This window comes from Phalacrocorax aristotelis, chromosome 3, assembly GCF_949628215.1.
Source record: "Phalacrocorax aristotelis chromosome 3, bGulAri2.1, whole genome shotgun sequence".
In the NCBI taxonomy this organism is placed as follows: Eukaryota; Metazoa; Chordata; class Aves; order Suliformes; family Phalacrocoracidae; genus Phalacrocorax; species Phalacrocorax aristotelis.
The window spans coordinates 75,178,278-75,283,765 of record NC_134278.1 but is presented as its reverse complement, the minus strand read 5'-3'; the positions used below and the strand labels follow the sequence as shown (position 1 = coordinate 75,283,765).

Sequence of the window (105,488 nt, the reverse complement as noted above, 5' to 3'; positions counted from 1 at the left end):
CAGTATGTGCAGGTCATACAGACTAAAATGAATATCAGTCTCTTGTTTAGCAAGATCATTTACATCAAGGTGTTTTTCTGAAACATTTTATTATCTGATAATTCATTATCTGGCTATTCCAAGAAAAGAGCTTTCAGTGGTGGTGGGAGCATGCTGGTGATGCCCGTGGTGCTGACGCTGAGAGAGGCTGGCTGGAAGAGAGCCGCTGGGTAGGAGCCAGAGCCCCAGTTTGGTGGGTGCCAGGAGGACACAACCTCTCTCTCACCAACTGCAGGAGAACTGGCAAAGGCCAGGAGATCAGGCCTAAACAAGTCTGACTTGCATGTATTTCTCATCATAGCTGGGAGGCACTCCAGCTAAAAACAACTGAACTGTCAAGGTGAGGCAACTCCAGTTGCAGTTATGTTGTGAAAAGCAGGGGTAAACCGACTGTGCTCAGTGTGCCCCTGGGGCAGGAGGAGCTGTCACCTGAATGAAATTATGTTGCTTGTAGGCTCATACTGGAGACTTTTTGAGAAAGGAGATTTCTGGGTGTTCCCAGGGTTGTTTGGAGAAGATATATTTCTTCTTTCTCTGAAGAGTTATTCTGCTCAATCAGTCTTCCTGGGGCAAAGATTCAGTGTGCTGTACTCTTCCCAAAGGAAATCAGAATGCTCTAATAGATGACCTACAGCACTGAACCGCTGCCTGCCAACTGTGCAGAGCAGGTAGATTTGAGGAATTGTTTAGGTGTCACAAATCTAATTTACAAAAGGACAACAAAAAGGATTATCTAGTTCAACCATCATGGTGTAGGAACACATACAGACCCAACATATCTGTCAGATATTTATCAAGCTTGTTCCTGAAACTTCCAGTCATGAAGATCCCACAACCTACCCAGGGAAAATTCCAGTGCTTCACTCTCCTTCGTGTGAAAGAGATATTTTTTTTTCTAATCTTTATTTTAAATCTCTTTTGTATATTTAGATCCACGCTGCTTGCCTTATCATCCACATTTATGGTGAATAGGCTATCTACTCTTCTTTGCAGCATTCATTATATATATATGCACAAACATACATACATACATATGTTACAATAAACATATATTTATATATCTATATTTGAAAATCCTTCTTGTGTATTCCTCTAGTAATATAATCCCTAGCCAAAACAACCCACTCTTTCTCATTCTGTCTTTCCTCTGACCCACCCCACACAGCTTCCCAGTTCTGTCTGACTTGTAGTTCTTAAACCTTACTCCTCGTAAGGTTTTTCTCTGTCAGACAGCCTCATTGGATCTTTCAGGTGTATGGATAAGGCCTCAAGTCAGTATTATTTATAAGATTTCAATACTTACCTATAGATTTTGAACCATACCTGCCTCACAGCCTGGGAAAAGGATTATGCTTAGGCACTTACACCGTCTTTTCCTCTCAACTCCAAAATAAGCCTGAATTCACTAACCTCGCAGCAGACAGACAGTGGAGTATTTGCTGCCCCTGGTTTATAAATAGCAGACCCATTGCTGCAGATGGGGAAGGCACTAGCTTCTTGCCTTTTTCTCATCTCCTTTCTCACAGACACTCCCTCTGCTAATTAGAAATACAATCAATCAATAGGCTGTTGCGTGTGAATCCAAGTGCTCATGTGCACCAATTTCTGAAGTGGACAGGGCCAACGTGGATTTCTGGCCATGCCACTGCCTTGGCCATCCACTGCCTTGGCCATGCCATTTTATCTCTTCACACCTTGCCTGCCACCAGAGTAATCTCTTCAGGGTTGAGAAAGTCTAATATCTATCTCAAGCACCTAGTGCTTGGGCTCTGATTTTAGGTGGAAGCTCTGATGTTAATAGTAATCAGCACCATCAGTGGCATCCTCTGGAAAAAAAAAAAGTAAGCATCCATGATAACACGCAAATGATCAGTAAAAGAGACCCCCAAAAATGAAGTACCGAAATTTATAAAAATAACTTTCACATGTTGTTGATGAATGGAGCTAGGTCCTGCTCTGTGCTCAGTGTATCTAAACCGTGCCCAAATAGTCTACCTGATTCAGGTTTGTGTCAGTGGGCAAAATCTACCATGAAGCAGGAAACCATTAGAGAGGACACTGTGCTCATTCCCCTTGGAAACCAGCTTGGAGCTGGGAATTCTGTGACTAAACATGGAGAAATATGAAACTGAAAAATAAACCAATTAGCCAAGCAATACAGAAGATGTGCCCACCACTCACTATCCACTCTATTACTTCTGGTGGCTGATCTCTTACTTGCTACTCCTATCAATGTGTCTTTACCAGGAAAAGAAAGTTAGGGATTAGAGAAAGTATAAAGTACTTTAAAAACTGGTTCTTCAGAACATACTTGTACCTGATGAGGAAACAATAACTAACTTATATTTCATGGAGCTTGTGACTCACATTATTCTGTTCGGGAAAGTATAGAGAGATGGGTTTCAGAGGAATTTTTCTGTTATTATTTACTCACAGAGGAACTGTCCTTGATGAGGGGTATTTGATTTCTCACTCATTTATTTGGAGATGCATTCATTTTCTTTTCTATTCCTAGATTTGTTTTCCTTGCAAGAGTCTTTAACTGAATCTGAAGAATTAAAATTATGCAATGCCTGTCTAAAAGACCTCTGAAGTCAGCAGAAATATATATATTCCATGGACAGAATTTACTGAATCAGGGGCTGGAATTGTCTTCTTGATTAACTGACAAGTCTCATGTTCATCACTTAGAGTACACACTCCAAGCAAGTGCAGCAGAGCTGCATGATGTTCCTTAGCGAAGGTATAGAAGGAGCAAAGATGTACAAATCTGTCTTTCTCCCAACTAAAAGCGTAATGTATTTTCATTTTGACACTTGATATTTAAATTCTTTTGTTTTCATTACTGTGCAGCTCTATATCTATGTTTTTCCAAATGAATTTAAGAACACTAGTTTGAGCTCACAACTCATTTATTCATTTTATCCATATTTATTTTCCTTTTCAAGGGAGTTGTTTCTTCTCCTTCTCATTTTTCTAATTTAGATGAAATCTGCGATATGCTCTCACAAAATTTGGGGGTGTTTTTTTTTGTTCCAAATAGGTGCCTCTATTTTAAAATGCATCATAACCTTTATTATGCTTTTCAGTATCTTACAGTAACAATGTTACACTTGGCTTTTCCCCTCATTCATTCTCATTCTATTTTATTCTGTATTTCACACTGACATGCTGTCTTTCCTACATGGAATATCACTTTGAGAAAATAAAGCTTTTGAACCTGTTACTATTACATAGGTTCAAACCAATCAACTTCAAGTCTCTTGTATTGTGGTGGGAAGGAAAAGAGGGAACTGAGAGCAAAAAGAAAAGCATATTTGCATATTTCCTTATAAGCAAGTGATGTGAAATGAGCAAAAAAGAATAATAAAACCCTCGGGATTTTTTCAACCTTATGGACAAACGTCTTCTGCCAAATATCATGAGTGCTTACTGACATATTCGCTTACACTGGTGGTTTAATGTCACCTCCTTTGTCAAAAAAGTATCATCTGCTGCACTCTTCTGGACATTACCAGGACTGCACATTCTCCAAATAATCCCAGACAAAGTCAGGTAGGATTACAGCATAGTTTTCATGAACAAAGATGTGGCTTCCATTGTTTCTAATAGAAAGTGGGTGTTAAAACTTCTCTGCTTTTGATTCATTAAAAATTTAAACGAGATGCAAGAGAAAAGTCTTTTCCATGCTATTTACTAGCAGACCTAGAGCGGCTTCAGATTTCTGCATCTATAGTCTCTGGCATTTGCTATCTGAAGGCAGAACAAGTAATGCTGCCAGTGGCAGAACAAAAGTGGCTTGGCTCTGCGTAGTTCATACCCCTGCTCATCATGTCCTCCTGCATCTTGTGGTGACCCCACCTCTCCCCTATATCAGACTGGGAAATCTTCAGGTCCTCCATGCCCTCCTCACTCCCAAATGGTCCCCTAATCCTGCTTCTTCCCATTCATGTCCCCATAATCTCTCTGTGGGATACTCCTGGCTTCCATTAGGACAGCCTGTCTCTTCCACATCCATGTGTACAAGGTGGATGTTGCCAGAGGTTGGACTCTTCTCCCTAGTAACAAGCGATAGGATGAGAGGAAACGGCCTCAAGCTGCGCCAGGGGAAGTTTAGTTTGGATATTAGGAAAAACTTCTTCACTGAAAGGGTTGTCAGGCATTGGAACAGGCTGCCCAGGGAGGTGGTGGAGTCTCCATCCCTGAAGGTATTTAAAAGAAGGGTAGATGTGCTGCTTGAGGATATGGTTTAGTGGTGGGCTTGGCGGTGATAGGTTAGCGGGTGGACTTGATGATCTTAAGGGTCTTTTCCAACCTTAACAATTCTATGGTTCTATGTGCTGACATGCCAGTTGGAGGGTACAGACCTGCTGACTAGCCAAGCAGAAATTAATGGTGTTTGCTTCCACCACAAGCATCCTTATGGAAAACAAATTTTGATTTCTTTTCTCTGTCCAACCACTGATTTTCTGAAGCCTTTCTGAAGCCTCTGATGGAGGACCATCAGCATTCCATCCCTCTGCCAGGTGTGTTCGGGGTTGAATGATATGCTTAAAAAGTGACTGTGGAAGTAGGGATGTGGAGGAGCTGTGGATGTGATGATACATGGACACAACTGATGCCAAAAAAGTTACCAAGACCAACCAGCTGTTTTCCTCCTGGCATCACTTCTTCTGCCCATCCTGACTGTGGGCTACACACTGGCTCCCTGCTGAGAACCCTCTGCAGTGCCGCTGAGCTGAGGCAGAAAGGCCACTTCCCCACTGCCTCCCCACCAGTCCATGGTGCATTTCTCACCTGTGCCCTAGAGGCATGCACCTTTTGAGCACTGCTTTTACCCCAGGTGACTCATCTAGTCACCAGTGCTCACAGGATGTGGCTGCTGCACGTGGCCTTTCCAGAATCATCATTCCCCCAACACAGAGGGGAATATGTGGGATTCCCACCTTGCTCCTAACTGTTCTTCTCGGCCCCACCAACCCCAGCTGAAGGCTATGCCAACTTGCCAGGAAAACCAGTTGAGACTCCTGAGTGCACTCAGGCTGGGAATGCCTAGCTAGTCTTAGCTGAGCTCCATGGGTTTGATGGAGGTGAAGCTGCTGAAATGCACGGGGCACCCTATGTGCACCCTGAGGTCTGGGCAGACCTAAGATATCAGGAGCTTTGCCTGGAGGGCAAAGACACATTATACAGTGAACCAAAGTGAACACTGCCCCCCAAGTCATGAAGAACAAAAAACAACTGTGAAATGGGGAACAGTAGTGGAAGTAAGCTTCTTTTCCCCAGGAAGGATACTGGCAATCGTTGAAAGAAATTCTGATACGGAGTTAGCAATATCAGGGTCTGGGTTTGGGGACTAGCATACAGAAAAACATAAATCAGAAGTTCCAACCTAAGCGGTGCAAGTCTGTGACTGAAAAAATCATTGGGACCTAACTATACAGGACCGTGTAGAATTACATTGTGATTGGGTTCCCATACTTTCCACCACCATGATCCCCATCTTTACCTTAGCAAAGTGAGGCCAAGCAATCTGAGAACAAAAACATGCCCCACAAAACAAGAGAGTGCCTTTGCATTCCCTAGCACCCAGTACAAACAATTCAGCCTGATTTGGTAATCCATCCAATTCAAGGTTGTTTGAATGGACACACCGTGGCAAAGGGGGGCACAGCATGGGAGAATGATTAACTTAACCCACCTGCCTTGTTTGTTTGATGCCGCCTCACTCCCGTGCGAGTCAATAAAACTTTGTGCACCAACACACACAGCTTCCAGCACCTGCCAGCTGGGCCAAAATGGGGATTAGCAAAGCCGCAGCTGCCTTTCTCTTTCTTTTCTTGCTCAGTTCAGGTAAGAGTCCTTTGCCTTCTGCTTGCCTAGGTGAGACGGGGGCCAAACGCTTGCAGGCTCCATTTGGTGAAGGTAGGTCTGTGTTGCCATTTACCTGGACGATGATGGACTTGGGGCTCGTTGGCCCGCGAGAGTTGCTCTTGAGCAAAGCGAGAGCTGTGGTTGCTCCAGTGTCGCGTTCGTTAGAGACACCAGAAGAGCAACAGCCTTGGTGTCTGCCTGGGGAGCAAGTGGCTCCCTGCAAACATGCCCCATGGCCAGAAATGGGGGCACCCTTGGAAAGCAGCCCCAAAGCCTGCTACAAAACCCGTAGCAGTCGGTGAGATGGCTATCTCTGGATTTAGCAGGCTTTGGATGAAATGCCAAAGCTCTTTTTATTGCCAAGCGTTGCTAAGCACGGTGATCCTGATTTTCATGTATGGTAGGAGTTTAGAAGTTTTTAAATGAAATATTTAAAACAAAATTAAAAATGAAAACGCTCCTTTATATTCCAGCAATTTCACATTTTCTGTTGTCAAGCAATTACAAGAAAATGTTCTCTCTTGTTTTCTTGGGGGCAGTAGGTAGAAAATTAGTCTTCAGTAACTCAGATCAACTTTTCCAGGAATATGTCTGGAATTTTTTTTTACAACTCCAAAAGAAGATAGGTGTTCCACTAAAGGTATATATGAATTTCAAGCTCATCTATGAATTCTAGAAATAAATATTCCACCTGTAGTATACATTTCAATCGGAATTCAACCAGATATCATATTCTCTAGTACTTTAACATTGCATATCATTGTATGGCCCTTAAATTACTTTTTAAAAATACTGCTATAAACATATCAGTACAGTTTGTAGGATTTTCTAATAGCTTAGACATTTAATATGACAGAATAACAGGGATGTATCATCGTTCTGGCTCATAAAAGACAAATGATAAAGTTATTTTTATTTGCTTATTGTTATCAACTCTAACTCACTTTCTCCAGAGTGATGGTTCACAAAACTGCCTTAAAAATATTTTTCATGTCTTCTGGATTAGTACTGCTCAAGTCTAGAAAGTTACATATGTAAAAGAAGAAATTGGTTTACTCACATGTATTTGAGCATGTGTCATGTCTGAGTTTGTAAAGACTTGTGCTTTAGCCAGAATAATACATTCCCTGCTGCATTTTTGAATATATTGTATTCTTTTTTAAGTTTACACTTTGCAGTGTTTTTCAGGCAACTAACATCACATTTTCTTTTCTGTTATCTAAGCTTCTGCCAATCTGTGCTGCCTTTTCACTTATGCATGCCACCCAAAATCTTGTGTGTTCGCTCTTATACCAACTGAAATAAATCCTTTTTATGGTCACTGAAAAGGAATGGTGTCCAAAGTAGAGCTCTTTGGACAAACATATAGTTTTAAGATGAGACAGTAAAGTTTGGAAAGTAATATTTTCCTATTCTGATCCCCTGCAATTCTGGAAAAGTGGCCTCAGTTATCTTAGGAAAAAGGTCAGGAAACGAAACACCTTTTTTGCTTAGTCCATCAGGAGACATTGGTAGGGTGTTGGTGCTCCAGATAGTCCTACCGTAGCAGTAAGATTAGATATGGGTGGCCTCAGTGTAAGGGATTTCTTAAGATGTGGATTTTATAGCATTGAGCCAACTCTGCAGTGAGTCACAGAAGATTGCCCTCAGGCAATTAATCATCTTACTTCCATTAGTGGCACAAATACCTTTTATTTTATATGAATATATGTCATGCAGAGGTAGGTGATGCATGACCTACATCATGGGAGTAATTACACTGGAGTGATTGCAGTGAATTGAGCCTAACATGGGTTTTTGCATAATTCACATTACCTGTGAGAATGCTGTACAAGATTATGAATTTCCTGTGTCTGTCAATAATAATCTAGCTTGAAAAGTGAAGTAATTAGACCATATAACTTCTGTAACATTGTAACCTGATGCTAGATACTGAAATAAACTTTTGTAGAAATTAGGAACAGAAACATAGAATCTTTATAGAGATTAAAGGAAAACATCAGTTAGGTGGCAAACTCCATTGTGAGCAACATATTGGAACTAACTGTTAAATGTATTAGTGGGTACATCATATACATCTTATGCACATGCAGCTTTCAGATATAACAATATTAACTGATCTACTGATTTTAAATCTTGGGTTAATTTGTTGCAACAGAGATGCAGCCTGACATACTCATTAGTAAATCCGCTCAACCCATTACATCAAAAGTAATGGTGGCCAGTGTAAGAGACTATATAGTCATCTTATGATTGAGGTTTCTTGCTCCAGGGCAAGATATCTGAGGACAAACAACTATTTAGTGACCAGTAAAATGCAGTGATTGTACCATCCACATGGGAGGTCATGATCTCACATCCCCCCAATTCATACTTCTCCAAAACTTTAATATTGATATCACTTCCCTTCATCTTTCTCTGACTGATGTTTTTTTGACACCATTTAGTCCCTCTCTCCAGCCACTCTCACTCATTTCACGTTTCTTGGGCTCTGCTCAAACCCACACATAACTCTCTTCAGAACTGCTTCTCTACATCTGAGAGAGATGTTTTTTCCTATGACATGTTCCAGTCATACAGCTGTAATTGTGTCAGGAGACAGAAATTTCCTCAGAGTTTAAAATGTTTTACCCAGAATTACACAAAATAAAGGGTGCCTTCACCTGTCAATGCTACATGAAAAATGGGACTCAAAGTCACAGATCTTCTTAACTGCAGCATTCTCATTTTTAATGTCTAATTCCTCTCCTTCCCTTGTAGTGAAAGGAGATATACTGGATGACTATTTAAGAACAGATGGTGTTTGGCTACTTAGTCGAAATAAACAGTTTTACAAGACAAATAATGAAAAAGAATGTGCAGAGAAATGTGAAGCAGAAAGAAATTTTATTTGCAGGTAATTTTCTGTTGAACCTCATAACTGTCATTGTGGGTATCTGCATATCAGTGATATTTTCCAACTGTTGCTCAGAACCAATATTGCCGTGCTGCTGCAGCTTTGCCTACAGCAGTGGTGCACATGCTTGTGCCCTTAGCTTGTGGTTTACCTCCACCCGTAAATTACCACAAGGTCAAGTAAAGGGTGGATTTACAATGTGTTGCTCATTCTATAGTAAATGCTCAAGTTCCTGCTCCTATCAAATGTTACATGGAGAGCTGCTTACATCTGTTTAGCTGGATGCTGCCTGGTTTCACAAAAGAAGGGTGAGGTGTTTCTAATTCATTGTAGGGAAAGGACCTAACCTGAGCAGCCAGGATGCTGTTGATAATGTTTTGCAATGCAGTAACTAGATTCCCACACAGTATCTTATTCATGTAGTCATGTATCCTGAAAAAGTCAGCCACTTCAGGCAGAAGAAAGTGTCAGTGTTTCAAATACTGAGTGCAGTATCTGAAAGATATAAATGGATACAAGACAGCGCTAGTAAATTAATAATTTATAGACAAATAACTACGAGTTGAATAATTTGAATTGAATTAAAAATATTGCTTCCTATGTCAATATTTCTTCCTTCTCAATTTCAACAGGGCCTTCCTATTCACCAGGAAAAAACTAGAGTGTTTAACGCTGGCTGAAAATGCCAAAATGACAGTGACGTTCAGTGGCACGGATGCAGTTCTTTATGAGAAGAAAAGTACGTATACAGTAAGATGGTACACATTTACGTGTTAAGCCTATTTTAACTGCATCTTTGCATTCTCTGCTGCAGTGATGGAGCACACCATTGCAGGTGGTGACAGTTTCAGTGAGGTGGGCCTGCACCCATCATGAACTGTAGCACCAAAAGCCCTTATATTTCAACTTACATGTCACACCTTTAGTCATATATTATTAGGACAAGGCAGAATAAACATACTCCAAAGCAAAAATCATGTACTTCTCTGCCCTTTAAGTATCTGCAGTCCTCTGCTTCATGGAACCAGTAGAGTCCTTGGTCATACCAATTTTCAAGGCTACAGGATTATCTACTTCTGTGTACCCACTACTCTAATTTTCTGTGTAATAATTCAGCCAAGAATTTCTTGACTGAAATATTATATTGACTTATAATTGTTTGCTGTTGTTGTTTTAATTACAATCAAATGTTCACGTTTTGTAAGCTGTTTTGTTTATGCTTAATTCTTGTTGTGTGCCAGGCTCAGGTAAGTGGGTTGGTTTTAGGATTATTTTTGGAATGAATGAATTAATTACTTTCTATATTTGGAATAGATGCTATGTAGCTGGAAAAATAAATATTTTTTGACTAGGCTATCTTCATAAGTTTTGTGGGAACATAGATAATGCAGTCACAAACTTAACTTCAATGAGTCTTCTAGAAAAATAAAAGCTCCTATTACTAACTGATATGTAAGATGAATTGTGAGCATTTCTTGTAAGAACATTTCAGTTTGTTTGAAAAGACAATTATTTTCAGTGTCTTTACAATTCTGAAGCATTTGAAAGATATACAGAAAATGGAAACTGCATGAATAATAATGGCACAGGTTCCCTTTGTCATATCAAAGTTTTAAAGAGAAAACAGTTCATGGCCAAATTCCCAGCTATGAACTGATACAATTCTGACTAATTCATTAACTTCTGCTGATGTTCTGGCCCAAACATGACAAAAAGCTAGAAAGTTAATATTTAAACAGCTGTATGCTAACTCTTCTGCTACTGGACTGGATAATGGGTTGCCAGGTTCACAGCACCAGGTACAATTCGGTTCGTAACAGCTATCTTCAGTAAGTACTGGCTTAACCTCTAGCGGATTAACAGCCAGTGACATTTTGTTCTTATGGTGCAATATGTGGTCCTTGGTGTCTTCTGGTATGCTAATAACTGCATTTTCTCACCAGTTTTCCTGAACTTGCAGTTTATGTTTAACTTGGACAGATTACTAAAGCCTTAAAAGTCAGAATTTGAAGTGGACTGCTTGATTCTTGAGTGTTATTATGGTCATATTCCTTCCTGTTTTAAAAGGTAAAACCACTGTTACAGTTGTTTTGATCAAAAGACTTTAGCTCTACGGTCATATCCTCCCCTGCCCCAGTAACAGACCTCACAAAAATAAAGCCTATGGAAAGCTCTTCTCTACTTTCATTTTTCACATATTCTTCATAGACCGCTGATGTGTGAGTCACCAGTAGAGAAGAATATTGGTGCAGGTTCAGCCAAATAATTTCTGGCACACGTGAAATATCTTTAGAAATAATGGGTGCAGCCAATTCCTCAACATTTTAAATGTGATTTTTTTTCTACTGAATTCAGAACTGATTGGAGTTTTCCTTTGATGTAAGAACAGGATAAAGGAGTATGCGCTCTATAAATTCCTCTGCATATGTTGAAAGCAAATTGACACATGCACTAGGCATTAATTATTAAATTGAAATTAGCCCTTCTAAGTGAATAAATATTTCTCATTGTCCCTAATTATATGCTGTCACAGAGGGCCAGACAATAACTCGGGCTTAAATTGGTTCAAATCAAGACAATATCCCTGACTTCATCAGGGCCCCTTTATATTGCTTGTCATTGTCCAAGTTCTTCCAAACTTCTGAAACACCTGAATAGACACATCTGATCCTCATTTCAGCAGCAAAAGTCTCAATTTTATACCGAGGAGCCTTGGCCTCTCAGGAAAAGGAGAGAGCACTGCTTGGCTTCTCTTCTTTCTTGTCCACCTCCTCCACAGCTATTCCCTGGAAGACAGACCTGGTGCCTCCAGCCTCAATGTTCATCCCAGTGACCTTCCTGAACACATGTAATCTAGAAATTTAGTCAGAGCTTTTAGCTCTGCTGCTTATACCCCTATCGGAGCCACCTTTTCCTGCAGAAAAAAAAAACACCTAGCTTGGCACCCTCTCATGCTTCAGAACGGATTTGTCTTGTTTACTTTTTACCCTTAACTGAAACTGTAGGGTTAGGTATGGGTCTGATCCCCTGTCTCTTCATCCTCTTGGAAGCAGAGCTTTTCGTTCCTGGCCATGACCAGGACTGAATGAAGTGTCACCACATGAGTCCACTATAGGAGGAGACACTGAGTCTGGTTCCTCACACAGAGGAACCAGCTCATCAGCCTGTAGGTGCCTGACATAGCAGGGGGTCCCTCATCCCTCATGAAGGGAGGCACTTGTCCAGGTGTCAGGTGCAGGACAGAGACATGGTTACCTGCTGCCCTTCCACAGGGTGAAACTAAGTGTCCCACCTAGAGGTGGGCAGCCACCTCTCTTGCCTTCACTGCCATCACTGTGTGGGCTGTCAGAGCAGATGCATTCGTCTGCAGCCCTTCTGCAGAGTTACCAGTCCTTTTGACATGACTGGGAGACCTTTTCTGATCATTTTAAAGTAGAAGCTGGCTTTTCCCAGCTCCTACTGCAGACTGAGCAGAAGTCAAGCCTCTTTCATATTTAGCATCTATCAATGTCACTGAAAGCTGCAATCAGGCACTTCCACAGCTTGGACAGCAGGTCATCGATACCAAATCCCTTCATGTGGAATTTATTTTCTCTTTGCCTATTTCGTCCTTGTGCTAATGGTGGTCATTCTTTGAAATGACCCAACCCATAATCCTAAGCTTAAAGCAACTAGATGCAGGAAAAAAGGCATCTGCATTACAGACTCTTCATTTTCATCTAATGAGTTATCAGGCATCATTTGTTCATCATCCAGCATCCTTATGATGGACAGCAATTTGGGGACTGCCTGTCGTGGTTTTATCTCCTGCCACCTCTGCACTCTGGGGGACCCACCATTGATATCTGGGACACATGCTGCCTCCCTTGGCTGTACCATCAGCCCCTATGCTGCCACTATGGAACACACTACCTTCTTAGGGTTACCTCTTTATGAGAGTCTGCTTCAGCAGGAATTGCTTTTAGCTCTAGCAGCCAGACAACTGGTTCCTTTGTTTTTTTCAGGGGACACTTTTACAGTGCCTGTAAAGTACATTTCAGAGAATGTAGAGTCATCTTCCTTGTCTTTTTTACTAGCAGGAATACAAGACTCTCTCATTCCTTCTGAAATTCACAGCTACCACTGCCAACATCTTTGTGAAGTCTCTGAATAATCTAAATGGCAGCATTTGGTATCTGTAATAGTCCCAATCCACCTCAAACCAGAGATATTTCTCATAAGGCTGTTAAAGTGCATTGTAACAGTGAGACTCACCTTCCTAGAAGCAACATTATTATCACAGCCAGCATCACCCAACCTGGACTTGAATTTGCAGATAAAGACATTTAGTGACCTTAAGCCTCAGAAAGGTTTTCTGTCCCCACCATGACTTCTCAGCACCAGGAAATAGCTGCTGTAAAACTTTTCTGCTGAGGTATGATGGAATCTGTTCTGCTTGGAGGAAGCAATCTCCAGGACATTTTGTGACTGTCACTCCCTTAGGAGTCAAACCTTAATTTTGTCTTAACATATAGCTTGGCTCTTGATCCCATCACTCTTTGGAGGAACACAGACTTTCAGGGGTTATAAGCCAGCACAGCAAAGTCCGGTACCGGACAGAAAAGTAAGAGAGACTTTGCGGGTCAAGTGGTAAGGAGCCATGTTACTAAAATTTCTGTTTGAGAGGGAGCAAATACCGAGGTTTAAATCCATGGTGGTCTCCATGTGCCATTTGAATGGGAAATTTACTTACTTGTCTTCATTCCTGACCTGACCCAGCTACACAGAGCCTCCACCGCCTCTCCCTAGGTGTCAGATGAGTCTGGCTTAGCATTTAGACGTGCTAAAATCATCTAGGAGGTACCTGGCAACATCAGAAAGTCCATGGGCAAGGCTATTGAACAGAGATGGTCATGCTGGGACCTGCTACTGGTTTATCGGTGTTGAAGCAGCAGTGACAAGACTTTTGGGCACTCCAGGAGTACCCTGACAACCAGGCAGCACCTCCAAGAGCCCCCGTTCATAAGACACACAACACAGACATTTGTAGTCCCAACCACACACTGTGATGACAGTAACTATTGCAAGACGCCCAAACAAGGCTCAGCTTTTCCTATCAGATAGGTCTCCTGTTCTTGCTCTACCATCTCCATTTTATATTTGAGGGCTCAAGGGGATTCTTCTTGTGCAAAGAAATTTCTGGAAGGGGAAGTGAGGATCACTCCCCCTAGTAACTGGAGATTTTTCAGTGTCTGTTGCAATAAAAGCATCATCAACACGCTTTGCATTCTCTCTACCTTGGAATCCCAATAGAAAATACCTGGGAGTACCTGGCTAAGAGGAATAAAAGGTGTGGGGGCCACTTATGTGACAAACGTATTCTGATAACTAAAATTTCTCTGCTTTGAAGGGATAGTTGCATGATACCCATGCTGCGAATGTGCTTATGAACAATAAATTTCAAAGAATCTCCAGCTGTTGGTGAAAGGCCTTCCTTTTTGGTCCCAGTAGTATAGCAATATAAGCATGCACTTTATACACGTCAAAAATAATTGTAACTTGCTATATCTGTTTTCTTAACTTGATTTTATTAGCTTTATGAAAATGCTTCAGGAATTTTCCCCTGTAGTTGCCTAGTAGTTGCTAACTGATTTGTTTTAAAATACCTTATGGAATCACATCTCTCTGCAGGCACAACATGTTCAAAACATGGGTAAAGCATGGTTCATCATAAACTGATGAACTTCAGAGTTATATCTCAGTTTCAAAGATGCAGTGTTGTAATACCATTGAATTAACAAAGCCAATTCTATTTCAGTTTACCTTCTACAATGTAAAAGAGGGATTGGGAAGGACTACAGAGGAATGGAAGCCAAAACTCGGAGGGGTATTCCATGCCAGAAGTGGGCAGAAAAAACTCCTCACCACCCAAAGTACAGCCTTATTTATGTTTGTCTTCATGTTGTTCTGAATCTTTTCCAAGCTTCCCCAACTTCATGTGTATAAATTACTTTATAGTGCATGTTACTAAAGCCAGTTGTCCGGTGACTTTTAAAGACAACTTTATCTTCGTTGGTCTTGTTACTTTTTACTGGCAGAGAACTGCAATGGTCTAAGTAAGGAAAGGGTGCACTGTCAGCCAGAGAAGTTGTGTCTAAATGCTGGGCCTCTTAAGAAGATTAAATTCTCCCTCTATCAACCCATGATGAAAATTTTGCTCTAAGTGACAGTGAGTCCGTAATTTGTCTCTTCTGTATGATGTGTGAAATAAAAAGTGGCATCTGTCCAGCTCTAAGACTTCCTGCCTGCCGTGCAGAGAGAGTCAAGAAGAAACATTCAGCAAAGCATCCAAGTGCCCAAGGGACCTGCCCAGGCAGAGTTTTCTCAGAATTGGCTGCCTCTGGGCTCACTGAAGCAAGTGTGGAAGCAGAGGGCCTATTTTCTCTGATCTATGTTGGAGTTTCATCTGTTTAAAAAGTTACTTTTTATTGTTATTCTAATGAAATTTGGATGTGCTTATTTCAATTTTTTTGTTTAAAAGCCATTTAGTCTTCTCTAGGACAATTGCTATAGGAAGAAACCCAGGATCACTTGCTTCAAAATCTCTGCAAATTAGGATCCAGTTGTGAGTAGTCTCTAGAAATAGTCGACTTTTAAAGTAGCTGCATTAAGAAAAATACATGACAGAGCCACAGGCCATAGTGAACCGACTAGATTAGCTGGATGCAAGTATTAAAGTCAATAATTGTCCTTTGAGACTGTCATAGTCCTTACAGGCTGTAATCTCACTCATCATTGGCAAATGGGACCTAGGGAGAAGCTACTAGTAATGACAGTTAAGGGATGTTTTTCAGACTTTTTATGGGTTACAATGGGGAACCTGTTTGTCTCATTTTTACTGTGAATGAATAGAGCCCACAGCTATCTGAGCAAATTGGACATCTCCCTTCTGCTCCACTAAACTGCTAGAATTAAAATGGAATTTTAATACTATTACAGTTTTACACCTGAAAAACACCCCAATGCAGGGTTGGATGAAAACTACTGCAGAAATCCTGATGGGGATGAAAGTGGACCCTGGTGTTACACAACAGATCCTGCTACAAGATTTGATTACTGTAACATCCCAGACTGTGAGGACCAGGTTACACACACTGCAGAAGGTATATTTATTTTCCACAGAAGGAGTGTTTGAGCAGGTAATATTATTCCTGCTATTTGTTCTTACTTTACTATTGCAGATTGGTTCCAAATGTGAATTTAGATCAAGCTGGAACTTAAGAAGTTCTCAGCATGAAGGTTGTTTTCCTAATTGCCTCCAATTACCAAAGTAATTTTGTAAATATGGAGGAACTGAAATTTTGTAAATCATTTGCTGATATTGTCCTGCTCTTACCCCTAGCAATTTATTTAATTTTAACAAGAGTAAAGATTGACTCAAGTGCTGTTACATACAGAACTCCTATTGCTATCAGTACATAGAGGTATGTGGTAAAGTCCCTCCCTCCAAAAGACATGTATCCCTAAAGCTGTATTCACTCAGCTGGGCTGTAACGCGTGGTCTTCTGGATTCCTTTCATCATTAGCTGGAGCAAAATCCTCTTTTCCTTTCAGTGTAGTCTTCCATGAATAGATCAGGATCAGAATTCATGGGCTGGTGCAAACTTTGCTTTGTTTTCATCCTGCCTAGTCCCTACAGGGGACTGCATGCAGTGTAATGGTGAAGACTACCATGGAGAAGTTTCCAGAACAGAGTCTGGGCACGAGTGCCAGCGCTGGGATGCCCAAGAGCCTCATATGCATGGATTTACCCTGAAACAGTGAGTCACTCTCAGTGCTGAATTCATTCCCATAGTGACTGGGAGACCTTACCTGCAGACAGCCTAATTGCCTCAGTTGCCCATAGCTGACTCACAAGCTCCTTCTTCATTTTCAATGTGCAGCTTTCCAAAGAAGGATCTGAAGATGAATTATTGCCGTAATCCTGATGGCGAACTTCGGCCCTGGTGTTTCACTACCAGCCCTGCTAAACGCTGGGAATATTGCAACATTCCTCGTTGCAGTGAGTCTGATTTCCTGAGATCTCTCCATAGGGTAGCTTTTATCTTCAAAACGATGCAAGAAGGGGAAAGACGAGAAGTGACAGTTCTGAGTAACATGAAGAAATCTTTGTGAACCAGGGAAGGTGCACATTAATAAGCACAATCACTCACTAAATTTCTGTAACATAAAATCATGTAAGGTCAGTGAGGATGCAGGTGTCACAAAGTGCAATAATATCAGAGAAGCTGCAGAAACCATAATGTTTTTTTTAACCACCTTACTTTTCAATTTACCTGAGAGGCATGGTATTCAGGTTAAATCAGGTGGTAGTTCTCAGCTGACCTGCTAACTCACAGAAAACACCTAAACCACCGTGTGGCCATAGAGTGACATTTTACCTGGGTCTCACCAGTACAGCCAGCACTGCCTTTTTCTTAACAAGGGATGAATCCTGAGTAACAAGTTCAGGCCTCGGGAGAAAAACTTGACTTACCAGTGAGATAGTTTAACCCATTAAGCTGAACACACTAAATCTGGACGTTTCCAAAGCACTGAATATTGAGATTAGCATTGCTGTTTGTAGAACTGGATTGCACTTTGAGAAAAAAAAATTGTGTTTTTATCTCTAGAGCTTGCTTTCTTATGCATCTGTGCTTGCCAGTGCTCTAAGCAGCAGCATGTGTTTGCTAGGTGTAGTTCACCCGAGCATGCTCAATTGCAGGTTAAGAATGACTATTTATAGACTTCTGCATGATAAAGTAAATTGTGAAAGTTTCCATAGGATCTCCATTTTGTGCTTAAAACTTAAAGAAAGTTTAAGGAACAGGCCAACCTTTTAGAGTCATACTTGTCTCCTTGGGAAATTCCATATAAAAAGTATATATAATAGGTATGCACTGTAGATCATTTTCCCTCTGCCTTCTGCAGGTTCTGTGCCTGTGATCATTACTCTTACTTTCTTTGCTCTTCCCCACATGCCAGATCAATTCACTTTCTTTCACCCCTCCTTCTGCCCCACTTTCCCAGTTCACTGATTCCAGAGGCTCTGCTCTGGAATCAGTTTTGCTTTCTCACAATTTCTTCTTGGCCCTTATCCTTACCCTTTCTGCCCTTCCACTCTACTTGTGTGTATTATATTAATGTGCTCCCTTCATCCTGCTTGTTTTTACCAGACTGTACAGGACTACTTACTGCCTTTCCAGCTCTGCTGTCAAGGGTCTGGAGGCACAAAGTCTGGCTCAGCCCAGCAAAGTTATTTACTGACTGCTGTAAAAGGGCAGACATGGGACATTTGTCTGGCAGCCTGACTACCTGTGAAAATGTATACTTTGGTTTTGCCATGGCTTTCAACCAATGTGACCTCTGCTGAAAGAAAAAAAATGCATGCTTGACATTACAGATAACAGAGAGCTTTAAATTGATTTGAAAGCACTACCTAGCTGTGTTTTTTCCTTTATTGTCTTTTCCTTTTTTGTTTTTAAATCCTGTTACAGCTACACACCCACCAGTCTCTGGCTTGGGCTCCCAGTGTCTTTCAGGGAAAGGAGAAGGCTATCGAGGCAGGATAGCCATCACCGAATCGGGAAATGCCTGCCAACACTGGAACACACAGTTTCCTCACAAACATGGCTGGATTCCTGACAGATATCCCTGCAAGTATGTTGAATCTCCCCATTTTAACAAACATGAAGGAACAGAGTTATTCCTTACAGATCCGGAGGCAGACGCAAGAGTAGCACAGGTTTTCTGCAGCTATGTTGATAAGCTGTTTTATCACCTTTTATGAGCTGTCATTACTTCAGCATTTCTTTTTTTACCAGCTGCCTTCTCTCACCTGTCTGCTCTACATCTACCCCAGAATTATACCTATTTACTAGTTTTATGTTAAAAATCCCCTGGCTGTGTTTTGGCACACTTTCAGTATGTTACTCTTCTGAAGAGTGATGTTCCAAGGTCCAAAATGCTCCAATACATCCTCATGCTCCAAGGTCAGAGGAGCAGGGTTTGCAGGGCATTATCAATGGGCAAGGGTAGCAGGGCCTGATCAGGCTTTTAGCTCTGTATTTTGATTACATGGGTTGTGAAATGGATCCTGCAAGTTTTTATGGGCATGTGAAACCCTGTCCATTATCACAGGGCAGAAAGTAGCATGCACTGGTGCTTGTACTTGCATTCTTCCAGCATCAGTCTGTGACATCCAGCCTCACCTGGTTCTTACTGTAATGGTCAGGTACTCCCATGGCTCATGTTTTTAAATCAGCTTTTACTGCCATATCATGGCCTCAAAAACAAGAGCAGAAAGTGTAAGCACTGGAAAAATTCTTCATATATCATCAGCATTTAAACTACATATGAAGGCTTGTTGATTAGTCCCAAAATAGTGGTGCATGAGGTAATCTCCAAAAAGAATAAATATAACACTAGATGATCCCTGAGGTCCCTTCCAACCTGTGATTCTGTGATAACTACTGAGTTGAGCTCTGCATTCAGTAGTTGATAGTAATCTTGCACACGACTCTTCCTGATTTCTCTGAGTAGTTTAAAGCCGGTGTTTCTTTTTCAGGGGCTTAGAGGAAAACTACTGTAGAAACCCTGATGGAGAGAAGAGGCCTTGGTGCTACACCATCAACAGCAGGGTTCGGTGGGAATATTGTGCAATTCCCCACTGTGATGGGACAGAACAAGGGATTGCTGGTATGAGTAGTGGAGTACTTGAAAGAAGGACTTTAAAGCAGTGAAAAACTTACTGTTTCTCACTGTAAATGTGTCAGGTTTTTTTTAGTCACTTTGTCACTGTTGTTAATGGAGTTTTTCTGCTTGACATGTTATAAAACCTGCCAAATATTGGACTTTCAATGGTAAAGGAAGTACAGTGAAGGATGTAAATCACTAGCTGATGCAAACAAAGAATTGCAGGATGAAACAAGTTTATTTCTTAATATTCCTCTTTTTTCCTAAATGTAGGGATTTTTTAGCAAGTTAACTGAAAAATGAAAAATAAGTTTAAAGGGTTAAAAAACTGCTAAATAGAAGGAAGTCCCATTTTTTGAAAGTAACCATGAAAGAAAGGACAGAATCTTCCACGTCATGAAAATCTAATCTGAAACATCCATTCATTTAAGCATAAAAACCTCCAAGAAAGTCTTAGTGCAATCAAAAGGATAATAGAGAGATTAGATTTTAACATAACATCCATTTTAGAAATATATCAGGGCAAAATGACTAGCATCTAATCCTTGAGGATTTTTCATGGGAACTTCCCAATCTTTAATTCAAACATGTTCACATGTACCAAAATGGAACTGAGGGATGAACCTTCCACTGAACGGCATCTGACATATGAGGGTAACCTGTGAAAGTTTTCTAAATATCTTTGGAAATGCCCTTCTGCTTTTCATGCTGGCCATGATGCTCTCACTGGATGCTGTCTGTATAAAAGAATAGTTTGGTTTTGTCATCCTGTGTGTCAGACGCTTTCTTGTGCCTACTATTTTAAAAACATAAAATATTGACGCAAAAGACCAGTTTCTGTTCACTGCAGATGCGCCTGTGCAGGTTCCCCCGTCAGAGGAATGTTACCGAGGCAAAGGCCAGAGTTATCGTGGCACAACTTCCATCACTGCATCAGGAAAGATATGCCAGGCCTGGAACTCCATGTTCCCACACAGGCATGAAAAAACCCCAGACAGATTCCCAAACGCGTATGTTTTATCTCAACTTCTCTTGCTTTAACTGACAATGACCATTGCTGCATGTATTATCTTCATACAATCATACTTTAAAATGCTGCTGGGGAATGTATTTATAAGAAAATAATTTTTCCAAGATGCAGAAACATTTTCTGTTAGTCTCATTTTTAAAAACTGTATTTTCTTGTTATTTAAATTGTGAGTAAAATACAGCTGTGTCCTATTACTCTTAAATCTGAGCTTCTGTAACCAACTCCAGGAGACTTGTATCCAGAGCCGGGCATCTGCTGAAATATGCATTTTATTTATGAATTTGAGACCTTTGTGGCGGCCTTTCTACTTATTTCACCTGGGGACAACACAGCATTTATGCTGCAAAACACACAGTCAGATATATTATGATAAGAACTACCATTTAAATGGTCTATGTAGTTGGAACAGAGCACCCAGAATTACATACACTGGATTTTCCCCTTTATTTCTCTTCTTCAGGCTAACAAAACTGGACCAGTGATGACTTAGAGAGCTATTCATGATTAGTAACGTGCCAGTTGTTAATAAGGGTAGGAAAGCAATGAGATGACAATTCCTAGGAAATCCGTTGTTGCTTGGTAGATTACAAGTAAAAGCAGGAAGGTCGATAGTTTTCTAATTTTTTGCGTTTTTTATGATGACACCCTAAATAATATTCTTTTAAACTTTTCAGTCATACTTTGGCATCAAAAATACTGACATATTGAAACTGGAACAGCCTCAGAACGAGTGCTGTTTTTCACAAACATTTAAAAAATTGAAATCAAGCTGTGAAAATGTAGAATTAATGTGTTCTAGCATATCTGAAAAGAGCTCTTCAAGTGTTTTTGTTCTGTGACTGTGCTGTGATTCAGGATGGGGAAATACTGCAACTCCGCAAATTATTGAAGAGAGGAATTCTACTTCCCCCTTCCCCGGCAATCACAGGCATGGGAGTACTCCCACTAAATTCAGTAGAAGTGCTTTTTTGGGGAATGGAAGGGATCATTTCAATAAGTATTTATTTGCCATTCTTCTGAATAAGAGGAAAGACCCTTTGACATTTAAAAATAAAAATTTTGGTAAAGCACAACTGCAATTGCCTACCAACAGTATGGATCTTTCTGCATATTTATTACTAATTCAGACATTCACACAATTTTGTATGCTTTTACATATGTTGTTAGAAATTAAATTATAGGCATATCGGGCATTTATTTAGCACATTGACATATTACATCCAGAATTTAAGCCAGTAGTTGAATTATGTTTCCTTATGCATACATATATTTATGACTCTGATGTACATGTGTAATATAACTCTCCACTCGTATCAGAGCCATAAATGTGTTTGCTGACAATAGGATAACTGGCAAGAAGTAAAAAATTAATAAATGCTTTTATCTCTACATAGGACAGATTGAACATCTTTTTGGCAGGATATTCCTATGTTTACTTTCAGTCTTATGCAGTGTCACTCTTGTACTATTTTTTGCAGGGATTTGAGACACAACTATTGTAGAAACCCGGATGGTGATAACAGCCCATGGTGTTTCACCACTGACCCCAACATGACATGGGAGTACTGCAGTCTCAAGAAGTGTGATGATCCCACACAAGAGCCTCCACCAAATGACCCCCCTGCAACGACAGCACAAAGCATTGGCCTGACCACACGCACCACATCTGGTAACAGCTGGCTATAAGTGTCACCTCCTGTAGAGTCTGTGGCAAAAGGAAATATCAATCTATCAAAATTATTCTTGAGTAGTGCTACAGCATAACAGTCACATCCCTCCTCCAGCTTTCAGTTCTGTACTGTTGAATTTTGCTGTAAGTATGCTTTAGTCAGTTCACATCCTGTGGCCCATATCATTTTACAGTGCATTCTGTAGGATATCGTCTTCATTTAGTGGAACAAGAGGAAAATAGACAAAATCTCTAGTGTTTGTATAGCTGTGTGCTGTTGAAATAGGATCATAATGAATATTATAGGAATTTTGCTGGTACTGTGCCTTATGTTTTCAGGAGGCTGACCTTAGCTTGTTGTGTTGCCTGTTGTTCATAGGCAACCATGTTTTGCAAAATGTACGCGCCAAGAGAAATAGGGTTTTGCTCTATCCTGCTTCATTGCTGTCTTAATTAATACTCCATGTTGGTCAAAGTGGTGTGACTTTTCTGAATGTATAGTAGAGCATTCCACAGATTATTGACTTTGCAAAGGAAGGTGGCAGGGTTGGATAAAAGCTACATTCCTAAATGGAGCTGTGTCCTCTTACTTGCGGGCAGCAGAAGAAAGTACCTGAAGCAATGTCCTCAGAAGCAACAACTGTTCTCTCAGCATAATGGGCTGCTGACTCTGAAATATGCTTCTCTCGTGGAAGGTGCTTACCGATACCAACTTGGCAAAAATCTTGAAGCATTTTCAGATATTTGAAATACCTTACAGAAAATGTTTAGCCTGAAGGTCCTTGAAATTTTTTTCCAATTTGTATATCAATTCATACAATACATCCAGGAAGATATCCATCTTGACAAACTGAGAGATCACTTCACAGGGTGCTTTTTTTTGTCTTTTTTCTGCTATAGACACTAGAGAGTGTGCAAGTCCTAAAGGTCCTTAATCTTCCTTCTTTCTGCTTACCACCACCACCACATAAGATTCAGCAACTAACAATAATTTCCTTGTCCTCTTTTTTTCACAGACTGCGTTAATGGTAATGGTAAAGACTATCGTGGCACAGTAGCAAAAACTGGAAGGGGCAGGACCTGTCAAGAGTGGAGCTCTCAGAAACCTCATAGCCACAAACATTTCACTCCTGTGACCCATCCAAAAGCAGGCCTAGAGAAAAATGTAAATAGCTGTGAATACCATTGGTGTCATTGAACATTGTCTCTGTTTTCCAAGATCCCTCAGTAAACACTTCATGTTCAGTCTTTATAGACCAGGTTAAGCATACCTGGAAGTCATCAGTTGACAGCCCAGACCTATAATAGCATTGCAGAGGGAAGGGTGCATTTTACATTACCTAAGATATTGATACTTGGATACATGGAGCACATGGGTGCACCATGGGGTGGATGCTGACAGGCAAGCAGCACAAAAGAAATCATACAGCACTTCCCTGATTTCTGCAAACCCCAACGCAATGCCTTTTTCTGTTTGTCACAAACTAAGCAGGGTTCTGGCAAATTCTTGGAGCTGACCTAACTTGCTCTCACTGACTTTAGGGGAAGAAGGATAAGGCCAACAATAAATATTTTAGTGCAAAGCTATTCTATGTCAAACTTTACTTCTCATTAGGCCTTAAAAAGGACTAGAGCTAGGGTGACTTTTGGTGGATGTAGAAAATGATAGCTATTTTGTCATATTTTTCTAATTTCACGTAATGGTTTTGAGATATAGGAAAGAAAGAATTTTGTGATCAGAGGAAATAGAAAGTGTTAACATCCGGTGGCAAAATAGTTGGGGGAAATAAATTAAAGCTTTAGTTTAACACTTTTTCAAAAACATGCACTTCTTCATTCTGTGGCTAACATTTGGCATCTTCATTCTCTGTTTTTGTAATTATCACAGTATTGCAGGAATCCTGATGGAGATGTAAATGGTGTTTGGTGCTTCACAACAGACCCAGAAAAAAAATGGGAGTACTGTGAAATCCCACGCTGCTGTAATTATCTTTAAAGACTTCTCTGTCCTCCCTTTCTACAGCTTGTTACGATAGTTACGAAATGTTTTCAGCCCAACCACAAAAAAGTGCAGTAGGCAGTAGCTTTATATTTTAATTAGGTCTGTATGGAAGTTTGACAAAATCAGGCAGCTGTAAGAGTCAGCCAAAGTTTAGATAACCTGGTGCCAAGGACCATCAGTAAGATTTCATAGATAACAATCTGTATGCTCTTTATTGTCAATGAAGCTAAGCACTTGAGTTGCTAGCTGAACTGGAAATATCCAGTGAAGCTGTGGAGAGAGGTATTCCTTCCCTGGGCTCCTCAAACACAGAGGAGGATTTCCTTGATGTTTGTGGTAGGCTTTCCATGCACTTCGTGCAGGACTAATGCCTCAAGAACCTGCTCATATATTTTTACTGTTAGTTGGGAGCCCAGAGATGACATCTTTTGAAACCCTTTTCATCCTCTGCTGACTTAATTTTTATTCTGATCTGGATGTTAAAATAACCTGTCCCTAGATATTTTGCCTTTCTTTTGGGGTCGGGAGTGAATTTGGTTCTGGATATTTTACACAGATTTCCTTAATTCTTTTGTTCAATTTTGGGATAGTAATCAGCACACTGAGCAGGTGTAGTGTTTGCTGAAAAATTCAGCAGCAAAAGAGATTTTTACCTTCTGTGGTGCCCTGGCAGTGGGCATCAATAACAGCTGTGATGTACGGGGAGCCCTCCTTGGCACAGCTGGCAGTCATCTTGTTTGCTTGCTCTTCCCTTCCTTGCCTGCAGTTTGACATATTTTTTCTAATATAGCTGGCGGGGATGTGAAAAATCTATTTCTCCTTCATCCAATGTATTGTTTTTACTACAGCAACATCTATAGGCCAGGTCTCTGCTCTGCTGGCCAATGTAGCAATACAAAATAGTAAAGAATGGTCATTCCGTCAGGAGTATGTGATATTCTTCATGCTGGCCATCCAATGTGCTCCTCTAAGCAGCAATGCATCATGATTGTACATGTTCATTTTGTCAACCAGACCTAAGAGCTGTGCAGGCAAAAAGAAGAAGGAGTAGTATACAAACAACACACACCACAGCTGTAAAAATCTGCTCCCTAAACTGCTGTGGTGCAGCGTCATTTTAAGATCTGATCTCTCTTTAAAATGGCATTTGAATGCTAGATTTTTAAATTAAGGTGTAGGGGAACCTTACAGTCTTTTTGCCTTTGATTACTTTATTAATTGTCTCATAGCAGAACTAACGAATTTACCATCCATAACACCATAACAGCTCTGGAAAGAGTTACTTGGATCCTTACTGAGCACCTAAAATCAATCCATTTTAAAAAGTTCAGAGAGATTTGGACTAACAAGGAAGTAGAGTGAGCCGTGTGAAGGCAAAATTGGAACATCAGATGATAAGGGGGCAGTGACTTAATTTTATTTATAATCTGGGGATTGGTTGGAACTCAACCAAGATGTAGACTGTAATATTTTAAAGAATTTAGAAATTTTTATTGTCCGGGCAATAAACTCTTCCACTTTGTTTAGCTTACTTTTCCTTTCAGCTTCTTCCACTTTTGTTAGGACTCTTCCCTTTAACTTCCCTACAGATTTTCTGGGGCTCATTGTAGTTTATCTGACTACATCCAAATACTTGACATAGTTAGCAATTTTTTTTCCACCTGGCATGTCAAATATCATATATTAGCCCCAGGTTTAAACACTCAAAGTGATGATAATATAATGGAGCCTAAAGGTTCTAGTCCTTACTTTACTCTTAGTTTCTATTACCCAACGTAAAGAGTGAAAGCTTAAGGAAGATAAAAAGAAGCCCTATGCCTTTCTCTTTTCATCTGATTGCACTGTGGATGGCATTACAGAACTGCCTTAAAATTCTCCATTGTAGCTTTTTTTATTCTGTAGCTTCTTCTGAGCACGACTGTGGAAAAGTCCCAATGCAGCATGAGCGAGCCTGTGGGCAATATAACATGTGTGACGCATCTCCAGGGTCTTGGCCTTGGCATGTCAGTCTCAGGATGAGGTACTGGTATTTCAGACTGTATCACCATCTGTGACCGGCTGGGTTTCACATGGAACAGACATTAGAAAGACACTGACAGGGAACAATGCATACGCTTCTGGAGACTGGCCTTGGCTTCTACATAAAATGACTTAGCATGTAAAATATACTTTTTTTTTAAAATTCTAAAGTCCACAGAGAGCTACTTATTGTGTCATTATCCCAAACTTCCCACTTTCTCCTGAATCTCTAGAGGGCAAACCTGACTTGCAGACATTAAGTACACCATTATTTACTGAAATAGGGAAGGAATAATTTCCGTTGAGGATAATAACAGTTAATTGCATTCTGCAATGGGGAATTCAAGCCCAGGAATATATCTACCAACCTGCAATGTGCATGAATGGATTTTGATCGCCCATTTTCACCCAACATCCAACCTGGTTCAAATGTAAATTGATGCTGTGACCACACTAGTTGTGTTAGAAGCCATAGGACAACCTCTCCTCTCAGTATAAAAAAATGATTATGCATAGCATTTCCACAGTCACAATGAGAGTGGCTGAACAGGAGATGAAGAGGTGCTTATAGAAAGGCGAAAGAAAATTTCTATAGAGCTATTGACAGTCACGATAATAAATATTATCCCAAGAAAAGTTAAAAGTCCATAGTAAGGTTTACTAAAATAACTAGTCCATAGCAACCCCACATATCAGAAGGATGTATCCTTTTATTAACTGCTAATCAGGACAAACCCATTATGTTCACAAGTGACATTGTTCAGAAATGTAATTATTTTTATTAAATTCCTGAAAGCAATAATGCCCTATTGCAAAAATTTCACCTGGGTGTCAAATATTTTTTCATGTCTTTCATGTTCTGGAGCAAATAAAACTTTTCCTTTGAAAATCTGCATTTGATTTCTTTTGCCATTGGCAAAAGACAAACTATGACTGGTAAAAGGTTTGAATAAGGGGCATATTGCGAGTTTGTTAATATTTCCCATTATGCACAGAATAGATGGTGGAGAATTGGCTCTGCAGCCTTAAATGAATGTGATGTCTTCTCTATTCTAGTACCAACGTGCACCATTGTGCTGGCACTCTGATACATCCACAGTGGGTCCTTACTGCAGCTCAGTGTTGGCAAAAGTGAGTATCCGCTAGAACGAGTGACATGTATTTCCTAAATCTGTATGAGAAAATCAACAGAGGAGCAAGATGTACCCACCTTTCTTTACTCCAGAGCACTGGAACAGGCTCCCCAGGGAGGCAGTCACGGCACGAAGCCTGACAATATTCAAGAAACATTTGGACAATGCCATCAGACACATGGTGTGAATTTTGGGGTTGTCCTGTGCAGGGACAGGAGTTGGACTCAATGATCCTTGCAGGTCACTTCCAGCTCAGGCCATTCTATGATTCTTATTTCCTGTCTTTCTTGCCAGCAAGCTGATTTTTATCTTCTGCTCCTGTCTCAGTCAAACAGCAGCAGAGCATAACAGAGGTTACTTCTGTCCTCTGCCCTGTCCCCCACCCCAAAGCATGCCAAAAAGGGTGCTAATGATGTGCTGATGGTAATTGCACCTGGAAAAACTGTGGCTAGCAGCTGATCCATAGGACTTTAGGAATTTTGAGCACTGCAAGAAGGTGCCACATTATTTACAGTCCATGGGATTTTTCCATTATCATAAAAATCACAGTTTAAAAAAATCCACATTTTTCTCCTCCCCAAGAGTAAAGGCAGGCATCTGTTGTCAGAAGCAGCAGCCTGACCATCTTGTTAATTGCAATTCTCTAGGGAAATCACTGAATTTTGTACGAGTGATATTTCTGATTACAAGTATGGATGTATAACCTTGCTGCTGTCATTTGTTCCAGGTCAACAGAGCCTTCTTCCTACAGGGTGTTTCTTGGGATACAGAATCTTAATGCAGCAGAGCCGTCCCTTCAAATCCAAAGTGTTCAGAAAGTATTAAAGGAACCAAGTGGAGCAGACATTGCTTTGCTGAAGTTGAGGAGGTACTATTTCAGTCCAAGTTTTCCATCCCCAACACCTTTACTCTGAAGTGAGTTAGCTCAGCCTGGAGTTAGCTCTCAGGAGTCGTTGCGGGATGGTATGAGAGAGTGTGAGTCCCTTCAAGTGTTAACATAGGCAGCTGTTCAAGGGTAAACCCTGAGCATTTCTCCTGCTGAATGTCCCCACTGGCAGAAGCCATGTGAGCTTCTTACACACTTTAGGAAGGGCAAGGACCAGTTAGGACGAGTGGGATTGCCACCCACTAAGTGACAGCTCTACTGAAGCAGGGAGGGTGGAGGCAAACCAAAGCAGAGTTGTATCTGGACAATCTGCTTGGAGGTTTTTCCTGCACAGCCCTGAGGGTTGTGATCTCTGACTGAAGTTTTGGCCAGGAGGCACCACACCTTCTGTATGGAGCAAACAGAATGGTCCAGTTTCCCTGGCAGTGCTCCAGGCCAGGTCACATCCAAGTTTCATGAACTGCAGACTTGGCCAACAACTCAGTAAAACTAGACCCTGCTTGTGATATAGTGAAAAACCCTGTGCATAACTGTAATTGCTGAAGCCCTCTTTTGTGTCCTGCTTAGATGTCTAAGCAGTCTGCTCTGAAATGTATGCAGTTATTCTGTTATTTGTTCCCATTTGGAATGCTCCTGAAACTTGTCTACCTACTCATTGGTTTCCCTCTTGTTCTTACACTCACAACACATGGATTAAAAATCGTGAAAAGCTCATGTTTGACCTGAGAGGACATTGCTTTTTAAAAATTCACCATACAGCTTTAATGAACTTAGAACAATGTCACTTCAATTTCAACTCAGGTTCTCTGGTGCTTGATTAACCAAAATCCCACTGACTTCAGGTAAAAGGATCTCATGCTCCACCAGTTTTACTCTTGCTAGTGCTTGTAACTGTGTCATTCAGTTCCTCTTTCATGGGGTGCTTTTTGCACATTTGCACTGTAGATACATGCATGTTATAGCACTGTAGTCAAGTTTTGCGCCAGCAGCACTCACCATCTGAGCACATTCTGCATGTGAGATGCCATAAATAGCTGATATGGACATCATACCCTTCAGTTTCTGGCTTAGATCAACTTTGTTTGTTTTCAGTTTCATTAAATTCCTGCTTTAGACTTGTCTTCAGCTTTCTTTGTGGCCCTCATTATTTCCAAATCTCCACTGTCTGTTTATAAAACAGATCACTCAAGAAATTATGATGTGACAGTACTGGTTGCTACTCCTATACCTGCATTTTGCAGCAGTAGACAAGCCTTGTCAGAGAACTGATGTAGGTCTGTGAAGATTTTGACCAAAATCATCCCAAAGTAGGGCTGATTTATTGAGGAGGATGACTGGTTTCAGTGGAAGTCTTGTCCCAGGTGAATGATGTGCCATGCTCCTGAGCAGATGTGTGCTGTCTGGGACTTTATACTTCTATTTCAGTGTCATGTCACCCATATTCAGGTTTATCTTCTGAGGTCTTGTTCTCTGCTCTCCTGTTCATTTACCTGTCCAGACAGGTAAATTTACCTGTTCCAGAGGCCTCTGAGAAGGTGCCAGTGTCCAGGTACAACCTTGAAGATAAAGGTGCTAGAGGAACAGCACTAGAAATGTAGAGAAACCTGGAAACCAAGAAAACCCCACACCAATCTGAGCATTCTTGCTTTAATCTCCTCTTGCCTATAAATTTTCAGGAATTCTTTCAATAAAAATGGACTTTATTGAGAAGTGAATTAATTAGTTTCAGAAGCTGCAGAACTGATTTCCATTCTTATAGGAAAAAGAACAGACATGGGATTAATTATATGGAACCATGTGAGAGTGGATGTTTCAGAACACCATCTTGGACTTCAGAGGTCTGGAGGATAGAGTTCAAAGTGATGGTGATGGCATTGGCACAACTGTAGCTTCAGCACAGGAGCTGGTTAGCATCTCCTATCCTACTGGACTGCTGCATTCATGTTTCATTCAGAGTTTTGTGTTGGAGACATCTTTAATTTAAGATGAGCCAGTTCCCTTTGGTCTCTCTTTCTCTTGAATTTTCTTGGGGCTCATGGCCCCAGCATGGCCTGATTAGGAACAGGGGGATTTGTTAGTTCCCTTTAACCAGACATTGAAGACCTCACTAGCTGTCACATCATATACATTGAAAATCATTCTGGGCCTGAAAAGAGATGGTTAAGGTTCACTTTACCCTGACCGAACATCTGGAGTTCATTCAGGTCCTTTCACTCTCTTTCACAATCAGGACTAACCTTCACAGGGTAGGTTCCTGACAGTGCTAGATCTCATTTAACAGCTTGTTCAGAGATCCTTGCACTGTACCAAAACTGTTCCTTTTTCTTTTTTTTTTTTTTTGTTGGAAGGGATGTCAGGGATCATCTAGTCCAACCTTTCTAGGAAGAGCACAGTCTAGACAAGATGGCCCAGCACCCTGTCCAGACGACTCTTGAAGGTGTCCAATGTGGCCAAGTCAACCACTTTCCTGGGGAGATTATTCCAATGGGTGACTGTCCTCACTGTGAAAAATTTCCCTTTCATGTCCAATCTGAATCTCCCCAAGAGCAACTTGTGTCCAACTTTGCACTTGTCTGGATCCTACGGTGATATACCTTCCAGAAGCCATCACATCTTTTCACATTTACATCTGAAAGTCAATAAGGGATCAGATAGTCCAATGCAAAGACCTCTTGATACAACGTTTTCATCTTCTGCAGAAGTGCTTCCCAGGGCCCTGTCCACTCCACATTGAACTTTATTCCAGTGCTGAAGCCTCCAGGCACAATGTTGTGATGAGGAAGAGTTTTATTTTGGTATTTATTTTATTGAGGTTCTAGACTTAGTAATGTGCAAGATACTGCATAATGTCATCCACAGTTGTATCACTCACGTAACCAGAGGAGAAAGGAATTTTCTGCAGCTTCAGTTTTGTCTGCTTATTTACTCATTCATCCATCCTTCCCTCCTCCTGTAAAGTCCCTGAAAACATCCACGACCTCTGAGGCAGGGAGGATCTGAAAGAAGTCAGGCTGACACCACCTGCAGGGGTTGGTAGGGGCTGGGCTTGGGCTTGTGCATGTTCCTATATACACCGCAGGGGTAACCAGAGATCAGCACTCTAGCACTATGCTGCAAATACACTTGCACTGTGACTGTGCCCACAAACACATTCCAGAGACTTTCAGTTCCTGTATGTAACCTCCTTTTCACTAAGTGTCAAGGCACCATCTTACAACCATCTCTACAGTTTTAAGGCACCATCAGCTTCTCCACCTTTCCCCATGCCATTTCCATGCGGAGCCTTCTGAGTGTGAAGACTGAACAACTTGATGGAAATTTTTCTAAGGGTCTTTTAATTATTCTTTGTTTGTTTTCCAGTCCTGTAACAATTACTGACCATGTAAAACCAGTTTGTTTGCCTGAAACCAGTCTGATGGTAGAAAGAAACACAGAATGTTTTCTAACTGCCTGGGGAAAAACAAGAGGTAAAGCATATTCGGTGCAGTTGAAAACTTAGGCAGGTTGTCAAATCCTATCCCAAAATGCATGCACTCTCAGGACCTGAGAAACACATTTTACTTAAAATTTAACAAAGTCAGAGGTCACCAGGCAACATTATTATTTTTATTTCTTTCTCCCAAAACTTGATTTTCCCCCCTGAGGTGGGACGGCATTCTGGGAACCGTGAAGCCTTTGAGTCAGAGCTGCTCAGATCCAGCCACCTTTGGGCCACTAGCAAAATGAGTTCAAGCCAAAAGTTCTTATGTCAGTAAAACCCTTACGTGAATTATATTCACAATCCAGCATTAAAAACTGACCTATGTGGTCTCCTGCTGCCCACCTCTCACTCCACCTGTGCTGAGGGTTGAGAATACCCAGCCCTTTTTGACCCACATTTACTGCAGCAGGAGGCGATTCCTCGTCCCTGCAGCTTCCAGCAGTGATGCCGGCATCTGTCCTCTTTCAGTACCAGCTCCCACATACACACTTCTGGCCTTGCTGAGCTGAGCATAGGGGATGTCCTTCCCACCCCATTTGCCAGACACCTTATTAATACTCCACCTGTAAAACAAAGACAACAGATTCTTCTATATGTATGCATCCACAGAATTAAAAAAAAAAACAACAGAACATGTCATCCCTGTCTCTGAGTTTCACCATAAAAACCTTCCACACAGATTGCAGTACTGATGCTATGAAAATAAGAATAATCACTCTACTATTAGTGTAACTCATAAGCATTATGAAGAAACACTTTTCTCCAGCATAGACAGGGTATACTGGCTCATCTTTTTATCCTTTCTCACCTTGCATTTTTTTTCTTTTTTGTTCAGTTTGCCACACGGTGGCAGCTGCTTCCTATGTTCTAGTGATCACAGCCCCAAAAGAAACGGTTACAAGCAAGATTTATCCTGGAAGTGCATTAGGATGGAAAAATCAACAGACCATTGTTGCATTTAGGCAATGGGAAACAGGGTCCTGCCATGTCATGCAACTAGGTCATGAAATCCATGGGGGAGGAGGAGCAGAGCCAGAGCCCCACATCTAAATAAACTGCCTTTTGGGAAAATTCAACCTTGGCTTCAGGAAAATTCTCCTTATCTAGAAAACATTACCTTTAGGCTTGAGGGAGGTCAAATAATGTAAAGTAAATCCAGGCTAACATTTTTTCCCACTGAAACAAGCCATTGCTACTGCACCATAATGAAAGCCTACAAACTGACACAGTGGCTCAGAATACCAAGCATTTGTTTTCGTTTATTTTGTAACACTTTGCAAAGAAGAATAATCTCTGCTTGTTGAGAGCAGGTATGATCCAACTACAAAAAAGTTGGGAGATTTAATAAGGTCCTTCAAGGAGCTCAGAGACTATAGTAGAGCTGGGGATGGATCCTAGCCCTTTCATTACTGAGGCTTCACTGGACCACAATGCCCAGGCTACCATTTATAACTGTTATATTTTCTTGATTGTTCATAAAGGTACTGATACAGACAACAGATTAAAAGACGTTGAATTACCTGTGCTTGAAAATAGAATATGTAATCACCCTGCATTTCTGAACGGAAGTGTCAAAAATCATGAATTTTGTGGTGGATTTACTTTTGGAAGCATAGGTAACTGTGAGGTAAGAATAATCTAGCTTTGTGTGTAAGCAGGTCACGTGACAATTTGTGCTTTCAAGTCTCAGGAGTAGCTTCAGCAATTCAAGGCTTCTGCGTAAATCATCAGAACTGACGTATATGTGACATTTTGTCTTCACTCACACAGTCAACCAGAATAGCAGGGAAACTTCATAGGGTAATTTCTGCTTCCTTTCAGAATGGCATGCTGACATATTCTACACATAGTAGCCTAGTGTTGTGAATAACCCATCCCACCTGAAATAAAGCCTGTGATATACTACCTAGACTTAATTTTGTTCCTAGAGACAGAGGGGAAACTAGTGACTCTTTCTGGTGCAGCCTAGAGTTTACCACATCTTTATTTAATCCCTTGATTAAATAAATCTTTAAGTGCTTCCAGTTTCCTAATTTTCACAAGTATATGAAAAGGCTTTTAAAATGTGGTTTTCTTAATGGAGGGTATCATGTTGGGAGCTTTTCAATAAAAAGCTGGTAGTTATTTGGTGGCAGAGTCAGAAAGCAAAGGCTGGTCTGCCTGAGCAGGTGTCCAAGATGGCCAGTGCAAATGATGTCTTTGAGAGTGTGGATAGTGCATTCATTGACAGGCACACAAATCACTGGACATAAGTATTCGTCTCCTGCCATGTCTGGATTTTAAGAAACAGCATTATAACAATTATATTCATTTTGTCCAGGATCAAGTAGGTCAGAGGATGTGGAAAATTGAAAAACTTCCTTTTTTTGTGTAATTGGCTTTATAGTGATCTGGGGATGTGCCCACATCCATGACTGGTGGTTGGGTCTCTCTTCTTCAGACTTTGCTCCCCCCGTTTTTTTTACTCTAACAGGTCTAATAAAGTACTCTTCCCCTCTCTACTCCCCTTGCCTCAGTGATTTTTTGAGGCCTTCAGAGTTACTACAAAATTATCCCTGCCAGTATTTTGCTGCTTGCACGTCTAGTCTCTCCAAAAGTAAAGAAGTCACCTTATTCTCTCTTTTCCTCCCTAGGCTGAAGTTGGAGGGCCTCTGGTCTGCCAAGATAAAGACAGATTTGTCCAATATGGGGTCACCTCTTGGGGACTGAACTGTACCCAGCCATCAAAGCCTGTTTTTGTCCGAATTCCTAGTTTTGTTTCCTGGATCAAGAATGTAATGGTTGCCCACTGAATCTGGATGCAGGCTAGCTTTTCTGGAAAGCATTCCAAATATGGTTTTAAAATTGTAACAAAGCATAAAAATCTTAAATAAATATCACTACTGGCTTATCATAAGTAGTTATTGCAAAGGAATATCCAAGTTGACCGATTATTACTGTCTATCAGTATGTCTGTGTTGTGCCTGGGTAAGTCAACAATGTTGCATGTGGCAGCAGCTGTAAGGTTCCTGGAGCACATGGAAAGCTTGCTGCCATCTGGCACTTGCTTTCTATTCTCCCTGTACTGTTGATTTTGTAAGTTCTGCCAGAGGTACTGTTCCTTCAAAAAACATTGGCACAAATTTTTTGTAATAACTGGCCAGACCCAGAAATTGTTCCTGTTTCTCTTGGTGCCTGTAAGCTATTCCTCAGTGCCTATAGGCATTGCCTAATGGAAACGTCAGGTATTTGATACCAACTTCTGCTAGTAAATGCTGAGCAGTACCCGCTGGTGGTCTGCCAACCTAAGCAATACCATTGCCTGCAGAGGTTTTGTACCGTCTGCTGGTAATTCGCAGATCACAGTAAGACAGTCACGTGCAGCTGCATACTCCTTACGGAACCCAACAGCCCCGCACATTTGTCACTGAAATGCTGCTGCTGTTTCATGTAAGCCAAAGGCTATTGTTCTTGATTTCAAGGTTTAAAAAAGGCCACTCTCCCCGTATGCCCTTGTCAGAGTACCTCTCAATACTATTTGATTAGATTTGGGGTGACCATCAGTGTAGCTCTCCCTGGATGCTCTAATAAATACGACAATTTTCCTGTCACTATGCGTCACATTTGGAAATTGAGTTTCTTCCTCAGAAATCCATGTGATCCATTAGCAGTCCATCCTCTTGCTGCAGGATATTTTCAGGGCTGAAGAGTCTCTTTGGCCTTCACTTTATAATATTCTCTGAACCTTCTTTGACTTGGTTCCACAGTTATTTCAGTCTTTTCTGAGTGTCATTTTGTAACCTGCAGAGTTTTTTTAGCTTTTATGAGAATACACTCAGGAAATCCTGCATTATTTTCTCCACCTGAGAAAATTACTGCGGTTTTAGCTGATACATAGTGATACACGACCCCTGGCAAGGCTTCTTGCATTTTCCAGTCTTTTGGTATGTCTAAACAATAAATAATTTTTTATATTTACAGTGCAACTCATTACTACTAGGACTGTATCAATACATTGTCATAGATGTTAGTGACTTGGACCCTGATTCTGATAATAACACCAGCACTTTGTTATGAGATGGCACCCTGCATCCTTGGCACACAAGTACCATCCTCTTAATTTCATCCGTGCTTCTTGAGTCTACTTTGGTGCACTGTATGTTCTTACTCTGTCACGCTTGTAAATATACCACTGGATTTTTTTGTTTTCCTGTACTTTAAGCCTGTAGGCAACTGCATTTTCTTCAGGAAGCTATCTTATACAAGATGTTACAAGACTAATGAGCAGTTTGTAACTGGGGAAGGTGTTGCAGACTTTGAAAGCAAGTTTGGAAAAACATGTATGAAGGTAACTCCAGTTGCTCACAGCATCATCTGCTTAAGTTTTCACCCCACTTTCGTCCGCCTTCCACCTCGTTGTTTGTGATGAATCATATTCCTGCACTTTCTTTGGCAAAAATAGAACATGATATACTAGAGTCTTTTGGACACATGGCATATATAAGTGGCATATATTTCAGAAATTTACTTTGAGTTAAAATATAATATGAGCAAACAATAAAGCTGATCAGCAAATTTTCCATGATTTCTAATGCAAATTTTCCTCATCTTAGCTCAAGAATTCACATGAGAGTCAGTGAAAAAAAAACCAAGCAACTTTCTTCCAAAGCCAGCTTCCAATGCTGCCTCCAGCAAATGCAAGCTGTGGAATCTAGTGGCAAGGTCTTTTTGCATAGGCACATAAAAAAGAATACAGGATTTTTAAACAACATCTATTAAATTTGAACCATCACAAAAACTTTTATAAACTGCTTGTAAACAAAGATGTTATTGTATGATATTGTAAATACACAAGCTCACATACACACACACACAATCTGCCAAAATATTAAATCAAATCTGAAGGTGATATTCTCACCTCACTGACATATTGTTGAAAATCTCATTGACTCGAGTGGCTTGAACTGATCTCATTCAACACAGCCTTGAATGGAATATAACCACGTCATTTGCTGCCTTGCCCTTTTAGCATTTCATTTCAGTAATATTAAACTGGTTAGAACATCCTTCTTTTATGCAAGTTAATGAGTCAAGAACAAGCATGGAAATAAACCTACATGTAAGTGACAAGTAGAAACTGCACTGACAGTTTCAGTATACACATTGTGTGAAACATGGAGGTTGCTTGTCCCTCTCTTCTGAAACCGTCATAGAAGCAAGGAGCTATAAATATTAATCCTAGTTCAGTGACCTTTCTAGACAGCTGATTGCATCACTAGCTGGAACCATCAGTAAACAATACACTGCTCCAGGGATTGTTGTATATAACACTGTAAGTGTATAGAAAAATACCAGAACAGCACCTCACAAATAGCAGGCATTTGCTGGGGTCTTTGGAGGCACTTGGGCAATTGTTGGGTATAATGCAAAATCTCTCCACACATTCTCCTCTCTGCTTTTCTAACCAGAAGTGGCATAGTGGTTATGCTTCTTTTCTTCATTTTCTCTTCCATGCCAAATGGCCTTCATCTTCAGCCAAGGACTCCCCAGTAACTGAAAGCATTTTGAACAGAGTGGTCAAAGGGTTAAGCTGCACCATTACATGTGAGAGGAAGGACTGATAAGAGTTCAACAACCCTCCCTCTGCATGGGCTCCAGAACAGCAGTCACAGCTGAGTCCTGTGATTTGGGGCAGCGGAGACCGGAGCTACTTGCCTGCTAAACCTAAAAAAGTGTAGCCATGACCTGCCAGGCACCAGTCTTTGAGGAACCTGAGTGCAAACAAATACTCACTTTCCTACAGAGTCTTCCAAGCAGAAAACAGAGTTAGAAAGCAAAACAGACATAGAGGTTGAATTTCAGGCCCTATCATATGCTGCTTCTCCATTTCTGTTGTGCAGCCCTACATGTAAAGAGTGACTAGGACCTGCAGGCAGGGTGGTGGCTGGGGTACACTAGGAGAATAACAAAATCCAGAAAGGGCAAGATTGCATGCAGGATGTGCTCCCACAAACAGAAACGTGGAGTAGGCTACAGTGGATCACTGCAGTGGTTTTGCTGAACCATATCCCAAAGCAGTGCTACCGCTGAGCATTACGTGAGAGATGGGACACTCGGGCAGGGCTCAAAGCTGCTCACCAGGTCACTCTGACGTATGCTATCTTTTCGCTTAACTATGGTTTCTCCAAAGCTCTCTGTCTAGGACATGGAGAATGCTAACAGTGACACGATGAAGTTGTCCATCATGTACAAAGAGATCTAACACACTGCGTGCTAAGTGTCCCTGCTGCTAAACTATTTCTAAATATTTACAGCTGAATTCACTCTTCAGCTGCTTATTTTTAAGGCAAGGGAAAGCACAGCATTTTCTCTTAATAGACTTCAGTAAATGCTGCTGTCAGATTCTTTATGGCATTAATGCTCTTCACAGCTCTGTTAAAGGCAATTGCAGGATCTCTGTTTTTCCAGATATTTTTTCAGCAACACAGAAACCCCAGTAGTTAATTCTTTAGATCTTTCTACTATAAATGACACTTAGTTTCTTCACTTCCTAATCTCTCTGCTTCTCATATGTATCTCTGACTTTATTCTTCTGATTTCTGATATTTGGTAGCAGCCAGAACAAATAAACATCTCAAAGACTAAAACTTTCACTACTGGAAAAGCCTCCTCTTTGTCTCTCATTACTTTCACCATCACTTTCCTTTTGTTGAATACGCTATCTTCTATGGCCAGAAATTGCAGAGATGAGCTTATCCACCAGGTCTTATGCCCTCTGTGTTCCTTCATGTCTAGGGCAAGGACAGAATTTATTTTTAACTTGGCTACCTTTTTCCTTCATGGATGCCTTCCCACCTTACCCACAGCAGCAACTGCCATTAGAAGCTATCCACATTATCCCTCTGGGGTCGCTGCCCCAAAATGCCCTCTGGCTCTGTAAATCAGGGCTATGTAAGTCTCACTTGGTCACTTGTTCTGGTTATCTTTGAAGAGAAAATAAAATACATTCCTTATTTCCCAGCTGCCTATGGATCTATGCCACACCATTACCCTTTGGAGCTCTTACACGAGCTCCTTCAGGTCACTCTCACCCCAGTCTTGCAGCTGTACCCTTCCTTAGAGCTGCCTTTTGAGATTTTCCCCTTCAAACAACTGAATCTTGCCTTTGGTCCTTTCTCCTCTCAGCAAATAGCTGATACCTAAATGGCTGGTTTCTGATTTTTTCTGAATCTGAAATCTAGGAGAATTAGGTTTATGTGAATTTATTCAACAAGGTGTGACCTGTGTTATGACATTGTTTGCAATTTCTTTTGCAGGGGATTTTTCTGAGTTTACAGTAAACCCAATTTCAAGGGTCAATCTCTATTTAAAAACCTCCTACTCTTGTTTATATTTTAACCACTGTGCTAACTAATGTACCCTGACTCTGAAATAAGATCTGATAAACTTCCACCTATGGTAGGCCTCACAGTGGTCAAACAAACGAGAACAAACACCACAGGACCAGAACTGGGGAGAGATTTAGGCACTTGGGTCTTATGAGGGAAAAGAGGAAAGGAGGAAAGGCACAAAAGGAGACAGTTTACAACAACTCATTCCAGACACAATGCTTTGAGAGGTCACATCCTTGTCACAATACAGCAGTGAGGCATGCTACTCTGGCAGATGAAAGACGCTTCTCCTGTTTTGACATTTTCCTGTGGAAAAATTACAGAATGATCATTTTTATACCAGGATCGATTGCTGGTAATATCCTCATGTCCAGTCTTCCAGGATCAGATCTATTAAGACAAAGATATATAAAATTTCTCCAAATCCACATTGTCATCCTTGAAAACAATGGCAATATAAGTGTGCTTTTTCTTTCCTCAGAAACAAATTGGGAGAAGCTGCACTGAATTAGATTCATATCAACCATATTCAAGGCAATGAGATTGAGAGAGTACCAGACCCAAGTTTGAAAGTGGAAACTACTTTAGACCTGAAGGAGTATATATGGACCTTTAATGTGAGGAAAGCTTGCAAAAGAGTGTTTGCTTACACAATGCATGCAGATGTTCCTAAACTATCCTGGATGCAGTGACATGTTAACACATCTTTGGCTGCCACAATTAGCTCCTTTGGTTCTGAATACCTGTAGGAAAAGCTGATCTGAAAAAAATCTCTAACATCATGTTTATCAAAGTGTGTTACAAACTCAATTAAAACTCAAGGCTTTTCAAATCCTCCCACACACAGGAGAAACAGTTGCATGTAACCCATATATGCATCTTTTTTCTTACACTTTAACAACCAGATGTGTACCATAATGCAGCAACCCAAGTGAATACCTTAGTGGAAATGAGGGATACAGAAGGATGTGGAAGATGCCAGAAGTGCTGTGGAGGGGAGGGCTGTGCAGAAAACAAATTTTGCAGTGGAGTAAGGGCAAAACAATTATCTGATAATATCTGATGGGAAGGAGGCATAGGGATTGGCGAGCAGATGCTGGCCGTGGCTGGGGACAAGACAGTGGCCAGGGCATCTAGGGATGTGGAGCAGGAGAGAAAGAACCCAGGATCTGGAGCAGGAATTGAAGATGGGTTAAGATTGTTAAAATCATGTGGGACTAAACCAGACTTGAGTAGCTTTCAAAAGCCTGTTGGCTAGTTAAGCCTACTTTGTATTCCGCTCCTACATTTTATCCTTCTTTTCCCACGAGTAATTGTTCCTAAAACCCGATAAGCCTGATCCCACATAAAATTGCACAGTATCATAGAATCATAGAATCGTTAAGGTTGGAAAAGACCCTTAAGATCATCAAGCCCAACTGCTAACCTATCACTGCCAAGCCCACCACTAAACCATATCTTCAAGCACCACATCTACCCTTCTTTTAAATACCTCCAGGGATGGAGACTCCACCACCTCCCTGGGCAGCCTGTTCCAATACCTGACAACCCTTTCAGTGAAGAATTTTTTCCTAATATCCAACCTAAACTTCCCCTGGCGCAGCTTGAGGCCGTTTCCTCTCATTATATTACTTGTTACTAGGGAGAAGAGACTGACCCCCGCCTCACTAAAACCTCCTTTCAGGTAGTTGGAGAGAGCAAGAAGGTCTCCCCTCAGCCTCCTCTTCTCCAGACTAAACAACCCTAATTCCCTCAGCCGCTCCTCATAAGACTTGTTCTCTAGACCCTTCACCAACTTTGTTGCCCTTCTCTGGACACGCTCCAGCACCTCAATGTCCTTCTTGTACTGAGGGGCCCAAAACTGCACACAGTACTTGAGGTGCGGCCTTACCAGTGCTGAGTACAGGGGCACGATCGCCTCCCTGCTCCTGCTGGCCACACTATTCCTGATACAAGCCAGGATGCTGTTGGCCTTCTTGGCCACCTGAGCACACTGCCAGCTCACGTTCAGCCGGCTGTCAGCCAACACCCCCAGGTCCTTTTCCACCAGGCAGCTCTCCAGCCACTCTTCCCCAAGCCTGTAGCGTTGTGTGGGGTTGTTGTGGCACAAGTGCCAGACTTGGCACTTGGCCTTGTTGAACCTCATGCGGTTCGTCTCAGCCCATCAGTCCAGCCTGTCCAGGTCCCTCTGTAGGGCCTTCCTGCCCTCCAGCAGATCGACACTTCCACCCAGCTTGGTGTTGTCTGCAAACTTACTGAGGGTGCACTCCATCCCCTCATCCAGATCATCAATGAAGATATTGAACAGGACCAGCCCCAACACTGAGCCCTGGGGAACACCACTTGTGACTGGCCGCCAACTGGATTTGACTCCATTCACCACCACTCTGGGCTCAGCCATCCAGCCAGTTTTTAACCCAGCACAGAGTGCACTTGTCCAAGCTGTGAGCAGCCAGCTTCTCCAGGAGAGTGCTGTGGGAGACAATGTCAAAGGCCTTACTAAAGTCCAAGTAGACAATGTCTACAGCCTTCCCCTCATCCACTAAGCAGGTCACCTTATCATAGAAAGAGACCAGAATAGTGAGGCAGGACCTCCCTTTCATAAACCCATGCTGGCTGAGCCTGATCCCCTGGGTGTCCCGCATGTGCTGCGTAATGGTATTCAAGATGATCTGCTCCATGACCTTCCCCAGCACCGAAGTCAGGCTGGCAGGCCTGTAGTCCCCCAGATCCTCCTTCTGACCCTTCTTGTAGAGGGGCATCACATTTGCTAGTTTCCAGTCATCTGGGACTGGAACTTGACCAGGACTGCTGATAAATGATGGAGAGTGGCTTGGCGAACTCTTCTGCCAGCTCCCTCAGTATCCTTGGGTGGATCCCATCCAGCCCCATGGACTTGTGAACATCCAGGTGAAGGAACAGGTCGGTGACTGCCACCTCTTCAACAACTGAGACTTCGTTCTGCATATTATCTCCATCTCCCGGCACAGGGGCCTGACAACCCCAAGGATGACTAGTCTGACTATTAAAGACTGAGGCAAAGAAAACATTAAGTACCTCAGCCTTCTCCTCATCTTTCCTGGCAAGGTTACCTTCCACATCCAACGAAGGAGGGAGATTCTCCCTGGCCCTCCTTTTGTCACTGATGTATTTATAAAAACATTTTTTGTTGTCTTTAACAGTGGCGGCCAGTTTAAGTTCCAGCCGGGCCTTCGCCTTCCTAATCTTTTCCCTGCATAACCTCACAACACCCTTGTAGTCCTCCTGAGTCACCCGCCCCTTCTTCCAAAGGCGGTAAGCTCTCCTTTTTTTCTTGTGTTCCAGCCAAAGCTCCCTATTCAGCCAAGACGGTCTTCTCCCCTGCCTGCTCAACTTACGGCACATGGGGACAGCCTGCTCCTGTGCCTTTGAGACTTCCTTCTTTAATAACATCCAGCCTTCCTGGACTCCTTTGCTTCCCAAGGGACTCTGTTAACCAGACTCCTTAACAATCCAAAGTCTGCCCTTCTGAAGTGCAGGGTAGCAGTTTTGCTGACCCCCTTCCTTACTTCTCCAAGAATCGAAAACTCTATCACGTCATGGTCACTGAGCCCAAGACAGCCTCTGACCACCACATTACCCACCAGGCCGCCTCTGTTCGTAAACAGCGGGTCCAGTGGGGCACCTCCCCTGGTTGGCTCGCTTACCAGCTGCATCAGGAAGTTATCTCCCACAGACTCCAGGAACCTCCAAGACTGCTTTCTCTCTGCTGTGTTGTATTTCCAGCAGATATCTGGTAAGTTGAAGTCTCCCACGAGAACTAGGGCTAGAGATTGTGAGACTTCAGCCAACTGTTTGTAGAGTACTTGATCTGTCTCCTCATCCTGGTTGGGTGGTCTATAACAGACTCCCGCCAGGATGTCTCCCTTATTGGCCTTTCCCCTGACCTTTACCCATAAGCACTCAATCTTGTCATTACCGTCATTGTGCCCAAACCCTTCTCTCTGTCACCCTTCAAGTGTTTCCTTGAACTGAGTCCAGGTCCCATCAGCTCCTCTCTTGGACCCACCTGCTTTGCTTCCCTGGCCTAGCATTAGTGGTCTCACAAACCTCCACAGATATCCCATGCTTTACTGTTGCTCACAAGTTGCATTAAAAAAGCTTCAAGCACGGAAGACAACCAAGATAATGTGGTATTACAGCACCCCACAGGAGAAAAATCACAGAGAACTACAAGCAGTATCAGTTTCAGATTTCTCACATAATCTGTAAAATAGCAGCCAATCTCGTTCTGAATCTGGTTCCCATACCAGAAATCCTCTCTTATATATTTACTCCTGCACCCATAGCTTTATCCCAAGCACTCAGTACAACATAATTTCTACTTAAAGTAAGCAGGTGTCTAGCCTCGCGAGGTTTTAGAAGGGAACTCATGATTCTATGTACTTTTTGCTTTCAGTTGCAGAAGACTGACTGTGTGACACAACAGCGCCCATTCAAGCCTGCTTTCCTCATCCTGTATTCAGCCACCTCCTGCTTCTGGTGAGTCACTAGTCATTTGATTCAACAAGTTGTTCTGAAGCAACACTAGTGACCTAATATGCAAGAGAAGCCATGAAATGGTTCTGCAGTGCAACTTTTCCAAGGCAAAGACCACTTGGGAAATGCGGAGTGAGCTGATGTTGAAATCAGGATAACACATGGGTGAGCAAAGTCTGACATCCTCACTGGATGAGTTTGTGCGTGCAGTGTGAGGTTAAATGTCTGGTGAGGAAGAACACTAAATAGCTATCTAGGGATCTTAAGCCTAAAATTATGCTATTGAACTAAAATGAACTAAAGCTTACCCCCAAATAGTAAAAAAGAGAAAAGCCTAAGTCAAGGAAACACAGTAAAGAAGGAATTCTTTAACAAAAAAGTAAAATTAAACAATTTTACAGACTTAATATTGTCTGGATCTGAAAACAGTCCTTTCCCTGAGATTAAATGGAAGTTGTTCCTTATAAATCAATACAGGTATGCATGGCTGAAATTACCATTGGGACTCCAGTGTTAGCAGAAATTCAAATTCTGCCTGGACACATGATTTCCCATGCTTTCCAGCAACATTATTTCTGTCTATTCTCTAGCAAAGAAAGACCTAACCATTTGAGAACAAAAACATGCCCCACAAAACAAGAGAGTGCCTTTGCATTCCCTAGCACCCAGTACAAACAATTCAGCCTGATTTGGTAATCCATCCAATTCAAGGTTGTTTGAATGGACACACCGTGGCAAAGGGGGGCACAGCATGGGAGAATGATTAACTTAACCCACCTGCCTTGTTTGTTTGATGCCGCCTCACTCCCGTGCGAGTCAATAAAACTTTGTGCACCAACACACACAGCTTCCAGCACCTGCCAGCTGGGCCAAAATGGGGATTAGCAAAGCCGCAGCTGCCTTTCTCTTTCTTTTCTTGCTCAGTTCAGGTAAGAGTCCTTTGCCTTCTGCTTGCCTAGGTGAGACGGGGGCCAAACGCTTGCAGGCTCCATTTGGTGAAGGTAGGTCTGTGTTGCCATTTACCTGGACGATGATGGACTTGGGGCTCGTTGGCCCGCGAGAGTTGCTCTTGAGCAAAGCGAGAGCTGTGGTTGCTCCAGTGTCGCGTTCGTTAGAGACACCAGAAGAGCAACAGCCTTGGTGTCTGCCTGGGGAGCAAGTGGCTCCCTGCAAACATGCCCCATGGCCAGAAATGGGGGCACCCTTGGAAAGCAGCCCCAAAGCCTGCTACAAAGGCATGTCTGTCTCTGGTTTCAGCAGCCTTTTATCCCAGGGTTGTTTGTTTTCTCTGTTATTGCCAAGTACAGTGATCCTTATTTTGATTGTTTTAAACTTTGCAAATGCATTGTGAAAAACAAACTCATGACGAAAAGTAAAAATTGTTCTACAGACTAGAGTTTCATTCTTTTTAATAGCCACAATCTTAACATGAAATTTTTCATTCCATGTGACAGGGAGGCCAAAATCTGGTCAGTGTTAACTTCTGCAATATTTTTGGTGCTGCAAGAATATTTTTGTGGAAGATAGTACAAAATAATTTGTAACATACAAGAACTGAGTAAGGCTTTTTACATATACGTTTTGGTGTTTAGTAGACTGTAACTGTTACAGAAATTTTGAATAAATACTCTCTGCTCTGAAAACTTTAGGCTTCAATGAACTATGGGATTCAAACGGCACATCTTCTTTCAGGCCTTCTACACAGCCTGTTGTGATTGCAGTTAAAAATATAGTTATGAGTGTGCCAACATATATAAAAAAACCCAGTAAAATATACAAGCATTTTACACATGTCATTTTAAAATATTAAAAAGGTACCTGTTAGAAAAATGTATGGGTAGATTTTAGCTAGGAATATTAGACACGTGCCCAACATAAAAATTCTAGATATTATTTAATGTTAAGAAAGATCACCTTAATTTAAATTCTAGATTTTAAGCTCTGTTTTTGCAGAACAGCCTTGTGCAAATCAAACACACTTCTCAAATAACTAAGAATTTTATACTGGGGAGGAAAATATAGGATTTGGGCTTTTGTCTGCAATACTCTGCTTTTGTTTGAAAATCCTTTTTCAAATGGCAGTAAATATTTGCATTTCAGAATAAGGCAGTAATACATCTTTCTAACACTGAAAAATTCTGTAGACATGGGAAAAATGGTAGCAAGAAAATTTACTGCATTTTTATTCAGCTTGCATATATTTCCCTTTTTTTTTTTCTTAAAATATTATGCCCTACCAGGTAATTTTAACAGAAAAAGAGAAAAAATATTTTTATGACCCTGTCAATATTTCTAAAATCAAATGCTGCAACTATAATGGCAATATTATTGCAAAGTGTCAAAACAGAATTAAGGTTGCATGGAAGCTGTACCATAGCAGGAATTCTTTCCTTGTATTTCATGTCGTCGCAATATCCCTATGATATTGTTTTAACCTAGTTTAATGTCTTATCTCAAAACCTATTTCTTCTTAATGTAATTTTTTTAAAAATAACTAGTGGAATCAGTAATTCCTGTGCCTGTCACATGAAATTTTATTGGATCATTTTCACTTTATCTTTTTTAGCAGCTATCCTTTTCTTTCATGCATGCTGTTAAACTGGCAACGCTGAAGGCCAAACTCTTCCCTAGTCTACATGCAGACAAAAACCTCCAGTAACTTCTCTGGGTTTGCAGTGGTATAAAAGGAAGCATAATTTGGCTTTTGTGTCTATTTTATCAGTTCTGTCTTGTAGGTGCAAAATGATCTTAAAGAAAATACTCACTGCAAGCTAAGCTAGAACTCAGGTGAAGGAATTTAACTGTACCAGGAGGCACACGAGCCTGCTTCACACCACAAAGGAGTGTTACTCAGGAAAGGGAGGAGTAGTTGCCTTCCTCAGCCTGAAACACCCCTGTGGAGCCCCCCAGTCACAGGCTGTGGGTCTGAGTGGGACAAGGCTGCCTTCTGTCCCTCCTGCTGGCATTGGGCTATGGCCAAGGAAGAGAAGGGTCAGAAAAAGATGAAGGAAGTCTCTCTCTTCAGCATGGCTGTCATGCGTAAGGGGGAAGCCAGGGTCTAGGTCATACCCTGTATGCCTTTTATTCAGCAATCGTGTAAAGCAAGGCACAAAAACAGGGCACGAAGCAGGACTGAGGTGTGTCATAAAGACCATGGGCCAGTTGTCTGGGGTGGAAGCCATGCAGAACGGTTATGTCCCAGAGCCTAATGTTTGTCAGTAGAGTCATATGCTCATCTGATAAAGAAACCGTAAAAGTCACAGGAGTCATGCAACTCTGTGACTCTGCAGCAGGAAGTCATGAAAGTCACAGTTTTAGGATCTATAGCTAAGCATTCAGAGGTTGCATAGCTGTACCAGAAAAAGAAAATACTAAATGGCAAAGTCCTTTACAAGAAGGATTGGACTTGAACAGTTTTGGAGCTTATCACTAAACATAGCTTTATTTCTTAGCATTCTATATATTTCACATGCAGCTGTAGCTCAGAGGTTGTTGGGTGAATTTATTGACCAGTTTAATGTCTTGTTTTAATTCACTGCAATGAAGGGCAACACCTGCTACTTCGATTATTAAGTAAGTCCAATACAGAGTTATTACAAAAATTATAAACCGAACGTGAGCACAGTGATAACCCCAGTGGCTGAGGATAGCTTGTTTCTTGCAAGAGCAAGAGCATTTGAAAAGAGGCAGCTATCGGGTGGCTGATAGAACTGAAGTCATTCCATGTGGGTAGTTATCAGCAATGGGCAATCATTGTCTCACATCCTCTTGAGTCCCATTTCTCCACTTTCTCCAAAGTACAGACGACCAATATTTTCTTTCTGAAACACCTCACCTTTTTACACTCCTTGGGTCGTCTTCTCTGTTCCCATCACTTTATACCCTAGGTTTGTGTTATTTGTTATGACTTTCAGAATGATACAAAGCACTGTTCAAGCCACTTCTCTGTCCTGCCTTATGTGGGGTTTTCAGTGACACTATCCTTTACCATACTGGGAAGGCGAGATTTACCCGTATTTTTTCACCATTAACCCAGTTATTCCAGCAATTAAATGATGATGTTGTTCAACTAGGTGACAAAGAATTTAACATGAAAGTTTGAAACAAATCATGTCAGCGTTCACATTTTCACCTCTTTCTTTTTCCTTTTAGTGCAAGGAAACATACTAGACAGCTATGTGAGAACAGAGGGAGCTTGGCTGCTCAACCCAAAGCAGCAAATTTATAAGACAAATAGTAAAGAAGAATGTGCGGAGCGATGTGAAACTGAAAATAAATTTACTTGCAGGTAATTTCCACTGGTTCCCATATGTATCTTACGTTGCAAATGATGGAGCAGTCTGCCTTATTTATCAGCAACCTGAACTTTTGAGGGATTCCTTAGGAATATGTGTGTCTGAGGCTTGCTGGAAAAACAAAAGATGTATAGAAACAGAGTGTCTGGGACATATGGATGAAAACAGCAGAAATAGAGACATTAATAAAATTATGTTGAATTTTTACTGGAAATATTATGATATCTTGATTCACGACTTGGCATACTGAAAATCAACTTGACATGGTTTTATCAAAACTCTTGCGCTCCTTTTGCAATAAAGTGTCATAATTAATTGCTTGGAAATTTAGGACAGCAATAATGACATTGCTTACGTTCATGGCATTACCAATTATCTTGCAGATATATCTGTTATTCTGAATTTTACTAGAATTTGGACTTACGTAACTTCTATTTCCTTTGAGAAGGAGTCGGCCATGTGAACCTTAATGATCCTAAACCCTAATTCCAGCCAAGTACTCTCTGCACTTATGTTTAACCAGGCCAAGGGGCTAGAAACCATGAAGGATTCTGGCCGGTCTGTACCACTGGCCTTTGCTCAGGCTCCTGTCTCAGGGGACCCTATTGTTTTGAGCCTAAGGCTTCTGAGCCTCCTGTGCCAAAGCCTCAGAGCCCATTGAGTTTCAGCTGTACAGCAGGCAACTGAAGTAATGAGGAAGGATATCCGTTACTGTGGTGGGAGGCTGTCCTCACATATGAGACAGGGAGGATTTCTCTTCTAATCTCCATGAGTCCTTCATCTACCACTTCTGCAGCATATACCTTTTTGAACTCAGCAGACTAATGGTCTGCAGGGCTGTTTCCAGCACTTGGTTCTCCATCCATCCATCCATCCATCCATCCATCCATCCATCCATCCATCCATCAATCAATCAATCTCCATCAATCAACACAGGGATACCCTGTTGCTGACTTTTTAAATGTGTTTTGTAACTTTGTGTTTTAAATTAAAAGGGAAAATGAGACTTATTTTAAAGAGGTATAACCCTGAAGGATGACAGGGGTTTGCTGACAGTGTCAAGTACCACTCATTCCCTTTGATCCTACTCCCCTCTCTGAAAACCACACAGAGAGGGCAGAGGTTCAGCAGTACTTGTCTCAGGAAGGTAGGGAGGAAGGCAGAGAGGGCAGGTCTGTATATTCAGATTATATATTTACAGTTTGCAGAGGATTAGTGTTCTCTTTTGAGGCATATTCAGATAAAGTGTCATTCCTTAGACTCTGCCTCAGTTCTGAGCCTACTATCACCTGACACTGGGATAACATCAGGGTTATTTTGCTCTTGCCTCCCTAATCAATTATGTGAGATCTATTACAACTAGTAAAGAACAGATGCTATCTGGCAGAGGAGGATCTGGGGGAAGAAATGTAACTGTTAAGCAGAGCTTTAAGGCCAAGCCAGCACTGCAGCACCTCCACCACATCAGTGCTTCAGACCAATGAGTTCAGATCAGTACTTCAGACTTGTTATCCTGCCTTAGCAGTGTGTCAGACCATGCTCATTCGCTACACCCCTACTTGTAAATTTAACATTACTGAGAGACAGGCTTGGATTGGGGGTAACACTCCCCAGTGTAATTTTGACCCAGGGCAATCAGCGCTCCCCAGACAATGCACAGACACCATTCCCAGCACTGAGTCCAGATGTGATCCAGATGTGTGTGCGAATTTACATGTACAGGCACACCGGGATCGTGCCAGCTGGTATCAGGGCTACCGAATGAGCTTTGTCAATATTTACATTCCTGGTATAGGCCTACCCACTGAATGCCATGTTCCTATTGCTCTTTTTTCATTCAGAAACACTAGCTGTAGAAATTACTTAGACTGTCAGTTTTCCTTAGATGATATTGTAAAAGTTACACCATCCACTCCAGTTTGCAGACTTACGGTCTAGATATTTGCTGAAAAGACAAATGGCAGTGTTTTCCAAAGCACCTACTCTGCTTCATATATGATGACTCAGTTATCATAACAGAACAGTTGTCACAGGGTGATTTAAAGTCCTGGCTTGTCATGTTTTCCTGTTCCTTTGTAACTGCTGAATACTGTAGAGTGTCTCGCTTCTTGACTGACCACTAATTCTTTTGAAATAAGGTCAAGGTCCCTTGTGCATATATCCTCTTCAGCATGTTCCCTGTAGTCTCTGGCACATTATAAATCTCCTTTTTTATCCCTTGTCATAATTTTTTCATGTAGCTCCCTTTCAACCTAAGTTTGGTATGAAGACTTAGGACTCAAAGTCACCATTGAAAATGGGAGCTGCAAAGCTTGGTGATTCGTGAAACATTACTCAATCTTAAATATCGCTGAAGTGTAGTGCTTGCTAAAATTATAACAATACTAGAAAAGATGTTTAGGAAAATAATGCACACATGCAGCTATTGTTTCTTACATTGCTTTCTCCTCTTAATTTCAACAGGGCCTTCCTATTCACCAGTAAAGACCAACAGTGTTTAACATTGGCTGAGAACACCAAAACAGCAGTGATATTCAGAAGAACAAATGCAGTTCTTTATGAAAAAAGAAGTATGTCTATGTCTTTTTTATATTATTTCACTGAGATATGCTTTACAGTGGGACTCACATAACACGGGGGCTAAGCCTTCACTGGGTCAGATGAAGTGGGTAAGTCAGCCCGTACCTAACACCTGGCTTTTGCCACATTACTTGTAAAGCAGTGGTGCTAATTTTTTTTCCCCCCAGATTAGTGCTTCAGCATCTTTCCTGCTCCCTAAATCCTAGGGTCCACAAGACAGAAAAAAGCACTGTTGCTTGGGGAATGCAGATGGTGCTGAGAGTAATGGCGGTGCTTAAGAGTCCCTTCTCTCCTCTCCTTTTAAACTGTCCAGTAACCCACAGCCGCATCTTCTCTGTCTGTGCTGAGGGTACTAGGAAGAGCTACTTGTCCTGGTTTCTGAGACAGACCCACTGGAAAAATGATGGAAAGTACCAAATAATTTCATTTGTATGACTAAAGAAAAGTCACAGTTTACTTGGGTGGGGCTTAAATCAGCTTTCTTTTAGTTGCACACATTGTCAGAAGTATTCAAGAGTTAACTATGCTTCAGATAAAAATTATCTATTTTTATAGTATTAGCATGTCATTATATGATCTTTCTACTCTTCAATTAATGAATTTGGTGAAACTTTTATCCTAATCTATATATTTATTGTATAATTAATTGTCTTGTTGAATTTTTGTATTCACATTTTGTAAATGTTTTATTTCTGATCAGTTCTGTCATTGGTGAGGATTATGTGACATAAGTGTATTTGACATCCTTTCTGAAAATAGGAAGTCTTCCTTTAAGAAATAGCAACTATCCAACTCTCTTTTATTATCTCTTATACAAGGTGCAGACAACCGATGGGGTTTTGAGACTGTTTATGAATTACAAAATCAAGAATTGACCTCTTGCTATATGCAGGGAAGAAGGAATGTGTTTTATTTTTAATATAACATAAGTTTCATTGTGTTGTCCTCTGACTTTAGTAATGCACAGGGGAGAAAAGGTCTCCTTTCTGATCATTCAGACATGTAAGATAACGTGGTAAACTTTGAGTAGAATTACTACTGCTCTGTGTTAGAAGATTTCATGAACATTGCCTTTCACCATTTGCTTATTTGTAAGTTTTTAAAAAACATTAATGCCTTTGAGAATATTCAGAAATCGGAAACTATAGTATCTACCAAGAATCTGGTCTCCTTCCACAGATAAAGATGCATGAAGAGGAAAAATGAACCAGGTTCTCAACTGCTGCAAATCGTGCAGCTGTTTCAATAGGCCAGTTTCTAACCAAAAGTCAAGAATCACAATAACTAGACTGTAAATACCAATGGCCTCCAGAAAACTACATCCTTACTCCTCTGTTGACTTGCAAAGACTTGTAGGGTAAGATAATGCTATGTGTATAGCACCTACAAGAAGATTTTATGTGGTAGTTCAATAGCTTTAGCTGGATTGCAGCTGAGCACTCAAATGAAATTTTTTTCAGACATTGTGGATAGAAGAAAAATAATTTTTTCACAGGGAGGGTGGGAGAGCACTAGACCACATTGGCCAGAGAGGCTGCGGCGCCTTCATCTTTGCAGATATTGCCTGGACATAACTCTGAGCAGCCTCATCCAGCTTAGGAGCTGGCCATGCTTTTTATGGTAGTTTGGACCAAAGACCACTGAGGGTCCTTTTCAGTCTGATATTTTCTGAAGCCTACAGCTGGATGCTTTATTTTGTATATGTAACTGACAGGTAATTTAATGTTTTGAATGTTAGGTATTTTTATTATATCTAGAAGCTGGTAGGAATTTCCCTGAATCATGATTAAGTAATGATAAGAAATCTTCTGTAGTTCCTATTGAGAAGAGAAACTGACTCGGTCAATTGGCAAGCAACAAATTTTAAAGGCTGAACAAATAACCTATATCTAATAATCTGTACTGATTTTGCTTCAGTATTTTGATCAGGAGCTAGACTGTGATTCTCGTTTATTTTTTTATTCTGTATTTGCTGAGGTTAGAACCTGGATGACAGTCCTGCAATATTCAGTGAGGATTTGTTACAGCATCCTCTTAAGCCTTTTGAGGTCATAGACATGGATTTTAGTTCCTTGAAAAACAGAACCCCATCAGTAAAGGTGTGAAAAACTGTAGTTTTACGTAACAAAAATGTCCAAAACTTGCACGTCTACCAACAGAAAACAAACGATGGACCTAGGTATCGTAAACATGAAAAATGCAGCCTGTTGTGTGTGATTCAGATGGTTTCTCTGTTGCTCATTTCTTCGTTGGCAGAGGGTCTCAGATAATTATGTATCCATTCTAATGACATTATCAATTTAATCTGTTGTTACAGAACAGAAGGGAAAATACAGCTTTTACTTAAGCAGTTCACATCACTGGCTCCAGCAGCTGCTGCTGTCCTCATACCTCAAGGAAATTCCTTTCACATGCCCAGATGCTCTTGTGATACTGTTGCTGAAACCAACATTATTTTTTCAGTTGAAGCAATTACTTGATGAGACCTAATTACTCCTTAGCATTACGTTCAAAGATTGGTATAAAATCCACAGGTTTAAAAATTATTTTTTCTATGGTATGTGCTATAAAAGAGAAAGTTAACCTTCTCTGGCTTATAGAAAAAGTAATAACAATAAAAGCTAGCATTTGGGAATTTTTCTCCACATATCTGTTTGTAAATAGTTAACCCAAGGGACATGGGTTAAGTTTGGGGATCAAAGTTAGTTATTTGTCGTCAGACAGAAAAAATCCTAAAGGTTATATAAACGGTCAAAAGTTTACGCAAACAAAAACAGTCAGCACTTGGCTGATTAAATGTTCAGTTATTGAAGTTTTTAATGTTAATTTATTGCAAAACTGTTTAAGGGATCCAAATGGCTTCCAGCTAAGTTTCTAGAGTAAACTTGCCCATATATATACACGTTGAAATAAAGAAGTGCGTAAAGGTATATCTATAAATCCAGATCTAAACCGCTTATCGTCCCACAGAAGAACTGGACCTTATTTCAGATTCAAATATTAATTATTTTCACTTTTAACAAGACATATCTGTGTAAAATGGCATTATTTCTCCAGATTTATGTTAATCTTCTGCTTGAACGTCAGCTTTGGTATAACTTTGATGCTGAGAAAAGCTGATGCAAAACTGGGTCTCTACAAATATCTGATTTGGTCACTACTTGAAGACATTGAGACAAGCCAAGTCACAACCTAAAAGACAGATTGCTTCACTGCAGCTGGAAAGGAGGAACTGTCTGATGAAATATGCCCCGTGCATAGAGAAATATTAAATGAGTTTCCTACTTAGTTTTCCAAGCCAGAGGACGTGTTTCCTGATGGTGACTATCCTTAAACTGCAGATATAGATGCTCTGAGGGAACGTGTCAAGATCTGAGTTCCTTCAGCCGTGCCTTGGCAGATCCGCCCCTTGCAAGCCTGCTCTCCCCTGGCAGTCACCAGCTCTTTGTTGGGAAATATGATTGTTCAGTCCTCCCAGGAAAACCTTGAGTGCTGCAATGGGGTTATGGTTGCTCCTTCCTCATGGGAAAAAAATTACAACTTTGAGCTTTCAGTTCTCATTTAATTTAATAACTTAAAACAATTACATATTTTCAAGGCTACCAATGCAAACCTCAGGCTTATTCAGCATTAAAATTCCACTTGACTTACATAAAGACGGGATTTCATTGCTAATTCTTTCATTCCTTCATTTTCTTTTTTTTAATGAAGGTACTAGGAAGTTCCAAAATCTAACAGTACAAAGCATATATAATATACACCTTCAAACAAATACCTATTTTATCTTGCCGAGCAGAAAGTCATTGTTTTGTCATATCATGAATTAATTACATTTCATTCATGGCATGGTGAACTTTAATGAAACAATGTCATCCACATTTATATGAACTTTAAAAAATTGCTTAGTTAGACAGATAAAATGCTTTGTGTATGCATCTGTGATTCTGTCCTGTTATCTTCTTCAGCTGAATTCAGGTCGCTCTCTTTTAAGGTTTGATTTTAATAACTGTGCATAACTATAATAACATCATAGGAGGCACTGAAAACAGAATGTGTTTTTATTTTGTTATAGTGCATATTTAAATGTTAAAAGCATATTTTATTATTTAAATCTACTATAACATGTTCTCAAAAGAACTAGGTTGTGTTACACTTATTTCTCTGGAATTCTGGTTTGGAAGTTTTTTGCTTTCACATAAATTATTCAATGCTAATTAATTCAACCTAGACATCAGATAACTGGTAGGTTTTTACAAAGTGAGCTGTCTATTTCTGATGGCATAAGAAAGTAAAAATATGACCAAAAGTATTTAAATATATTAGCATGAAAACTGATTTTGTATATGCTAAAATCCAATGGGCATGTCATGATACTGATCAATTAAGCACATATCATTTCAGTTTATCTTCTAGAATGCAAGGAGGGAAGAGGGGTGGATTACAGAGGAACAGAAGCCAAAACTCAGAAAGGTGTGCCATGCCAGAAGTGGGTTGATAATGTGCCCCATAAACCAAAGTAAGGCCTTTTTGTATACATTTATATTTTTCCGAAATTTGCTAAGCCATTTACATGTCCTAAGTAGTCTTATAAGCATTTTTTTCATGTTAAAATTCTTCTTATAAAATATTTTTCTACACTTATCTAGAATAAGATAATTCTCTAGTCTGAGTTGTAACTGAGAGACCTGAAGTTGCGGCCACAAGATCAATAGGGACATTGTCAGTCTTGGCAGTTGCATTTAAATTTTGTCATCCTTATGTGAGCAAAACATTCGACAGGGAAGTGCCTGGCTCTGCTGAATCATGAATTTTCCATTAATATCAACAGGGCAAAAACTTCTCTTGGCTAAAGGTATAACATGTGGCAGATGAGATAGACGTACATCATTTTATCAGTGAATACATAGACAATTAACAGGGCAGTATTTCTTGTCTTTAAAGAAAAACACCTAACCGGGTTTATTTAGTAACCTTCTATTGAAACGGCATAGTATTCAGGTTACAGAGAACTCTCCCTGTCAGCAAATACCTTCTCCTTGTGTCTCCCAAGGAACATGTCCCAGAGGAGACTTTTCTCTACCTGCTAAACAGTACCTCGGCTGAGCAAAAAATACCAGAAACTGAACAGCTGAAGTAAATGCAAGTATTAAAGGCATGGCTGGCCTTAGAGGCACCATATTTCTTGAAGTCTATAGCTATGGCACTTCGAACTCTTCAGCAATGGCACACAGTAGCAATTAGGACTTCTAATGAAAGACATCTACAAAATAGTCCTCAGATAAATATTTCATTTTTAGAGTCCTCAGCTGAACAATCAAGACACTTTCCTTATTCTCTAATCTCATTTAAATTCCGTTCCAGTTACACACCTGAAAAATATCCCAATGCGGGACTGGAGGAAAACTACTGCAGAAATCCTGATAATGATGGAAAGGGACCCTGGTGTTACACCACAGATCCTGATACCAGATTTGATTACTGTAACATCCCAGAGTGTGAAGGTTTGGATACACATACCTCTTTCTTTCCTTTTTGGAAGCTGTGTTCAAGAATGTGAAGTTATTCAGATACTTTTATTTTTGATCCAGTATTTTTTTCCAAACTTGAGTTTAGTTCAACCTGAAACTTTCCAAAGACATTTTCAACACCAACAAGGGAGATACCAAAAGACCCCCCCAAACAGCTTTACAAAGTCTTCTTTTTTTCCCTAGATAAGAAAATTGTCTATGAGCGTATTTATATATTGTAACCCTTGAATTGAATCAAATAACAGTTGCTAGTGCAAAAGTCAATAAAATATGACAGCAGCAAGGCACAAATTGTAAGTTATAGCTTAGTAGTTTTAATTTAGCTCTTTTAAATACTATAGTTTGTAATGTGGTTTTTATTCTTTTAATGGAATACTATAAATGTAATCAACCAGTTGAAGTAATCTTAACAAGAAAATTAAGCTTTTACTTTGCCAAAAAAAGTCAGTCCTTGTGCTCTGATCAGGCTCTTGAGCTTCCTGTGAGATTAATATGAATGTTTATGGACTGGTTCCTCAGGGACTTTCTGTCTCTCTTGTCTTCATTCTGCCTTGCTCCTACAGTTGAGTGTATGCACTGCAGTGGAGAAAATTACCATGGAGTAGTTGCAACAACAGTGTCTGGGCTTGAGTGTCAGAGCTGGGACTCCCAGCAGCCTCACTCTCATGGATACCTCCCGGAAAAGTGAGTCAGACTCTGTAATGGGTTGTTTGTTGTCAAGGGTGGCCTGAAAATCACCCTGCCCTGGACAGGATACTTGTTACAACTATTAGTGATATTTTTTTTAAATAATTTTTCCTGTTCAGTTTTCCAGAGAAGGATCTGAAGATGAATTATTGCCGTAATCCCGATGGTGAACCTCGTCCCTGGTGTTTCACTACCAGCCCGACTAAACGCTGGGAATATTGCGACATTCCTCGTTGCAGTGAGTCTAACTTCTAGACTTCTAGACACAAAGACATCTAGACACAAAGACATCTAGAGAGCTTCCATTCAGGGTGGTGCAAGGAGCTAGAACATACAGAAGAGGCCTCAAAGATAAAAGAAAGAATAAAAGACTGCTGACTTTTGTCTCAAAGAAAAAGTAAATAACCTTGAAATTAGCCTCTGATAGTTCTTTTGAGGCTAGACATTTCTGTTGCAGGCATTTCTGGTGTTTTTGCTTAGACCACATCTCCCTTCCTTGATGTGTTTTTCCATGATGAGGCATTTCAGTGGTTCTGATGTTTCTTCTGATGTTCCTCTTTTGATGTCTTCCTGAAAATCTTTTGGCTTGTGTTTTGCTCTTCCAGTTCAGTTCTCCACCTTTTCAATTTCCTTTTCCTCTAAAGGCCTATCCTTGCCACTATACTTTTCCCTGGGGCTTCTCACCAGACCTCATCCTTGCCATCTCTAACCCTCACCAGTTAGAGTATCTCTCTTTTATATCTGCACCTATACCTGTACCTATCACTGATGGGCCTGCCACTTTCACCCCAGTTTTCCTCACATTATTACCACTTGTTCACTTTCCAGCTTTGTTCTGATGGGGCTGCTAGTGCTTGGTAGTGTTGTATCCTGGCTCTTGAAAAGGGGCAGATGCAAATGCCCTTATGGCAGTCTGACTTCTTGCGAAGATGTTAAAATGGATGAAAGAAAAGTTAAGATATTTTTAGATCTTTTCTTTACCTTTTGGACCTTCCAAACGTTTTTGTCTTTAAACCTTACCTGCAAAGGAAGCTATAAAGTTTGCTTAATTATAAACTCAAAGTGTTTTGGGATTTGCTTTTTAATATGTCTAGAAGGCACTGCTAAATTTCAGTTGCTTTTTCTGCAATAGCCACACCTCCGCCAGTGCCTGCACCAGGGCGCCAGTGTCTATCAGGAAGAGGAGAAGACTATCGAGGCACAATATCTGTTACTGAATCGGGAAATACCTGTCAGCACTGGAGTTCTCAATCTCCTCACAGACATGCTCGCACCCCTGAAAACTATCCCTGCAAGTAAGTGAAACCTCTCCATTATTCAGTGTCCGTGAGAAGTACCAAAGCACAGAATTACTTCATTTTTCTTCAACTATGTTGCAAAGTTCTTCAGTTACACCAGCATTCATCACCTGCTGGGTTCCATCTTTTCAATTGTTTTTGCACATTTCTTTTTATTCACCTCTTTGTTCTTGGATACTAGTGTCTCCTTTTCTGACTTTCAAGCTCTGCTTGACTGACTTTCCCTCTTCAGTTCATCCTTTTACTATATTGTTGCTCAGGTGAAGCAATGTGGTGTAAGAAAATGAGAATTATGATATTTGCCTGGGGCTAGATTCTTTCACCCTATGTTTCTGCTGTGCTGCTCTTGGCCTCAAAGTACTACATGAAATACAATCTCTTAGTTCTTCTATCAGTCTAGCAGGTGTCTCATTTAGCACATCCAAAATACCAATGCATTGCAATTATTCATCTAGCAAATGACATCAGCAAATGGCAGCAGAGTTACCCACCAGTAAATACAGGAGTAAACCAGGCAGCAAGGTACATTCTCCTATTGTTCATAACCTTTACTAGGTTTCCATGAGAAGCTTTTCTTAGCCAAGCTTTCTATTTCAGGAGCTTAGAGGAAAACTACTGTAGAAATCCCGATGGCGAGAAGATGCCATGGTGTTACACCACCAACAGAACCGCCCGGTGGGAATATTGCACCATCCCCTCCTGTGATGGGGCAGAGCCAGAGACCCCTGGTAAGAGCAACAGGAGGCATCTGGAAGTGAAGGGTCATCATGGTGTGTTTTGAAAAATCTTGGATGACTCTGCTCAGTTGTATTATTGCTGTCACTCTCAGTGTTGCTGTGTATCAGTTGAACTCCTGAGCCTGGTGTGGAGCCCAGGCTGGTATGTTCAGTCTGGTGGATAAGTGCAGAAGGTTTTAAGTCACCTACCGACCCAGCTCAGGAAAAATTGCAGTAACAAATGTTACTTTGCCAAGTGGCAGTTCCCTCCACCTCTAAACTTTTAAATGCTCCATAGAAAAGTTAATTAGCTTTACATGCCAGCTCCCGAAAGACTGAATCCAAAGTAAAACCTAAGATAATTTAAGAGCACTGAACCAAGACTCCATAAAAAGCAATCAAAAGAAAATTGTCCTTACACAAGGCAGGCTTGTTCCACACATGCATCTGTGACAAAGCCACAGACATTCCCCTACCCTGGAAAAGTTTTGATCCGTATGTGACCTATTCGGATAGTTAGCTGAAATAAATCCCCATGCATGACAGTAAAATTGATGTACAAGTGCTTTTAATCTAGTGTATCATGAAATTTTTACAAACATTTTTGGAAGTCTTCCTTTTGATCTACAGTCTGAGAAGGACTGTGGCATTCAGTGAGATACTCTGGCTTGCTGTTTTCTGTTGGCTTTCTATGCTCATGTATAAATATCAAAGTATTAAGATGCAAGGGACCGGTGTCTGTTATTCACTACAGCTGTTGATGTGCCTGAGCAGGCTCAAATTACTGAGGAGTGCTATCAAGGCAATGGTGTGACTTACCGTGGCACAGCTTCTTTCACTCTCACGGGAAAGAAATGTCAAGCCTGGAGCTCAATGTCACCACACCGACACAATAAAACGGCAGACCAGTTCCCAGATGCGTATGTGTACTTCCCACTTCCATGTTTCATTGGACAATGACCATTCACGAACTCGTTTTGATTTGCATCATCTTTACACAGCAATGATTTTAAAGCTGGGAAGGGAGTGTACTTGATAAAAGATAATCCCTTCCTTTTTTCCTTTTTTAAATGTGGAAACATTTTCTATTAACCTCATCTTGAAACAAACCACAGTTGTAACTATTACGCTTTAGACTAATTAGCTTTGTGTTTCTACATTGCTTCTAAAGGAATTAAAAGTTATCATAAATTTTCCCTTATGCTGAAACGAACTGTTTCTATACATGACCTTATTCATGGGTTTAAGTGTTTGCTTCCTAGTCTGCTGTTCATTAGAGCTTTGAGGAAGGGATTAGTTGTTTTCTTATTACTAATATTTACTATTTATTTATAGCAAAGTGCGAAACACCTATTCCTTCTTAAAAGCTATGAATGTACTTGAAGAAATAAAAATAATTATATCTTTAATATATATAAGTGCATTTACTTATCTGGATTTGTAAATGGTATTCTACTGTAAGCGTTAATCAGTGAATAAGTATTTGGCATGTTTAAATATTCTGGATATGTTTCTTGATTTCTTTATGCTGGAAAAGGATTTCTGTGGCACACTGTACGTGATAAATGACATACGCTAACTCTGTAGAAGACCTGCTTGCTAAAATGTTCTTTCAGGTTCTCCTCAGAGCAGTGGAATGGATGGGAATACAATATGCTTACATTTGTAGGGACCTGAAGCAGAATTATTGCAGAAACCCAGATGGTGATAGCCGCCCGTGGTGCTACACCACTGACCCCAGTGTGAGATGGGAGTATTGCAACCTGAAGAGGTGTGATAACCATGCACAAGTGACTTTACCAAAACCTCCTCAGACAACGCTGGGACCAAAACCTGGTGAGAATAATTTCCACTTCACCCAGAGATGCTCGTAACCAGCAAGTTGTTTTTTTATGGAAACATCATCAAGAATTTAATGAGGGTGAAATACAGGAAACTTTAGATAATTACAGAATTTAATACAATACTGTATCCACTCTATTTTCTGAACTTTCTTGTAGAATTTTGTAGCAGGGTTTCTGCATTTGATTCGAGATTAACATAACATCTTTTATCTACTACATCTGGCAATATTGGAAACACAAGGAAAGAGATGGCTAGCAGTCTCTAGACTACTGTGGGAGGGCTACCAACAATGACAACAAATATAGAGGTGATGGCATTTTGCTGGCAAGTGTTCCAAAAAAGTCTTTTCCTATGCCATGCATTCACATTTCCAGGGCCCCATTTCCCACCAGAGGACAGCTGGCTTTTTTAATTCAGTTCAGATGTGACTTTGTTATGCAGTAGATGGTTAGTGCTGCAGCTTTCATTTTTTTGCTATGTCATGTTCTTCTGGTTAAAAGGCTAATAATTTTAGCTGAACATGTATTCATGCTTTTTAGCTACTGTAAAATGTGGTAGTGGACATATATCAGTGTCCATAAGGAAAAGACTTTATGACTGCATGGTCTTTGTGGTCCTGCTTTCTGGAGTCACAAGGGGTGAAATGAATTTAAGCCTCTTTGACTTACGATTTTCATGATCATAAAGAAAATGTTTAAAATGCAAGGAAATTAAAATGTGGTTGATTGTTAACCATCATTGATACTACATTGTCCTTCTTTCCTTGTACACATATTATGTAGGACATGTAAGTCCTAGTAGCATTTCCTCAAATTTATTTCTGCTTCACCACCACCAAGTATGGATGTGGTCCAATAGCTCACAGCTAAAAATCATTTCCTTTTCCTCTTTCTTCACAGATTGCATTAACGGTAATGGGAAAGACTATCGTGGCACAGTAACAAAAACTGGAAGGGGCAGGACTTGTCAAGAATGGAGTTCTCAGAGACCTCATAGCCATGACTATTTCACTCCCAGAACTCATCCAGAAGCAGGCCTAGATAAAAATGTAAGCAGCTGTTCATTTAACACTTGCTGTCATTGAGCTTTGCCTGCCTTCTTCATGGTCCATCAGCAAGTATTCATGCCAGGTCTTTGTAAATTATTTTCCTCAGTTCAATCCAAGAACCTGATTGTGCTAATTGTTGTTGACATGGTCAGTTTGTATTTCTATGGGACACACAGATGCCTAAATCTCTGTTGAATGCTTCTGCAGCGTAGGCCAAGGGGCTTCAGATAGGCATTTGCTTCTCCTCACTGCTCAGGACTAACTGGAGTTGGTCTGTGGGCAGCATGTCTGCCTCCTCTGCCAGAAAGAGCACCTGGGGTCATAGGTCTCAGTAGTAACAGTGATGGGTGAGATGGAGAGGGATCCAATGTTCAGGGCAAGTTCCTTGAGATATACAGCTGATGGATTGCAGCCCCCATCCTCTACCAATTCCCTCTCCAGCCCTCCAACTTCTGCCACAGCCCATCATACAAGCATATACATGCATCTGACCCATCCTATAAGTCATTCTCCATCTTTAACCTTCATCTCCCTAGACCTAACATATGTACTTATCACTAGCTCTCTAGACTTGTAACATCCCATATAAAATACCTGCCTGGTTTGTGACAAGATCTGTATGTGATATAAAGAGCTTGTCTGATGTTTCCAGCTTGAACTACTTCTTCTCCAGGTACCTGATTTTAGAGCTTGCTTTAGCCAATCCTCTGATGGCATCACCTACCCTGTATTGAATTCCAGCTCAGACTGGGGAAATTCCCCCTGAAAAGCTGCCTGCCATAACTTTTTGGTTCTCGCATTTGTCAGTGGTTCTTGGGGAAGAGAAGCAAATATTGTCACCTTTTTCCTAAGATATGGGATATATTTCAGAGTAGGGAAGGGAACTAGAAAAGTATCTGGTAGCATACAGTTTTGTGAGGTGTCCATGCTGAGCAGACATCATCAGTATGGCCCGTAAGACCTAAAGAGTGACTTAGCTAACCAGGCACCCCACGTAAGGCTGAACACTGCACCCAGCCCCTGGGACTCATAGGCATCACCAAATTGTGCAAGAGCAGCTTACACAAAGCCCACTTGCCCCAGAGTCATGCAACCAGAATGGGTGTGAAAAGGCCTCAGGGCCCACCCTACTGCTCCTACTAACTGCAGTGGAAGCAGGAATAGACAGTTTAGCACTTTAGAAAATCCCATCCTAGGTCAAGATGTCCTACTTTTTGAGAGCACAGAGGTCCAAGCTTGCACTAGTGTGTGGCTGAACACAGTTGAAGAGGTTTCATTTTTATTATCTTTTTCTAAACTCACAGAGAAAATAGAAAAATGGAACCAATTTTTACAAATGGAATTGGAAATCACTGATCAGTGAGGAAGTAAGACATATTTTCCAAATTTAATTTTATTTTAATTTGAAACATGCATTGGTAGGCTTTTTTGTCCCCTGGTTAATAGCTTGTGTCTTTATTCTTTGCTACAGTATTGCAGGAATCCTGATGGAGATGTGAATGGACCTTGGTGCTACACAACAGACCCAAGAAAAGCCTGGGAGTACTGTGACATTCCCAAGTGCCGTAATTATTAATTTAAAGACTAGTGTCTCTCTTTCCTGTAACCTTTTATGACAACTGGAGGATATTTAGTGATTAATCTGAAAGGCTGATCTAAGACAGTGCAATAGCTTTAGACTGCAAACTAAGGCTGTGGGGAAATGATGCTCAAAATCTGTGTCTGAAGTCTTATGAATGGTGCTTATTCCTTGGAGCCCCAAACCCAGCACAAGATGTACCCATACCCCACTGAAGCTCACGGGGGTTTTGCCATGTGTTTCAAAATAAGGCTGTTCCTGAAGAAATTTCCACTGCCTCTGCCTGCTTACCTGGCATAACTATGTGTGTGGCCAGGCTGAATAAAGGACACCGTTATCCCAGCAAAATTTTTCCACGCCCTGCTCATGTGGCTCTGGTTCTGTCCTGGATGTAAATCAGATTTTCCCTCCTCTGATATTGTACTGTATCAGATGTCTGGAAAGTGCATCCGGCCCTAAATATTTAACCAAATGCCCTTGTTTTTGTTACTAGTAATCAAGCCGTTCGGTACTCTGAATGAGGTGGTCCAACAAAGTATACAATGATAAAGTTTTCCAACATTTTGGTTTCAAGTCCTTTCATGTCCATCAACAACAAAAGCTATGCCAGGAGGAGAGATAGTTCCCACGCAAAAGAAGGGTGACTTTCTTGCTGCTTTATCCTCTCAGCTGTGAGCAGCAGAATATGTGCTTTGGTCAAAACCCCAAAATGGAGAAAACAAGAAAAAGAAAGATGTTCCATAACATGCACATCCTATAACTGTAGAAATACTATTGCATTGAAAGTGTTGGGCTGGGGCTCTTAGGGGAAAAAATAGCATTTTCATATGGTTGCTGTACTCATTTTGAAGATCCGATTTCTTTTTAAAATTAGGGGTTTTTTTGTCAGTTGTTCAGCTAAAGAACAGAGAAAACATGGCTTTTGCCTTTAATTTCATTAGTCAGTTCCTTTTGCTGACAACAAATTCTAAATTCTGTGTTGAAAAGAGTCAGTTTCCCATGGCTAAATAAGAACAACTCTTTTTTAATAACTCAGAGAAATCTGAAGTACCAAAAGATCCTGAGACAAGAGTGGGCAAAATGTTGTTCCACAGGGACAGTGATTGAATTTCACATGCTGTACCACCAAGACTAGTCTGAAAACAGCTGCCAGTGCAGCTTTTGCATTGCTGACATCTGTAAGAGTACATTTAAAGAGGTTGGGAGAATTTATTTTTTCTTTCTCTCTGTTTCCTTCTCCTTCCCCTTCTATTTTTTTCTATCTGACTGTAGATCTATTCTTTGTAATTTGTTGACCACTGAGAAGTGTATGTGAAAAAAAATTTGCCAGGAATTTTTAAGTGTTCCAGATGAAGGTAACCTACCAAAATATAGGTGATTCCTGGTATATAATGCCTGCAAAATCAAAATCTGAAGTGACAAATCTATCAGGGTCACCTTCTAGTTTTCTGCATGCATAATAAATGTATAGTAAATAGGCTAAAGTTCCTTATAGTGATTTTTTTTCCCTTATTCGGTAGCTCCTGCTCAGTATGAGTGTGGAAAATCCAAATTCAGACCAAAGCTGTGTGCTCAAAGGATTGTTGCTGGGTGTATATCACATCCACACTCCTGGCCCTGGCAAATCAGTCTCCGGACAAGGTATGGCCATTCCCCAATATATTAGACTTTGCATTCAAGGAAACTTTGCCTCTTCATAGGATGTTATATATAGGATGTGGTTGAAGCATTCCGAAATTGATTTTAATTTTAAAATAGCTGAAAGCTATATATTATGTGTGCTAACCTTAAAGAAGGTCATTTAGACAACCCAGAACACTGTGTTTTGTTATAAATATCTACAGAATCAATACAACTGCTAATTTCATAAACACTTTCACTGAAAGGCAGAATGACTTTAAATCTGGCACTGTATCCTAGAGTAGAATCATCATTGTATAAGTAGAAGCGAAGTCTGCAGTACAGCTAGTACAGATCTTGATCAGTCCTTCCACATAAGCGTTTGATCCTACTGGCAAAGTTATTAGCAAAACTAGGAATCAAGGCCAGTTGCAGAGCTTTCAGACTGTGATCAGAGATAGATAAAAGCCAGAGTCTCTAAAATGACATACATCACTGCACATAAAGTTTTTCAGTAACAGAAATACTGGTTAAGAAGAAAGATCTAGGTGTTTTCATACCAAGCCTAATAAAAATGTCCACACAACACTACCATCATTGTAAGAAATATCATTCAAGGAAAGTGAAATGTTGATTCTTAAGGAAAATGTGGAATAATGTCTTTAGTTTGTAAAGGCATACATGTTAGAAAGATTATCTGATGAACTGCAGTAGAATCCCCCACCTTAAACCAATGACCTTTTCATGCCTTTCTGCTCTATTACAGTTTTGGCCTGCATTTCTGTGGGGGAACTCTGATAGATCCTCAGTGGGTTCTTACTGCTGCTCACTGCTTAGAAAAGTAAGTATCTGTTATAGTCTGCACCAGCATTTTCTTACACTAGCTAGAAAATCAGAGGACCAAAATGGACCCAATAATCAACCTGAGCTGTCTCTCAACTCAGCTTGCAAATTGAGCCAACTCTATTCATCATTCATTAAAACAGAGTTTTGACTGAAGAAACAAAGAGTGGCAGTGATAACTCTTGCCAACTTGATTTCATGTGCTATAATAAGGGATCAAGAATTTAAGTTTATGCCAGAGCTGGCTTTATTTTTCTGGCTTTGACACAGCAAGGTGCCCAATAACCTCATAAGTGGTCTACATCCTGGGTGTGTGTTTGTCAGCTCACCATGTGCAATTGTGTAATTGTTTCCCATAGGTCCTCAAGGCCATCTGCATATAAAGTATACCTTGGATTACACAGAGAAAGAGCATTAGAGCCATCATTGCAAAAACGAGATGTTGAGAAATTGTTCAAGGAGCCACACAGGGTGGATATTGCTCTGCTAAAACTGAGCAGGTACCCATTCACCTGAAGCATTCCTTCATTCTGATGGGACAAATTGACTAAGTAGTGGCTGCTGGTGTCATGGAAATGTGTGTTTCTGCACACAGTGTATTCAATAATTGATTTAAGACCCTCTTTTTCTTCCCTTTCTGCTGAAGCTCCAGTGTAATCCAAGAGGATTCACCTGCAGGGCTTCAGAAAGGGAAAGAGCTGCCTTGGAAGGGGAGGAGGGCTAGGGACAGTGATGCAGGCTGGCAGTGTGGCTGCCAGGAGGGGAGGCAGTGGCAGCAGTGTAGGAGGAGGTAAGGCCTAGAGGAGCTTTTAGTCTGTGTTTCTACATACCTCTACCTCAATAAGGTAGTGAAGATTGAAAGCTGCAGTATTAGGATGATGTCACCCCATCCTGTTTCCATGCTGTGGTGGGGAGATTTATTCTGCCAGCAGGTCTGTCCAGAGTGCAGAGAAACAGTATGTGCATTTGATACAATACCCAGTATGACCCTTCTTGCATCTGTTTCCATTCATCTGAAACCCTTGCCTAGGCACTGTGCAATCAAAATGAATATGTCCAGAGAGCTGCAAACAGATGTGAATATATGGTGTTAGTACTTTGATTCCCGTGGCTGCAATGTATGTCCAAAACAGATGGAGGGTCAACACAACTAATGTGGCTTCTTAATTGAGCTTAGGCTTACCTCCACCCAAAGGCAAGTCAGACTGACTTGGGTTCTGCTGTGTGTTAAATGTCCGGTTTGAAAGTGATTTATAAGTAGTCAGGCTGGATGCAGACAGAGCAAGCTAACACCTATGTGTTACATGCCACTAATTCATACCCCTAAGTAGTTTTGTGATCAGGTTTTGTTGGCTATGCGTTAGCCCAAGTCAAAGCATTCTTTTGGATTTATGTTAGTAATTTTATTTTCAAAAGCCTCTAACTGTTCTCCATTTCATATCTTTTCCTTCTATGTATCACATTCTGAGGCATTAGAGCCTAAAACAAAAGCAGTTTTGTACATCAGAAAAACCCTTTACCTAAAGCTCAGGATTTCAAAGAAAAAAGTCTGACTGTATAGAAAATCTTTTTAGAAAACTGAAGGTGGTATCAGGGATAAATGTGCTAATGATTGTTCCTGTATGAGTGTCCTGTTTGTTTCTTTTAGCCCAGCAATCATCAATAATCATGTAATCCCCGTTTGTTTGCCAAAAGAAAATGCTGTGTTAGGAGGAAGAGAGGAGTGCTATGTGACAGGCTGGGGGGATACAAAAGGTGAGACAGCGTTAACACGTTTGAAAGCTTTGTGTTTGGAGACTGGTATATACCTGTGTCCAAAGTGTATTCTTTTTGTGCCAAAAACACCCCATGCAAGCTTGCATGCATACCTATTCATCAAAATTAATCAGGTACTGCCATTCTTTCCACTGTGTCCCTTTGATTTAGATTCTCCTAAATCACTCAGACTCATGTAAACTGAAACAACCTAAACCAATACTAAAAGAGGAGAATCAGACCTAAGGAGCTGCTAACTCTTATCTCTCAGTCCACTCTGCTTTTCCCAAAACTGGGCTTTTATGCCGTCAGAAGGAAAGTTTTTCTAGATTTAGGCTATTTCATAATCACTTGAAAGTGAGTTTGCTCACTCTGTTGAATGATTTTTTCTCCTAACCAGCCTGTTTCAGGCGGCCTTACACAAATCTAAACATAACTAATTTTCAAAACCTTCCATTCTGTCTTGGTTGAGAAGGTCAACAGTACCTCCTCTGCCTGTTTGCTTCTGCCCATCACGCCATTTTCAGATGTTTACTTCCTACCTCCTCTCTTCCACAGAGAAGAAAAGTCAGATACAGAGAAATAAAATGGCTTGGGAATGACTCCCACAGATATAAGTGGGTACTGGATCTATGGAAGTGGGAAGGTCAACCAAGTACAGTGTGGATTTTTATGGGTAGTAGAGGGTGATAAGTACCATGACAGGGATAATGCTTACTAATTTTGGTATCACTTCATATTATGCATGGAAAGTACATGTACAGTGTATAAACACAATGCTTATTTTACTGCTTATCTGTACCTTGATGTTTGTTTTGTGAAGATGTTCATTTACCTTTGTCATTTATTTTGTTTTGGTTTTGTTTTTATTTGCAAAGGAACTGGTGGTGATGGCTACTTAAAGGAAACTGGTTTCCCTGTAATCGAGAATAAAGTATGCAACCGCCCTGAATTTTTGAATGGTAGAGTCAGAAAACACGAGCTCTGTGCTGGGAATATTCATGGTGGCACAGATAGTTGCCAGGTAAGGAAGTCTGTGAACACCAGAGCGCGTTGTAACCACATTCAGATCAAACAGTGCTTTGATTTCTGGGCTTTAGAGTCTCAGAATTAGCCTTGGGATGTTGCCACACCACATTGCATATGAGCTGAAAAATGTGCATGGATTCTGCCCTTCCCTTGCTCCTTTGTCGGCTGCCCAAGCCAGGTGTATGGAAGCCAACCTAGAATGACTAATGGTCTGATTTTTTTCCCCAGACCACTTTTCTTGCCTTGGCTAGACTAGCTCCCATGTCCAAGTCAGCTCAGTTAACAACCTGAGACATCTCAGTTAGCAGTCAAGGAGCAATGCAGTAGAGTCTGCCATGCAGGCAAACCAAGGGCTAAAGGAACAACTAATTTCCAAGGCTCTCTCCAGAAGTCTACGTTTTGGAATTGAGTTCTTCAGTTTCTTTAAATACTGAAAGGGCTCAGAGAAGCTTAACATACTGAATCAAGATGGAAGCTTTCCTCCCTGAAAAGCTAGACATGACTCTTTAAAGAAGTATGAAAACAGCAGACTGCCTGCCCCAGCCAGCCAGTCTGTGCACTGTGATGGGCAACCAGGCCATGGAGGGGTATGCCGTCTTGTCTTAAGACACATGGCTTGAATGCATACATTCACTTGGTCTTGGATCATCTAGTAACAACGGGAAACTGTAAAGAGCTCAGAGAAGAGACCAAGGGAGGGAGGAAGCGCAGTTTAAGTTACTAAGGGCAATCAGATTCCTTCTCACCAAATTCCCTTACTTAAAACATAAATGTAATACCTGGATGATGGGAAGAGGTGACTTTACAACTGTGTTCACAACATGCATGGAGAACACTTCTCTGGCTAGAGCTCCATTGTTTTCTTACAACTTGTGTGATCCTCACATGCAAGAGGTACTTCTGTTTCTGTGCCTCCTGTGAGAAAGCCACTCTTGCATATAGGGCTGTCCATGAAGGAATGATTTGTTCTTTCTCCATTTAGGGGGACAGTGGAGGACCTCTAGTCTGTCGGGACCAAGATAAATTTGTCCAGCATGGAGTCACCTCTTGGGGTCTTGGCTGTGCGCAGCCCATGAAACCTGGTGTTTACGTTCGAGTTTCCAGTTATATTCCTTGGATTAAGAGTATAATGGAAAACAACTGATCCTGGGTATGGATTGCCCTCTCATGAAAAGCAGCATGCACATTAGAATAAGATTCCAAGTGCAATATTAAGGCTACAATCGTTCATAAGAAAGTAAAATAAATATGATCATCCATTCTAAATTGCTATAAATTAACAGTTATTGCCAAGAAAACCAACTGATGGTGGTTGACCCTCTGTTTGTATGTTCTATGGTTTGCTATGTTTGACAATAGACTTACTGACCTCTGAAATACATGTCAAAAATCCCAACCTCAACTCTAACTGGACGTCTACATTTCAATATTATTTTAGACTCTACGATGACTGTTTCTTCTAAGGTTGACTTTCCCAAGATGTCTTGCTTCTAACAAATGAAGAAAGGAGAATACTTTTCATTTTCTATGACTTGTCTGAGCCTTTTAGCAAATCAATGATATAAACCAAAGAATAATCTCACTGTATATGTCTTGTATGCATGTGAAGTTTTCTTAGAAATGTCCGTTAGCATTAAATAAATGGATGAAAAAAGAGAAACAAACACATTTGGTTTGTATTTTCATATTTTTTATTGACACAGAAACCTATGTGTTAGCAAAAGTACAAATATTGCTTCAGGGATATAAAACAGTGAATAAAAAATAGCCTTATCCTATAGTCCATAGTGAAGACAGAGAAATAACTGTCAATCATTACAGCAAGTAATAAGAATGTGTTTAATGTATTATAAAATTCTGTTGTCCATAGTACCCATCCTGTTTCACTGTATAACTTTATCTCACTGTATAACCATTACAAGTACATTTTTTCTTCTCTAAAAAAAAATTATGTACACATGCCTGTGGTTATAGGAAGTGAAAGCTTAGACCTTTAGAGATGCTTTCCAGGGAAAGCTTGGCTCACGCTTGCCAAAGTGAAATACTTGCTAACTATGAACCCCTGTTTTCATACTGCTCCCCCTGCATATCAGCCAGGCAGCACCCCACAGGTACCTGGGGACACCTGGCTTTGCATGAACTCCTTCCTGCATCTCCAGGGTGTGCTGAGTGTACCCCAAGTAGCACAGTTACTTCCTGGGCTGGAATTTGTCTTACCCACTTTCTGCAGGGCAGAAGTCCACTCCCAGGCATGCCAAGCTGCATGTCATTTAATATAAATTGTCTTTTTAATTTTTTTTATGCACGTATACACAAAAGGAATGAGATGCATCCTAGGGTGGATTTTTTTTTTCTCCCATAGGACATTGTGCTGGTTTTGGCTGGGATGGAGTTAATTTTCTTCACGGTGGCTAGTATGGGGCTATGTGTTGGATTTGTGCTGAAATCAGTGTTGATAACAGAGGGATGTTTTCATTACTGCTGAGCAGTGCTTACACAGATTCAAGACCTTTTCTGCTTCTCACCCCACCCCACCAGCAAGTAGGGTGGGGGTTCACAAGAAACTGGGAGGGGGCACAGCTGGGACAGCTGACCCCAGCTGACCCAAGGGATATTCCATACCATACGATGCCATATGCACTGACCAAGTGGCTGTGTGGGGCTTAGATGCTGGCTGCAGTTAAACCACAACAGTCTTTTTTGGCACCCAACATGGGGCTCAAAGATTTCAAGATAACCACAGATTTGATTGGAATGTGCTAGATCAAACGTAGAGCTGCTTTTGCTGTTTAGCTATTCATCGGCAGGCTCCTGTGCTTGCCACGGGGCTTGCTTGCCTGACCGTATATTAGAGTCTAGTGCTCATTAGTGGCTGCTTTTTGCTTTTGCTGCTTGCTGTACCGCTGTACTGCTGATCAACTCACTCTGCTGTGCTGGGAACATTTTGATAAGAGCAATGGCCATGTGCCAGGGCATCGCTGCTGCTGCTGTGCTGCTGTACAGGACAGGCTGGAACTCCAGTGTGAACTTCAGTCGAAGGGACTGTGACCTGTGGGTGAGTCCACATGGGAGCAGGGCACCCCGCAGCATCTGTGGCCATGGATAAGGCCACACTAGAGCAGGTACTCCCCTGGAGGGACTGCAGTCATGGGTAAGCCCATGCTGGAGCAGGTACATCTCTGAAGGCACTGTGGCCCCTGGAGAAGGCCACCTGGACCAGGTGAACCTCAAAGCAACTCTGGCTGTGGATAAAGCTGTGCCACAGCAGTTATTCCCCTGGAGAGACTGTGGTCATGGATAAGGCTCAACTTGGAGCAGGTACGCCTCTAAGGGACTGCAGTTCATTGCAATGTTAAACCTGATGGTCTGGTCTAAAGGGACCAGCAGTGGAGACTGTATGGGAAATACCTTTGAATTGTTGTAACTCATGATTTCAGTTGCACGTGATAGGAATTACTATAGCAGGGACCACCTGAACCAATGGAGGAGAAGCCTTACAAGAAGTAGTGCAAGTGCAGCAGTGACCCGACCTCAGCTGGCTTTGGTGCCCGGTAGCTCCACGCAACACACCACCTCTCCTGTCCTGAGTGAGCACTGTAACAGATGGAGCCCAAAGCCATGGGCTGAATGAACTCAGTGGACATTTTGAGGCCATCTTACAGACATTTCACAGGGGTGGTCCACAGGCTAAGGGAGTGATACCTGTGTATTATATCATAGGATGGGAAGGGTGGTGGTGGCTAATAAGGACGTATTGGATAGCGTGGAACTTGAGCATGACATAAATCCTATGGAATGAAAGGTGGAGAATGTGCTGGTTTTGGCTGGGATAGAGTTAATTTTCTTCATAGTATCTAGTATGGGGCTATGTGTTGGATTTGGGCTGAAATCAGTGTTGATAGTAGAGGGATGTTTCCGTCATTGCTGAGCAGTGCTTACACAGAGTCAGGGCCTTTTCTGCTTCTCACCCCACCCCACCAGCGAGTGGCTGGGGGTGCACAAAGATTTGGGAGGGGGCACAGCTGGGACAGCTGACCCCCGGCTGACCAAAGGGATATTCCATACCATATGATGCCATGCTCAAAATATAAAACTGGGGGAAGAAGAAGGAAGGGGGAATGTTCGGAGAGATGGCATGTGTCTTCCCAAGTAACCGTTATGCGTGGTGGAGCTCTGCTTTCCTGGAGATGGCTGAACACCTGCCTGCTGATGGGAAGGAGTGAATGAATTCCTTGTTTTGCTTTGCTTGTGTGCATGGATTTTGCTTTCCCTATTAAACTGTCTTTATCTCAACCCACTGTGAGAAGTGAGAAGTGTGAGAAGTTTTCTCACTTCTACCCTTCTGATTCTCTCTCCCATCCACGGGGGGGGGGGAGGGGGGGGGGGGAGGGGGGGGGTGTGACTAAACAAATAACTGTGGGGTGCTTTGTTGTTAGCTGCTGTTAAACAACAACAGCTGTAAAGAGAGATAAGAGCTGTAAGACAGAGTTAGGTGGCAGGGTGACTTTTGCAGCTTCTACACCTGGAGTCTGATTCTGGAAGAAGCAATGATCTAAGGACATTGCCTTCCTGAACAGGAAGAGCTCTGACAACACATTCCCCACCCATCTCTGTGGTTGGGGTGGTTTCACTGGGCACGAATACCCTCCTGCATATTTTATATATATGCATTCATTTGGATCATTAAGTCAGGCAAGAAATATGCACAGTACTACCCCAACAACAGAAATTTTGTGTTGCAGCTTGGTCTTTGACTTGTAAACCTCTTCAAATGTGAACTCTTGCAGGCATGGTTAATACCTGGACTGTATGCAGACAAACCCACTCTCCTGTCCTTGCCAAACCAACTTGAAATGCCTGGACATGCCTGAGTGGCTACGGAAGTCCCACCTCATAACCTCTTAAAGTGTGTAATTTGTGATCTTTTCCTTCTGCAATAGTGTCAATGGCAATAAAATTTGCCACTTATTGCTAACCACTTGCTCAGACTATATGATGTAACGAGGCAAATTTGGTGGCAGCAGCATATTTTGACCAAATAGCACATTCACTTGTTGGTTGGTCTGAGAAATCTCTTTGCAGGCAAGAAGAACACAGCTCCTGGGTTTCTGAGGTCATGTTGAACATGTGTTTCTGGCAGTGGTAAAGAGATCCTTTGTCTGCTATGCACATCACACTAAGCCTTTGAAGTATAACACATGCAAGGCAAGTAAAGCTGGCAGTGTTTGGCCCCTCCTGAAGAGGTGCCTTTCACTGAGGTGGGTCACAACAGCCATTTTAGTGTCTGCCCGTGCAGTTTAGGAGAACACTGCTTTGCTGCCTGAGAAGTTTGAAGGACTTTCCTGTAAGGCTCAATGTATTAAGTGGTCTGAGACACATACAATTTATAATAACTCTTTCTAAACAAGCAGCCTGTCCAGTGGTCTGCATGACCCTGGCTGGTTTCCCTCTGGGCCCTCCCTCGCTGAAGTTCTCCCTCTGCTTCCACCACCTCATCTGTCCGTTTTCACCCACAACATTGTAGCCCCACTATCACCAAACTGCTGGTCGTACAACAGGAACTACCTACTTCACAACCTTCAGGTGGCAACCCAAAGTCTCACAGGGATGGGAAGGTTCTCCCTCTTACTAAGTCCCCCTGTTAGGGGTAAGAGCATGGAAGCCATTACCAATACAAACTCTCCTTGAAGTTGTTAAGTACTATCATATTACAAGTCAGAACACACACACAGGCTTTTTCCTGGTGTCTTTTACATATGAATTTTTAGAAAACAAATACATCCAAACTTCTGACACTGCTCCTAGCCATTTTACATGCTGAAATACTTCACTTATATTCTCTTCTGAGCAACATATGATGCTATGCAAAACAAAGAACAGTCTACAAGGCCAGAAAGAAGTTTTTGTGCCTCACACTTCTCAACGCATTTCAGCTGTCCACGAACAGCAGCAGCTGGCAAATAATATTGACTCCTCTTTGGCAAGCTGTAGCTTTAAATGATCTCCACAGTCCTTCTCAGACTGCTGTACTCTTTAAGAAACCAATTTAAAAATTTTGAAATTCACAAACAAGAAATGTTAAAAGGAAGAGGCTTAGCTCATACAGCGTCACATCTTATTGCCTCACTTATTGCCTGAGGGCTGTGCCTGCTGTACGGTCTGGCTGGGTGCAAGGAAGGGAGGGCTGAACTCTGTGGGTAGGCGTCTGCACTCCCACCCTGCACTGAGACACTGCACCCGGCCAGTGCAAGCCCACAGCTTCCAGTTCAGGGCTGGTCTTTGCCAGCCAGCCCCAGGGAGTTTATAGCTCCCTGCAGAAGACCGTGTTGGTGCAGGAGTTTTCTCCCTGCAGCAGTAGTTCCAGTTTTGGGTCATCTTCTAGATAGCATCAATTAGCCAGATACACTATGAAATGCCCATTTAGTTTCATATCTTTCAATCACTACCGACTTTTGCTAAGCATCCCATTGACCTTTAACTATGCCTCAGAGGAAGTTAGAAAAAGCCTTCAAAGACAGCCGTTTATTGCTAACTGCTCAAAGTGTGCAAATATTAGACCGAGATTACTAGTAAACACCCTGTTTTCCTCCAGCAGTGTTGGTGGTATGGGCAGTTGCTGGGAAAAGGCAGGGAGAGTTGGGAACTGTTGAAATGTACAGTATACTCCTCACCTTAGGAAATCCCCCTGTGCAGGCACCTGCCTATGTGTGCTCTTAAGATGGTTAGACTAGAGCAGTAGCGATTCAGCTGCACTGACTGTAACATTAGCAGTATTTGTTTGCGGTACGAACCTTCAAAACTAAGTCCTATATTTGCTTATGCTAAATATGTGAGCTTATAAAGCCCTTTACAAGAGCTCAGTGGCTTTCTTTTTCTTATTTAATTCTCTGTTGGCCACAGGACACTATTTGAATACCACATTTTCTCAAGTCCTTCACTGTAAGGAGTGCATTGCTTGCCTGTCAGTGACCAGGACCCAGTGCTTGATGAAGAAGGTCATACAGCTGAAAGGGAAGGCAGGCTGTCCCTGCTATCTGCTTGCAGAGCCACAGATTCAAACACTTCTTCTACAGGTCAGCTTGAAGCAGCCAGGATCAGTTAACACCTCCTTCCATAACCAAAGCTGTTGTCTCACTCCTGCTTATTTTCCTAAGAAAGCTTGACATCTCTGTCAACAACCCAAGTAATCTATCCCAAAGACAGAAAGATTACAATAATGGACAGAAGACAGAAACTGCAGGCCACCTTGGTCAGGATGAGGGAATTTGGTTTGTAGGAATGGGCAGAGAGCATGTTTTAGAAGGCAAAATTCAGCACGCTCTTGAAAAAGAGAGTTGGAAAAGTACCCAACAGGGGAGGGCAGGCAGAAGCCCTTCCCTTGGAGATACAGGAGTCCCTGGCCAGCGGACAGGACAATGGGGTGGCACATGAACCCCAGCTGGGTCTTGGGGGAGACACCGATGGACAGCAGGATAATCTGACCTGCAGAGCTAATGCCCTGTGTAGGATGTGACACCTACATAAGGCCCTGGGAAGGAGAGAAGGAGGACTGCTGCCACATTTCAGAAATCCCTTGAGCAGGGAGAGAAACAGGACTTCTGTGGCAGAGGCTCGATATGGGAGAGGATCAGACCAGGGCAGGGGTCTCCTGATGCACACCTCTGACTCCCATCCCTCCCAACCAAAGAAAGGGCCACCCTGATCAGCACCTTCCTTCCTGAGCCATCAGATCTTCTATTTGTCCAGATTCTCAAGGGGGAAAGGAGAACAGATAGAAATACTCATCCTCTTCTCCTCAAAGTCATCCACATCTTAAACAAGCAGTACCGTTTCAAGCGCTCACCACCCAAAAGTATATGCTAACAATAGAAATAAACAAATGGCTCAAATATATAAAGAGATAAATAAGAGCTCACTGAGCTGGATAGTTCAACTTTTTAAAGCTGTTTTGTTCTCTACCAAGAACCACAGAGTGCTCCCTTCCTGCAAACAGCATACTCAGAAAAAAAAGAATTTATTCCATATTTGTATAATAATACACTGCTTGTTCTAGACGTCCTTATGCTTGGAAGAATAACATGGAGTTTAATCCATACTCTGCAGCAAATTTTGAAGTGGTGGCAGGTGGAGAACAAATTCCCAGTATGGGAACAAGGTCTTTTCTCAGTGCTGTCCTTCAAAGGTCAAATATAGGAGTTGGTGTCCTGGCATTTCCGTTTCTTGCCACATTTACAAAAATGACTGAAGAAACAGAAGGGGAGAGGGGTATAAGGGTGAAAGAAACAGGAAAAGATGTAGTCCAAGTTGTAGCCCAACCTGCAATACTGAAACATTTGCTTTCTGCACAGGAAGTTTCCTCTTTCTTTAGTTTTAACATTGAAGCAGGCAAAAGTTGTTGATGTAATATCCAAAGCCACTGCTTGAAATATTAATGTACAACACTAGCTCCTCAAGAAATTTAGCCAAGGTGTAAATGTTCCCCACACGCCTGCAGTGCAGTGAAGTCTGGCTTGCTGTGTGCCAGGAGTGGGAAAGCTGTGCCTACAACCCTTCAGCTATAAATTCATCTTGGAAGTGACTTTTCATTGACTTCATAAATTGTGGAAATGCTTCCGTGATCAAGGGCCCTTCTTCACAGGATGCTTTGATTGAGGTAATAGCTGGTTTTATTGAGCAGAGAGTTGCAGGCTATACTTTGCATTATCTCTCTTGCACACTATTAATTTCTGCTTCCAGAGGTGAACAAGACAACTTTGTGTCTCTATGAGAAAAATACAGATTCTATCCCCATTCTTTTTTTTAACAACTGGTCCTAGTGGTACTGAAAAGTTCACGTTTCTCTTGAGGAAAATACCACCTGCTCATAACGTCAACAGGATGAGGGAATTACTTTGACGCTTGGAAAACATCAGTAATTTATGACATCTGGTAAGGTTGGAGAAGAACGCCCTCAGGAAACCTCACCCAAGTAAAAGTAAGAAAATATGTATCATACCTTGAAAGCTGCTCCACATCCTCCACTGTCTCTGGTAAGGAGATACCTTTTGTCTCTGGTAAAAGCAATACTAGGAAGCCACAGACACCAGCAAGAATACCTACAATGGACGTTGAAGAAATAAAAAAGCAATAAGAAAATCATTACTTTTCTTATTTTCAGGGTTTATCCAATGAGGAAAACCTATTCAGATTAAGGATGAAGTGAAATTTTTAAAGTGCAACAGCTATTTCTGATTACTCTACTCTTATCAAACACTTCTATGCTACATTAATGTAACATATTGCAAAATAGCTTGAGGGCTAGGGGTTCATTTGCAGCCTGAACTGCCCCCAAAGGGAGATCTTAGAAGTAAAAAAACTGATATACGTGCACATGGCAAGTGCATACAAACTGCACTGGAACCAGAATGGTATTTCTCACATAAGACAAATCTGCCTTTTTTCAAGGGGCTTTATCCTGTAGATACATCTGTGTTTCTTGAGGCCATTGATATTTTCCTGAAATACTCTCTTTGTGTATCCACAGCCAAAGTAGATTATGTGATTCAGAATAAAACTTCATCCTTGGGAAAGAGCATTCAGATGCAGAGCCAACCTGAAATACTTCATCAGGAATGGCTATTTTGGAATAATTTCCTGCATAGATATAATCTAAATAATGTAATGAGTTAAAAATAGAAGGGCTGAAGCAAAAAGTAAAATGTTTCCTGACTGTCGCACAGTCCTCTGTGATCCTCACTGATTTGGCAGCTCTTTACTCAAGCCAGAGGGAATTCTGCCTTTCAGCAGCAGCAGAATTTCATAATTAGATACTGTGAAGACCGTACTTCTATATATGTCTATTCTTGGAATAATGGTAATCTTTTAAAATGCCTTTTGTCTTTCCATTTTTGTCTTCAGCTAAAGTTGTCATTAGTACCAATTTCCCTTCTTATTCTATCCTATCTTTTTTTGCTTTTTTCCCAGTCACCTGTATCTCCTGGAAGTCTGGTTTAGCCACAGACTCCCATTTCCTTGTTAGAAATAACTTGGGTTTTTTCTACAGAATTACTCCACTGGCTCTTGCTCTAGGCATGAAGGTTGAGAGGGGCTGATCTGATGGGGAGATGAGGTCACACACTACACTTTTGCCCCAGAAGAAAAGCACTGTTAGGAGGATATTTAAACCAAAAGTATATTTTAAATCAAATCTTACTGAAAATAATTAGAGGTAGCTCCAACCAAATGGCTGCTAATCGGAAAAGCAGGAACGGGGCTATGATCCCACCCAGGTCACACAAACTCGAGCACAGGGAAACACCAAAGTTTCTGCAAAAGAAAAATAGATATTTGAGAGGCACTACCAAAGAGATGAACCAGCAGTTTAAGGAGCAGAATGTAGACTTAGCTCCAAAATTAACTCATCAGTATATGTCATGACATTAAACAGAGGCTATTCAGTTAGGAAACTCTGGAGAAAACCAAGTTTTACTAAACAGCAGTGAAACAGAGAATTGGGAAAAGCAGAGGGAAATGTTGAAAGGTTCCTGGGAGCTTTCTACGTACCTCAGCGTCGTAGGGTACAATTCAGTGTTCACGAGATAGACAATTTCAAAAGCCATCGTGATGGCTAGCCTTCCCAGCGTGGCAACTGTTGTTTTGAGCCATGGAATATCTGTAGATTCAAAAAGAAGCCAGGTGAAGTGTGCTTTGCTGCAATAGTGGAGCATTTCTGAGAACCCCAGGCCCTGTCAGAAGAAGCTACATCATAGAAACACTGGATCAGTGCAAGTCAGACTGATATAAGTCTATACTGGCATTTATTGCTTCCCAGAATCATGCAAGGCTACTTTGGAGAATCAGAAATCACTTCCAGTCACTTGATTCAAGATGCTGGTGGGTCATAGCAGCGTGGGTTGGAGAACGAATGTTATAAGCTTCCGTGACCATGCCCAAACTGTGCTCTGGAAAGAAGCATTTATTTATATAGGGATGTTATGCTGTAAGAAACACTGCTGAGTCACCTCCCAAAGCCTTTTGACCACAAAGAAGCTACTTCTAAAAGTCCATAGAATCATAGAATAATTTCAGTTGGAAAAGACCTTTAAGATCATCAAGTCCAATCACAAACCTAACACTGCCAAGTCCACCACTAAACCATGTCCCTGAGTGCCACATCTACATGTCTTTTAAATACCTCCAGAGATGCTACAGTAAAATAATTCTCCCTAGAGCGGGCCAACTACATTTCGTAATTTGTCTAGCCATTGCACATTAGACACACTCCTAATAATGCCACTCCTGGCCATCCTCCCCTTTCCCTTCCCTGGTGCTTGTCTTTGTTCCAACCCAGGGGCCTTACACTGCCCCAGCTGCTCTGCCCAGCTCTCCTGGCTCCGCTCAAGCCCTGGCTCCCAGCCACTGCCCTATATACATCTGCAGGGTGCCCTTATACATCAGCAGTGGGCGCGATGGTTACATCTGCACCATGTGCAACCCTTCAGCAGTCTGACTGCCCACTCTGGAGAGCTGGTGGCCTCTGGAGGAGCATCACAAGGAACTCAATAAGCACTTCTGCAATGGTCTTGGGAGAGGATGGTTGCCTGTATGATCTAACTGGCCAAACAGAGAGGCAAGTGAAACAGCAAGCCTCAACTTGGCATGAAGGGGAGCTCTGCTGTTGGAGAGGGGTCCAGCAGTGATTGTGTTCTCTCAAAACTTCAACAGGAAGAATAAGAAAACATTTCAGTTTGCACTGAACTAAAAAATTAGACGCTTTAGTTTATTTCCCCTCCAAAACAAGCAAACAAACCTCCACCAAATTTCATCCTATGTTGCACGACACTGCTTTTGCCCTGAAATGTTCTTTTTGCAAACACCTGAAAGAAAAGCAAGAAGAACAAACAAATCCATGTTGTCTCCCTGGCATCCCTTCAGTCCATCAGAACCCCGAGGTGAGGGTGACGTCCATGTGCCTCCTTCCCCTGCTGGGGGCCTCAAACTGTGTAAGCACCCCAGCGTGATGGAATGCTTGCAAGCTGCCACTGCAGATTTTCACATTTGTATAAACAGACCTTTCTCAACAGCAGGTGTCCCATCTACAAGTATCTAATTTCCAGGCTGTCCTCTCCTCACCTGGGCAAGGTCCCCTCAGCACTTCACCACTACTGAGAGCAGGCTGGCAGCAGCATCCTGCTGGCCCCCCAGGCCACTCCTTTCTCCCCTCACTCAAGACATACCAGGCCCACACGATGCTCCTGCTCTAACCCCAGACCTGCTGTACTGTGTTCAGCATACAGTATGACCCAAAATATATGAAGGTGCTAAAGGCAGGTGTCCTGCAGGAGTAATTCCCCAGTGCCACTCTTCGATTTCCTCCTCCTGCAACAGCCCTAGCTTCAGGAGATCAACAGTTCCCCAGTCCTTGCTGTCCCAGGGGGTCCTTTGTAGTTCTTTAACAGGTGGAGAACAATGCTGGCAAAGTCAGCAGATGATATGGTGACCAGGCCCTCTGTGCCTGAATCGCCATGCCCTGCATCAGGGGAGCTGCCACAGAAGCATGGGGTGACTGGCATCTGATTGACATATGGCGGCTCTTCTGAATGGCATACAGCAGTGGGCATATGGGGAAAATCTGCCAGGACAGCAGAGTTAGTCCTCGCAGGCTTCAGTGGTCAAACTGATGAATGCAAACAAGTGATGATGATGTGACATTCCAGGGAACGGTCACACAGCCACCAGTGCCAGCACCAGGAACAGGCTGTTGATCTCCCCTCTCCATTTCCCTCTCCCATTGTTTCTGTTTCTATTAAACCAATGAAGCTCCTCAAGCATACAGTATTAATTTTAAGTACTTTTGGAGGAATCCCTTTAAAGAAAGTTTAACTGAGATGGAGGTGATTTAATACACCTCTCTGAAGGATTTCATTTTGCACTTACCACAAACATGACTGTTTTTATGGGCACATCATACTCTTGAAGTGGCTTCTCATGGCTCTTCTCTAGGAAGACAATTGCCCCACAATATAACTTTGGGAACTAAAACCTTTAAGGCTGGCCAGGACTGTCCCTTACTTTGACAGGAACATCCGTGGGGAGGAATAAACCTCTCTAATCCCCATTCAGCTGCTGGTTCCCAGCTACACTAAGGTGAAGCATGCTGGTGTGGTAACATTTGCTTCAGAGCACTTCTAAATTCTTCCCCAGGGATAAAAAAAAAAATAGACACAGAGAGCAAAACAATTTAAAGAAAAGACAGGAGTGCTAGGAAGCCTGTGTGCAATATCAGACCATTTCATTGTCCTTGAAACGAGATTAAAATGTCTTAATCAAAAGCCATACCTTTCCTCCAACCTCTTAACATTGTCCAAACCCCTGGAAGGGTAAGGGCAGGGCAACAATCTCCATGTTGTCTGACACAGCCCCTACATCATGTTGTGGTTTGCATTGTTTTATTTGCAAATGAGAAAACCACCAAGCTGCCTCAGCTAAATCACTGATTTCTTACATCATTAAGTGTCTTCCAAGTCAGGGAGCGTATTTTACCTTTATGTTTGTATACTTTTCCCTTGCATTTGCCTTCAAAAACAATACAGGGTCTTTATACCCATTTTTCCTAAGACTACACCCAGCTGTGGCTCACTACCCATCAAAGATATGATCATTATATGTCCCAGAGGAATCTGTAAGCAAGTAAGGTATGTTGTTCCATGACTGCAGTGCTGCTTGCATCACCAGACACTTTTTACTTTTATGTACAGTTTTGTGTGGCCTGCTGTCCCTGCTTAAGAGGTGTCAGAGAGACATCATTGACCTAAAGAGCCTGGCCTTGGGAAGGGAATTACCTTCTGGCAAGAAGGCAGTAATGAAGCATGCAATTCCTGCCACAATGTTGCTTATTCCAAAGGGAAGGCGCCGGCCGATGCGATCGATTGTCACTAAAATTAGGAGAGCAGCAGGCAGCTCCACAGCTCCTGAGATGAAGAAGTCTAGGTAGAGGTTTCCTCCAACAATTCCTAGGCGCATGACAAGCCCTTGGTAGGTCAGGGCACTTGTGAACCTAAACAACAAAGGGAAGAAAATGTTGAGAGGCAAACGAATTACTACAAGCAGCTGGAAAGACCCCAAAAGTCACAAGGGAATTTTTCTCCATAACTCACCAGGCGTACATCAGGATAATTGTGTTCTTCCTCATCTGAGGAGTCCTCACCAGGTCGAGAAAGGAGGGGTTGCTGACCTCCTCATTGCTAAGAGTAATCTGAGGGGAAAAGTAAGCAGTGGAGTCAGCTGTTGGGGGTCAGGCAGGTGCTGGGGCAGAGTTTCTATGTAAACATGGTGCTCAGCAATATTCCAGTCCAGCGAGCAAAGGTGCTGATGAGCCAGCTTGCTGCTTTTAGCACTCCAGAGTGGTGCACAGATATGGGAAATAGCTTATAACTGGATGTGGCTGTGGGCTTTCCTTAATGATGATGATGCAAAATCAGAAAAAAAAATCCCCAGTCTTGACTTGAGAGTGGAAAAAATTATTTCCTTGTTGTACACTGAGAGAGGTTAACCTAGGATTTCTTGGAAGGTAATAAGTGGTCATTGTCATGTCAAGGTCACTGGGAGCAGAGCTACCTTCTGCCAGAGGTGACAGAGAGGAGGAGACTGTTGCAGGAAGGGCAAAGTGATGGGCTGCAGAGAGGAGGGAGAAGGGGGTGAGCAGCAAGCAATGGGCTTGGGAACACAGCTCTTTGCACAGCCGGGCAGCAGGAAGAAAAGAGGAATGAGAGAAAAAGCAGATCTGTGAAGGCGCTTGCATGCTACAAAACATTCAGTTGGTGACTGGTGAAATTCAGAGGGTCTTAAAATACACAAACACTGTGGTGAACATGGCTTTTATCCTGGAAGAAAAAAATCCTGCAAAGTATGAAATAATGGTCTTCATACTGCTTACAAAGTATAGTAAATCTGTTTACAGCTTCTGCCAATACAGTCACAATGAAGCACTCAATGATATCATTAGTTAGGAGGTTTAACAATAACAGGAAAGGGCAGGATTTCACACAGCCTGTGTTTACATGTTGGAGTTCATTGCTATAAGACATTGTGGAACCAGAATATTAGCAGGGCCAAAAAGGGATTAGGCACATTGGTGGAGGCTGTTTTTAACTGTGGTCAGCAGTTTTTAACCATGATGTCCAAGCCAGGCGGCAGCCCTTTTGTTCATATGTTCATCTGGCAGGTGAGGAAGACAAGGAAGAGAAGGCAGAGGTGGTTTTAGGCAGGGACAAACTGTGAGAGCCCCCAAGAACTGGCAGCCATGGCTGGGAGTGCCATCAGCTCTCAAAACAGCTGTGGGCAACATGGGGTTAAACCTACTGCGCCTTTTTAGGAGGATTTTCGTCAGCCTGGCTGCTTTAACACTCAGTTATTGTCCCCCTCCTGAGAGGATCCTAAGAGAGCAAATTGAGGAGTAAACCCCTCTATGACTGCAGCACCTGCTGCCCACATGGGTGCAGAGGCCGAGGAAACTATCCTGGCTAGTGGGGAGATGTGGGTGAAAGGATGAAGAAGCGCATGGGAACATGCAGATCTGTGGTGAGAACACGGGTAAAGACCAAAGCATTGCCCAAGGGTCTTGTCAGCTCAGCCAAGGCTATGCCCAAAGCTTTCACCCTGTATTTGTTTTTCATCTCATAAGGTAGCACAGATGTTTTTCAGTGAGATTTGCCTGGATGTATTTATGCATGACTTTTTCATAACTGAGCAACACAAAACTTTGTAAGGGGGCAGGGAAACCTCACATTTGTTTGAACTTCCTTTCTACTCCCCCTTGCTTTTCTTCTGTAACCAGAGCCGGAAGTTTTCTTCAAAGTGCTGCCACTTCCACTGCGTGCCAGAGCCCTTTGTGGGACAGGTGGAGGTTGATGGGTTTCTGCACTGCTCTTGGAATCTCTCATATTATGGATATAAAGCTGCCATTACTTTGTTTATAAGAGCAGGTTGCCAGCCATCGGTTGTGACCTCGTGCAAATATGGGTTTAGTTTTCCAAAAGACTAAAGATAAATTAAGCACAGCTGCTACTATATATTTTTATGTCTTAATAAAGTCATAATAACCCCAAGCATGATGAGACATTTTTATTATGGATTAAGAAAAAAATCATTGTGGAAAGTCAACTCTTTGTGGGGAAAAAAATCCTCTTTTTGTTCTTTGAAGTCAAGGAGAGCTTTGCTATTCACATCTGTGCAGTCAGGAACTCAATGACAGGGCCCATGTTTCCAAAGAAAACTCTGGAGGCAGTTTTATAACCAGCTTCCCTGGCATTTTTATGTCCCACCAAATTACTTATCAGGTTTTCTGTGATAATTTTTAAAGATTCCTCATAGCACAGACATATAGTTCTGCACATGCTTAATTCTGCACAGGACAGTACATCCATGTATGTCTATAATACATATGCATATAAGTTAATGTATACTAGAAGTACATATGTCTTGATATGTATATATTGTAGAGATATGTATATGCATAAAGAGGGAGTGTTTTTAGATACACAATTCTCTCAAGAAGCGTCTCTTACTCAGCTAGTTGCAGTCCATTCTGCTTTTGGACAGAGACCAAAAATAAAAAAATTAGCTTGAAAAAAAAAAAAACCACCAAACATGCTAGGATAATCATGGGCAACTGGGAAAAAAAGGTTTTATAATTTACAGTTGATTTAGTGAGTTCTGGATGGAGCTGAACTGTACCAGTGTCATAATTCACAGAGCAAAAGAAGCAAATGTTTATCTGTGTTCATACAAAAGTAATCTGTGGTTTCTGCATGCTAATAAAAATGCAAGGCTGCTACATACAGAGCCGTGTAAGGGACTTGGCCAATGAAGTTGTTACCAATGTATTGGAAAATTTTTGCCAAAATGCATTGATGGATAATGCCTCTCTTTTCTCCCTGTCCCTCCACACCCGCACCACTTTGCCTGAAATTCTGGAGCTGCTACATGAAAGCAAAGTCTGACATGAGTTAAATACACTTGATCTGTGACTACCGTGCTTCCTGGAGATGCCCTCTCTCTCCTGGGTACAGCACCAAGAATGACAGACATTGTATATTAAAAACAGTCCCAGGAACAGATCCAGCACGAATCTGGATGTGTGGAGGTTAATCTGCTAGAGCTGTTTGTGGCTTAGGATCATGAGCAGGGACACTTAAGAAAAAAATGAAATACAACTTAAAACAAAAAGCAGGTAAAAACACACATCTCCATTCTGATGTGACTCTTTGAAAATGGTGATGTTTAGAGAGGGGAAGCGGGTGTAGGAACACAGGGCTGAACGTGGAGGGGGAACTGCAGCAGCACAACCTTCCTGCTGTGTGCTTCAGGCCATACTTGGCACTGGGTAATGCTCACCAGGATGGGGGAATCTCACTGGTGTATATGCCCCAGCCAACAACAAGAACAGCCTTCCCTATTTTGAATTTTGGGGCATATTTTTCTGCTATTGGAATGGAAGCAAATTTATACTCAAATTCTGATTTCCTACATCATCATCTCTTTGAGCTGTAAAAGGAAGTTCTAGCAAAGGAGCCACGGAAGTGGATCCTTCTGTGTCCATCACTCTGTCAGCTGAAATGGCATGAAATGCCATCGGATCTCAGGATAGTTTGTGATATTTACCACAAGTTTTTAAAGTAGAAGAGTTCCAAATAAAGGACCTGATTCATATTTTCAGCCCGTGTCTTTCCAGCCAGTTCACTTATACCCTCTTGCAATTGACAAAGTATGGGACTGACAATCTTGTTCTGGTGTGACACTGCAAGATGGTTGCCCATCACATAAAGAGAATGCATTTTAACACAACTGAACCTTCAAAAGATTAAGAAAGTTTGGGAAAAAAAACTCTAGCTCAAACAGATTACAATACCTCTGAGTAATGTGGTGAGAGATATTTCCCATTGTGTTTTGCAATGTCATGCATGATTTTTAATGCCTTCTCTCCCTTCTTCCGTGTCAGGAGCCAACGCGGAGATTCAGGAACCACCCTGTAAGAACACAGGGGACTTGCCTTTTAACGTCATAAGTAAACCAAAGTCCTTTGCCTTTTGCCTGTGTTAATACACAACAAACTGATTTTTCATTCTTTGGGATATAGAAACTCTTTTGTGGACTGCTTTTTCAGTCTCCTGTAAAATATCTGACCCTTGTGGGCAAGAAAGAAGAAAATAGGCTACTCAGCGAAGATGAAAAATAAGAAATCTAACTATTGTACTTGCATAATGGATGTCAAAAGTCTTACAATCAACAAGCAAACAAGGTGCCTGTAGAACTGCAAGGAACAATGAAAGTCAACACTAAACACAGGCAGTTCCAAGTACAGGCAGACCAGGGAGCTTCTAGCTGTACCTTTATAAGATACAAACACACACACACACTCAAATGTAAACATATATTATAAACTGAACACAAAGCAATACTACTGGTTGGTGTTTTGGTTTGTGCTAGCCTAGGGTTAGGCTGATTCACAATGTAAAAGTTCACAACAGGCAATGATTAAGGAAAAAATGTGCAGGAAGGGGGTATGTGGATTAGTTTCTTCAGATCCAGCCCAGAGGATGGCTGCACTCCACTGGGGCTGATGTCCACCACAGTATAGTGCCCTGCTTTCTTGTAGCTGTACTGCCCAATTCATGGGACCTGTAGAGCAAGTTCAGGCTTGAACTGAGTACATAATTAATCGTAGAGGTGTGGTCCCATGGCTGATGGGAAAAGCAGACTTTGGTCAAGTTAACCAGATAAACAGCCAGCCCCAGAGCTAAGCAGGAGCAGAGCAGGATTCTGTGAAGGGTCAGCTGTGGCTGACAAGAGAGGCAAACTGTTGGAGCAGGTCCTGAGGAGGGTCACAAAAATGATCCAAGGGCTGGAGCACCTCTCCTACAAGGACAGGCTGAGAGAGTTGGGGTTGTTCATCCTGGAGAAGAGAAGGCTGCAGGGAGACCTTATTGCAGTCTTTCAGTACTTGAAGGGGGACTGTAGGAAAGATGGGGGCAATCTCTTTAACAAGGCCTGTTGTGACAGGGCAAGGGGGAATGGTTTTAAACTAAAGGAGGGTAGATTTAGGCTAGGTATAAGGAAAAAATTTTTTATAATGAGGGTGGTGAAACACTGGAACATGTTGCCCAGAGAGGTTATGGAGGCCCCATCCCCAGAAACATTCAAACCCTGGTCAGAAAAAGCAAAGTCATGTATGTGTGTGATTCACTAAAAATAATTAAAAATGCCAAAACCAACAATATGTAAATATCTTCTTCCTAACCTACAACATCTTGAACACTGGAGACTTGGGACGACAGCAGGGGTTCTCAAGGCGCTTGAATAACAATAGCAATAATGACAAGAGCAATGACTGCAACATTACCAGTAGTAGAGCAGGAAGAGGAAGTTGGGCAGTGAAATGGCCAGCTGGATCCCCTGCCAGGTGGGAATCAAGTACGCAATTCCAGGGAGAATCATAATTCCCAGGGTGAAGAATATCTGAATCACAATCCCAACAATCCGCTGGTCAGAACCAACGATCTCCGTCACTGAGCAAAGAAAGCCAAAATAAACAACAAAGAAACAAACCTAACTCGAAGGAAAAATATTAGTGGTGGAACATAAGGTGACTGCATCCGGTCACAAGTCTGTCTAGCCCAACGTCTTGCCTTCAGCAGTGCAAGCATGTCACCAAGGCTGTCCAGGGCAAGCATGGGTAACGCCTCCTCATCAGTTCGCCCACTGTTCTTCAGCTAGACAGGTTTCTGACTGTGTGTTTGCTAATGAATTAAATAGGGCCAGAACAAGGGTTTGAGACTGCATCATGATCATGCTTAGTGTTAAATTTTTAGCACTCTTCCTGGCACAGTTTTGGCCCATGCTCCAGACTACAGGATCCTCCAGGCAGGGGCTGCTCCCAGCAGGTAATATGGACAAGACATCTGTGGGGAAGAGAGTTTAACCATACCGTGTTGGTTGCTCTGAGGGCTAAGGTATGGTATGGCCCACAGCTTGTTTTCTTTATTAGAACAAACATAGCCTTTATTGTTTGGGGTTTTTTTAATCCTTTGGTGGATTTTTTTATTCTGTGAATGTGCCTAATGACTTCTGAAACTCATGTAAACCCATATTTCAGGCTACGAGATCCATAGCTGAGATGATCAATGCATGGAGTGTCTTGTTTGTTTCAAAACTGTCACCACTAACTGGCCTTCAGAGTAAAAACAGAGGGTTTTGCCTTGGTTTATAATGCACAGAAAATACTTTTTTAATTTTACTAAAGAAGACGCAATTTTACAAGTAACAGAGATTCACTTCAGCTGGCAATGCAGGGAGATATGACACCATTACTATTGTTATTGACTGTTCATAACATTTGCATGCCTCGGGGGTAACTCTATTGCCTAAATGTAGCTGCTCAGCACCGGCCCAGGAAGAGCTGGGTTGTATGTAAAAACAAAGTGAGGTTCTTGGAGCAGCCTGTTGTGATTCTGAAGCCCAGATCAGTAGCTTGAGACACGTATTAATGACGACCATCCTCCCAGTGATCTGTATATATCTTTAAAAAGATGTTAGGTTGGTAAATTCTCTGGGTGATCCTGGGACATAAGAGTAGATCCCTGAAGGGTTTTAGATAGAATCACTCTCTTCAAGAATTAAGGACCTTGCTTAGGACTGTGGCAATACACTGGCCCTCAGAATGCTATATCTCTGAACCTTTCCCTAAAGTTAGGCAGACTGCTCTGAGCATTGGAAAATATTCCTTTCTGTCAAAACCTGGCCATCTTAAGGAAACCATGAGTCTGTCATAAAACATTTTGCTGCTTAGAGCACTTGCCAAAGTTTTAGGATGTCAGTTTAAAATTAGACCATGTGTTTGGAAGTGAGGGGAAAAGCAGCTTCTGGCTCTTTCACTGGATCTTGGACCTGAGCTGCTCAGCAATGTAACTGTGCCCAGAAAACTGAAAAGCTGCTGGCCTTTATTTAGATGCTGAGAGGGCTAGACAGGGGACTGGAAGAAGCATGTTTGACCTATGTCAACACAGTGTTCCCCAGTCTCACTGTAACCCTTTACATCTGGTTGCAGTTCTGCTCTCACTTGTCTAAATTCCACTCGGAATTAAAAAGAAAAAGTCATGGGCCTCAAAGACTACAGTGACATTACAAATTTTTACACTAGATAATGATGTTATCACTGTGTTTTGGATTATCACAGTAGATAACTGAATGGCTGATTTTCTTTTTAAGTAAATCTGACGCCCGATCTCTAATAGGATGCTTTCCTTAGTGCCATGCTATTTCATGCTCTGGAGAGGAGGTTCCCTTTCTGAACCTGGCAGTCATTCAAGATGTCTCAACAATACCCTGTTCTGGTGAAAAGTAAGCTTGCTATGCAAGAAGCTTCATCGCTGGGCCATGACTATAACCTGTCAAATAGTCTGGATCCCTGCTGTTTTGACACTATTTATAAAAAAGCTTCCCTTCCTTTTCCCTTTCAGGAAATAATAATCCTAATATGGACCCTGATGCCCAGCCTGACACTAAGCAAATCTTCCCAGCTAAAGAATGAAGACCAGCCATCCAAGTGTTTGTTCTCCCAGTGAGGAAAAGCAGTTAATTCCTTTGAGCATCTGTGGAAGATGTCCAGACTCTGCCAAAATTAACCATGTCCCTGTTTGTGTATCATGATTGATTTGAGGCTTGCTCTGCAGATTTTTATTATCTTGGTGATTGTCTGTGTAATAAGAAAGCCTATATATATACATATTCTACTCCTCCACCTCTTAATTATTTATGTTAATGCCTCCCCCATTGGAGTCCATAGATTAGATAGCCACAAAAGTCCTTAGATAACAGCAGCAGAAAGTGTTGCATTGTTGCTGAATTGACTATGGCCAGCTACAAGAGACATATTCAGATACCACAGTGATGGGTACAAAAGGAGAGCCTGGACATTTCTGAAGGACACATCATTCTTGTTAGTCTGCCCTCATGCATTACTTCTTCCTCACTTTTCTCCACGGGATCCTATGAGGTCAGGCAGGCAGGTACACTGCTACTCATTTCCATCTCACATCAGTACTGCGTAACAAAAAGAGTTTGCACTTGCTGCCATTTTCAAAGGCCACATCTGTACCAGCAAATTAGCAGATGGTGCCAGGTAAGGAAACACCAGACTGTTCAGCTGCTGGAAGTGTCCCCAGCATGGTCTGGACACAGGCCAATGACTGCTTCCTCAAAAATTCAGTTCAGGCATGAGGCTAGACTACAATTTGCATGCAGCCACCTTATCTTGGAGGACAAATGCATTAACTACAATGGACTTGGGTTATTCTTTGTCTGCTGACCCCAGGGCCAGTGCTTTGTCCCTAGGAAAAATTTTCATCAAGAGCAGATGTAGCTGAGCTCCCTGTCCTCCAAAAATCCCTCACTTTTCCTAAACAGAAAAGAAAGAAAATAACAGCTCTCACCAATCACGTAGCATGTCATCCAGGTTCCTTTGCCAAACACACCTTGGAGAAAACGGAAGATCAAAAATACAGTAAAGTTTGGTGCAAATGCCACTATGATACCACATATCCCAACCCCGAGACAGGAGAGCAGGTAGATGAGGATTCTGCCGTATCTGTTGAAAAAGGAAAAGAAAGACAAACTCACAGAAAGCCACAAAGATTTTTTTCCCTGGCACCTCATTTTAATACTGGATCTGAAAGCACCTTTTTGAGACCAGCCTTGTTCCAGAGGGAATCTGCCTGAAACTTAGTAGTGTTGGCCCTTCGATATGGGACACTTTTCCCTGCTGTAGTTATCACTGGTTTTATGTAACTAACTTTAAAACTGGTGATGTCCTCGCCAGTCCCCCTTTTATTTTAGAAAACAGTTTATCTTTTAGTAGCTAAACCATAGTCCATATGTTACAGTTCATATTTTTGACCAAGTTGAAATAACAACAACTTTTGTTGGGGATTTCTGTTTTCACAAATTATTCTCCTAAGAGTAATTACAGACAGGTCTGTGAAAGTAAGTAATTTCTTCTTCAACTGCTTTATGTGATTTTCCAGTGGTTTGTTTAGATTTAAGACTGCTTGTTTTCAAAGTCTGCCTAATGTATTTGAGTGTTATATTCCAGCAAAAAGCATAATTTTTAATAGGTAAACCCATAATTCCAAAGATAAACCATAATTAAAAAAAAAAAAAAAAAAAACAACAACAAGAACAAAAATTACCACCTCCCTGTAGTTTCATGACAACCATGTCCTTGGAACACAACTAGAATTTACAACTTGATCTCTTCTGCATTGTTGTTGTTGCTGTTTCAAGAAAGTGTGAAAACTGGTACAGCGGTTTCCCTTACCAAAAAGTATTTGTGATAATGTTGTTTTGTTCAAAACATTTAATGAGAAGAATTTATATGGGACAAAAATCAGCGTATTTTCAACCAGATTCATTCTTTGGAGTGCTGTCAAGGAGACGAGTCCACTGGTCTGGCTACAGTACAATCCCCAGTGCTATCAATGTGCAACATTCATAGTTGTACTGTAGCTACATTATGCTTGATACACAAGTACTCCTAGATGTATTACCTCGTTTTAATAATTAGCTGTAGTATCTCTACTCTTACACAGTCTTAAGGTGCTATTATCATAACTGCCCTGCCAGACACTGAGCAGAGATATTGTAAGTTAGCCAGCACATTGGCATCTTTTTGGCCTTACTTTATCCCTTATTACTATATTCCTGGGAAAGATCATGTTTTCCTTAAAAGTATTTTTGTTTGCTAGTTCAAAATTTGTTATCTGAGATGACATTCCAGATAAATCCTGCCTACAAAGAAATCATACATTAAGCTATCATTACTATTATTACAGATACCAAAGAAAAAAATCAGGCAGGAAGAACGTATTTTATGACCTGAAGAAATATTTCTGCCAGTTAAATCAGCAGTAGTGCTCTCAGTCAACACATAGGTTGACTACAATTAATTATCAGCACAAAGCACAAATCAGGCTCCCTTTTTTAAGAGTAAGGTAGAGCTTATGGGAGCTCCCCACTCTGGGGCAGGTTGGCTGCTCAAGCCTGAATATTAGTCACATCTTTTCCTTGGTGTAAACCAAGCTCTAACACAGTTGAGGACCAGCTGGAGGGAGCTATGACCTTGGTGGTAAGCATATGAGTCCAGCCTGTGAATGGAGAGAATCACCATACTGAGTCCCTTCCTTTCCTTAGATAGCTGCTTTCTTCATCAATGGCACCTATTAAACATCCTCCAGTAAACACCAGTCCAGAAAACTCCTCTGAATGCTTCCTTTTCATTTCTGTGTTCTTCTCACCTTCCTGGGTCCAGATATGCGCAGAAAACTTTGGAAAGAGCAAGAAAAGCCCTTTTCATGACAAATTAATGTCCAAACATGATCAGTAAGTATGGTCACATGAAATTTCCAGCCCAAAAGGAAACAAAGATTACACTGGCTGGATTTTGTTAACCCAGGCCAGGGACGTTTATCCAAAGTGAATTAAACCTCCAAAGTGTTGATACATGCTTATTGCAGGTGACACTACAAGTGATTTCACCTCTAAAAAAAAAAATCAAAGGACAGTAGCACTTGTACAGTACCTGTCTGCAGCGTAGCCCAGGGTGAATGCGCCGGCCAGAAACCCCAGATTGAGGATAGCCTGTGAGAGATCCAGCATCCAGCTATTGCCGCACACAAGGTTATACTGAGGGAACAAGGGAGAGGCATAAACACCCCAGGTGGGTCATTCATCATCCTCAGGGTCAAACATTATAGAAACTGCACAGGGCCAGGCAGGAAGGGGAAGAGGAAGGGAAAGGGGAAGTTCAAATGTGCTTGTTCAACAGCAAGCACCGATGTGCCAGGGAAGCGCCGTCATAGCGAGCACTCTTCAAGCTATCATGAAGATAGAGGGAGGGCTCCTCCTTGGCAAAAGGATGCGGTTTCACACATCAGTTGTCCATATATGGAAAGCAAGTTGCTTTTTTGCAAACCAAACACAACACTGTTAAATATGTTGCCAAGGCAAAGCCGTGACTTTGTTTAGTGCAGAATAAGGTTACACAGCTATAGCCACTGAAAACATCAGCTTATAGAAATGGTTTAATTCTTTTTCTTAGTGCCTTCTAAATAAAAGCAAAAACATGTCGCCTCTGAGGAAATTGAAAACAGAGCTCAGATCAGTTTCAGACACATTGAGTATGTATTTTCTTGGTGTAGGTTTCCCAGACTTTTCTATTCCTTACACTGCAGTAGCCATAACTCCCTAACGTGACATTACATTGGTGCATATCTGAAGAACTCATTAACAGGGATGGGGATGGGTAGGGTGAAGGGAAGAGGGAAGTAGGTAAGAGGAAGGAAGACAAAGAGACTAGGAGTTAAAACTAAAATAAAACTAAAAATAAAGTAGTTATCCAGAGTGTATGTCATTGGGAATTACTTTAGAGGTTCTTTGAGAATAAAGAAATACCAACCACTGCCTGCCACGTTCTGCAGACCTTATGGGAGTTGGGCGGTTTCAGTTCATACCAGGGGTAACCTTAGGAACAAGGCAGCTTCAGGACCAAGGGAAGCCACAGACAACAGCAGCTGCTAGACAGACCCTTTTGCTTTCAGGCATGAGCTGTAAAAAATCTTTTTATTGCTAAAAAGGAGCTGGTTGCTGAAGCACACACAGCAGGTCATGTCTGGGCTCATCCATATGCGTACCACAGTACCACTGCTCAAATACTGTGCTTGGAAGGGGTGGTCACAGGGTGGTTTTGATAGAAGATTCTTCTGCCTCTTCTGCTACTCACAGTTCTCCGGATTCTGAAATGTAGTGCCATGAGCCCAAGATCTGTCTTAGCTCATTTACCTGCTGTAATGCCCAGCAGGTATTGCCTCAGCCTGGGATTTCTGAGGTGCCTCTGCAGGAGATACAGAGGGCACCCAGACTTGGATTTCACTGAGCTTGAATCTGGACCCAAAAATCTAAAGCAATACTCCTAAATTTTTTAAATGTTTATTAAAACCATTTCTTTTAATATTTTGAACTCCACACAGGTGTCATTCACACTCATTTCTGATGGGCTATTCTTCACTTTTTAAAATGAAACTCCTCAGTTTTGGTTCCAAATATACTATTAGCACTGTCACTGACAGTAGCCATAGGAGAATGACTGTCATTCATTATGACAATTTTACTGAAGTCCAGGATTTGGGTTGGTTTGTGGCTTTTTGTTTTTCTTGAAGCCACAGGCCTGAGAATGTTGTGACTGAGAACTGCAGTTTCCAGCTTTCACAACTGTGAAGAAAAAGTTGACTAGTAGTCTCATAGGTCCCCAACCCGACAGATATCCTACCCCCACTAGCTTTCAACAAAGTCATGGTCTTGATGTCAACCCCTTCACTCCAGGGAGCCTGACTGGCCACGTTTCAGCCAAGCCAGGCCATCAGCATCTGTCTTCCACTCCTGTAAATCTTGAACAGGAGCTGCAGAAACCTCAGCTTCTTCTGAGAGTAATAAAACATATTCTCAGCTGTCATACTCAAGGGCTATTGCAATGCTTTCATAAACTAGCCTGAACACAAAGCAGCACTTTAAGACTTCAAATGTTGCTTAACCTCTTCTTGAAACAATGATGACCCTGGCATATACTATCAAAAGAAGCAGCTTTGCAAAGCAGAGTTTTTTCATTATGGTGACCATTAAAAGAAGACTTTAGAAGGCAATGCAATTGCCTGTGCTGGTGGCAGAGTTTGGGGCTCTCAGAGGAGCATCTGCAGCCACCTATACAGGGCAACACAGCTTGCCAGAGGGCCAAAAAGGTCCCTTCCAACCCCTACCATTCCATGTGTGTGTAAAAACCAGATGCAAGAAAATATTGGCTTCAAAAGTGTGCAGGGTGGAAGCTCTACAGCATTCCTAGGCATCACTGACCTTCCAGAGTCTCATCTTTTGGTGGGGTTTTTCACTGTCCTCTGCACTTATCAGGCTGAGGGCACTTCCCTACTCATATTACTCCAGGTTTCATCTCTTTTTCAAAAATTGTTTTCAGTGATGGAGCATGACAGAGGCCAGCTTCAACCTGCATGTGTGCTCCAGCTTTGAACACTGTTTAATATGAACCTTTGCACCATTATATTCCACTTCCAGCAGATGCTTGTGGAGTCACCCTGGGAGCACCATTACCCACAGCCGCAGAAAGGAGCCCTCACACCTCTCTCCTAGCAGTCCTCAGGAACAACGGAGAGATCTGAGCCTGTGCTCTGCACAGTGAGTTGTCTCACAGTGAAGGTTAAGGTGGCTCAGCACTTCACAAGCAGCTCAGCTCTTTGAAAGATCAAAACCTGGGAGGGAAATACCAGGCTGATAGATCAGCAGAGAGGCTTCATACAGGACCAAGTTTAAGAGCCCTTCACAGAATTGCCTAGGTCAGAGAGCAAAACATCCTTCAACGCTTGTGATTGCTCGTGATGAAGATGGCCACGAGAGAGCCTCCCCCTCATAAGCCAAAACAGAGAAGGAGAGAATGGGGAAGGGAGTAAGAGTGTTATTGCCTCCCCAGAGACAACAATAAATTAGTGTGAGAACAAAAATTAAAAGGTGTGTGCAATAACAAAACCATTAAAGCAATGTTTAAATGAGATGATGCTTACACAGACATAAAATCCTTAAATAAAAACATTGCAGATCACTTAAAATCCACTCACCCCTATTTTCCGTTGTCAGTATCAGAGACCAAGCCCCAGATTTCTAACACCTATAAATTGCATTGGGATTCCAGCTCTCCCCGAGCCGACACACTAGGTTTCACAAGACCCAGGAGGCTTGGGTATCCTGGCAGCCCAAGTGACGGCAAAGGGAGCACTGTCGTCAGCAGTGCCGGGTGGACGGCTGCCACAAGGATGAGGAGCGCTTCCCACCCTGCTGCAGGGTGGTTCCAACCTGACACCCTCAGTGCACTGCACAGCTGCTCTCCTGGGAAGGGCACCTGCCCTTCGAGGAGCAGAGGGGAAGTTACGAAGCTACAAAGGTAGCTGAGGAGCTCAGCTCCCAAGGTGGTGGTGCGTGGCAGTACTGGAGCCGTGCCCAGGCAAACAGCCAGCCTGCACATTGCTGCCAGGAGGGACCAGCCCCAGTGCCCACTGCAGGCACTGGCCTTTAGGGTTTATACTTTTGATCCTTTTTCAAAGGGTATATTTATTTTTTAACTAATTTGATCCCTCTTTACTGTAAACAGGGAATGAATAATCTGTCATGAAAGAAGGCAGGAGAACAAATGTGTGCCAGAAAGAGAGAGGGGGAAATGCCTTTACCAGAGAGGACTCTTTCATCTGAACAGCAATTTCAGATGATTTAGGCAGCAGCTGAAACTAGCTCTTGGCTAACAACATAGTCAAATATTTTTAATATTCTGGGAAATAGGAAAATACAGAAAACTAAGAAATTATGAGCTCTATCTGAAGAGATTAGTGACAATACACTAACTGTAGTCTCCTAAATTAGTCCTGTGCTTTGTTATTTTCTAAGTATTTAAATAACTTCTGGTACAGATAAGCATTCTCAGAACTTTTGTGTTTGCTTAACATAACACCTAGCATTTAAGTCATCATCCTGCTAATGCCTGCTTTTCGTTTGCAAATATAACCTTTAGAAGGGAATGTAACCTTTAAAAGAGAATTGCACACCCTGCAGAGATCTTTTTTTGATCCAAGCTGCCTGTCAGACCCACATCACCACTTCAGCTATGACCTGTTTTGGTTGTGCCTAATAGTTATCCCAACCTGCATCACTTGGAGGAAAAACATCTGCATCTGTTCACCCAGAATTTCAGCCTGTCTCCAGTTAGCAGTAGTCCTCCTATATAACACTCCCCCAAAACATCTCCCATGTCCCTTGCTAGCAGTCTCCACAAAAGGGAGCAGAGTGGTGCTCCCTCTCTGCTTGTGAACCATCATATGCCCATCCATGCATGGGCCGATGTTTACACTCCTACCACACAGGCTGCTCCTATGACCAGGCAGTTGTGGTCCACGCTGTGAGGGGCTTAGCAACCAGGAGCACTTCCATGCAAATATCTGGTGGCATCAAGGAGCAGAAGAGCTGTCCCTGTCAATAACCATCTCCCACTGTGAGTAATAGGAGATCCCATTCCCTGAAAGTACATGTTCTTCTCAAAACATACCAAAAAAATCCCAGCATATGGTCTTTAAATGTCACAGACTACCCTCCCATGATCACAGTTGGTTTCCAAAACTGATAACATTGAGAATGAAAAACTTTAGGGCTTTCTATCTGTCTAGACCACAGCTGTTTGACTTTGGTTTTCTTTGTTTTCTTCCTGAATGTTGCAGTTTGACAATGCCAGGGATGATGAGTTATGGCTCACTCCAACTGAAAATAAGCTGCAGAAGAGATGTGAGACCAGTGGCTCCTTGTTGAGCATCACACAACCCTGGGGAAGCTGAGACCCAGCTGAGGTTTCCCTTCAGAAGTGTCACCTCTATGGCTGCAACAGCACACCCTGGCTGCTGCAAAATTTGGGACATATTCTGAAGGAATATTGGGAGATGTTGGAGTGAGAAAAGCTTACTCTCCCATCCTTCCTGTGCATTTGTAGGTGTCTCGGTCCACAAACATTGTCTTCACAGTGCATGTCCATACCATGAAATAAACATTTCTGCTTTCACTTGAATAAGCTCACCCAGGACAACACAGAAGAAAGGGAATGTCACTATGTCCTGTGTTCAGTCAGTCCCATTTCCTCCATAGACTTGAAATTTAATTCTTAAAACATTTACTGGAGTGTAGGGGAGAAGGATGTGGAAAAGGAAAGGAAAGCCTTAGGTGTTTTCACCCTGATCTTAAGCCTACTTGTTGGCCTGGCTATACCTAGACCCTGTTAAAACCTAGCTAGTCAGCTCCTCTTTGCAATCATTAAGCTAGTGAACTAGCTCAGCTGTCCAGCTCCAGCTAAGGGCACATCCTCTTCCTCAGCATTGGCATGCCCCCTGCTAAGCCGCTCACTGCACAAGTGCATGCACCCAGCACAACCCTGCAACTTGCCTCTGCATTCAGTGCCATGCTTGCCTGTACAATTTCTATCCACTATATGACAAAAAGCATTATGTGCCTTAACACAGCCTCCTTCCACTTAGGGAGTTGACTAAAAAAGGCTGTGCCTGCCCAATTGATAAACAATCTGCATATGCACTCCTTTCCTCTTAGCCTTGGCGATGAGCTGTCATCCTGCGCAGAAGTGAGGTGCTGCCAACAGAGATGGGAGCAGAAACCAGCTCCCTCAGTACATCCCCTTCTATAGTGTCCTTAACAGAGTGGGGAAAATCAGTCCCTTCCACCCTGATGGCCTTGCAGTAGGGGCAGCCATACATTGCTGTTTGGAAATACATCCCTGTGATGAATGTTTTCCCACCTGCTAATGGCTTGAACACCCACACGAAATCCCAGTGCAGATTTACAGTAGGTGTGGTGTGGCTGGAAGGAACTACACTGGTGCACTTTGCTGATCTCTAAAGCAGCAGCAAGCTATCTGAACGAGATCTCCCTGGGAGAAGGAAGAGGTTTTGCACTAGGCACCTGTAGTTCATTAGAGTAATCTCTATAGAAAGGAGTGAGAACTGGCTGAGGTAGGAACAGAAGAAATGCCTGTGCATGACTAATGACTGGGAAACATGGGGGCCGTGGCAACTTCTCATTTCTTCATAGCTTTGGCAGGAGGCAAATGTTTTCCATTTTAGTTTGACGTGCAGACTAACCACAGGCTCATAATTCCTGGTACTTGAGAGGCCTTTATGCACCAAGCAAGTCCCAAAACACTTCAGCACACCTATCCCTGTAGAAATCCATTGCTTTAAATGACAACATGTCATTAAGAGTTCCTCAAAATGTAGCAACTTTGAGTAGGAGTTTGGAAGCACTTTATGACCTGTTGCAATTAAAATTCAAAATTATGGACAAAACTTTTAGGTCAATGAAGAGATCCACAGTGATTCCTCAGGCCAGTTACAACAACATATTGAGAGACCACACACATTTTAAGTGGCATTCATACAAGTGGCCAAACAAAGGCTGGTTTACCCTTCCTCTCCCAGTGACAAATGGTTTAGGGCAATATCCGTCACTTAGGGAAACCTAGGGAGATGCAGACTGTTGCTGCATATTCCTTATTTGTTGCTGGGCAGCTTTTCTCCATCTTTCTTGTCCTCTGGGCTGTCAAACTGCTATCTTTCACACAGCCTTACTGCAACAGAACACCCTGCAAGTGCATGCAGTGCAAAGGGAGAAATTACCTTTTTTTCTCTGTCAAAGCTTCTGTCAGAGTGCTAAGGAGCAGACTAAGCAAGGACACTGACCTTCTCCATTTCTTGTTTCAAGCTGAGCGCTTAATGGGACAAATGGAGTCAGTCTTTACCTGGCTCCCAGAGCACTGTAGCTCAAGGCCTGAGGAACAGCTTAGCTTTGAAAGCTTTAGAGGTTTCTCTCTTGTGCACGGCCCAAGGCCCAGCTGGTACCTTCACGTTCCTGCCACTCAGATCAGCTGGGTTCATTGAGCTTCCTAGGACAGAAGACCTGTTCTGTCCTTCTATTTTCTTTTGTCTATCCATGGCCAAAGCAAGAGGGAGGTGGAAAAACTTATCATCTCCTAAAGGGAGGAAAACAGCAGCTGTCCTAAAAATAGTAAGAAAAAACAAGGCCTGAACCCTCAGCCAGTGCCAGCTGACTCGATGGCAGTGGCAGAAACACGGCCTCACTGGTGTAACCCCTGCAAAGAACTGCTCCAGCCCCTCTCATCTGGGGAAAGTTTAGTCAAAGCTTCATAAGAAATTCAGCAACTGCTACCTCCTTTGATCCTCTGTCTGCCCTTTCCCTCCACTGCTTAATATTAATCCCACCATTACAGTGGAAATAAGACAGGGTACTGCCATGCCAAAGACAATAATCACACTAGATCAACACTCTAAGAGTGAATTGCATTGTTTATTGCCCTGGAGTAGGACAGCAAAAGGACCAGCTGTGCTTTCTCCATTCTGAGCTTGACTGCCATGTTATCTCCTGCTCTGAGGGACTGTAAAAACTATGAGACAGATATCATTGCCTTGCTTACAGGTTTCTCTACAAATGCGGGCTAACTTTTATTTTATTTTATTTTATTTTCTGAGACAGCTTGCAAGCAGAGGAGTAAGAAGATTTATCCCCAGCAGGTGCTGGGGTGCTGTTTAGATGATCATTTGTTCACCTCAGACCTCACATTTTTGCAATAAATTGTTGCCAGATCTTGAAATGACATCATCTACAGCATGAAGACTTGCTGCAGACAGGGCATATTGGAATCGGTTCCTTCTGCTGAACTCCTGCCAACACATGCTGCTAGTAAGCCTAAAATATGCCAGCTGTGCTGTGGCTGCGATGACCATGTAGACTTCCCTCTTCCTTTCGTCCACCGCCTTAGGCCATTCAACCTGCAGACTCGATTGTAATTCATGGACATGCCTCTAGGAGTCATCACGGCCAAAAATGTCTGAATAAAATGTCTATCATTTTGCTAACTATCACTAGCTGCACTTTCACAGAGTGCCAGATTTTCTCTGCTGGGACAAAAGTACATAGTGCCAAAGCAGTACTAAAGGTCAGTGACTCAGTCTTCAGCACAGTTTCCTGGAGAAGTTAGGTTTATTGACTTCAGTATGTCCTGGGTATGTGTGGCCCCCACAAGGCTCACCCAGCAGGAGATGGCAGGCAACATGGTTCCTACTTCAAGTATTACAGAGCACAGGGGTGATCTGGGCTCCCTTCCGGACCCTTGGGCCAGAACCTGAGGCCATGGCTCCCCCAGTCCACCGCAGCCCCCCAGCACCCCTGCTCCTCTGCCTGTTCCATCCACTGAGAAGAAGGGGTGTCCTTTCCTGCCCTCTGCCCCCTGTGAGAGGTGCTGATGTTACCAGTTTTCCGTCCCAAGCAGTGCCATCTGCATGCTATGACCAGCATCGTTTCAGATGGCATCAGCTGGCATAAGCCAGGCATGGATTTAGCTCGATAATTACCCCCTCAGCCTCCCTCTCCAAGCAAAACCTGAGAAGCCACTGGATTCGTGTCCCACTGCTGACGCACTCAGCTGCATCCTGCAGTTTCACAGGGAGCTGTGCAAGACCCACTCAATTAAATGAGAGCAGATTGCACCAGGCCAAGGTCCTCTGCACAGATCCACCACCTGTGACACCTTTGCGTTGGAAGAGTTGCTGCCAAGTTTTACACACTGCAGAGGACTTTGCTGATATCTTGAAACCTTTACATCATCACAGCTCTGGTTTGCTGGACTCTAATTCAGGCATCACAGTGCTGGGCTGTGTGTTCAGGACCAGTGGAAATTCCTTCTCTGATCTGGATTGCCCTCAAGGAAAAACCTGACCTAATGCAATGGATCACAGAGACGCTTAGGCATGTCACTGCTGAAGTAGGGACCTCCTCTCAGAGCCCATTCGACATCAAAAGATGATTTTAAAAGGGAACCTTTCACAGTATTCTGCTGCCTGTCACTAGACTAAGCTAACTATCTTTGCCACGTGTTGCTCCTGTGATGATTTCTTAATAGATTTTGCTCTTCTCAAATCCTGAAGGAGGAAAGCCCTGCTACATTCTTCCAGCATCCTGCTGTACCCCAGCACTGTGACTCAGGAGCCCCGCAGCAGCAGGTGATGCAGCAGGCACCTCAAGTACTGCTTACAAAGCAGTGGGTGCTTTTTATCAATCCACATTCGCCCTTTTTCCTCTGCTTTCTTCCAATGATGCTACTATGGACACTTTTGCAGAAGATAGCTATCCAAATGACGGAGCGGCCAGCGAGCAACATGCTCCAGTCATGCACAAATCAGAGCAATGAAGTCAGGTACTGTAATACCATTCATTTCACAACTCCTCATTAATCACTCCCTCAAGAGTCCCTCTGGGAGCAGCAGTGACATTGGTGATGGGACCTGCTGCCCTGGCACAGGGGACAGACAGTGCCAGCGTGTTGCTACTTGCAGACTGTTACTCCCTGGCTTTCCCATATGTGTATCTTTGGGAGCACAGGTGGGGAGCACTTCCACAAGCATCCCTTCATCCCTCCTCCTCCCCTGGCCCTGGAGGATCTTCCTAGGTGAAGGGGGGAAGAAGGTGCAGATGGACAAGTTGTTTGCCAGAGAACATTGAACCTTTCACTCCCATTTATTGCTGCAAGAGAAACACTGGTTTCATTTTCTCTTATCTGCACCCAGTGGCTCAGAGCTGCTGGAAAATCAAAGTGGCTTTGTTAGATACACAAACTGCTGCCATAAACGGATTCTGAGCACAATCTTATGGACACAACTTACACAGTTTCACCTACAGCAAGGCTGAAGGGAAAAACAAGGAACAACAAAAGAAAAGGATTCTCTATATTTTTATTTTTAAGATCTAAGGGGAACAACTAACACAGACTGCCCAGGTAAAACACGCCATGACCTAACCCCTCACAGTTCCCCAGCAGAGGTACCTTGGAGGCAGCAGCATAACCTTCCTACCGCGGCCATCCCTCACAGTTCGCTCAGGAGCCAGGCTGTGTCTCCCAGGCAGCATTCATCCTCCTGGCCACCCAGCCCTAGCTGCCACTGCCAGCATAGCCAGAGATACATCATTCCCAGGGACCAAAGTTTGACACCAGCTCCCTGTGTGTCACTGGCGGCCCTCCAGACAGCCTTGATTTCAGCGATCAAACACAAAAGCCAGTTCTGAAGCTTTACTCTAGGGCCAGCCAGGTGGTCTGAGTTCTCTTCTCCTGAGCATAGATCCTGGTTAAAGCTGCTCAGGTTGAATGCAGAGCTCAGAGCACAAAGCTCCTGCTTCGAAGAGCCTGAAGCCTGCAAGAAGATCCAGTTGTCCCAGCTGGATGGGGAAGGACAGTGAATTGAAAAGGTGGGATAGGCACTGCTTTTCAGTTCAGTGTTTGCTCAGGGCTTCACCTGCTGTGCCCTGCTCCGTGTTTCAGAGGGCACAGCTCCAGTGCAAGCACCCAGTTAAAAACCGAAGCAGGAGGCTCATGAGACAGGCTGGAGCCATACCCCACAGCTGAGCTGACACATTTTGCAGTGTACTTTGATGATTTCCTAGCCAACCCCTCTAAGCACACTTTGTATTTTCATCACCACATTGGTGACAGTTACTGTCAGGATGACCTTAAAGTACACAGTCCTAGTGTGCAGCCTGTGTGCTGGAGCCAGACCACAGCACATCCATGGCACGATTACAGATTACACAGGTGATCTCCTAGGAAAGCATCTTAAATGGTCTTTCACAGCCTCATTAAAAAGCCACTACATTTGCCAGCGCTTACCACTAGCGGTAACAGTCTGTGGTTCTCTGACATTTCGGGAAAAGCTGAATGACAGCTCTGAGAAAAAATGTGTGTGCTTGTTTTTTTTTTCTTTTGTAAGGATAATAATTTCTTCTGGCTCCTGTTAGAGCTCAGAAGAGCATCCTGCCACCAGTTTTTTTATTACCTGCAGACATAATTGTTCAGTACTGGAAATACAGAGAATGGATAACAAACATACAGCGAGCCAGATCAGAGCAAGTGGTATCAGCCACCTACACTTGGGTTTTATGCCACCAAATTTCTGGCCCAAAATTGAGCACCAAAAGCCTCAGCTGCAAGGATTTAACTCTTTATTTTAATCTGACATTCTTCTAGCGACAGAGCACTCTCTGTGTGGGGTACTTGGCTATGGAGAGCCACTCTTCAGATCAGCTCACCTCTTCCTAAAAGTTTGACGCTGACACTTGATGATATTCATGTCCTGATTTGCTTGTGACTCAGAACAAAACAAATCCAGAAAGCAAAACCAGCCACCAAAGCAAACAACCCTTGCAGCAGCAATCCTATTTTACTGCTGTAATCCCACACTGGGACAGAAGCCACTGATTAAAGGACAGGGATTTTCCTTACCTCGCTGACGATGGACGAGTGGGGCTGCTTATACACCCAGTTATCGTAGCATGGGGTGAGCGGCAGGTTGTCCGCACTGAGATTGCCATAGTGGGCAAGCGGGCTGGCACAGCTGACAGAGGCATCCCACACGATGTCCAGCCTCTCGCACTTTGCGCTGGAGGACCCATTCCCCAAGCACAGGGGCAGTACTGTGAAGTTTCGTTCCTCTTCTAGAGTCCAACCACATCGTTCACTTAATTCAACTGCCCCAGGGATCCTGCACCAGTAGTTGTCTGGTGTCCGCCCAAGGAAAACCACACTGGCGAACAGGAAAGAAAAAACTACGCCTGTCTGGCAAAGGAGGAAAAAGACCCGCTTTTGAAATCTTCCAAATTCCCCAGCTTCCTTCAAAACCTCATTGAAAGATGGCATTATGCGAGGCGGTCTGTCCACTTGGAGCAGTCCAAGAGATGTCAGAGTTTGCTCTCACACTTTGCAACAACTGCTGGCGCTTCCTATAAATGTGATCGTCTCTCCTCCCCTCGCTCCTCTCTTCTCATGTGCACGCACACACACACAGAGACATGTGGGTGTGCGATGCTGGTAGCACGAGAGGAGCTGGAACGGGGCAAAGTTACAGGCAGGCATGCAAGCGTGCACCCAAGCACACACACGGAGACTCAGGGCATGTCAAGTAGCGTGGGGCTTACCCACAGCCGGGGAGGAGTTCAATTTAAAGTGCACAAAGATGTTGTACGAGAGGAGGGGCATGCATTTCCTATTCATCCCGAATGTTAAACAGATTATGTAATAAACCCAGTTAACTCCTTCAGGGTGGGTGAGCCGCAAATGCCAGCTCCCACCATGACCTCTATAAATTAATAGGTGCAAGGATAAAGCAGAGAGTTAAACGGGAAAGAGCGCAGAAGCTGTTGCAAAAAGCAGTAGTGAGTGATACAGCCTCTCTGTGGGATAGCAGAGGCAGAAAGAAAGCTGTTTCAAAACGAGCTATAAAGTCTTTCCTTCAGCAAATAGAAACAAATACTGCAGCTAGGTTTAATTACTTCTCCAAAGCG

General features: G+C 42.1%; 3 protein-coding genes and 1 long non-coding RNA gene across 6 annotated transcripts; 3 read left to right on the top strand and 1 right to left on the bottom strand.

Annotated features, from left to right (window-relative positions):
• Positions 1–5,771: 5,771 nt before the first annotated feature.
• On the top strand, positions 5,772–34,632 carry LOC142054874 (plasminogen-like). 2 transcript variants are annotated; one of them, XM_075088036.1, is made up of 19 exons: positions 5,773–5,892; positions 8,674–8,809; positions 9,442–9,548; positions 14,607–14,721; positions 15,788–15,951; positions 16,479–16,608; positions 16,732–16,850; positions 18,325–18,487; positions 19,395–19,525; positions 20,373–20,532; positions 22,031–22,221; positions 23,238–23,386; positions 24,110–24,203; positions 26,126–26,243; positions 27,299–27,373; positions 28,103–28,243; positions 31,622–31,728; positions 33,224–33,369; positions 34,376–34,632. In XM_075088036.1, exons 1-19 carry the CDS (start codon positions 5,838–5,840, stop codon positions 34,532–34,534), a joined length of 2,460 nt encoding a protein of 819 aa, XP_074944137.1. In that variant the 5' UTR covers positions 5,773–5,837; the 3' UTR covers positions 34,535–34,632. The 2 variants fall into 2 exon arrangements, with proteins under 2 accessions (XP_074944138.1, XP_074944137.1); XM_075088037.1 differs by lacking the exons at positions 23,238–23,386; positions 24,110–24,203 and having other exon boundaries at positions 5,772–5,892.
• A 9,816-nt stretch (positions 34,633–44,448) lies between these two features.
• Positions 44,449–70,121, top strand: LOC142054875 (plasminogen-like). Of its 2 annotated transcripts, XM_075088039.1 has the most exons (20): positions 44,451–44,559; positions 47,783–47,918; positions 50,389–50,495; positions 54,907–55,021; positions 55,867–56,006; positions 56,597–56,717; positions 56,840–56,958; positions 57,853–58,015; positions 58,616–58,746; positions 59,489–59,654; positions 60,404–60,570; positions 61,479–61,627; positions 63,099–63,192; positions 64,727–64,847; positions 65,593–65,667; positions 66,029–66,169; positions 67,318–67,424; positions 68,303–68,448; positions 69,436–69,603; positions 69,892–70,121. In XM_075088039.1, the coding sequence occupies exons 1-19, from the start codon at positions 44,505–44,507 to the stop codon at positions 69,595–69,597; spliced, it is 2,415 nt and encodes an 804-aa protein (XP_074944140.1). In that variant the 5' UTR covers positions 44,451–44,504; the 3' UTR covers positions 69,598–69,603; positions 69,892–70,121. The 2 variants fall into 2 exon arrangements, with proteins under 2 accessions (XP_074944139.1, XP_074944140.1); XM_075088038.1 differs by having other exon boundaries at positions 44,449–44,559; positions 69,436–70,121.
• LOC142054878 (uncharacterized) lies at positions 50,502–52,703 on the top strand. Its single transcript, XR_012659694.1, has 2 exons — positions 50,502–51,596; positions 51,685–52,703. It is a non-coding gene; the product is annotated as an uncharacterized LOC142054878 (long non-coding RNA).
• A 6,327-nt stretch (positions 70,122–76,448) lies between the features above and the next one.
• SLC22A3 (solute carrier family 22 member 3) lies at positions 76,449–105,144 on the bottom strand. Its single transcript, XM_075088042.1, has 11 exons — positions 104,431–105,144; positions 93,064–93,167; positions 90,920–91,074; positions 87,832–87,997; positions 86,341–86,458; positions 82,589–82,686; positions 82,274–82,488; positions 78,996–79,104; positions 78,646–78,758; positions 77,449–77,548; positions 76,449–76,694 (listed from the first exon to the last, which is right to left on the bottom strand). Exons 1-11 carry the CDS (start codon positions 104,842–104,844, stop codon positions 76,637–76,639), a joined length of 1,650 nt encoding a protein of 549 aa, XP_074944143.1. The 5' UTR covers positions 104,845–105,144; the 3' UTR covers positions 76,449–76,636.
• Positions 105,145–105,488: the final 344 nt, after the last annotated feature.

Coding starts and splice junctions, on each gene's coding strand:
- LOC142054875 (XM_075088038.1), top strand. CDS start 44,505: ATGGGGATTAGCAAAGCCGCAGCTGCCTTTCTCTTTCTTTTCTTGCTC. Junction 56,007..56,596: donor TAACATCCCAGAGTGTGAAG/GTTTGGATACAC, acceptor TTGCTCCTACAG/TTGAGTGTATGCACTGCAGT. Junction 58,747..59,488: donor GGCAGAGCCAGAGACCCCTG/GTAAGAGCAACA, acceptor TATTCACTACAG/CTGTTGATGTGCCTGAGCAG.
- LOC142054874 (XM_075088036.1), top strand. CDS start 5,838: ATGGGGATTAGCAAAGCCGCAGCTGCCTTTCTCTTTCTTTTCTTGCTC. Junction 26,244..27,298: donor CATGTCAGTCTCAGGATGAG/GTACTGGTATTT, acceptor TCTCTATTCTAG/TACCAACGTGCACCATTGTG. Junction 31,729..33,223: donor TGCCTGGGGAAAAACAAGAG/GTAAAGCATATT, acceptor TTGTTCATAAAG/GTACTGATACAGACAACAGA.
- SLC22A3 (XM_075088042.1), bottom strand. CDS start 104,844: ATGCCATCTTTCAATGAGGTTTTGAAGGAAGCTGGGGAATTTGGAAGA. Junction 91,075..93,063: donor CTGGGCTACGCTGCAGACAG/GTACTGTACAAG, acceptor CTTTTTCAACAG/ATACGGCAGAATCCTCATCT. Junction 76,695..77,448: donor GATGTGGAGCAGCTTTCAAG/GTATGATACATA, acceptor CTGTTTCTTCAG/TCATTTTTGTAAATGTGGCA.